General features: G+C 42.2%; 1 protein-coding gene across 1 annotated transcript; it reads left to right on the top strand.

Annotated features, from left to right (window-relative positions):
• The first annotated feature begins 30,727 nt into the window (after positions 1–30,727).
• VIPR1 (vasoactive intestinal peptide receptor 1) lies at positions 30,728–142,645 on the top strand. The gene is made up of 13 exons (XM_062567640.1): positions 30,728–30,848; positions 67,166–67,262; positions 86,737–86,844; positions 103,158–103,261; positions 107,016–107,116; positions 109,105–109,237; positions 124,520–124,673; positions 126,605–126,665; positions 129,815–129,884; positions 132,879–132,970; positions 137,725–137,854; positions 138,685–138,726; positions 140,402–142,645. Exons 1-13 carry the CDS (start codon positions 30,792–30,794, stop codon positions 140,591–140,593), a joined length of 1,341 nt encoding a protein of 446 aa, XP_062423624.1. The 5' UTR covers positions 30,728–30,791; the 3' UTR covers positions 140,594–142,645.
• The last annotated feature ends 1,534 nt before the right edge of the window (positions 142,646–144,179 follow it).

Raw genomic sequence — 144,179 nt, 5'->3', positions numbered from 1 at the left:
ATGTGGTTTTAGAACAGCCCTAATATTTTCTATTATTCTTCTGCCATATGGAAACAGACTGTAGAAATGGACTCAAACCAGTCTGGGCCTCGATTGTTTGGGGATGCCTGGCTTTTTCTATGAAAAGAAAAAAAAAATATCAGATGCAATCTCAGTCTCACAAGCAGGAGAACCATGTAAATCCACTTTTTTTTTCTACTTTTTTGCTATTTATTCCTGTAATTCCAAAAATCTTTCAAAACACACTAAGGAGATTTTAGTGGAATTGAAAGTGACTGTCACCTCACTACATTCACTGTCTACTTCAATCTTGTAATAGGAGAGGTGCTACACATTTCCAATAGTAGACCATCATATTTTATCAGAAAGAACTATTTATCAAATCTGGAAGCAGTCTGGAGACAAGGGACTCTGGCTGCACCAGGTCTTTGCCACACACTTCATGTGAACATATTTCCAGGGGACTTAAGAGGCATCTAGAGAAGGTCAGCATTGGAGGGGCAAAGAGGGGTATCTAGGTTAAAGTTTTGAGCATGTTATAAGAACCAACACATCTCTGATGACATGGCCCAACATATCTTCCCTATATAGCACTGGAAGGTTGCAGTGAAATGACGAACTGCAGGCAGGACTCCTATACCTCTTTCTGCTCCTAAATCTTTCTATTTGTCAATTCCATTGTGTCTCTCCGAAGGGCGGATAACAAGGTTAATTTTCCAATTAGGCTGAAGCCTCTTTAGAGAAGAAGATTTCGGGGTGAGATTCGGCTTACAGAAGGCCGTTTACATTTGGTGTGTAGCTGTACAGGTCTACTCCTCAATTAAGTGTTTAGAACACCCATTTCAGCCGATGGTGGTCAGAGGAGCCTAAAGAGCACTGCAGCTTGTCAGATTTACCTGTCTGTTTTAGGGTGAGCTGAATAGCTCTCTCAGGTCCCTTGACTGGCACTTCCTTGCTTAAACAGAGAAGTCTGGACTTTGCAGCTATCTAAGACAACCACACAAGACCAACAGATGTGAGAAGGGCTGACAAAAGACCAAAACCCTTCTGAAACGGTAGCTGGACCTAGGTGGGACACCATAGAGCATCTCCAACAGTGTTAGACACCTAAGCCTGGGCAAATAAAATGTACTCTAGCTCTGCCTTGACTGGGAGAGGGGAAAGGTCTTAGTGTATGTAGACAACTATATACCAACATAACAATTTGGTATTTGTGCCTTCTTCTTCATACTGTCTCTCCCCTCCCTGCCAAGGTCCCTACCCTACTAGTTCAGCATCCTAATCTATGTGAAGCCGTGATCTACCGCTAGTCATGCTGGCTGACATATCTGGAAATGAAGCAGGAATCACTTGTGTTGGAATCAAATTTAAATCCCTTTAATAATGTATCTATTCCTGTTTTCCACAGATAGGAAGCAAGAGAGGAGGAAATATAAAACACTCAGCCATGAACAACATCAAAGTAACAAAATTAATCATCACAACAAGAATGCGATTAATCCATCTTCTTACTTCAGCTAATACATCTTACAACTTCAGCTGCAGTGGGTAATGTTTCTGACTTCCCTAAAATATTACCATTTTTTTCTCCTCTCTCCTCTGAAGCTGGCAGATAGGTAAAACTGCTCAACAGTCATCTTATCTATCCTATCTCTCAGTTCTCATTTATTCTATCACTGACTCAAAACAACAGGCAATAATGCTGGAGGAATAAAGAGGAATTATGAATATGACATTAACATCTTCATGCTAAGCCTGTTAGATTAAATGATGGATTTCGGAAGAACTACATTGTAATCTCAAATTTGGCAGCATTGCTGTGAAAGGGGAAGGATATTTCTAACATGTTCAATATTGAATGAAACTAATCTTGACATCATTAAAATGTATGTTTTACTCCTTCTTCACCTGCCCTACATTCTGGGCTTTTGCATTCTTAATCCCGCAGTATGTCCATTCTGCTCTTCTAGTCCTGATTCCCAAACGAGACTGAATTCACTTGAATCCTGAACCTCAGTAGCTCTTTTAGTCTACTCTCAGGTGCTTAACAGCTCTGCCAATGCCCATCCACTGTTAACTAAGTTTTTTTTCCTCTCCTGGGTATGTGCTGAACAATTTGTCAACATTACCATTTGATAGGATTAATTAATGAGGGAACCGTAATCACCACTTGTGGGCTGGATTCAAAGCCCACTGCAAAGTGGCATTCCTTTCACTTACCATGCATTGGGCTCAGGGTCATATTCCTTATGCAATACCGAATGATTTGAAGCCTTTCCTCTCTGTGTAAAGCCCCAATGCCTGCCAGATCACTTAGCTATCCATTTGTTTGATAAAAATAAATAGAACTATAATGAAAAGCACTGAGGCCAGACCCAGGGATGGCAGTAATCAGTATTCCACCAATGACTGCTGTGATGATTTAAGGATATTAAGTGACCATCAGTGCAGCAGAGCATTAAATCAGTGTCACACAGAAGAAAAAAAAAAAACTTACCTTTGCAGCATTAATACTGAATAGGTCTATATAGCACTCTGTGTGTGATGTTCATTTTGGTATTGCATTCTCAATTCTCTTTCACAATAGGATTGTTTTTTCCCAGCGTGGAGTCATTCAGTAGCCTGCATATTGAACAAAGCCACCATTCACATTCCAGTGCCTTGCCAACAAGCCCGTGATTTGTGTTTGGTTTGGTGTTCATTGCTGGGATTTGTTTATGTGATCTACTGATACAAACAACTCTGATTGCGTGGACAGAAATGTAACAATTCCATTGCACAAGTCTGAGAGTTGTGTGTATTTTTAGCATATGCCGGAGGGTTTTTGGTTTGGTTTTGCAATTAGGATATAAGTGTTTAGTTTAGGAAATGTAAAACAATGATTTTCCAGAATTTGGGATTAAGCTTGGGACTCCTGGCTTTAGAAACTGAGCATTTATTGCTGGAATTCATAGTTCCACCCCTTCTGTCTGTGCTACTATGCCAAATGCTTTTGTAGAGGTATCAAAACTAACCAGAAACCAGCTGAGTCTTTACCCACCCCAGGAGCTGAGTAAATACTCTGGCAACAAGCCCCTATGGAGTGCCTGTTCCCTGCAACACCACCACTGTCGATATTTCTCCGTGTCTGTCCCCACTGAGATCATCCCTCATGCTGAATCACAGGCTGCCCTAGACAACTTAGCTATTTGCCAGGGAAAGAGAGTTTGCATGTAACATCTGTGACGCAAATCACCTACAGGAGGAAAGAAGGAGAATTTTGCCTTTACCCTTTTTCATTAATCAGTGCAAGTTTTAAAATCCCTGTAAACTGGAGATATTTTCCTTGTCATCATGTTCTTCCCGTGTATAAAGGATGAACAAAGTATATTAAAAAAAATCAAAAGATAACTTAAAGGATTTATCACAATATACCTACTTTTTAATGAGAACATATTTTGAAACTGTGATGTTCCTCAATCAACTGTGTATTCCACAAAATAAGAGCAACTGCTATTGATGCTACTGAATAACAGTTATATTTTTAAGATAGATGGGTGAGATATATGATTTTTTATACTAAAAGTCTGCTTATTTTGCTACTGGTAAAAATGATATTTTTTTCTCTCAGAACATACAACATTCTTCCTCCACTCTCATCATACACAATATTTTGTTCTGTCCTGTGGAGTGACAAATGTAGAGAAGGAGTCGTAAGGAAGAAACAATTTCACGTGGCTGCAATATTTAACCATTGCAGCAACCTTGGTCTCCTTCTCTCTTGAACAAGCAACCTTCAGTTCCAAATAAACATTATCATCCACTCTATAACTTACCATGTGCACCCCACATAACCACCCCTACCTGATCACAAACACTCGGAGTGCTGCACATATCATGACTTAAAAGTCCTTAGAGAGACTCTGTTCCGTGTCTGCACAGCATGGGTCCCTGGATAAGTTTGGGGGCTTCTGGGACTTACAGTCATGTTAGCAACAGTAGCATTAATCATGGTCTGAGGTTGCGAAGATGCCTTCAAGCTTCCACACTATCCACATGGTGCCCATGGAAGTGAAGGTGAGCTCTAACCTGGAAAGTGAAGTGCTGTTGCTCCATAGCTCTGTCACAAATGAAGGATCGTTTTGCTTCTCAGCCTTACACAAAACCAGTTAAAAAGGTATAATGGAAGTGGCAGTGACTGAGTCCCGAGTCCTCAGCAAGAAGGGTCAGATTACAATTTTCAAGATGGAAAGGTCATTCTTATGTGATGGAAGGCTCTGCTATCGCTGTTATCGCTCAAGAATGAGGTCTTAGGACAGTAATACTTTTATGAAAATGTCACTTCAGCAGCAAGTAGCAGTCAAAAAAAACAAATGAAATGTTAGGAGTCATGAGGAAAGACTGAAATAAAAAAAAAGAAATAAAGAAAAAGCATTGCACTACCCATTATTATTCATTATTATCCATTAATATGTATTATTGCATTATCCAAAGCATTATCCACCACTGACATGAGGTCTAATGTGCAATGAGATTATTACATTTCTCTCATTCTATCTTGAAAACTCTATGCTGTTCTGGTCCTCCAGGCAGAAGGGATATAGTAACTCTTGAAAAGCTACAGGGAAGATATCACTAAAGTGAGGAATTGCAACTGGACGAGGAGCAGTTGAATAGGCTGGTGGTTAGCTTGGCAATGGGATGACTGAAGTGGGGCATAATGGACATTTATTAAATCATGAGCAATGTGAGCAGTAAGAGAAGATGAAAAGGTACCAAATGTTCTCTGCCTCTTCTAGCCCAATAACTGCCTGACATCAAACAAAACTAGCAAGTGGTAAATTCCAAAGAAGTGAAAGAGAAGGGATGTTAAACCGTGAAATTTCTTGAAGTATGTTTCATCTAAAAGTTACAAGAGTTCAAGAAGCAGTTGGAGATACCCAGAAAAGGAAAACCTATGAAAGCTGGTACACACAAACACACCACATCATCTCAGAAGGTCACCAGGTCTCCAGATCACATCCAAATCTCAGACTGTGGGAGATTGAGAGCGTACCAGGGAAACTTGCCCTAATCTTACATTCTTCCCTGGACAACTGCTTTGGACGTACTAGAGATAGGATGCTGAGAGAGATGGCTTGAGGGGCTATCCCAGAAAGGACATTATTCTTTTCTTTCCTTTTTTTCTTTCTTTCTTTTTTTTTTTTTTTACCTTCTCAGTATGCCTATTGGTAATAATTATTACTATGCAGAGCAGGATGGATGTAGAAAGTGGCAGACAGGAGCGTGTTTCATAGGTTTAATGTATAGGATCGAAGTGAGGGAAAGAGCTCATCAGCATTTCTTGAATGAGGTTGTGCTATCTGCCTGCGTGTCGCCTGTGAGAAGGCCACCTAAGAACTATGCCATTCCACATGAATAATGACAGGGGGAAAAATAACACTCCAAAACTCCCAGAGGTGGTTTGCAATTATACACTTCCTCTAATCAGAAACTGAAATAAAACAGAAATAAGTCAGAAGCTTCGTATTCACAGGAAGCAAAGACTAACACCCTGTGAACTGCAAAGGTCTTTCAGTAATGGTTACATTACCAACAGAAAAAAAAGTATTATTTTTACTGACTGAAAGATATCCGTCTTTCAAGCCTCAGCCGTATCTATTATGGTCTCTAAGAAGTTTCACAGCGGCAGGGTGAGCTAACGGTGCAGCGCAGAGCTGGAAGGCAGCAGGGTCCTGCCTTCTCCCTTCAGCTACTGAGCTTTTTCCTGTCAGTCTGCGTGTTGGTGCAATCTCTGTTGACTGCAGTTCTGTGAAAAACTGACTTTTCAGTTCATTGCAGTACCAAAAAGAAAAAATAAAGATGGAAAAAAAAAATGTTTGGGGTCAGTCTCAAAGACTTTAATTTCCTAATGAATGAAAAAGGGGAAAAAAACTGTTCTGTGCCAAACAAACAATTCCATTTAATACCAAATGAAGTATTTGTCCTTTTTTAAAATCTTTTATGAGGAATACTTTTTTTAATAATATCATCTTCAAAATTAGAAATGAAACAGTTATTTCAAAAAAAAACTATCTGGACATTTTATTTTAAAAAAGTTTTTTGGTAAACTGGACATGAACTCAGTGTTTTAATTGATATAAATTTTTAATTTTTTGGTGAAAAGGGGTTTATACAAAAAGAAAATTTTCAGCTCCATTGCAATAAAAGTAGAGCCAGGATTGCCTCCCATAATTAGCTGGTAGTGCACTTAACACAATATAGTGTGCTTGCTACCAATGTTAATTCCAGAATAATAATAACCAAAAATTTTAGTGAATATTTGAATCTCATTGAAACCTTCTATTTCAGTCCAGATAATTCACAGAACTGAGATGCTAAATGAGATCCTAATTTAACAGCTGCTGAGACAAAAATAAATTAAACATATCCATCTTTCCACATTTTTATGCTTGTCCCAGCAGCTGTTGCCAGACTCAGAAGTACAGAAAATTTAAGAAAGGTGAAGATGGGTTGGAATGAGCGTTAACTGAGTATTTTGAATTCCTTCATAGGTTGGTAAGGCTTTTGAAACAGTGAGGCCAAAGGAAGCTAGCTTGAAGAGACTGAGATTTCACAACTTGCTTTCCAAGACCAGTTATTTATATCAGATTTGAGCCCAATCCAGAAACCTAGATCCCACACTCCAGACTTTAAAGAGCAGAGAAAAACATTCAGTGCTTTAACGTCACTGGGCTGATCTTTACATAGAAGATAACCATTAACTAAGGTTCTCTATTTACCAGGTTCTCTGCCCTCATAACACTGAGGCATTTTCCCCCTGTCCTCAACTTGTATGTTTATATGTTCCCCCCAGTCCCTGTATGTTTTGGAATTACAAACTGTATCGAACGACAGTAATTTGACGGAAAAGGCAGCTGCACAATAACAAAGCTTTCATGCAGCTTACACCCTATTTTTATCTCTACTGTTTGCCAGGGCTGATGTCCTCCTCAAATTTCTTTGCAACAAACGTAGACCTATGCTGTGCATGATAATCCAAAAACTACTCTCATAAACAAGGAGCGTACGTGTGTTGCATGCTAACAACCATAGTTACTCTTGCTGGACTAAATGTACCACATTTGGTGTGAACTGGAAAAATTACGTATCTTCATCCATGGTATTGACATGGCCTTTCAGCGTTTCCATAGCTGCTTAGTAGATGATTTCTTTAACCCAGTCGGTTTCAGAAGACAATTAAAGAAGTCTCTCTGCTTCTAAATTTGATTCCATGCTTCTACCGGACAGCTTTAAGATCTCACTGTTATATTCAGTGAGTATTAGACAAAATCATGCCTAAGCTGCCTTATGTCTAAAGTCAGTGCTTTTCAGCATATGAAAGCCAAAGGTATCAACATTTTTTATAGCATTAAGGGGCATTCAAACCACATGGCTGCAGCTCTCAGAATGGGAGCAGACTGAAAAACTTCTTGTTTCCTGTATTCAGCATCCTGCAGCTTTCCCAGGAAAATTAAGTGGGATTCTTCTGACTCTCTGTAAAGGAAGAATCTCATTACATAGGGCAAGAATTTTAAAGGTACTTCAATACCTAATTTCAAGGGGAATTAAGTTTTTGACAGCTTTTTAGAAATATTAGCCTAGAGAGACATCTTCAGATTGTATGAATCAACATAGTTGACTTCTAAAAGATCTCCATTAATCTCAAAGTAGATCTACTCTGAAGATACAGAAGGAGCTTCTTGGCTGGGATGCATCTGACCTAAGGTTATATATCCACAGTAGAGACATTTCCTGCAGGATTTATCCTCATTTCCTTTATAGTAAAGGGAGAAAAAAAAGGCATTTCAGGCTAATGTCCATCTGCTCAAATGTAGACAGCTATTTTAGAAAGAAGCAAATCATGCACTAATTCCATAAACCCTACTGACTGGACCTGTCGTCTCCAGAAAGGCGCTGAGGTTAATTAGCTCATGTGCAGTGTCAGCTGAATGTCATGCTTGGTGGCCTAAATAGGCACTATCGCGAATATATTTCTCAGATAAACTCATCCTTTGACCATTCAACTCTTCCTGAATCCTATCTGCTCATCTAGATGCAGGGCTAATTTCAGATTCTTTTCTTTCTTTTTCCTGCAACTAGAGCAATAGTTGTCTCGTGTCAGCCAAAATCTCTAACTCTGCAGCTCCCAAGCTTGTCCTGCCTCGTCTCTCCCCACTGGTCACTGTTTTACTTCTCTTTGCACTTCCAGGCTGACCACTCTACTTGGGCCTCTGGATATAGCAAAATGAAATATATGCTATTTTGAATAGGGGTTAAGATAATGCTGCCTATCTGCTAAATATCCTTCACTGAGCCCTGCGGTTCCTGCTCCAGGGTAATCCTCTTTATGACCAGCTCACTTACTTATTAAAGCTCACTCTTATCATGTCCCTTCAATTACACTGACGAGTATTATTTTTCTTTTTTTTTTTTAATATTCTGCTCAGCTAAGGGAGACGTTAATAATAAGTAAGCTAATAAAAATAGCTAATAGCTATTAGTTAATAAATGAGCTAATAAAAAGTATGTGTTCTTTGCCACAGCTGATTGGGTGTCCTCGCTGTCTTTTTTGCTGTATCTATTTCTCCAAGTTGTTATTAAATGGGTTGCTTTCCCATCCAACAAATAGAAAATATGAATTTCTTCTGCCCATGGTGGCTTCATCTGCCCTGTGGACTTCTCTTCTGGAGTCATTTGTCTGTGAAAACAACATTCACTGTCATGCATTCTTTTCCTCCTTCATCCCAGAGGAGAGCTGGCGCAGGCTTCAAACAGCATCTCTAACTGCCTTTTGCAACAAACCAGCCCTCACCACTGATGTTACTGTGTGTCTGTGAAGCATCTCACTGAGGTCATCATTATCATTAGCTCCTACCTTGTGCTGTCCCCTGGAGAGCACAGAGCGCTTTGCAAAAGTGAGAAGAGTATTAGCACTGCTCTGTAGGTGGGAAAATCTGAGCTGCCAGTTCAGCCAAGCTCTAGCATGAGATTCAAGGAGTTACCAGCCAGGTTGCCTCCTCTGTCACTCTGCTGGAGATTATTGTCACAGCATATCTGGGGGAAAAGAGCATATGAGCACTCCAAAATCACATCCGGCAAAGTTTAGCGGCCGACTTAGCGCCCCTCCAATGCCAGTTTATGTTGTCCTGCTGAACCTTGTGTCTCAGCATCTCAGGCATGTGTACACACTCCGTTCTGCTGCATGGTCAACAGCTGCAGCCAACATGCTTTCCCTTTTCACGGCATGCTGGAAGGTCACATGGACCAACTAGGCTCCATGCTGAGTTGACTATCCATCATACACAGGACCTTGCTTGTAAAAACACCACTGCTCTGTCTGCCTTCCAAGACATGCAGTGTGGTGGACACTGCTGAAGACTTCACAGGTGACTCAAACAGATACAACCCTTTTTTTTCCTTTCTTTTATTGTGGCCATAACTCATTGGTGGTCCAGTGAAAATTGTTTAGACTACACCTCTCATTTACTTCTTATCTGACATTGACATCAACAGAAATCATTTATGCCATGCCAGATAAAGTGTGGCACTACTAGCGTGTGATTCATTTGGCATATTTCAGTTTAATTGAACCACAGCCTAAAGGGACCCTAGGGAAATCCAGTCAGACATTGGTGTCTGGAGCTACGTGAAATGAATCTCATCTTTAGGGTTGCTGTTTCCACATCTCTTGCCCAAGCCTTGCCTTCTCTGTGCTGCATTATTGTTTTGCCAACTCTTTATTTTCTCTAAAAAATGCACAGTTATATCTGGAGGATATGCTCGTTGTTGCCCAGTATGAAGAGGAGTCAGGTCCCAAATACACGTGCTGGTTTGGAGGCATCAGCTTCTAGTGGCTTTTTTCTCAATACCTCTTTTAATCACCTTTGAGCTTTCTCCCAAGAACAAGGAAAACCTCAGTCCTGGGGGCAGTACAGTTAAAGCAAAGCAGAGGAGATCATAGGTGGGTCACACTGCACAGAACAGGGAAAGGTCAGAGTTTCATCGTCGAGAGAATAGCTGTGGACACAGAAACTGTTGACTGGCTTCTTAGAACCACTGTCCGGAAAAGAGCTGACAGAGGTGTTTAAATAAAGAGTCTACCCATTCTCTCCATAAACCATATAGAAATTTTCTTTGGTTAAATTCCGTCCAAAGATCCTCACTGGAACTGTTGACACAGAGTACCAATTCAAAGCATCCAAACTGATAAATTTAATTTACCCTTTTGTCACTTTGCAGTGCTGGAAGAGATCTAAGATAGACAACATCAGAAAGGATTACTCATGTATCCAGAAGCAAATTCATTGCTTGAAAAGGAATAAAAAAATCTCTTCGTGATTGCCTTTTAGAAAATTCCTAGGAGGTTATTCATGGAGTCTTAAGAGACCAGAATTCTATTACAAATAAGCAGAGTATATATATATATATGTATATGTATATATATGCACACACACACACTTGCATATGCATATACATATGTGTATAAATGATTTAGAGTATATAAGAAATGACCTCAAGATGCACTGTTAAAGAAAGGGACTGAAAGAGTCCTGTATCTTTCAATCCCTTCCTCTGTATTTGATCCATCAGTACTTCTGCTTTAGAACTTCACTACAATCAATGAATTTACCTGTGTCAAACCAGCATCCCAGAATGATGAAGCAAACACCGAATTCCCAGAGTTAAACATCAGTGCTGTGAATTGATTTTAAACATTCTTTGTTTCTTCTCTTGGCACACGACAGGTGAATCCATGAATGTGAACAAGACGCTTACAAGGATGTAGAACATCGTTTTGAAAACACATCGAGTCCACAGGCAGCAATGGTCACTATTAATGAATCCTCACGTTTGCATTGTATTTACTTTAGCTTAATGAATCAATGGTGCATGCTGTGACAGCTGGAGGATTGCTGCCTGCATCCAAGCTGAACCTAAAATGTCAAATCAAGCACTCCGGATGCAGAAGGTGCATCAATACAGAAAAGTACAAAGCTCTGATCAGGCACAGGGCTATCAAAGTGGTCAGAGGCCTGGATCATATGCCTCATGCAGAGAGGCTGAGGGCCTGAGAGAGATGACCTCAGGCAAAAAGGAGGTGGGTTAAGGTCAGATTTATGGATTTTCACTAAGAGAGTAGTGCAGCACTGGAGTAAGTTACCCTCAGAGGCTGGGCAGTCTCCATACTTGGAGGTTTTCAGGACTCAGCCAGATAAGCCACAGCTGAACTCTAGTGCTGGTGATACTCCTGCCTCAGGCATGACACTGGGCTAGACGAACCAAAAAAAAAAAAAAAAAAAAAAAAAAAAAGGCCCTCCAGCTGACATCAATATTTCTATGATTCCGTGGTATGCATAAAGTAAGAATAAAGCAGAGATAAGGGAGGGGTCACTGAACTGTAAATAAGAAAAAATAAATAAAGCTATTTGGATCAAACCAAATTGCAATTTTGGGGTAAGCTGATAAAAAGAAATAAAAAGGAAAAAAAATTATAAACTTAAATTGGTATGTGAATCAGGCCAGCCTGAAATAAATTATGAATGTGAAGATTATTTCCCTATATCTTATTTTACTTTATGTTAATGCAGATCACCTCTGAAAGAGACCAGTTCAGAACAATACAAAACAAAAAAAATATTGATTTCGGTTCCAGGTTACTGTTTTAATACCTTTCAGCACAAGTCCATGTTTTTCCTGGAAGTTACTCAATTCAGCCATTCAGCTGACAAATACTTTGATCCACCAAAACACGTATTCATTAATGCAAGTATCATTCATCCAAAATAAACAATCAGAAAAAAATGTTTAGCTATAGTCAGGAATATATCAACATGAGAGTTCATTGAAGTAGAAACCTTGGAGTTCTCAAGCTCAAATTGATATTAAATCTCATTCAATATCCAGAAAGACTGGACCCAGTGATTAGGGCTAGAAACCTGAATTCAATAATGCGTTGTCTGCACTACTGACAAAATACATAAAGAGAAAAATACTTTGTCTTAAGCAAATCCTTCAGGGCTCTAATCAGACCACATACTGCAGGTGCTCAACACCCTCGTTACAAATCCCATGCTCTTGTTCCGGAGAGCGAAACAGATGACTCAAAGTTTAGGGTTGCTTTTTCCGTTTGCTTATACAGTTAATGAAAGGAGTTTGATTTGATATCTGAATTAGTCTATATTTACAAGAAGTGTGAATGTGTTCCTTATCTTTTCCATGATTTTCCCTGTCCGTGTATGTATTTCCTACTCCAAAGAGGCGTCATGAAGAAACATTCATTCAAACTATGATATTCTCAGGTAATATGACAGGGAAGAATATCAAAGTTTCACAGATATGTTTGTCTCCAACAAAGACTAATATTATATATTTCAGAAGAAGCTGCCTATAAAGCTACGTACCCTACTAGCTTTTTATTGATTTGTACCCTCTCATTCTATTATTAGTTTGTACTTTAAAGTGTGAGTTATTTCTGTTTAATGCTGCAGTAGATATTCCTTGTTATGCATTGACTTTCAGTGGAACATGGTCATCTATAAATGCCACCTACTACTGTATGTTCTCCTTTTTAATCTTGCATTTGGCTTTAAAATTATCTTGTGGCAACTATTTCAGGTCAATTACGCTCTCTCTAAGTAAACAAGTTTCCTTTTACTAACTTTAAAATAGTCACCATTCAGCTTTATCAAAGTCTCCTTGTTTTAGTATCAGGGGAAATTAGTATGCCTGACTTTTCTCAACTCCTCTGTGTAATTTGTATTCTTCTATCACATCCCTTCACATTCATCTCCACTTTCCTTGCCTTTCCTCTGTCCCTTCTGGAAATCTTTCCATGTTACCAATCATTTTTATCACCAACCTGTAAAGATATCTCACTGTCTACTAACTCTTTGGGGAGATAAGGTGGCCAGAAGCAGAGAATGGGGATGGATTCATCATACAAGAAGGCATATATCTCCATTTCAGGCAGTTACATGAGGTTCCCTTTATAATCAGTGTCAATCCAATCAATGCTATCACTGGACATCAGTGCATGGTTTATAGATATCTCAAAAGATATACAGTTATGAAAGAATTCAAAGAAAGAATGATGTAAGTGAAACTAGTGGTTGAAGCAGTGATATACTGGTAAACAAAACTGTGTAAACTATGCTATTGGTATTCCTGGCCAGGCCCAGGTAAGATGTGGGTAAATGGCATTTTTCTGTTTCTGCACTCAGTCATGGAAGGTGTAGTCACCCAGAATCATTTCAGAAATAAGGCAGAAGTTTTCTAATAATAAATCCAGTAAAATAAGAAGGAGTGGATAAGCAGTGGATTCTTCATCTCTTGGTGTTTTTAGGCACTTTTCTAGGAAGTTCACCTTCCTAGAGGCTATGCTTCAGCCAAAGGCTATTTAGTGAACTCAGTATATGAAGCCCACTGTCACAGCAATCTTTACCTCCCACACTCAACATGTAGCTTAGCCTAGAAAGAATCTCCCTGTACAGGGAATAGTCCTTTTCCATTGACTATATAGGGAGCAGAGTGAAACCAGCTCAGTTTAGAGCTGATAGTCTCCACCTCCACTATTTAAATAAATAGTTGAGATGAATCCTATCCCCTGTACTATACAAGAGACCACAGCAGATGAGGTAATGATCTCATTTGTCCTTAAAATACATGGAAAGTACTGAAATACTAGCTGATTCAGTGGGCTACTTTCCCATACAGCTAAACAATATAAACAATTCCTACAAGACAGAACTGAGGTCAAGATTTTGAAAAGCATATGCAGAGGTAAATACTATGGTTTAAAGCTACTAGAGAGTTTTGGGGGAAGGATTTACATTGTCTGCTTCAGAAATAAAACAATTGAGAAATAGGATTAGGAAGAAACTTTCCACATGTCTGAATTATTCCAGAGCCAGCTGGTTCATGAGTCCTTCTCCCTACAATCAAAACAGACCTGCTGCCTTTTTTTGCTTTAATTACACAGTTCACTTTTTTAAATTTCCTGTCCTGGAGCCACTTATTTTGTCCCAGGATCTCATGGGTTTGCAGTGCCGTAAAGCTGCTCTGCTCCCTCTGTAGGAACCCATGCATCAGGCACTGATGTTGGCAGATCAGCCAACTGCCTCTGGACTTGGAGGTCCCAACACAAGGAAGGGGCCATGGTGGTTTGCTACAATGCAGAGAAGGTACCGTTAGAAAGCTCGTTCTTCAACAGCAGCCCACGGTTATGGATTTTCTCTCACTGTGTGACCTGAGTCCATGCCCATCGCATGATGCTACTCAGAAGTGCGCATCTCTTACATGAACAGCTGACTTTCTCCATGCTATTGCCCAGCAATATCGGGTTTTCAAAAACCTGAAAGACCAGCCGTATGCTTGTTGCTATCAAAGACAGACTACATGACCAGATAGACCATGATTTGGTCCAGTATAGTGACATCTAATCATCTCATTCACCCCTTACTTGGATAGCTAAAACTGAAATAGACCCTTCTGCACAAGGCAAAATTCTATATTGATTTTCTATTTTATTTTAAAGACCAACATCAAAAGAGAATATTCAATATAAGGACTACTAAATGAGCCTGAAAAATGAATCCAGGGACGCAGTCTTACATTTCTTCTCCCAAATGAGCATGTAATTAAACATTCATTTTTGCATGTGAGTAATTTCAGTGAATTTAAAGCCTTTGGGCTATATTCTGAAGAGGAAGATTGATTTTATAGGATTTTGCTGAAAAACTGGCTGTATTCTTGGAACTGATTCCATTTCTGTATCACATCTGAGGGCAATTCATCCCTCTTATGGTTCAAATTACTTTACTGGAGATTGATGTGAATTAAATTTGACTGGTGGTACCTCATAAATTTCTAGATACCGATATGATAAATTGTTCTACATAGTTACAGAACCTGTTGCTTCGTGTGTGTCTACAGCTAAAGATATTGCAGGACACCAGGCTACTATCAGAGAGCATTGCTACCTCTATACTATTAGAATGTGGACTTTGCAAAATGATCTCCTGTACTCATGACTGTAAGATAGCTATTTTAAGTGCTTTGCAATGGCAAGAAACCTCAAAGCTGATCCAAATAGTAAACGAGCCAGTTGTGGTATAAGAAGCAAAATAATCACATTGTTGTGATGATATACCCAAGTTAATTAGCCATAAGTTAATCAATGAATTAATTATCAGGAACATCACGCTTCCCTCATGTTTTTATTTTGCCGTGAAGACCTGATTGAAAATCTGCTTTCCACCTCTCTGAAGAGTAGTTTTGGAGAGCGGGCACAACACTGTACTGCCTAGAAGAGGTTCCTGGGCGGTTCTCTTGCCAAAGGAGAGCACACCATAGCCTATCTGGATCAAAATGACACCATCCTCCAGGAACTCCTCCAGGTTCAGTCCATGGTGGAGAAGTGCATCCACCTCTGGGGACCGAATCTGTATTCCTCAATCTGGGAACTTTTGAAGGTTGAGCTCTGCTTTGGATTCATTTCTCACCATGTTGGTGTGAGTTTTCGCTGGTACCTCTATTGTAATTTATCTTTGTGTCTGTTGATCTAGCTTATCACTGTGGCATACTAGCAAATAATTGCCTGAGGATATAAATAGTGTGCCGATTAGATTCAGCATTTGAGTGTTGGGTATATCTCCATGACAGCTTAGCTACACCTTGGTCTCCAGATAGTTACTTTCCTTAAATCACATTCCATGCAAATACAAAGGACTCATGATCTAAACACAACCCAGTCCTGTGGGAATGCCTGGCCGGCACAGGAGGTTGGAGTCCTGGCACTCCCTATCATGCCATAGGAAAGAAACCCACAGCCAGGAGTCAGGAAACACTGGGCAGACACACCTCGCAGCCGCGTCGAGTGGAAGGCAGGGGAAGACTTAAAAGGCTTTGGAAATGAACGGACTAGACAGGGTAACACTGATCTATCTGCAGACTTTAAGACAATTTATGTATCTGCAGACTTTAAGACAATTTATGATGTTTAACTATGTACCAAAGTCAAAGAATTATGCTTGTGAAAGTAAGTTAGGCTGAAAGCACTGCCACCAGCGGAAGATGGTAGAACTATGGTAGAACTATAAAGACAACTGCCAAATTAGCCTTCTCTGAAAATATTTACATGGGCAATTATTTCAAGCAACAGCCACTATTGCTATAGCTGAAAGAAATTGAGAAGTATGGATATCTCATCAGCTTCTTGCATTTCATCCTTTCACAGCACATTAGATTTCTCTATTTCAATACAGATCACTATCTTTCTTCCTTGTGTACATCTTTTACAAGCTGCTAGGGAAATGATTCTATGATTCTAAAGACAAGTTTTGTTTTGTTTTGTTTTACAGGTTATAAAGCCACAATAGTTTACAGGAGCGCTCTATAGAGCGCTCTATAGGGGGGGCATAAAACTTGAAATAACTTTTAATTTATTTGTTAAGTTGTCTGGATCTCAAGCATGACCATTTTCTGAAGGAAACCACAGCTAATTGGTTCCCTGCTTCCAAACTCAAAGCAGAAATAGGTCCCAGAATACAATTTCAGCTCAGACCATTATTGTTTGTATTACCATTGCACTTATAGGTTTTATGCATTAAATAGTCATTAGCAACAAATATCATCCATCACAAATGAGCCTAAAATCTAAATAAACTGAATAGCTAAAAAAAGAAGAAGACTCAGCTTGCCAAAATAGCTGAAAAAAAGAGAGCTGTACTGGACCTGAATCTTGGGTCTCAATTTACAAGCAATACTCTATCTCAGAATTAAGTCCCAGACAGCCTGGTGTCTGAAAACATTTCAGCACCAAGATTTCCATTCAGACCACCGTTTTTGTGCCTGAAATGACCTGCTACATAGCCAAAAATGGAGCACAAGGCAGGTCTTGAGAAGATACTGCTAGCTGCGACCAAGCACTCCTAGAAGAGAGCATTATTGCCCAGGGAACAGGTCTAAGCTACTGTCAAGATGGTCAAGAGCGGATCCCACAGGTGCTTTCTATTAAAGTAGTCACAACATTAGACAACGAAAACATGACTCCCAGAGAAATCCATGTCACCCAGGCTTTAGACATCTATAGTAAATACTTTTACATCTGAACTAGTCACTCCAGAGCTGCATTATAGTCCAGGCAGAGATAAGTGTTTTTACAGTAGTTCATCTAACCAGTTTCAGATGTTCACACTGGAATGAGTTGCATCATGTCCTGGACTCCAGGGGTTAAGCCCTCGATGATCATATGAAGCCTGGGGAGACTCAACAGGACACATTCACACCAGGTCAAAGGACTAGGGCTGGGCCTAGCTACCTGAAAGCTAAGGAAGAACAGGCTGGCAGAATGACCCACCTGCCCTGAGGAACATCTAGCACAGGTTTCCAACCAGCCTCTAGGCAGGATGCTCTTGGGGTACACTGAGATGAGAAGGCCCTAAAGGGTGCCCTTAAGTTCTTGGTGCCAAACTGCCATACAACCAAACAGGGTTGCTGTGCCCTGTGGTGGTGCTGGTGGTAGCAAGGCACGCCTAACTGTTTCTGCTGAGACAAAATCACCCTTAGAGACACATGAAGACCTGTCATACCATGCTCCATAGCTCAAGTCCTACAGCACCCTCTTGGAAGAGCAACGTTTCTCCCAACATAGTACCTACATCTTGCCTGGACTTATCTGTAGGTCAAGAAGAGCATAGATGTGTTGTAGATGCTGTATCATTTCCGTCACATTCATGTGGCTATGACGAGGTATCTCAGATGACATCAGCTGCCAATGCTTAGGCAAACAGCTTCCACCTAGAAAGTCTAACGAAGAGGCCATATAAAGGATTGATGCTGCTTTTATATGTACAAAGGACACAGTGGCTCCAGTAAAGCCAGATTATCTAAGGATGCAAACCATGGTGCCCTATGATAACCCTTCACTGTTTACAGTCTGTCCCCGCACAAGGCGTGTGCTTGTTTGCATGGCTATGACTAAAAAATCTCATGCAAATACTGACTTTTATTACAGGACCCTTTTGCTAAACAGTCTACTGAGGAATAGCCTGGAGGGCAGAAGGGAGGTTGTCAGAGGAGGTATAAATGTCATTACTTCTCCTTGAGGTGAAACAGATTTCACACTGCATTCACTAAAGGGTTAAAAACCAAGCACTGCCTTAGCAGAGCACATGTTGCAGCCTGGGTATGCAGGGTGCCTGCTCCATGCCCCACTGCTGTTTAGCTCAAGGGGAAGGTGAAGCAGCAGTGGGAAGACAGACTATAGTCACTATTGATATCTAACTCTTTATAAAAAAAAAGTTTGACTCTTTTTCTGGGCCTTACTGGCTGCTCTGAAGTAGAATCCAATTTACATGACATGGGACACGTCTGACCTGGCTCAGGAAATCACTGAAGGGTATGCAGGATAAGTTTCTTGGTGGCAAACAATTCAAACAGATGTTTAACTTTAAGCACTTACAGTAACCACATCAGCTTTAATGGTATTTGAGCACGCAACTGAAGCTGATCACAGGTCTGAGCTCATTACCCGGTTTCTTAAAATGAAGCCTTAGCTGACTACAATCCACAACTAAGATATTCCGTGTTAGCTTTACATTATTTAAAATAATGTTTTTTGTCACTTTTAAGCAAATTAGAAGACTGGCTTTCACTTTGGAGTTGCTTATGGATTTACATTATATAGTCATCCTTCATATACAGAGTAGCAGAATATCTTGACTTGGCGTGAGCATGGATAAATAGATAAAGATCTTCAGCTCTGCAAAATCTGTTTGCATATCTGATGATCTGCTCTGTGGTCCTCCACCCATTTTGCTGAAAAAACTTTGACAGAGAGTGTGGCAACTTGATGCAGTAAGTTTCCAGAGCTGGGTGCATCATCAATCAGATATGCCTGGAACACACACATAAACAAACGAAAATTGGTAAGCTGCAGTTAAACACGATGGTGATGACTCACTGCAGAGTGAGTACAACCCACTCACCTCCCCAAACAGCATGAGATATGGCACAGCTGCCTTTGAATTTACCCTCAGAGAACTAGTGGCATTAAAGAGGGAAAAGATATTGTAAGTCATCTAGCCCAGCTGCTCTTGTCAATGGGATGTTTTATGTGCAAAGCACATGGATCACCTCCAGTTTCTCCTGGGAATCTTGTTTGATACTAATGCCTCAAGGTAGCAGGATCTTGGTGGAGTCAGTAAAGATACCTATTTTAAAAGTCTTCTCATTTATCTTATCTATAATCAAGAACTTCTGTGCCTGAGAATAAAATTTCCCATAAGCGTATCTGCGAAACGGCATACAGCCCCATTTGTAGGATATCCCCAGTCCAGTAGGAAACTCCCATCCTCCACAAAGTTGCATAGTACTAGTGGATTGCTCTTTGCTACTCCTAGCCCAAGTACTTACTTGCTGACCAAAATGTATCTGCATGCAACACAAAAATAAAAACCAGCTCTGCTCTGAAGTGTTTAAAGTCGAAGAGATGGACACAGAAGAAGACAACACACTGTAAAAACACAGAAGATGCAGTGTAAATAGAGGAATAAGAGTGTGTAGGGAGCAAGATGATGCTTTAAAAGCTAAGAGACAGATTTTTAGTTGAAATTAATAAATAAGACCTCACAGAACAATAATGAACCTGCTTGAATCTATGCCAAGGAAGACTTAGCCCTCTTATGTGTGGGGAGTCGGTCCCAGGCATGGCAATGCGCCATCTCAGACCCATGAGCTTGCTGTGAAATCCCTGTCAGAGTCAGCAGGTAATGCAGGAAACATCAGCACAGAGCCAACACGGTGTGAAAGTTCGATACGTTCAACAGCAGTGTTGTCACTCAAAAGCACCGGGGTGTTTCGCTTCCCTTGACATACGTTATGTCATCTTCTCTGATAGCGTTTAGCTCGCTACGGGAAGCATGTCTTTATATCCTGGTATTTTCTCAATGGCTACAATACCATTCAGTTTTAAACTCTTTTCCTAAAAAGGCCAATGTTAAACCTCCTGGAGATGGCTGCAATCAATTCACAGGCATCAAATTAACATCGTACACTTTAACTCCTTTGCTGTCGTTTATCTTTCGTTTTTGATACAGAAAATAAGAACAGGGCCTCCCTGGAGAACTGATTGGTTCTAGAATATAATTATGTCAGTGGCATTTATGCTAACCAAAAATGGCAGGAACAGTGGAAAATCCTTTGTTGTGAATCCAGTTAAACCTAATACGATTTAGTCTGTAAATACCCTTGGATTAGAAGAGTGTTTCCCTGTCTTCCACAGTCAGTCTGGCAGGTTTTGAGCACAAAACCAGTTTTCACTTATAAAGAAGGAAAGAGTTGTCTGACAAAACAAACTGGATTGGAAAATGCCATGCATATCAGACTAATTCTTCCCAGACAGCATTCATTCAAGAGAATGAACTGTCATTTCTTATCCCAGAAACTGGGCTTTATTTTTGTGCATTAAAGGGACTTAGAAGACAACACTTTGCTTCATTGATAACTGTATTTTTTTTTTCAGCAAATAGTAAGGATGCCTAATTTGCTTGCACAAATACAACCTGGAGGCAGCAGATGTACTTAGGAAACACATCTGAGGGATTCAATCAAGTAGCATAAGTCTTAACTCTGATATTCAGCAGCTGAAGAAAGAGATCTAGGCTGCAGCAGACAGTAAGTATTTCTTTACCATCAGATTCATGATGAAAGGGGAAGGAAGAAGAGCTCCCTGCCATAGTGTCTGGTTGGGCTCTTCCTCTCCAAGAAAGGATAACAGTGAAGGACAAGTAGAGCCATTCTCATTTCTTTGCTGCAAAAAGGATTGGGAACAGCAAGTTTGAATCAGAAACAAGGTATATCCCAATTAAACAAACACAAAAAAAAATCAGTAGTCTGGCAGAAGGTATTCACAGTCTGTCAAAAAAGCCTCTGGGGCTCCAGATTATTCTTCACTGGTGTGAAGGTGTTGGCATTGGTTGGTTTGGGGTGCAAGATAGTGAACTCACGGGAGTCTCCTCCAAGCACACAGACATCTGCAGAGTTCACACAAGCCAGTCAAAGAGTTTCTAGTTTTATTGGAAAGATTGAATTTCTGAGGTGTGCGATATACAGCAAGTTTCAGACTCAGGTGGTTTCCTCGCGGGCTGTGAAAATGCTCTCTTCTTTGCAGGGGGCTGTATTCCCTCTCCTTCTCTTGCTTGCTGTGCACGAGGCCCAAGCTTCGGTTGCATGCTCTGGTCTCTGCACAGTGTATGCCACAGATGCCTTTGGACAGCCTAGCAATGCCGAGGAAAAAGCCCAACTGGCTGAGAAGCTATTGCATAGCTGACTAGTGACCTAAGTCTACCAGTTTTGTGCAGGCAACAAGCTTGAAGACAGGTGAAAAGACCAAGGCTATTCTCTGTTGAGACTAAAGAGCTCGCCCATCGCATGCAAAAACGGGAGGGTGGGGTTAAGGTAGGCTAGACTTGCTGCTGATTTTGAAAAAGAATTGGAAAATTTTAAAAATTGCAAAAGCTCTTGTGGCAGATAAATCCCAAGGAGTCTCTTGGTTCATGTTTAACTCTGGAGGTCAGCTGGACCTGTCCTCCCATTAGAGCTAAATTTAGAAAAAGGAGAAAGGTAATTCAGCCCAATCGACCTACTGAAATGGGATGATACTCCGCTGTCTGGCCACAAATGCTCTGCTGGGCATTGTGAGCCAAAGGAGGGGCTCTCATTTTCCGCTTACATCCTTGAGTCTTGCTGTCCCATGATTCAGAGTCCACAGCTCCCTTGGGCTCTGTCAGACCTCTCAGGATCCCTGAACCAGCTGCCCATGTGAGCAGTCTGAGTAGACTTCATCAACAGGACAAAGTCAATGGACATCGCTGACATTTGAAATGATACCCTTTCCCATTTTAAACCTGATTGAGATGAATGTAGCAGTTCAGACTTCTCAGAACCATGGTTTCAGGCTCCCTACAAACTCAGGCATGCTCGGTCTCTGAGATTTTGTCCACAAAATCTCCGGTAGAGAGGTACCACTGGTAGAGTTAGAGGCAAAGGAAACCTGGGATCTTGGAAAACCATTATCAGATTACGCGGAAGAGCTGCTGCTGCTATCTCCTGTTCTCTGTGTATTGCACTTCCCCAGTCTACAAGACTTAAACATTTATTTACAACATAAAACAATATTTATTACAGGAATTAGTTCTAATGGAGAAATTTATGTTTTCAGCTGAGGATGTCTTAAATACAGCTCATGATATGAGTCACAGTGGTTCTCATCATCCATGCAGAAACTGTTTGGAGCTCAGTCTGTGGATATCAGCAACAAACTTTCTCTGCACAGAGCAGCCCTCTGATGCATTTGACCAGGTTATATAAAATGTTCCACTTCCTGTCTGCTTCACAAAAACATCCACTGTGCCACATCCTCTGTTGGTAAGCCAGAGCCTTTATCTCAATCTGTAGAGCATCTTCTTTGTGAGAGAAAAATGTTTCCTCTTGGTGACCATGATCTGGGAGGAAACCTGCTTCCCCCGCACACAGTTTGTCTTAAGAAACGTGGTCTTTGTACTGCTAGGTGTTCTGCATATCAATTCCTGTGCATATAGCACTACTCTTAATGCTTCTTTGTCCTCCTTTACATTGCAAGACTCTAAGGAGAATGTCTGTGGGGAGAGGCAGCTACTCTGTCTCCACTGTGTCTTTAGCAGATTATATACCCTGGAGAAGCTGCATCATGTTCACAAGACAAATAATGTTTTAATAACGAATAGTTTTCTGCACACCTTGGTTTGTTCTATTTTCAGCAGACTACCATTCCAAATGCAGAGAAAGTTGTTGTTTGCTTCTTTGTTTGTCTGTTTGTATGAGAAGATTTTCTTTGTTTTTCCTGAGCCCTGAAGAGTTCGTCTTTTTCTGCTCAAACACAAAAAAAATATTTTTTGAATTATTTTTAAGAAAATTCTTTTATCAGAATACCCCATGAGTGAATGGTCCCCTGTGGAAGTGTAATAGTAATTGCCAAGCTTATTTTCCTGCTCCCAGTGGTACTGATTGTGTGAAAATAAATATTGAGCCCTATGAAGCAATTAATCCTCAACTCTTCTAGGAGTTTAGTAGGTAATTATTACTATCTTTAGCCTACAGAGTGAGGAATGGGGCAACAGGAGATGGGTAATTTGCCCTTGCTCCAGAGACTGAAGACAAGATCATTGTCTGCTTGTATCAAACAGATCCTTTTAATTAAAATGTCCCACCGCTGCTCATGATCTTCAGACATTTCACAGTCTGCTATGTTGTATCCACCTCAGCTGCTTTCACTGCTCTGTGTGAGCATGTCATTGAGTTGGTGGAGATTTCTAGAACATCTCCACTGCTTAACCGCCCATGACTAAGCCAGCCCTAGGATGGGAAGCTGTAGGCTGTAGATCTGAGCTTTTCACCCTGCTGGAGAGTGGCCAAATCACTTCTCTACTGTTCCTAGGGTCGTACTGGTATTGGTGCACTATGCTGCACCACAGCTAACCATGCAGCTGGGTCTGCCAGATGGCTGCTTCAGAAGCCTTTGTGCTCCACTGAAAAGCAGAGGCATAGCCAGGGGATTAACAGGGACCTTCACGAGCTACTCCCCTGGCTTTACGAGCAACAGAAGTCACTGAACATCTTGGGCAGGATTCAGCTTCAGATCCAGGCACCTAAATTTCAGGGTCATCCTGTAGGTGTCTGAAGTCCAATAGAAGCCAGTGGAGAGTCAGTCAATGCAGTCAGTGGAGCCTAAAGATAAATTCAGCTCAACCTGTGCAAACATTTGGTTTGCTGAATCTCCCTTGAGCCTTCATTGACTTGAGACACCATTAAATCTCTTGATAAACCCCTACACATAAACCCAAGAAGATGAAGCTCATCAGGTCTTTCTTCACAAGAGGGGTTCCAATCTTCCTTTGCTCTCATGGCTCTTCTCTGATTTACAGTGCTGTGGCAGTGCTCCTGGATAAACATCCTCACCGCTGAGGAGAGCATCTTGGCTCCAAGGGCAGCAGTCTTCACAGGTGAAGGTTCTCTGAGGACCTCTGCGAATGACATATATGTCTGAAGCAAAATATTGATCCTTGAGGAGAAGTCAAAGCAGATGTCAAGTGGAGGAAAGATACTTTATAGACTTGGTATTTAGAGTTAGGATCAGCATTAAGGTAGGAGAGTGCAGAGTGTATATTGTCTGAAAAACAGCTTTTGCTGATGGTCAAACTCAGGTTCGGTAAAGATCTTGTTTGCTGAATTTGTGAAGATGGTACAATGAATAAAGTTCTCTTTCTTAATCAAAGCTTGCCATTTTTCTCCATGTTACTTTCCTTAATGATCTAATTTACTGAAATCCTAAGGGTTATCTCTTTTACCACCATTTTTCCGCTCACGGAAAAATGTAAATAAATCACAGCGATATACTGAAGACCTCAATAAACGTTTATACAACAGACTGGATGGCCAAGTTGCACATATGCCTGTGCACACAGTGCTTCTAACTAAAGTATGGTTAGCACCACTCAAAGCTCATAACTTTTTAAAAGACCCTGTTTCTACATTCTCCAAGCAGAGAAAATCTGAGAATGGTCCAGGACAGTGTTCTAATCCATGACCTATCCCATTGACAGTACTACCTCACTGAGTTTGTAATTGCCTGAATCTAGTTTCTGAATCTCGCCTTTACCTGATGGCATAAGCCTGGTAGAGCAAAACTTTTTATTCAGTGTTAGTACAGTATACTGTGAACCTGATGCACAATTGGATGCTGCAGGCACTAATATGAAGTTAATAATAATTAATCATTAACAGTCACTTTGTGCAATATTGCTTGAGCAAAAGGTAAGTATGATCTATATGCCAAGGACTATAAATAAAACAAAATAGTATAAACCAAAGAAATCTAATGCATATGATAAGACTTTGATTTGCATCAGCTGAAAATCTGACCCTTCCTGTTATTTTTGGCTTGTACAATTGCTTATGTGGAACCACATAAATCAAACATAGCTTTCTGTGTTCAATTTCATCACTATATCACTGAAACAACTGGTTGATGTTTCAACTGTTTTAACTTCCTTGATTTTGATAGTTAAATGTAAACTATAAAAGGAGCTCACAATATATTTTTTATGGATTGTTCATAAAGCTGACAATCTTATACAAAAACGTTAGGCAGCTCACTCCAGTTTTAGCACCTTGTTTATTTTCTTTACATTTGAAAGCTTTTTCAGCATAACATAAACACTCCCTGTACTTACAAGAAACATTTTTTACTGAAGTGGCATGGACCTGATACTTAACTCTTTTTGCTGGTTTTGGCTATACAGTAATTGGAATTGCGAATGGTGAGGATAGAGACAATGGTGAGGACGGAGGCAATTCAGGCTCAGTTAGATGTTGGAAGCATTAGTTGTGTTGAATGATGCCACATCAACTGTTCAAAACAGCAAAGTTTTATGGGTGTAGTTTAATGGGTTTTATGGGTATAGACTAGCTGAAGCTGGTGAAATGTAGGTGTTCACAGGTAGACATCAACCGTCATGCTTGTCACATGAAAGCGCTTTAGAGTAAGCAGAGGTAGAGTCAGTGTAGTCAATAGGGCACAAGTCATTTCATTCTGAAGTGAGTATACAAAACAGATTAGAGAAAACATGCCTTTGAAGTGCTCCAATGGAGATATTTTGACTTGAAACATCCATAGTTAAATAAACTGAATTCATCAGCTAAGCTTAAAAGGAATTGATAAAACTCATACTCATGTACCTGTCAGGTCATTACTTTTCACTGATGCCCTGTCTTGCACCCACCTTTCTCGAAAGACATCCAATTAAGAGATGGATTACTCTAAACTCCCATATGGAGTTTGCTACAACTGTCAATTGCTTTCATTATTCTTTTGTTAATAGCTTTCATTATTTTTTTGAGGGGATGGAAGTTCTCTTCCTTCATTTGAATTTTCCTGCTTTCAGCAAACAGACATTGACTCAGGCTTTTACTTTTTTTTTCTCTCTCTCTCTCTACTAAAGGGTTATTTAGTACCCAATAGCTGCTCCCTCAAGGTGCTGAAATTTAAATAAGTCACCACATTTAAATATATCGCCACCAAACTTTGTTAATTAGAGAGTGAAGTAGTTCCATTTCTTGATTGCTAGTGTTGCTCTCTGGACTAGCATTTGCTCCAATGTGAGAAAGATGTTAAGATCTCACTTTGCAATTTGAGACTTGGAAAGGAACTTTGACTAAGTGTCCCAACAGGTTCTCAGAAAGATGTCCTACTGGATCTGGTCATTCCTGTGTACCTGTGGACTACTTGTAGTTCTTGGCAGAAATGGGTGCACAGATCCATAGAACTTCATTTTAAAGATAGACTGCTAAATTCATATATTCATTATGACATTGAAATAAGAGACTGCACCAGATAAGTATTTGGAGTAAATTGGTAGAGCTCTCCACATAGCAGAGTGATGCGGGTTAAGCCAGCCCAAGATCTGGTACAAAGCATTAATGCTAAATCAGAGGAGACCTACAAAAAGAAATTCATGAGGAGAGCTGCAGTACGGAACTACTTTAGATCCATGAAGCCTGAAATCCTTCCTGGTGATGGATAACTCCAGAGACTTAAATGAGCAATTGTTTATGCCACACTTCACAAATAATGAAGTCTTGTAGATGGATATAACTGTTTTATTTGCAAAACATCAGAGTAAATGTTTTCTTGTCTCTAATCCCAATGCAAATAATACATGGAAATATATTTCACAGCTAGTTTGTGGAATGTGATTCTATTACTTATTCGAATAAACTCGCAAAGTGGAAAGCAGAATAGATGCACTGTATTGGGTTTGCAGAGAGAGCTAAACGGAGAATGCAACCCCGGGGGCGCAGAACAGCAAATCCAGCCTTCAGAGAACTGCTACATGAGTCAGCTCCCGAGCAGCGTCCTTTCAGAAGAACTGTTAACAGTCTTCGTTTTGCTGATTGCTGGGAGCAGAGAGGAAGAACCCCAATTGCTTTTATTTACCCAAGGCCTCTACTATTAATCTTTGACAAAGATGGGCTGCTAGACAGTAGCTCTAGCTTAGTATCTCATTTCTTGTTCCCAGGCAATATCCAGAGCTATAAGGTATCTTATGATCGATGCCTGAGCTGAGATGTTGACTACATTTGAGCATCCCACTTTGTCCTAGACCTGTGTTAAGGAAGAAAGAGGGTTAAATAACAGAAACAAGGTGAGGCAGTCACTAAGCTAAGCCAGTGGCCACTGAGATAACTGTGCTGCTATTGATTTGGACAGGAATTAGATCAAGACTTTCTCAAATTGTTCGTGGCCGAGATGTGAAAAATGCCTTCTAGTCTGCTACATCAATCTACTTGCTAAGAGCCCATTAAACATCACACAGCTACTACCCTCCCAATCTTGCATTATAGTTTTGAAGCCTCATAAAACCTTTCGCGGAAATATATCAGACGGAAACACAGAGGGGCAAGTACCAGCCTCCTGGCAGAGCAATAAACTCGAAGCTGAACTTCAGCATGGCTTAATGGAAGGTGAAGCAAATGAGCAAAATCTCTCAAAACGTATCCGATCTGGCACACACAGAGAGGGGCTCAGAACCATCCCTTGGGGAAAAGACATCGGAATTATGATAGATAATCAGAGTTGGATAAATAGATAATATAATGATATAATAGATAAGCAGAAAATCAGCTCAATACTTTGAAATGCTCCCATTCCCACCCCACACAAGGAAAGGAATAAAGATTTTATTGGTGACTATCACTGCAAAAACCACAGTGCACCAACATTTTGAACTGTTTCAGCTCCCTTCCCAGGTTCCGGACAGATACATTGGGATGAAGACAGGCACAGAGGAGGGCAAAAAGGATGCATAGGCTCCAGGCCAAATAGTATGTGGCTTTTCAGCCTGCAGAAGAGGCCACTGATATAAAATCTGAAGCCCCGGGGGGAGGGAGATGTGTTCCCTGTTCCACCCAGCGTAAAATCTGGAGGGAGGGTATGAGATGATCAGAAAGCAGATTCAGATCAAACACCCTGCAATGTGCAGTTAACTCAATGTGTATGGAAGTATTGGACTAGGTGGACCCCCATCCGGTCCTGTCCGTTGGGCAAAATGTACCACTCGAAGTGCTTGAGATTTTTCTCTGCTTGCCCAGAGAAGTTGTGGAATCTCCTTCTCTGGAGATATTCGAGGCCCGCCTGGATGCAACCCTGTCTAACATGCTCTGAGTGACTCTGCTTGAGCAGGGAGGTTGGACTAGATGATCTCCAGAGGTCCCTTCCAACCTCACCCATTCTGCGATTCTCTGATTTTCCTGCAAAATCACTGCCGCGAGACACACATCACGCAGATTTACTCTCAGCAAAGCATCCAAAGAGCAACATCTGCCAAGACCTTTCTATCTACCCCACAGGGAATTATGTCTTTAACAGGCTACTTGAAAGAATTCAGGCCACATGAATAAATGAAATGAGCAAACATAAAGTGGCTGTTATTAGCTGTGAGATGCAGTGACCAGCTATATGGCCATTCCCTTGTCATTTTGTGATGTCAACTGAGTTTTATATAGCTATGTTTCATGTTCACATCATTGTACAAGTAATTGATATAATTAATATCTTCTCTCTCTCTCTCTTTTTTTTTTTTTTTAACTCGCAATTATAAGCCTCCATGAAGCCTACTATGAAAATAAGAGATGAGACTGGAAATTTACATGTCAAATGCAAAAAAAAAAAAAAAAAAAAAAAAAAGTCAACAAAATCCTTTGGATATGTTTTAAGAGATTATGGCTATGAGCAAGGGACTGTAAGTGCTTGACTATAGGCTTGAGGTCTTTAACCTATTAAACCCTTTCCCTAAAAACAGCAGATTTTATGGTATTGTCAATAAGTTTAAATATCTGGAATTAGGGAACTGTCTCTAGGGCTCCCTGTGTATGGGGAAAGCATGATTTCTTCTTTTCACCTTTCTGCTTGTAGGACCACACTCTGTCCATTTGTTTCAGCTTGAAAATCTAGCAAGATCAGGGAGAAAGGAGAAACACAGAGGATATTATTTTCTCATTGTTACTGTTATTTAGGGGACTTTTTTGTTTTTCGTGCTAAAGCAAGTTTATACCTGTGGTTTCTTTCAAGGCAAACAGAACATTTTCCTTGATATGAAATGAAACATTCCACACTGTGCTGGAAACAGGAGGGATTTTTACATTTGCATAAAATGTGCAGGTACATTTGGCCTTGAGCTGTTCTTCTGAAAATGAAAATCCAAAAATGTTGTATCACTGGCACAGACCTTGGTGCTTTTTTTTCCTTTTCTTTCTCATGCCTTTTTCAAGCTGGGATTTGTCAGCTTTGGTGGCCCACCTAAACCAAATGGTTGTTTCAGAGAAAGCCAAATTCCCCAACTGTCCAGCCAACCATTCTGGTCCTTTTCCAGCCTCACTCAACCTTGTCTGGAGCATCTCCTGTGGCCTCGCTGAGTCAAACACCAGGCAGCAGCCACCTCGCTCTGCCCCAGCACCTTCCCTGGGGTCTCCTGCACCCTGCAGGGAGCCCCAAAGTGGGGACTGCTTTTGCCCACTGGGCTACGGCTCTGCAAGCTTCTCGCTCTGGAGCTGGAGAAATCACATAGTGACTGCACTGCTTGGTGGGTGAAAAGTGAAAAAATCAAGCTTTGCTGTCTCAGTTTCCCTCCATGTTGTTGCAATGAGTTGGAAAGAGAGGGGAAAAAAGGAAAAATAAAAAGAAGGTTAAAAAGAGACAGAGAAACAGAGGAACAATAAAAAGGGGGGGAGGAAAGAATGGGAAAGGAGAAAATGGAAGAAGAAAAAAAGGAAATAGAAAAAGAAAAGGAGGAAGTGGAAAACAGAAAAAGAGGAAAGTGGAAAAAGAAAAGAGAGAAAGAGGAAGAAGAAAAAATAAAAATTGAAAAATAAAAGGGGGGAGTGGAAAAATAGGAACGTGGAAGAAGAAAAAGGAAAGTGGAAGAAGAAAAAGAGGAAAGGGGGAAAGGAGGAAAGGAGGAAAGAAAAAAGATAGAAAGGGTGAAAGAGGGGAAGGAAGTGAAACGAAGGAGATAGGGAGGAAAAAGTGAGGGAAAAAAAAGAAGAGGGAAAGGGGGGAAAAAAGAAAGGGGGGAAAGAGGGAAGAGGGAAAAAAAGAATAGGGAGAGGGGGAAAGAAAGAAGGGGAAAAGAGAGGGAATAAAAGAACGGCAAAATGGCCAAAGAACAAAGAAAGAAAGGAAAAAAAAAACGGGAAAGGGGGAAAATGAATGACAAAGGGGGAAAGGAAAGGGAGGAAGGAGAGGATGAAGGGGGGAAGGATAAAATGAAGGCGGGAGGGGAAAAGGAATAGAGAAAAGGAGGGGAAGAAAGAAAAGAGGGAAACGGGTATAGAGGGGAAAAGAGAGGTGGGGGGAAGAGGAGGGGAGGGAGGAAGATAAGCGGGAAGGGAGGGGGGAGAGGAGGCGGGCGGGGCAGGGCAGCGCCGCACCTGGGGCGGGCGGGGGCGGTGCCGGCCCGGCCCGGCCCGGCCCGGCCCGGCTCGGCTCGGCGGAGCGTGGCGCGGCGCAGCAGCCGCGGAGCGGAGCGGAGCGGCCGCGGGCAGCGGCGCCGCCTCCTCCTCCCGCCCTCGATGCGCGCAGCCGGGGCGCAGCGGCGCGGCCGCCCCGGAGCAGCAGCAGCGGCAGCAGCAGCGGCGGCAGCAGCAGCAGCAGCAGCAGCGGCAGCAGCGGCAGCAGAATGGAGCCCGCGGTCCTGCGCGTCCTGGTGCCGCTGCTCGGCTGCCTCCTCTCCGCGGTGAGTGCCTCCTCCGCGGGCGCGGCGCTTTGCTTTCGCCTGGTGCCTTCCCCTCCGCGCTGCCCTGGGCCGAGGCAGTTCGCCGCGGGCAAACTTTCGGCAACTTTGGAAGTGCGATCGGTGCGGGACAGGTGTATCTTTGATTTTTTTTTTTCCTCCTTTTTGTTTCCTTCGACTGATCTAGAAAATAGCAGTCTTTTTTTCCCCCCTCCCGATGTGTACTTCCTCTTCAAGAGTGAGGCGATCTTTTGAACTAGCAGCATTCACTTTGGGTTTGCTAGCGTTTTATTTCAGGGCTGCTCCCCACCTCTCTTTCCATTATTTTTGAGGATGGCTTTCCATTTGCTTTGCTTTCTGTTTAGGAGCGCGATGGTTTCATAAAAACCTTCCCCCCCCCCCCCCCCCCCGCCCGGGAATGGGAATAACGGGATGAAATTTCCCAGAGGAAGCGCGGTGGTGCCAGGGCAGGGGACTCCCGGGTGGAGGCGTGCTCTCAATTTGAAGAATAGTTTCCCCAAAGAAGTTCTGCAAAGTGCTGCTCTCGGACACTTAAACCTCACATGGCCGCAGCGTCCGAGGAAAGCGCAAAAGCTGGGACCGAAGGATGTGTTTTTGGAGCCCCTTCTGCTCGCGATCCCTGTGCTCGCAGGTTCCCGCTTGGGGGTAGTGCCGTTTCCTCCCCCCCTCTCCTGGCGATGTGTCTACGAGCGCGTACACGCACACATACACATGCACGTGTGCAAAAGCTAATTCTCTGTGCAAACAGTGCAGGCGTGGAGTTGGCTGCCGAACTCTTTGCTGAAGCTCCGCTCTTGTGGCTCATCTCCTCGTAGCATGTGATTTCCAGCTTAGACAGCTCGTTTTAACTAGCCGGATAGGGGATAGGGAGTGGATGTGGCTGACTTTCACTCTTCTAATCCTGTGCCAGCATTTGTTTTCTTCTTTTACAAGGTGAGATTGGCTCACCAGCATCCTGTTGGGCTGGGTGAGGTTGCCCGCAGAAACTAGGTTGTGCCATCGGGGCTCGGCTGCGAGTCGCTTCTGTTTGCTCGGCTCAGCCAGGGGCAGGGGATGGCTCGGAAAGCTGCTTTGATCTCCAGCGGGCAGAGGAAAGCCAACCAAACCGAGCCTCCGAGTGTAAAAAAGTAATGCAGATTTTGCACTGCATCACTCCTGTCTCTTTCCTCCTCTCCCCTTATGAAATGAGACAAATGTAGCTCTTTTGATTTTTGTGATTTTCAGTATAACCCATCCAATCATCTGCATCGTCCAAGACTTTGAGGAAGAACAGGCTGGGAAAATGGGTTAAAGAATCCAAAAATGACCAGGCGTTTAGTTCCTGCAATTCTACAAACTGCTTCTAGGGAGGATGCAAAATAGCTCAAGTCAAGGAAATGAGGAAAAGGGGATAGGGCTCTCATCAGCTTGCTGGAACTGCTCCAGAACCTTCTTCCACAGAAACCCGTGGCAAAAGTCCCATATCCTTAAATATTATTGGCAGGACAAGGTCCTTTGGAGCCAGCTCCTGCAGCGAGTTAGTCATCAAGTCTGCCAAAGTTTAACACGCGAGTGTTTGCAGGATCGAGCCCCTGTGATGCAAGGTGTCAGTGCGCTTGGGTTGGTGTCCTGTCTCTAAGCATGAACTCCTGAAGCTCTGGGATAACGGCAAGCCATAGACTAGGTGCAGTCCATAGGTCTCCTTTCAACCCTGACCTCCCCTATGCTATTTTGTCCCTCCACGCTGTATCTCACTTTCTTCCTTTGCTTTAGTGGAGCCGCCAGTTGCTTTTGCATTATACTAATGTCACTGGGACCTGGTTCATGCCAGTGGGTTAGAAGGACTTGCACGATAAGCATCTGTGTTGATCTGCAAGGTGACTAATACCAAAGTATGTAAAGTTTCCGTAATAGTGCTGAAATGCTGGAGAGAATCCTGTTGTTTTGTTTCTCGGTTTGAGCCTCGGAATCAGTATTCACTTTTAAAGCAAAAGTAACCCTGAAAGTGTAGCAGCCTGGCTCTGGAATCTAAGATTACCCAGTGACATTTTTCTTATGATTTATTGTGATAATTTTTATTTGTATGTCCTTGGGAAGGCCTTGAACAGCAATTATTGGCTGATGCTGAAGTTTGGTGCTATAAAAGTGTTGCAGCCAGGTGTTTTCTAATTGCTGTTATGAACTTTCACCCCTGTGCCTCATGATCCACAGACGTGGGAGAAGGAAATCGAGCAAATCTTATTTGCTGTAATTCATCAGGCCACATCCATCAAGCCTCCCACATTGGTCAATTTTTAAAATTTTGGAGAAAGGGTGGTTTGTCTTGTTTTGGTGTAAATTGAGGATCATCCCTACTAGGTTCTGATGAGTTATCTTTTTCAGTCATGTAACTAAAATAAGAATCTGGGCGAGGAAGCTACAAACAACAGCTTTTTTTTTTTTTTTTTTTTTTTTTTCCCCAGCATGTGTCCAGTAAATGAGATGTGGGTAATTGAGAGCAACTGGTGGATTCCACAGACTGAAAGCACATTGAATTAGCCACATCTGTCCGGCTGGTGTAATTTGTGCTTTTCTTCAGAGTTTTATTCTGCTCCAGCTATGGAGTATAAGCATGAGGGAAAGGAATGAACCACCAAGTTCTGGTCCTTTAGCAGCCCAAGGGTAAAATGCTAGAATGAGGATCCCTTTAAAATAATTTGTTAAACTTAGGCTCATGGGGCCACCCCTTCAGCTATATCTGCTGTTTTTTCCTCCTGCCATAGGCTGAGAATCTGAGAGTTAAAATAAATATATTGAAACAAAAATAATCAGCGTTTTTAGAGGAAGATGCATGGTGCACACTGGAGTCCTCTAGTGTCATTTTTGCACCCAGTCTGAAGTTCCTTCGGTGGTGACAATACACATTGAAAAAGGCGTCATCACAAAACCTCACTATATTACTAGGTGTTGTGTTTTATTAATATTTATGCATGTACAATGTATGACTGATCTTTCTAAAAGACGTTTAAGAGAACCAATTCCCCAGCTCCATTTAACCATAACTGGGTAACTCTGGAAGTCTCCTTGTCTCTATAACTTTGGAAGAAGTTTTTCACTAGTACAGATGCTTTAGAAGCTCTTACTTAGGGTGTAGCAAGGCAAAAGAACACATAGGCAGAAACATGGCGTCTGAGAAAAATCCTTTGTGGAATATTTAAGGCTACATGCACCTCTAGCCCAGCAGCATGTCAGCCGGATATTCGTACCATCGCTCTGACACCCTACCTGGCTTGTTTGCTTTCCCCCCCCTTTTATTTATATATATATAGTGGCTTAAAAATACTATGGTTCAAGCCCCTTCTGGTTGTAGTATCAACAGCAGGGTAGCAACCAGACAGCTACTCTGAATAAAAATGCAGTCACAGTAGGATGCGCCTTGTTTTGTGCTATGTCTGGCCAGTGCTGGCTCATGAAACTCCTGTTACATTTTGTTCTCATTTTCATCAGTTCATAGTGATGTGACTTCACTAGCTGGAGCCTTGTTATTTGATTCTTCACTCAGGAGTATCCAAGAAGGTTTCGCATGTGCTGGTAGATGCAAAGCAGCCTGATACTCTCCTGGTTCTGCAAACTGGGAATGGCAGCATGAGTAAGTGTTGGTACCAGTGGAGATCTGTGTTTTGGTTCTCCCAAGCCTTCTGCATCATCTGCTCAACTGTGAGGTTATCTTGGGAATGAGAAGACAATGAGACCTCAAAGAAAGAGGCTTAGGAAGGGGCTGTGATGATAAGCTGTGCAAGTCTTTCTCTGTGATTTGTTGTGATTACCTGGAAGCCCTTTTGTGTCTTCTGATGTCTGCAGGCAACGTGTGTGAAAGTGTCCCTCAGCCCATGTCTCAACTAGGTCCTTGACCTGCCTCTTTCTGTGTCACTGAGTGGGGTGTACTGTATCATGTCTCTTTAGGGGTTAGTTTGTGCGATTTTTCAGGAAAAAGCAGTAGCTTATTCCATTTACTAAATGGTCTCTAGTCAAAACTACTGAAAAGATTGACATCTCATGGGCATCAGTCTTCTGACTGCCGCATCATATGCCAACTTGCACAGTCAGGTGGGGCTGGGAGCTTACATGGTATCTGCAGTTTGTGGACATGCATCCTTGTAGATGGAAAGAGAGGCTGGGGGACAGGGTGAAAAACATCTCCCCATCCAGCAGTAAGTGTCCCATTCTTTGGCCTTCTGAGAAAGGGCACTAGACATAGTGAATGAGACCCAAGACAAGAATACTTTTTACTTCTGATCTGAAGAGGGAGATTAGTCACACTCTGAATGGAATCAATGGCTCAAATTCAGGAAAGGAGCCAAACTAACCAGGCAAATTAAAAATAAATGCTCAAGTTTTGATAAGAGCAGGACTTAGCTTGGTTCTATGAACAGAATGGGTCACATTCTGCTTTCAAGCAAGCATAGTAGTGTAATTTCACTGCTGCGAATGCAGTCGCTCTTGCATTGCGCCGGCTCAGGGGAAACGGGTCACTAAGTGTTCTGCTTGGGAGAGGATATGTGATTAAACATAGCCCTGTTCTCTGGTCTCATCAACTTGCTCTGTTCCATATTATGGAGACAGATTCCTGCAAAGGAAAGTCATTTGTAAGAACACCTCTCCCTCCCCACCCCCCCCCCCCCCCCCAAAAAAAAAAAAAAAAAAAAAGTATTGGGGAGGTTAGCAAAAAGAAAGAAATGCAGCTGGGGAAAACCCTCAGCCTAGGGATGGAAGCAGAGATCAACAGGGTTGTGGGTGCATGAAGCCTTCAGAGCAGCAGAAAGGCTGGAGCTGAGGTCCAGCCCGTGGGATAGAGTAGAGCTATGCCAGCATGTGGACAGACGAGTGAGGAGCTCCCATTCCCTACAGGAGACTTGCTGAGTCTGCCTGCAGCCCACGGAGGTCTGTCCTCCTGCCCCACATGGTCTAGCAGGGTTTCCCTCAATGAGTGCTGAGCACTTGCTGTTTCACTGTTCCCTCTCTCCAGAGCTCCAGACTCCCAGGTGTTTTTTCAGGAGTCACAAGCTCTCATAGCTTCGTTTGGGTGGGAACCAAGCCAAGCGAGGAGGTGCCTGTGCCTTGGAAAATGAGATCCCAGAGGACTGCAGTGGAAGCAAGACCAGACCCTGTGTTTTTGAGGTACGAAAGGGGCAGGGAAGCAGTGCCGGCTATCAGGTTGGCCTCCATCCAGAGCTAAGACAGCTAAGGCTGTGGCCGGGAGGTCCTGTGCCGAGGTCAGGAGGCTGCTCACCAGCTGAGCGATCCTCTGGTCACCCTTCCCTTTTGTAGCAACCTGCTGGCTTGCTTGGCGGTGTGCCTGAACCGCCAGAAATCCCTCTGGGATGATTCATCTCTCCGGGCACAAGCTTCACCTTTCACGTTACAAGACCAGCGATGCAGGGAGAATTCATTCATTAACATGCAGAAAGTGCCTTGGGGACAGTTCGAGATGCAGATGGTATCCCTGAGGCCTCTAGTTGCTGGTTATTCCCTATGTCGTTCTACAGCCCTTCAGTCTGCTTGACAGGGTAATACAGAGCCGCAGCAGCACCAAGTTTTTTTTTAGCAAACCTAAAGGCTTCTGCAGATGTAAGTGGAAGTGTGAAGTTTCCTGCTGATAAGGATGCTATTAATAAAGCGCGAGGGTTTTCTCCTCCTGAAACTTCAGCCTCCCTAAAAGCATCTGCTGGCTATTAGCTTTGTTACAAATCACTTTTAAACTGCTTAGCCTCGTACAAAAACCCTAATGCAGGAAGAGAGAGAATCAGAAGAGCAATTATGTTTAATAAGTGCCAATCCATGCAAATAAAAATGGCCTGTCCGAGCATGGCTTGAACTGCTGGAAGCGAGCCGGCAGGGCTGCGAAGGGGAAGCAGGTGAGCAGCAGGGCTGCAGTTAAAACCCTTCCCTCTGGTTGGTTTTTGCAGGGGCTTTGGGGATGTTTTGTGCGCAAGGTTGTGTGTCGTGGGTTGCTTACGGTGAGAAAACGCACGTTAGTGCTGCTTTAGTGGCATTTCGTTCTGCCAGGTTTTATCTACGGCCGTAACTTTTATTTTTGCATATCGATAAATAGTATTTCTGGGATGTAAGGACCTCTTTTAGCTTCTGAGATGGATGTGAATTTTGGAGACCGTAATTTACTTTTTATTATCTAAAATCATATACCCAGCCAACTGAAACAGTGCGTGAAAACAGCCTTAAACTCTGTCATAAATCACATTGGGTAGATTTCTTACCCCCAGGGCGGTCTTGGGCCGTCTGTTTAACCATTCCCACTGCAGGCAGGTGAAGATTTACTTCCCTTGTTTGCACTGAAATTCAAGAGGTCAAACAGGATCAGGATTATTTATTAAGCTGGAACCGAATCAGGATTATTCTCTAATATGTTTCACTGGTGGGTTAGAGGACAGACTCCGTGGTACCAGCTGCTGGAAGACTGTCTGGGAAACTCTTCTGGACGTCATGACTTGGCTTCGATGCTTTGTGTTTGGTTGAGGGCCGGAGGAGACAGTCAGCTGAGCCGCTGTCCTGTGATGCCTTTCTTGCTTTCACTGCAGGCTCACGGATGTTCCCACTCCTGCCAGTCAGATGTAAAACCCACTGCAGTATCAGTGTCACATATTTTTTAATCGTCATCCCTATGAAATCCTATCTGATCAAGAGGAAAGGCAGGGGGGAAATCTACTTAAATATAATTACTGTCTGGAGGGGGAAATAGCAATAATTTGTGTCCCCTTTGTAAAGCTGAAATCTGTAGGGTGCCTTTTTAAAAGGTGTTTTTTGGGGGCTCCATCCTTGATTCTGGATTTAACAGATGTTTCAATTAATACTTAATGATTGTAATTTCACAACGAACAACTGAGCCGCCAGTGTCTCCAGGGCTCTGATAAATGTCATTGTCCATCCCAGCTAAGCAGCCTGTGAACTTCCTTGCAGATGACCTTTGGGTGGGACTCCGCATGCAGATGAAGACACTTATGTTTTGGTGGGAATACATAGGTGTCTATGTGCGTCAAAGACCCTGTTGTGCTGGAGAATATTTTGTGGGTCAGTTTGGTTGCCTGCTGTCACGTGTATCCTGCCATCGGAGAGGTGTCCCATGTCTCCTTTCTGTGAAGATGCTGAGTTACCTTCCTACCCCATGTGGATGCCATGAACCCACAACACAGAGCCATCTCAAATGGCACCGCGTGGCTATATTTAAGCACCTTTTAGAGCCCTTTTTGACTAGAGTGGCATTCCAGTCTCCTAGGCGCTGTGTTGGCACCTGTATTTGGAGGTCTCAGGCTGCAAGCTGAACCCCACCATGAGGTTCCCAATGTGTTGTAAAAGAATGAAAGCAGAAGAGCGCTGCTCATGCTGATCTTGTTTCTCACAGCCTGCTTTATTCAATACTCAAAAACATCTTTTTTTTCCCCTCTTCTGTCCTATTTTGTGAAAGTTGCCAGACTGCTGCAGTTCAAACTTTAAGGAACTATCTCTCTGCAAGGCAAAAAGAGGAAACAAATGCAATATATTGAATGCACCTTCTTCTCTCCAAAAAATCCTTAAGAGCTCTGTGCACTTAGAGCAAAGGGCAAAGCTGGTTCAACACTGACTCTCAGCACTTTTACGCATTCAGCTTGCAAACGCAGCCAGAATCCAAAGCCTGCTGGAGATTATGCTTCTTCCACTGTTATTCTGCTGTAGCCAAATTTAGCTCGTAATTCAGGTGAAGGCAGTGGTTTTTTTTTTTTTTCCCCCAACCTTTTTCCTCTTATGGGCCCTTAGCTATTTATCGAGGAGGTGCAAACCCCTTTTAGAAAGTTCACCTCCTTTGTGGCCATGTGGACCATATGTCCTTGTGGACCATATGTCCTCGCTGGCTTAAGTCACCTTGCACAGCCCCCAGGAGTGCAGCACACGGATTAGAGCCCGCTGCCCTGGCAGATGTGCCCTCTCGCAGAAGGGGGAGTGAATGAGCTTCTCCCAAGAATCGTTATGTCATTTACACACTCCTCTGTTATGTCTGTGTCCGTCCCTTTGCTTACCTCTTAGTTTCGCCCCGGTTCTTAATGATAATTATTCTCCCCCCGCCTTCACAATAGAAGCAGGTTTCCCTTCTGCTTGGAATAATCAAGGATGGGAAAACGCTGTTGCCGAGATGGTTCCCAGCTTCACAGGGCACTGGAAGGAAGCCAAAAACATTATGTGAAGAATTACTGACTTGCTCCAGCGTGGGCCGCCGGGCTGCTTGCATTTTTGGGGGTGTGACATTAAACACGGCTGCAGAGCTGTGTGAGCCTTTGCTGCGCTGCGCACTTTAATTCCATTGCTGCAGTGATTTCTTTCAAGGAGATTTTTTTTCCTTGTTTTTCTTTACTTACTGTCACTGGTTGTACAGTTTCCTCTTTCTTTTTTTTTTTTTTTTTCTTTTTCCTCCAGACAGCAGTACCTGAGATGACCTGCTTCTAGAGCTTGCACAGTTTTCCACGTGCGAAGCTTTCTCCAGCTTTGCACTTTGTGGCTGGGGCACGGGCGCTGCATTCGGGTGCGGGAATTCGTGCCGTCTCATCCCCTTCGTGCCACCGCACCGCTTTGGGCAAAATTAACCTTTGTGCCTCCTTGGCCAGCCCTCTCCTCCCTCCCCCTGGGAAGTCATACACGTTTCAGCAAACAGCATGTCGACGGCTTATCTGCGGGCTGTTTGCGTACAATACAGATGAGGCAAAGTTTGTCAAGAGAAACAACAGCTTATATTGGAACAGCTGAAACAGAGTATAAAGAAAATCAGATACGCTTTCAGACGTGGAGACACTTCCTGAGGTCCGAAGGAGAAACAAGGCTAAGTAGCAGTTGCTCTGGGTTTAGCCTGAAGGTGTTCATTGGGGAGTCAATTTGAGAAAATAGTATGCTGCCTGGAACAATTTTTACCTTTATTTTACTTTTTTTTTCACAAAACCATTGCTGACAGCAACAGTCTTTCAGTCCTACCATATTGAAGACCCATGAAATATCTCCAGAAGCCAAGGCCACAAATCACTGTTCATAGTTCTTCTGGGTATTAAAACCCTCGGACTCAGCGGAGCCATTGCTTTTATGACCCGCTGCAGTGTTCTCCACATCTTGCCACCTGCTAGCTCGTGCTGTCACATAGGTGATAATTCTTACCTGCCCCTGCAGCCCCACAAGGGCTGGCGGTCTTACCAGCTCCTCCTTGGCTAAGAGATTCATCTCCTCTAGGGGTGTTGATGACCCTTTTCTCTTTAATTAGCTATTCTGACTACAGTCAGGACAGTTATTTCAAACTTATATGTAGCCTGAAGTTTCCTGATTCCGTTTAAAAGACAAGGTTCAAAAGGGTTTCCCCCCGCCCCCCCATATTCTTTTGGAAGGCTGCTACCAGAGCCAAATTTACTAGTTAAACAGTTTAGGGCAAGCCCCCGTCCCTCCCCCCCCCTTTTTTTTTCTGTAGATGGAAAGGAAATTAGTGGTTGGAGCTCATTACTTTGGGTTTACCTGACCTGAACCTCAGAATTGTCTTAAGAGAACAATAAACATCTGGAAAAATCATCTTTAAACCTAGCTATAAAGCTGAACCTTTGCTGAGTTTTTTTTCTATGTATTATTGTTACAAGGAGAGAAAACAAAACCAAGATTTGCTGAAGCAGTGCCAGAAAATCTGAACTCACTTGTGGAAGAGCAGTTGAGTAGACAGCTGATGGACTCATTTTGTAAAGCCAAGATGCCTTTTGTGCTCAACGGCAATATATTAACTCTTTGCAACAACAGATGTGGAAGGGAAAATAACCCAAGTGGTTGTGGCAAACCGAGAGGTTGGAGGCTGGCTGGGGGAAGTGGTCAGGGAGATGGTGGAAGTTACCTGGGGACAGAGTGGGGACCTGGGGGGAGGGATGAGGAGGGTTATCATGTGGTTGGGAAGGGCAGCTGCAAGCACTAGGTGAGAGAAATAAGGAGGCAGTGGCGATGACTTCTAGCTGCAAATGATCTAAGAGTCTTCAGGTGGCTCAGCTGTGGAATGGTCCCTGGCCTGGCTTTGGAGCAGGTGGTAAGTCTCCTAGACTTTGTGCGTGCCATGTTTTCTTGGGGTCCTGGACACAGGAGAGCATCAATATCCCCAGCAAAATGTGGGGTTGCTTTGCCATGGCCAAAGCTACTCAAACCTTCACAAATGCTGCTCCCTAAATGCTTTTGGCCTGCTTTCTGGTCTAGGGCTAGCCTGAAAATCTGTGTGCCAGCACACTGTATGCTGGAGATGAATCGTTTGTGCAAGTTGGTCACAGGACCTGCTGGTCCCACTCGGATTGCTCTTGTCCAGAAACATCTTAGAGCTATAGCATTGCTAGGGACAGCAGATGCTGGCAACTCAGAGAGACCTGGGTGCACAGTCATCTCTCCTGCACTGCCTTTTTCCGGTCCAATTTTTCTCTGCATATTGCCCTAACAAATTTTTCTCCTAGACTTTCCTCTTGAAGGTCTGACAGAATTTGTTACTACACAATTAATAATATTTAAATAGCAACTGTATTTTTGATGTAGACTTGTTTTCTTCCCCACTGTGGGACTACTGAAGAGTCATTCCTGTCTTTCTAGAAGGGATATTAAAATATCTGGCAGGTTGGTACCCCTTTGCTATGTAATTATTTCTTCCCTGCCAATTTATCACTAAAGTTCCTGATCTGTCAGCTCTGGAAACAAATATTAAATATGTATTGCAGCCCTGGGAGGAGAGCCCAACCTGCCAGGGTACAGCACAACTAAAAATAAATGCTTGTTTCCCTTGCAAAGTAGCCTGGGGAGAGAGAGGGGCAAGGAATAATGTCTACTGGAGTAACTATGAGTAGAAGGAGACGGAGCAATAATTTCAGCTGCACTTAGGGAGAAGAAGTCACAGTTCAGACATAGGATGAGGCTGAGAAGCTCGTAATTCAGTCCTAGCCTTTGTAAATGGACTTTCTGCTAAGGGTGGTCTTGCAGCTGATGACCAGGGTCAATCACTTTCCAGGTTGCAAACTTGTAAAAGTGATGTCAGATGTGCTCCAAAGCTGGGGGTTTGAGTGGGCCAGTGCATCCACACTGAGCTCTCTCAAGCTGTTCACACTGTAATGCCAGTACTCCTGCTCAAGGAAATAAACTTTGTGATCAAACCCACCTTTAGCTAGGAGCAAATGAGTACAGACCTACCACTGGAAAGAGCAGAAGTGTTGCAGAGGGATGAGTTCACCTTGGGGCATTAGCAGTCCTCAGAATCCTATGAGAGCGGGAATGGGAAGATGGATGGACTTGGGCACACTGGGAGATGGACTTGAAGTATTTTCAGTTTTGAGATTGATGAGAGTAGGAGGTGGAGAGAGGTGGTCTCTGGAAACTGCCAGTTTGTCTGGAGTTGGGCAGGATCTCTTTAGGGTTTCACATAGTCCCCCCAACTTTCAGCTTGCAGAGTTGAAAAGGTTGCACTAATGGTGCCTATCTTGGCAAACTTTTGCTTGGTCTCTTTTTTTGATGGTGCGTGTTTGTGTGTGTGCTTACAGGCTTGTTACAGGACATGTTGTTGCAGGAAGGTTGACACAAACTGAAGGGCTTTGCTCTGCATGTGACAAGGGTCACTGTTCTCTGCCACTGTTGTCCCTTGCTTTGAGAAATTCATCCACTGTGGATGCTAGCCTTCCTGTGCCAATGTTGTCATTCAGTGTTCATTCAACATTCAATGTTGTCATGGTTTGGGGGTGAGGAGGAAGTGATTTGTACAGGAACAGAGATCAAGAAAGGTTTTCATCAGAGTACTGACCCTGGCTATGTGCTCAATGTTCCTCTAGTGAATTGGATTAACAGTCCCAACACAGTGTCTCACAGACCAGATGAGCTGTTTCTTTTAAGTCTTATGGGGTTTTATCTGGGGAGATGGGGACACAATCTTTTTATTTCTTCCATACCAGCAATAGGGAGCCTTTCTCAGGTCTTTCACGTCATCCTAAAATAGCAGCTATGAGCTTAGAAAAAGTTCTAGAGAAGTATGTGGTCAACCTTCTCCAATGCTGCTTGTACAAGGACACGGGCTGCCTGCAGTGTGGGTGGGCAGGCACAGCCCTCGGTGAGGGGGAGAAAAGTTTAAAGTTGATATCGTACACCAATTATGAGCCCTATAATGGGGAAACACTTTTACTTCTGCACAGTTCATCCGCTTAGTGGCTGCAGCTGACCTCTGGGTGTAGGGCATGTTGTTAATGTGAAATGAGATTTAATGAATCTTGAGACCAAGATAAACAGGAAGACTTGACTGATCACTGCACACTAGACCTTACTGACCATTTACTTTCTAGATGTCTTTAATAAAAGTTATCCTTTTACTTAAGGGAGGTATTGGGGAAGGTGGTTTTTTGCTTGCAAAGTTGCAGTGGGGTGGGGGGTAATTTATCCTCAGGGGGCGGTGGTGGTGATGAATTTCTTAATTGATTGGAGAGGAGCTAAAAATGAAATATTATTTTCCTTTTTTTTTCTTCCCATCAAGAAATTTTAAAACTTCACAAGTGCTGCATTATTTTCCTGGACAGAGGGAATTCTTTGTTGTTGTTTTTTTTCTTATTTAATTCTTTTTCAGGCCAGAAAATGGAGAGAATGTGCTGAAGTCTCATCTTTAAATTATGTCACAACCATTTCTAGGAGAGAGGGAAATATCACTTTCTTAATTTCCGGGTTGGAAGACTGACACATACAGAGAAGGGATGATGACCTGTACTTAAGATCATAAACTGGATGCCATTAGAGGAGCATTTTCAGTTTTGAAGGCCATTCAGTCAAAACTACTACTTAGAAGCATATCCAGTCTTAGTGTGGAGACCTCTAACTTACTTCAACAGCAGCAGATTCAATTGTGGAAGAAAATTTCCAAGCTTGGAAATACGATATTAGACTAGACCTAGATTTTTAAAGATGTTAAGCAGCTAACAGAAAGCCCTGACTAAGGAGATCTGGATTTTGATGTTTCCTATTGATTGTTAGAGCTTACCCCCAAATTATGGTTTCCCTGCTAAAGGATGGCACTTAAATGTTGTGGCTAAAACTGGAACCTCTGATGGTTATGAGGGAGACATTTGGAGGTCAATATGTCTGCCCGCAGGTTGGTTTGGGAGATGGTTATTTCAGTCTCTGGAATCCAGCACCTTGTGGTTGCAATGCTCTTACTAGAACAACAAATAAAATGAAGTAGTATCTGACCTTTCTGTTAGTCAGAAAAATGCTTCTGAGTTCCTCTGACAACCCTATTCTGATAAAAAGTCTCATAGAATTGTTATAGACAGCATTGGTTCAAGACCCAAATTTTAACATCTGCCTCAACATTCCTGTCCATAGCAGGGACTGGCACTGAAAACAGAAGGATAAAATGCATGCATGCAGAAGGACAAAATGCATGGAGACCTTCAGTCACATATTCATTCAGCCCTAGGAATTTAACAAATACTTGTGCTGGGGAAAACCCTTCCCCGAAGTTACCATCCTCAGGCAGAGGAAATCAGCTTAGCTTCACTGATGTTAACATTGTTGTGCTGTACCATCTGAGGATCTGACTGTGAATTTAATGCTCGCAGAAATTGTTATGGGAGCAGCCCTAGAAGACTGAAACCCCATGCCCAAAGCTAGCACAAGCAACAGCAGTGTTTCCTGTGGCACGGAGGCTGGGACCTGTGATGCACAGTTCTTTGGGGAACATCTCAGGATGGGTAGGTAGTGTAGCCCATGTGATCCACCCTTGCCCAGGTCATGCCCTGTGAGCTCCACCTTTGTTGGCACCATCAGGAGAGTCCTTGAGCAAGTTTGCTTAACTCTGGCAACAAGTCAGAGTAACAACATCTGTGAAAAAATGAGGTCCTTAACCATTGGGTTGGGATGCTGTAGCGTATTTGCTAAAAGTGGATCGGTGAACGGTTTCAGCCTTTGGCCTGAGTATCCATATGAGACAGTGGGAAACCTTTCAGTGGTCTATAAAGATAAAGAAGAGCACAGCCAGGGAGTTGAAATTAAATGTGTAGATATTATGTGCTTCCACTGGGAAATTTTTAGGAGTCAGCAAATGAAAGCAAGAATGAACTCCACCGGATTTGACCAGAGTGAGGGAACTGGCTTTAAGTAGATCTTTTTTTATAGGCCATAGAGATCCTACATGAGTTTTTGTGATTGTACATGGGGTGAGAAGAGCTCCTGTGGGGTGACCTCCAAAGGATTACAGCACAGTTTAACAAGAGAGGCTTTGCTGCACAGCCTCGCTGGAGCAGGAGGAACACATTGCAAGAGGTTTGAATGTTTCATTTGTAATCAGTTAAGTGTTGTCACTCAGATAAGCAAAGTATGATTTTAATTAAGAAGGCATTCCAGCTACATTTAATTTTTATGTCAAATTACTGTGGATTAAAAGAAGAAGAAGAAGAAGAAGAAAAAAGGTCTTCTGATTCCAAAGAGCTTTAATCCACTCTGGACCCCAGGTCATGATCATTTTCCTACTCTTTGTGGGAAGTGTTAAGGTTCTTTTCCCTTCTCACACATCTTAGCAGAAAGACCAATAAGAAACCCCGGCTTTGACTCCATATATTTTCTGCAGAGTGCAAGGTTCCTCTTGGTTGTATATAAGAGCACTCTGAAGATCTATGAGTTGGGTGAAGAAGTCTATGTTAAATGCAAATGTATACAGGCAGGATTTGCAGCAAGTTTCAGTCGCAGTGGCACTGGGTAGTGAAGGTGCTACTTACCTATTGTTCCAGTCTCTGGAAGGAGTGATCTTGTTGTGGATGCAAAGGAAGAAAAAGAGAGAATCCAGCTTATTCTATAATCTTTGGGGTTCTATGGGAGTCTCAGGAAAGGAAAAAAGAGACAATCTCTCCTCTTGAGTTTTTGGGTAGAGAAGCAGGAAATAGTTGAGGTGACTTGTTAGGAATCTGGAACATGAATCAAAATTTCTTTCCAGACTTGAGCTGAAAACTTTTTCTGATCAACCTTGCAATATATTGCAAATAAATAGTATTTGACTGTTCATTTTGAGGAGTCGTTAAGGACTGACACCAGCCACTGTATTCTGGTGAAATGATACAGAAACTGGCATGTGTTAATTATGCTGTCCCAGAGGGCTCCTGCACTTGAGGAACCATCATTGACCTTCATCTACTTTAAACAATGGATTTTCAGAGAAGAACTGTATGTTTTGAGGTAGTACAGGTACTCTGATTCTTAGGAAAGCACTTAACTAACTTTTAAAATCTTTTTCTTATGTTGCATTTAATTTTGTAGAGTAAAGGCTGTGCCTGGTACTAGACTGAGGGACATTTAGTGGTGTTTGGTAGAAAGTGGCTGTCCACCTAGGAGCAAATAACGAAGCTATTCTGTTTGCTCACATTGCTTAGTCTTGTCTGGCTAGGATATTAGGCCATGACATGAGGTGATACTATCACCTAACTCTAGTAACAGCTATCTGATGGCAGCTTTTATCACTGAGGGTATGAAGGATATCCTTCCCCAAAGCCAGCATATCTTCACATCTTTCAAGGGAAAAAGAGAGGCTGGACCAGAAGTGCATCAAGGTGATCGTCAGAAACATCATCCAGAACTTCCCAGGGTCTATATCTTTTTTTATTATTATTTATTTCATTTATTCACCCACAAAGGTATTTTCAGTTCAGTAATAGTTGTTTCCCCTTCATTAAAAGGAAGACATTACAATTATAGTCTGGAGCTGTAAATACACAGTAGGCTGGCCTCGGAGGGACAGCACAGAGCTGGCTGATCGGGCTCCTGATTTCCATCCCGTGCAACATGAGGCAGGATCCTTGGGTTTCATTTTCCTAAAGCACTTTGCAAGCCTCAGCTTTGAATGTTTAGCTGGGCAGACCTACCGGGAGCACGTAACAGTGGATGGCTCCTCGCCCAGCTTGGGAAGGTCGCGGAGGAGGAGAGCTCTCTCCTTGCCCATAGTTTTGCGAGTGTGTGAAGCCCAGCAGTTATAAGTGACAATAAGTGTGACTGTGTGTAGTGGGCTTTCTATTAATATATGCACTATATGGTAATAAGGTGCTACCGTTTGATTGTAGGTGCTGTTGCTCGTTCCCTGCTTTCCTCACCCTGTCCCAGTGCTGTGCCTTCTGTGCAAATCTCCTGATCATAAGCCTGATTATTTCAGAATCAAAAGAAATTTTTTTCCTTATTTCCACACTTAGAGAAGCCGCTTCTTCTACAAACACTGATAGCTTACTAAGCCTTTAAGAGATGCACAAGGCACAGCCATATCTCAGTGCCTGTTTCACCGTGATTTAAAAGCAATCCGACTTTGTGCTATGACATAACACCATAAATTCTCATCTACAAATAGTAATCCTTGGTAATGTGTGCAGGACCGGGAATGGGACGTGCTTGACAGGAAGCAATCCCTTCACGCAGGAACTCCAGCTGAAGGAAGTTAGCAGCAGGAAGCAGAGGATGGTGAACACAACTTGTCACTGTGGTGGCCAGGTGAAGACTAAGTGTCTCTAAACACTGAACAGAATATCCTCCTAAATGGTCGGCTGGGGAGCTGGGAAAAGCTCCTTGAGGCACCCTGTCCTTCTCAAACATGATGGCTGTTGCCTCTGCTATCTTGTTTGGCAACGTTTCCCTAGATGGAGCAACCTCTGCCGTGGTAGTATGATCTTGTGCCGCTGAGATGCGTTTTGGCTCTGACCACCCATAGTTGAGCCTGGGGGAAAAGGTTACATTCTTCACTGAAAATATAAAGCAATTGGATTGTGAAATCCCTGCGCTGCAGATGTGTTCTGGAACCGTGTTCCCAGCTTAGCGCCCAGATTAAGCTGACAAACAGTGTACGAAGCAACCTTCTTTTACACGGAGGGGCACCCCAGACAGAAAGTGGGTTGAAACGAGGGTTGAAATGCTGTCCCAGAGCACATCTGCAGTTCCAGGGATTGCACGGTACATTTGTTCTCGTTAGGTGAAGTGCATCCAAGCAGTTCATAATCGGCAGATGCAGCCAAGTTCACTGTGTCCCAGGCTGAATACTCCAAGCCTGGGCTGTAGGTCCTGCGAACCCAGAACTGGCAATGTGAATGCCTCTGCTTTGAAGACCAGGAGATGCCAAAGAAAGTGAAGAATGGTGTCACTTCTTTTGGGGAACAGCAGAACAGCTCCTTCCTCCAGGCTCCCTTCTTCCCTGAGCAGGAATAGAGGAAAAGGTTGTACCAGATGCAAAGGTGGCCAACATCCCTTAGCCTGTAGTAAGAACAAGATGCAGACCTTTCTTTCATCCTGTAAAAATGTCCAAGGTGGTATTCAGCTTGTAGGTTGAGACACCTAGTCATTTAATTATGGTCACTGAAGTTTCAGAGCTTGATTTGACTGCCCACACATAGAGTCTTCCACTGTTGGAGCTACCCATGGGCTCCCAGCTGCCCCGGCGGAAGGGCATGGGTCTCCCATACCAGCCAGCCTACGTGCTGTTCCAGCTGTACTGCAGTGTTTCAAATGGCACTGGACACCAAACTTTAGGCAAATTAATTTTGCTGTGGGTGTGTTTTTGTATGTGCATGAGTGTTTGTGTGTGTGCAAAGACACAGCATCACCAGTATGCATGGGTGAAATACCAATAGCTGCTAGTCACTTTTGACAACCACAGGAATTAAGGAAGCAAAAACAACAGAAATCATGAATCAGTTCCGAAAAAGTAACAAGAATTGAATTTCTCGTAACTGTCTCTTAGATTACAAACTTTTGGAGTCTTTCTTTTCTTTGCAAATGAGACAAGGATAAATGCCTGCAAGTGCTGCAAGACTCCTGATGAAATCTGTAGGTAGGTAGCACTCAGTGGCTCCAGTGGCATCAGTAAGACCTTGCTGTGCCTCTTCTTGCTTTGTGACCTGGATATATAAAGTTTGAAAGCTCTGCTGTGTTTTTGAGCTCATACTATCTGATACACCTGACTTTTTTTTTTTTTTTAACAAACAGTCATTAATAAAATGTGGAGTTTACAAGAATTTCTGTGCATCATTTCTTCTCTTGAAGAGCAGAAAATTATTGAGGCAGAAAACTCCCTTATTTGCTTGTGTTGCTTCCGAATATATAGCAGCAAAAGCGAGTGGGGTTGCACAATTGTACACCAGCAGCTATTTGAGAAAATCTAATTGTAATGTAGCATCTCAGTGCCTAGGCCAACATCTGATATCAGATATACAGGAAATATGTGCAATTTTAGTTATGTTAAGATTCAAGTAATCCCTGATAGGAATGGTAGCTTATTTTATTTGGCTAGTATATTGAAAGCAACTAATTTTCACCAAGTTATTTCCAGTAATTTGAATTCCACAACCTGCCTCTGATAAAAGCATAGCTAACACTTTCCTGACCCATCAGCCTGTCTTCTGTTGGGGAACTGAAAAGGACAATTTGGCACATCCATTGACTCGGTGCCCCAGTGGACTATCACGCTAGCTATTAAGCTGGATGACTTGAAGAGTCATGAATTTGCATAGGTTTCTACTCCTCTGCATCTCACTGTGCCTTTCTGTGCAAGACTGAATTGCCTTATCGTAGAGTATCTCTGGAGATATTCAGGGCATCCAGGTGCTGCTCCTAAAGAGCACAGGGCTCCTGTAAGTCTCGGGTCCTATCTGCCTGTCCCATGCAGATAGCATGGATACTAGGACTGTCTCAACTGATATAACTGTATTCAGGCAACTGAATTGAGCCCCTAAATTTAGGGAAGATGAAGTGGGCCCTTACAAATTATAATTGGGTCTTGTTTTCCCATAATCCTCCTATTGCTAAAACCAAGCTGATGGCACTTGAGTCAATCACTCTGAGACATTTTGTCTGACCATCTTACAATTGCCTTTGTGGCCTGATATTGGTGTTATGGCACAGGTCTTTGCAGTGCCCTACAGAAAAGGAGAATTACCTTCCTATTCTTCGTTACTATTCAGTTCATACCACAAAGAATTGTGTTAGCCTTTGTTTCAACAGCACATACTGGGTTTTCATTATTTACCTTTTTCTAATCCTTAAATCATCCTCTGTGTTACTGCTTTCCAGAATTCGAGCCGCCTTGCTGGAGATTTGTGCTGAACTCCTTCTTTCTAGAGTGCGAATTTTACATTTGGCTGCATTCAAATAGACTTTCTCACCCAGATATTGTAAGTGCTCTTAGGTGCAAGTTATCCAGGCCTGCTCTTCTAAATGTTTATCCCTCATAGATATTGTTTAACATCCACCTTTGTTACTAATGGACTGGAAAAAGCTTCTTCATCATCATCAGATACAAGCACATTGCCTTGCTGCTTTCCAAATACAGATCAAAACTGCACTTGCCTCTATTGGACTGTAGCATCTGCAGGATTTTGTTTGTTGCAATGTCTTTGTAAAAAATGAAAATAATAACTTATTAATCTTTTATTGCTTCTAGCTGCAGCTCTTTCCCGATGTCTTGAAATTCCCATTTCATCTTTCTAAGCCTCGTTACACTGTAGTTTTTCATCTTTCTTTTTCTTCTATTTAATAAATATTGTTGGGTTTGGGGATTCTTTTTTTTTTCTTTTTTTTCTTTTTTTTTTTTTCTTCCTTCAATTGCCTCTTTTAGTTCATTGTTGAACCTAGGTTAGGTTTTACTCAATCATTTTGATTGGGAAATTATGGTTGGCTTGGCTTGTTGCCTTTTGGCCACCTTATCAGCCCTCCCAGAAGAACTTTGACCTGTCCCACAGCACCATCTCCAAATAGGACAGCTGGGGCACATGATGAAGGAGGAACCCTGTGATTAGGGCAGGTGCCAAGCCATAAGGGGAAAAGGTTTGTCTAGCAGCTAGGAGTCACAGGTCACAAGAAGGTTGAAGGCAGGTTTTCTTACAGAACTGTAAGTTGAGGGATGATGGGGAGAGTTTAATAGGATTTCTAAGTTGGAGAAGCTCGGAGAGATTCTCAGGTAAATCGCTTGCTTGCCTTCTTCATGGGACATATGGAGAATTTGCTTGGACTATCAAGACAATGTCTGATACAACAACATGCTGGAGTTGTCCTCTGGTAAATATAGATCAGCATTGGAGTGGGAAAAAATAAAAGCATCCTAATTACATGTTCCTGAAAGTGTAGGCATAGGTCTCTGGGAAAGAAGTGAAGGATGAACAGAGAAGGAGCACATAAATGCAGTCATCCACTTCTCAGAACTGTTCACTCAAAACTCAACCTTTGATAAATACTGTCATCTGTGCAATGAAATGTGCCACAGTTCAGATACCTCCTGAGAGAGTGAAATCGCTTATTCATTTCAATGGGAAATAGTTTTACCATTGTTGCGAACAATTTAAGTGCAATTTCACTAATAATTTTATTTTCAGTATAACTAATAATACCAGAGAAGAAAAAGCAAGCATGCCTTGTATTACGATGGTCTACACAAAACTCTGTGGATGCATCGGTCTTTAACAGTGACAGTGATGAAACAGGATTTGTTTTAATTCCCTGATGGTGGGAGAAACTCAGTTTTCAATATATAGAATACATACAAATGAGAAACTTATGATGTGTCTTTGCGTCTAGAAATACGTCTGTGTTTAGAGAATAGGAATGCTCCTCTTCATTTGTCTTGGGGGCGAGCTTAAAAATTTGGCTGGGTTTTGTGAGTTAATGTTTTCAGAGAGTTCTTGGAATATGTTTGCTGTGTGTACGTGTTTGAATTGTTACTGTGGTAAATGCTTTCTGCTAGAAATCTGTGACCTCCAGGAGTTTGTAATGGGGTCAAGCAACCTCTGTCTGAGATGAAACTTTGGAGGGAAAGGGACTGGATTTTTTATTTTATTTAATATATTAAGCTTTAATTGCTTTAAGATGACTTGGGTTTGGAGACTGTTTTCCCCTAAGTAAAACTTTATGAAGTTTCCAAGAAAAGAGAACTTTATGAAAACTAGGAACTTTGATGGCAGCATGGGCTGTCTGAGAGGGCTATCTCAGCTCTTTCAAATCTGCCTGCACTGACTCATCTCTATAAGCATCCAGAACTTCTAGAGGCCATGAGGTTTATTCTCCTTCATCCTTGGCTGGATTCACTGTCATTAAAGGGAGAGAAAGTAAGTTTAGATGGCTTAGAAGGTGACATTTTGTTTTCAGTTGCATCTTGAACTAGTATCCAAACAAAATCCTAGTGTAGGCTGGGAGTTGCCGGAGTGCCTTGCACTGGTTGCCATAGAGGTACAAGACAAGACAGCACTGCTGTGTCAAGCTGTCGCGGGTTTAAAAGTGAAAGCATGTCGTGGATCAGAAATGATCCAGAAAGGCTGAAGCAGCTGGCTGTATTTCAGGAGGGATACGCACTAAAGGCCAGTGAGGAGTTACAACCATCTCAGATGGAGTCAGACACTTAGTGTAGTTACTAACAAAAGCAGTCGGGCAAGGAGCGAGCGTTGCAGCTGTGGAAGTGTCACCCTACGCTAGTGATTACTCGGTGAATGTGTGTGTTTGAGTAAGGCACTAAGTTCGTCTGAACTCTAGGAAGAGAGACCTCACGCAGCTTCACAGGCAGCTCCCCGAAGACCTGCACCACTCGCATCGATGCTGAGGAGTGTTAGATCTCAGAGATGGGTCAGGCTGGAAAACAGCATTTTCGAGAGCAACTGCATTCAGTTCTGCTCACCCCAAAGGGTACTGAGATTTAGAGGCTGAGGTGGCAGTGATTAAGGGGTGATGGAGAGACCAGTAGTCTGGTTGGTCCTGCTCAGCTATGCAGTAGCCTGGAAAAGAGAGAAGGCCACAGTGAGCTGGATGAGAGATGCCTCCTCCATAGAATCATTTTGGTTGCCTCTGTTCCCCCTATGCTAATTTAAGCTTCCTGAAATGTAAATAAGGACTGAAGTGCCTGTATAATAACAAAAAAAAAAATCTGAAGTATGTTATGAGACTGTTCGGGGAGCTCTCGGGTTCACATGTGCACATGCAACTTGCTGTGCTTGTATACAAGCACAACTGGCAAGCAGCTGAAGTGAGGAAAAGCTAGTTTTCTACGTGGAAAGCATTGTTTATTAACTACTGTTACCTTTGCTGGACAAATCTGTATTTTTACTTTTCCATTCCAAAGTGCATGTGTACATCAAAGAGACATGGGAACATGTGGTGGCAATTAGAGAGTTGGGAGGTGCAAAGGAGGGGCTTGTATTCTCACAGCTTTTCTGCTGCTCTTTGAGGAGAAACTATTGCTTTAGTTTATTTTTCTTGTTCAGCAGTAAGTGGCTTTGTGCAGTGTAAAGTTCATTGAATTGTGACTTTCGCCTGCTAAACTGATGTTACCAGAATTTGTTGAAAGACAATTTTGTTATTAAGACTTTGATAAGGGATTGGAAAGAGTTATGTTCTACTCCTGGTTCTGCTAAAAAGTCTTGTGCTCCTCAACTTCCTCAGCTTGTCTTCTCCACCTGTAAAATCAGAACTCTCTGTCTTTTTTGCCTGTTTTAGTCTATTTTCAATGTAAATGCTCCAGAGCAGAGACTGCACACGTAGTAAACCCCTCTTATGTTTGCCTGGTCATTATGCTAGGCTCTCAATAACATAAATAATAACCATCTGGAATCAAACTTTTGTTATGGTTAAAGAAACACAGTCAAGTCGTCACTGGTAGAGTCATAACTGGAGAAATGTGTCCATTTTGGGGTAAAAACTGACCGTGAACCAAGCTGGAGAAACTCCAGGCAAGAAGAATGATAAAAGATCTAGAAAACACTGTGGGAGGAGGAAAAAAAAAGAAAAAAAAGAGTGGAAGAGGTGGGAATGTTTGTTGTAGAAAACAAAACACTGAGGAGAAAATGGCAACTTGTCTTCAAGTATGTGAAAAGTCTGCTGTAAGTAAGAAAGGAGGAGAAAAAAAATGAGAAAAAAATCTCTTCTCCATAACCAGTCTGGATAGAACTAGAAATTCTGAGCCTAAATTGCAGACATGGAGATTTAGTATCTCATGTACTAGAAAACATCTTTCTAATGGTCAGTTTAGAGAAGCATAGGAATGGATGAGCTGGGGACACCATGGGGTGCCCATGAGTGGGGGCACTTGAGAAGCGATGCAGCCAAAGCCTGTCAGAAACAGCTGGGACTTTTTCTTCTCACATATCAGAAAATAGATCATCCTTTAAGGATCCTCCTAATCTTCCCGCTCACTCCCCAGTCCGTGAACTTGGAAAAATAGATAGCTGAAAGAAGAATCCCAAGAATTGCGTATGCTCCTTTTTCTCTCAGCTAATTCAAAATGATTTTATAATGCAATTTCCAGTTAAGCCCCACAAATCGTTAGTCCTTCTGTGTTCTTCTAGGAAGCAGGGACTTGACTTTCTTAGAAATCCTACTTTTGAGGCAGGGAAGATGACTATCCTGCCAGCTGAAGGGAAGCATACTTGAGAAAAATCTGCATGTGTGTTTGTAAGTAGCAAGTATAGACAGAGGTTTCCTACATTCTCTGTATCTTTCATTTAAACTTGGGCATGGACGTAACTTGAAATTAATATTTGAGTTAAGATATAAAAGCTAAAAGCAAAGAAATAATAGACAAAAGGACATCTAGGAAGGGCAAGGTTGGTCTGCAATACTTACCCGTAAACTAGCTCGAACGCCCTGCTCTTATCGTTCCCTGCAGCCCTGTTATCGAGACTTTAGGGAATGCCGTCCCTCCAGTGAGGGTCCCTCAGCTCTGTCACACGGACATGATTTATTCTTCCTGATTTCAGGGCTGGAGGGACTGCTGTAAAATCTAGTTTGACTATCTACATAACGCTGACCATTAACTTCTGGTTTGGGACTGCAGTACAAACCCCCGTGATTCAGTGCGACAGTCTTGAAAGACTCTTTGGATAGGTTAAACCACTCAGTCTTAAACCATTCACAAGTGGTACTTTATTTTTACTTTTATTTTTAACTCTCATTAGAGAGTTCAGCCACAGGAATTTGTTAATCTTTTTTTTTTTTTTTTTTTTTTTTTTTGCACATTAAATAGTTATCCTCAATAGGAAATCTTATGGTTTAGATACTTGCTGTCTGTGATTGATTTTTTTTTTTTTTTTTCTGGATAACTTCAGCTGGGTTGTCTTTCCTTTTCCACTGTAGGATGGGTTTTCCAGACCTTGAATCAGTCTCATAATGCCATTCTCAGTATTTGCTGAGGTTTTCAATTAGCCACAGTATGTACTGTGCCAGCTGTCTGGAAACTGGTGGTGAAATTTTGGCTGTTTTCAAGTTAATGACAATTTTGACTGCTGTTTAAGTCTAATGACCTACGCACCCTGCAGAAAGGCTGCCAAGGTTGGTCAAAACAGTAAGAGATAACTCATAACTATATTACTTTGCTATTTTGTTGGACAGATTTCTACAAGCTTTAAAGTGGAGAGAGTCAGTTAGTCAGGCTGGGATCATGTTATTAGCTGGAAGCATACTACTAATGTTACTAATAAAGGATTGAGCTTCTTCTGGGGATTAGGATCTGGCATTCAACTTGCCAGAGCATCTGTATCTCAAACTTCCAATGAAAAGGAAAGCACTGCTCTATACCATCGGGGTAGTATTAGTAGATTCCTAGGCTGCATTAGTAAAATGACAGCTATTGATGTTGGTTTTATGCAGAACAGAGTTTCTTTATGCATCCACAGAAGAGTTGAGGTTCAGTTTGAAGTCACACTACTTCATAAGGTCATTTTACAACTGAAATCTCAGTTAAATCAAAGGGACACCTTAGAATCTGCTCTTCTGTTAGCCCAACCAGTGTTCAGTATCTGAAAGTCACATATGACTAGGGAGGAATAAGCATTAGGCTTTTACAGGTAGGACTGATTTCTTAAGAGCAATTTTCCTTTTCCCCCTCTTTTGTTCTTCTAGAGATGAATGGTCTTACAGCCTCTGGAAGAGTAGATGGTTCCTGTGTTCCTTACTGATATTCCTCTTGCTCAGCATGCTACTATTTCTTTCTCAGTATATTCAATTTAAATACTTGAAGAAGCTGTTGGGTGTCTGCAAGATTGTTTTTTGCCTTGGTTTCCTACTTTCTCCCCCCCCCCCCCCCCCCCGCCCCAAAACAAAGTTGGTTTCAGTAGCTTGTTTTCTTTTTTTTTCTTTTTTTTTTTTCTTCTCTCCCCCCCCCCCCCCCCCCGAGCTTTGCAGCATTAATGGAGCTAATCTGCAGGGCTGCACCTTCTGAGACACCAGTCTGGTATCATTGCAGTCTCCTGATTTGATGTGACCGAGCATTCAGCACCAAAGGATGCTGGAGGAGAGCCAGGAGAGATGAGGTTCTGAATGAGGAGTTGCAGGGTGGACAGGTGGTGCTAAGGCATGGAGGAGGGATGAAAATCCAGGCTTATCAGCTTCATGGCTGTGAAGGACTGATTAATCCTCTGCCTTTCACCATGAGTATCTTGAGTCTCTTTTTCCACACTCTCTTCACTTATGATTTACATCAGTATGTTCATACTCAACCTCATTTTTAAAGCGTGCTTCTACAGTTCAGTTTATAGTATTCATTCTTTGGGGGAAAGTTTGCAGCTTGACTGAGCATTCACCAGAGGCACCATCATCACCCTCCAAATTATTCCTCTCTGTCCCTTTTTAAGGGACCTTGCTTCCATTTCCAGTTGTAAGCAAATCTGCATTGGTCATTTGCAGGCATGGGTGCACACACATGACAAATTTCTGCTCTTTGGAGCAATAAAAGAGCATTTCTCTCTATGGAGATGTTCAGAAAATGCCACAAGAGGTCTGTTGGAGATGGAGACCATGTGGAGAAGAGAGTCTTCCAAGGGCTCCTTGCATCCTGTGCTGGAGACACATGTGGAGCTGAGAACTTGCCATGGTCCTGTAGATCCATGGTGTCTTCTGAATGGGCAGTTGCCTGGAGCTATAGATGACCACAGCAGTCCAAATCCTCATATGTGTTGGAGCCTTGACTCTCCTGTGCTGTTTAGATAAAATTAGGAAGTTAAAGGAACAGTCAGCAGTAAGAACAAAATCTAGCATAGTCTGTAATGTTTTAGTCAGCCTTGCTGTGTGTGAGCCAGAGAAAGTTGGGGATCTCTGTTTTCTAATGTTTCAGCTGCAGTTGCTGCTTAGGTGGTGGAAAAACTTATTTAGGCTGATTCAATGGACACGGATGGTAGCATATCTATTCTCTTTAGCTGGGGGCATATGGCCTCTTCTACTGAGTGAGAAAGAAAACTCAGCTGCTCTAGAAAGAGATGAGAGAGCTAAAACACCAGCATTTCTGTATTAGTGACACCCCCAAGTTGCCAAAATGTGACTTTCCAAGAGCTGAATACCTCTTGACTTAGGATATTCCCATCTGCCCCTTTTCTTCTTTGTGGACAGCACGATTTCATCTATAATGTTGGATCCAAGTGCTGTGGCTGCAGATCCCCGTTTCCATATAGCAAAGCCTCATCTTCCCCATCTTGTCTAGGTGAGCAGGAGAAGACCTATCAAGTTCTTTCTGGTCTAGAACTGACAGATCTGTACAGCTTGGCGATGTCATCCTCTTAGCATGCATCTTCCACCTGCTTTGTACTTCTTTCATTTGTAGCTGGATCTGTTCTCTCTGTGGCCAGTATCAGTGTGGGCAATGAGTCTTTTCTCACCAGTATTGGAAGGAGTGAATGAGGGAGGCAAAGAATACCAAAAGGAAAGTGTTGGATTGTTGATATAGAGCTGTGATGACACAAGAAGGCTTGTGTCCTCCTGCTTGGGCTGAGTGCTGTGCTCATATTTGAATACTCACTAATGCCTCATTCTGAATAGTGCTGTTGAGCTTCAGAGCAGCTTTTGTGTTTGAAACTCTTGCCACTGGAGGTAACAGAGGCTTGGAAAACCTTCTAGCTTTGCAGCCTAATCTCTTCCAAGTGCTGCACAATATGAACCCACCTTTACCTTGATGACCTTACTGAGACCTCAGAAGGAGCTTTTTTATTTTTTTTTTCTTCACCTGGGATTGGTTTATAGTTTAATCACCAAAATAAACAGTTTTGTTTAATTTGAAAATGTTTTGAGTTGAATTCTCAGGTTTTTCTCTGTAATTTGAGGATAATTGGAGGTATAGTGAGCAAAGAACCTAAGAACATCTTAGTGTTTTTCTTCTCCACTTTGCAGCTCAGAAGTATCGTGACTGAATGAACTGTGACTGATTGAACTACCAGGCTTTCTGCTCCATCATTTCCAGCTGAGAGAGTTCTCTGTTCTCATGGACCTTTTTGTTAATAGCCCCCTAAATCCTTTCCTCTTCCTTTTTAGCATTGCATTTCATTCCCTACCTAATAAAGCCAGCCATCAAGATCGTCATTCTTCTAAATCAAAGCTATCTCTATCTGTCCATCATGCACATCTTTGGTAAGGATCTCTTCAATTCCTTCCCGAATGATTTTCCCCATTCTTGTGAATCTTTGTTCTTCACTGCAGCAATGCTCCCTGTGGTTGTCCTAACCTAGCACTCCCTCACATGTGTTAAGAAGTGACCTACTGTTTTACTTACTTCTAATCCCCAGCCAGTGAAGGGAGAAATGGCCTGATTTATTAAAGATGATAGCTCTAGTGGCTCTGAGTCACTGGAGTACTCTCGAATTCCTCATTATCAGGAGCAATCCTTTGTTTTGAAATGCAGCTTCAATATGGAGGTCATCTTAGTAGGCTGTTCTCTTTGGAAGACACAGTTTTATTCATCCGGCCATCCATGAAGGATCTTTTTATAGAGAGCTCTGATGCCTTATAAAGGATGCCATATAAATCCATAAGTAATATCTTCCCCCATAGCCTTGCTGATTTTGGGTTGATTTAAAAGGGAGAAGATTTATTTCTTCCCAAACACTGAATGCCCTATAAGCAAATGCCATCTTTTGCCAGCAGCTTTGTAGTTTGGGGGGCTCTCCTCTCCTGGAGCACAAACAACACCTCTTAGGTGCACTTTTTCAAGATGGAAAATGGCATGTGAAGAGTAAGATCCCCTGGCATTGGTCTTAATGTTGGTTTAATAAAAAATGTTGAAGGTATTTATAGCCAGGAAGATTAAAACCTTATCATCAAGTGTATTATAAAAAGGTGCCATGGTGACTGCTGGAAGGAGGGCCTATATCATGGGAGGGATTACTATGTGCAGTGCCTTGTTTCCTGTGCATTCTACACTTCTTGTTTCTTTATATCCTCCTGGCTGCTCCTGGGGAAGTGATACTGAGCTTAACAGACCCGTGCTGTGACCCGGTCTTCTCTCTCTCTTATGAGTGCTGGGTCACAGGATTGGACGCTACATCTTCTGAAATCACTGACTATTCAGTGAGCTCAGGAAAATTACAGTCTTTCAGTGCTCCAAATATTGAATGTCTCTTGTTTTGACTGTTCAGCTGGAGATGTTAAGGCCTCAAGTACCTATTCTGCATAGGAAGAGCCATACTTGGGACACTGGCTGCCAGACTACTCTAACATTGCCACCCTGCTTTACTCACCGTCCTTCCCAGGATGTGTGAAGAAAAGTGTGCATGGGAAGTCTACTCTCTCCAAACAGCCCTAGATCTCCAGCTGCAGTTGCTGTTTAGTGCAGCTCTGAGAGTTTCCAGTGTGAATGGTGAGCAAGTCTGGTGGCAGTCACTCCTGCCTACGCTGTTCTCATAGTGTAGAGACATTGGATTTCTACTCCTGCTCAGAGCTTTCAACTCTCCTAAAAGTTAAAAGGAACTGCCTATGTTACCAGCCAAAACCATGGTTCCTCAAACCACACAACCACAGTAATTCTGAGAACTAGAGAAATCTAGATTTCTTTATCCTGTAGCTTCCTGATTATAAATAACATCCAATAGCGTGCCTGCTTCATGAGAGGCTTGTGGGGTCCTATTTGTCAAACACTTTGTGTCATGGTAACTCCCAGACAGTAGGAGAGATCTAGAGCCTGACTGAGAACATGCACCTGTGGTTTCTTCCCTTGAACTTCTCCACTGTAATTTTTATCGGTCTCTTATTTTGTCACAGCCTCTAGACTGAACTGTACTCTGATGTGGCGGTGAGCTCACCAGGGTATTACTCAGACCACTAGCCTCTGTTGCTCTGGATCTGGGAACCTCTTGTGCTCTCCTCCCCAGCCAAAGCCTTACAACTTGTTGGGGCTGAGATCAATCCAACCCTTCTTTTGCATTACAGTAGGTGGTCTGGGTGAGTGATTACATCGGAGTTGGATTTGGGAGGAAAATGAGAGTCACATGCCACAGCTGGAGTGAAGTGAAGCACCGGGAGATGCAATGAGGAGCAGGCAGGACTAAGTCAGGTCATTGACCAGCACAAGAAGCAGAGCTGGATGGAGGATGGATGGAGGCTTTGTCGGGAATTAGGGTGTGGACCAGGACAAAGGAGACAGAAGTGAACACAAGCAACCAACAGGTTTTCCTCAGGCATCCACTCAGTGCTTTCTAGTCCATTCAAAGGCAGCAATTTCATGAGGGATGACTTGTTCTGTGCACAACAGTTGAGAGATGACTAATCAGGAGATGACCCATCAGTTCAGGACAGGATTAACAGGTACATCACCTTCTCATGAAACCAAGTACCTTTTTGGGGAACAGTAACATTTCAGAGTAAATGTATCCTGAAACAGCAAATCATGTAGTCGTACTGGAGTAGTTAACAGTCTTTCACCCAAGTTCTCAATATGGATCCTGCCAGGTACCATCTTGCATTTCTTCTTGGAGTATGCTAGGAAAGGAGGGGACTGTCGAGAGCATAATTGTTCAGTTTAGAGTTGAGCCCCGATCTGTGGGGTTTATCTCATTTAACTTTAGATACTGACTGGATGTCTATCCACCCCTCTGCCAGTTGCTTAAGGCTCTCTTTATGAAATGGTATAAGGTAAATTTCATTTAACTTATTTTAGACAGTTCCTAGACAGTTTAGACAGTTAATATAAAGTGAATCATAGCCTAAAAGTACCTATTTCTCTCCACAGACTAAGAAAAAGGATCAACATGAACTACTCAGATGTAGATGTCCATATTATAGACATGTACATTTGGCTCAATGGCTCCCCAGCTGAGTCCTGGGAGCTGAGGAGTTCTGAATGTGAATTGCATTTGTCTTCCTGCTGCTTCTGTAATGGGCTGAACAGAACCTTTGGAGCTGAATTTCCTCCAGAAGGTTTGATCAGCTGAGTAATCAAGGCACCAGACATTCCTTAAGTAAAAGAGCAGAATTTTACCTAACCATGCTCTGCTCCTTAGACTCAAAGATTAAAGCAAATTAAAAGCAATTAATGACTGGTATTTCAGGACAACCTATGAGCTACTTTGCTGCCTTCTAATTTCTACAAAAGTTTGGTAAAGGAGTCCACTTCGGTCCTTTCTTTGCTGTCCCTATATAACATTGGGCATATAACTTCTTGCTTTTTTCCACAACCATAACAGAGATACCGTGACATTTTGCTCCTCTGTGCCCTGAACTGTGGATCAAAACAGTACTGATCTCAGCATTATGGCTTTTCTGTATTTCTGCAATAGCCTGAACTGAAATCCTTCATCTGAGCTTCCTCGAAATGAAATTCATACTTACCTAATCAAGATGATATTTTGAGGAGCTAAGTGTGCTTACCCAGCCATCAGGACTCCCTCCTACTCAGTAGTAGGAATTTAGTGAAGAGCTGCCTCTCTTTTAATATAACGTGTGTCACTACTCCAGTGCCTCCGTATTGCTTCCTGCTTAAGACCCTAGTTCAGCACTGCTTTCCAAGAGGGGGAAATACAAGCTTGTCACCAAGGAGTTAAGCAACACAGCTGCTCAGCTTCCCTTTTCTTCTGGGTCTCCAAGCCCTTTGCAAAACACTCTGCACGTGTTTCCTTCATCTTCCAACCCTTGTACAGAAAGGGGACAATCAGCCTAAGTGAAGTCTCCATGTCTCCAAGCTGATGGATTGATTTGGGCAAGCTGCCTTTGTTTGACAGGGCCTGCTTAGATGAGCAGGAAGAACATCTGCTTTCCTTGTCAAATGATAGATCTGTTATTGGCATGATTGTATTTGGCAGAAGCATAAAATGGAGTGGTTTGAACAGCAAACTGAGAGTTAGGATTCTTGGGTATTTGCCTGGACCTCTTTTATTTGGAAAAATCTCCTAGGGATATACACTGCTACCCTCACTCTGAGTACCTTACTGATGAACTATTTGCACTGCAGTGTACTTAAAACATGATGAAAAAGAATTGTTTTTTTCAGTTTATTGTGAAACTAAAGTTTCTTTGCTGACCTTACGAAGGCCACACAGGGTGTTAGATGTGTTTTGAACTTGGCCTTATCTATCAGTTTATGTCTGTATTACTGATGTCTAACACTTGCTTCTCCATGCTGTCATGACATATTTGTAAAGTGTGTTTGGATCCTTAGGTAAAGGTCCGTTAGTAGAATAAACAATTATAATTCTCCATAAATGATTAATGTCTTTTTTTTTTCTTGTCAAAGCCACAAAAACCTTGCAGTGTTTGGCTTGGACAGTCTTATTTTTACCTATGGGTAACATAACTTCTGAAAATAAAAGTCCTTTGCTGGTATCCTCCACTGATCCACTCTCTTTGCTCGTTCTTGCTTTGAACCATAGTGCTTTTTGGCTCATTCAGAGGAGTTTTATGAATAAAACTCCATTTCACTGAGTATGTTCAAAAGGAAGAAAATAAAAAGAAACTGAAAATCTAATTTTAAGACCTAGATGAAGCTGTAGAAGGAATCATGAACCAAGACTGTTGCCTAAGGGGTTCCTTCAGTCCCTTGATCATATAAATAATGAGCACAAATGAAAGACTGGACTGAAGCTCTTCTTCTGACATAGCCAGAGTAGCTTCTTTGGGTTATGCTGCTGAGTTTTGGTTCTTATCCAGAATCTATTGATGTAATTTTGATGGGTTTTCAGCTGCCCTGACATCTTCTGAAATAGCATTGAATTAGTCTGAGACTAAGGGGAAGAAAGAACTGTCAGAACTAAGACCTACCTAATAAAATGTTTTATTTCCTTTGCTGTCCACATGGAAAGGTGTTGAGAGACTTCATCTCCACCTACAGTGGTTACTATGAAGCTGTGTTACAGAAATTGTAGGAAGGGAATGGATGCTCTTGTTTTATACTGTTACTGCCCTCCTGTAGCTTCCAGGATGGTATCTTTATTCGGACAACTGGCAGAAATATACCCAAGTGTCATCGCCATGTAGGCTCTGGGAGCTGAACAGAAATGGGTACGGGTTGTACCTTCACCTTCTGTAAGCTTTTCTATTCTGCTCTTTTCTTGTTTGACTCCAAATCCAGTTATCATCGTGGTAACTCTTGTAACCATGGCCAAGCCTCTCTGCTGGGGTCCCCATGTGGTGAGCTCCAGGTGAGCCCAGGAACACTCTAGGATTGAGGGGCAGAGAGGTGCTGAAGCCCATGTTCCTACTGATGGGCCTGTATTTTTGTGTGCCTATGGCTGTGGCATCACTGTAGATCACATCTGCCTTTGAAGAGCTGCCATTATGAACAAAGGAGTTGGCCCTGGTCTTGCTAAAGACAGACAACATAGATGAGACCTGAATATTTCTGTGGCTCTTTCAGACTATGGCAATCCTTTGAATCATAGTTAATTAAAAAATGTGCATAATGGCTTTATTTGCAATAGCAGACTATGCAGTAATCCTCTAACAATTGTTGAGATCCTCTGGGAAGGGAAACTCTCATTAACAAAGACTTTGGGAATAATTCCACGTGAGAGTTACGGCAGAATTCAGAGAAATCATGTCCAGAAAAATATTCCCTTCGTCTTTGTGCTCAAGACCTAAGAGGGCCTGCAGGAAAAACGGCCCCTGACAAATTCTGCACAATTCTTACATGATACCTCATGCATTCCAGAAGAGCTTAGAGAGGGAGATTTTACTGAGTTTCAGCTAGCTGCACGTCCTGGATATACCCAGGAAACTGGATTACTGTTTACCAGCAGATGTTAATGTGAGCTAACCAAAGCTGGTCACGCTTTCCCTGTATCTATGCTTTTTGGGAGGGAAGCATGAATAGGTGTAGTCTTCAGCCACATGCCTGTATGCTCATCTACCCACTGCTGTGAAGGATGCCAAAGCCCCAAATCACTTACCACGGTGTAGTGGGGGGGAAACAAACAAACAAAAAACTGGGGAATAAGTAAAGTGAGCTTTTAGCAAGCTATCCAGAAAGTCTGCTGCAGCCTTTTCTGGAAGGAATATAGCAAGGAAGGAGTGTTACTGAGCCTCTGCTCCCAGGGAAAACACATCTTGGCATGCAAAATTCCCAGCTCTACTGGAGTCTGTTCAGGCATGATCCTGAACATGAGCCTGGAGTCTCTTCGGATATTTGTCAGTAGGGAGATGAATTAAGGCAACCGAATGTGTTGCCCTGTCACCATCCCACCAGCTGGACTGTTGACCTTCCAGCAAAAAAGAAACACTCTCCTAATCATAGTCAAAACTGTAGTTTTCCTGCTGACTTTTCTGGCCTGCAGCAACAACGGCTGCAATATACAGGTTGTCACGGTTATCACTGGGAGTAAAGCAGGTTGCTGTGTTTGTACGGGTTATTCATGTACTTATTTAGGGAATGTGGAAAATGAGGCATAAATTAGAAGGCCTCAGATGTGAGCCTGTCTGTTGACCTTGATTCAGTTAAAGATCTTTAGGCATTAAATGCACATCACTAACTTTCTGCAGCTAAACAGTCTTTTATTTAGTCTGAACTGGTCCAACCACAGCCAGCAAAGGGGGTGAACACCTTCAGGGCTGATGCTGTTGAGTAGAAGGGAGATGAGAATAAGTTCAGACTAAACACTTAGCTCTTCTCCAGCTAAAACGAGGTGAGATACATCCCCACTATAAACACAGGTATCTAGCACTGTTTTAGAGAGCTTAGCATAGGTGAGGCAGCTGGATGGGACTTGCAGATGCAGCATAGGATCCATGTGGGACCAGGTGCTTCTGGAGCGAGGGCTGTGCTCTTGGCCAGGAGGAATACCCTAGGAAACCTCAGTTGAGACTAGATGCCTCTATTCAGGAGACTAAATCCCACCTCGGTATCCAACTCTTCTTGAAAACGCTGGGGACTGGGCACCTAAATACTTCTTCAGTCTTTAGAGCTATCCACCTTGATTAAGATCCCACAGCAAGTTAGCACCAGCACTACAAAAGCCAAGTTGTCTGTGTCTTGAGGTTTTAGCTATTGGGACACTGTTTTTCCACCACTGTTTGCCTAACACAGATGCTTTTCCTCTGGGACTGGATTGAGAAAGGCAATATTTTTTAAATTACAACTGTGCAAATTTACCTGACTCTGTCAAGAGCCGACTTTTCAGAATGCTAACGATGCTTTTTGAAAGGTGATAAAACATTTGCTCAGGAGTAAATATTAAGCTGTAGAAGTAAATATGCAATCAGCTAATCTAGGTTTGGATTTTTAGTGAAGGGGGGACACAGCTGTGAAGTACTTTTTAATGGGCTCAGGAGAAAAATTTGCTACGTAAAAAATTGTAAAAATGTGTTGTGAAAGTACACAGTGCTTTGCGAACTTTGATCAAAGTTACAGCTGTATGAATTAATTTATAAAGTGAAAACCCAAGCTATTTATAGATGTGAGATGAATTTGGCAATAGTTTAAGTCCAGAGAATTTTAACTTTCCTTGGGAAAAGTCAGAATGCTTTGAAAACAGAACATTTCAATCTTTCTTTCTAAACAAGTGTTCTGGAAACCCCTCACTTCTTTTTTTAAGATAAAAAGGAAAGAAGCATTAGGAATTAAAATTAATCTATAGTATTTTGATGAGTCAGAATAATTTTTTTTAGATCTCTTTCACTTTGGAAAAAGGAAACTTTTGAGTGTCACGACACCTCTAAGTTATTCATCTCCTTATGGGCTAGCAAAGCACATTTTCTTTTTGTTTACACACTACTAATGAAGGCAGTTTCCCAACATAAGGAAATTATAATATAAGCAAGGCATGTGGTAGAAGAGAGAAGAGACTAAGCTGGGTTAGTAGGAGAGAGTGGGAATAAAAGTTGCTGAATTATTTTATAATTTTAATTTAAAGAGCAATTTGTATTAAACAATTGCTCCTTCTTCTGGACCTTCTGTCTTAAAAACTTGGCTGGCAAATATATAGGTAGAAAAATAACTCAATGAAATGTGTGAAAAGGTCTTTTTTATTCCTTTCCTGTGCTTACTTCAAATAAAAATAGGTGTTTTTTTCCCAAACTCAGAAATAGCGATCACTGAATCAGTGAGATTGAACATGAAAAGCTGTTCCTGTGCGCCTCATATCTGTCCCAGAAGCTCACTCAACTCATGTTTTTCCTACACTGCGGTCAACAGTGACTGCATAACCTCAAACTGGGACTGCTACTCTCTTCACATCATTTCTCTTTCGTTCTCTCTTTGCTGCTGAGTTTCTAAACAAGTTGCTCTGGCTGAATGCAAACTCTTTGAAAGATGAGGTGTTTCTTGTTTGAGCCCATACGGTGCCTTGCAGAATGCTACCTGGATTCCCACTTGCTATTGCCATCGCAGGGAAATCAGATATTCCCTCCGAATTGAAAGCATGTTGATAACATTCACAGAATTGTATTATATAGCCCCTTGTGTAGCTCCTGGCTCCTTTTTCAGAGTGCAGATTGTTACAATCCACATTTAGTGATTGAAGTAGTTCATAAAGTATGTGATGTAAGGAGTCCCCGATTAATTACCTGGGCATTTATAGGCACTATTAGATTACAAACATAATATAATTACATCTTACTGAGAAGAAACTGCTTGGGGGAAAAGTTTTGTCATTGGGAATTTTCTGCTTTTTAGCTCCCTGATCTCTTAATCTGCATCTGAGATTTCATTTTTAGCCATTGATTTGGCTTTTGTTTTGTATTGAGTTAGCATGAGCCAGAAGGCAGACTGCATGAGCATGGAGGGAATAAACTGAGTAAGCAGAGATCCCACTGCTCTTGGCATGAATTTTAAAGCTGCCATATTTCTGCCCTAGATAGCTGCTGGTGTTAGGTCAGTCAAGCAGGACTCCCAGAGAATAACAAAGCAGGACTGCTCCTAGTTGTCAGAAAAAAAGGCAGTTTTTTTTGAGGAAGGTAGGGAGGGAAATGCTGCTTTTTCCCAGCTGTCGCTGGGCTGTACTCCCTTCCCTCAAGCGAACGTAAAATCAGGCTGGAAGCATGCAAAATTAATGCTGGTTGCAGCAACCCGGGAGAGCTCAACTGTTTGTGAATCTCCTGAAATGCATCCTTGAAATGAATTGACCTCACTCTCTTCTTCTCTACTCTTTCTGTAGGCATCCAGCACACGTCCGGAGTGCAGCATCATGCAGGAGATTGAAGAAGAGCGCGACCAGTGCTTGGCAGAACTGCCCGGGGATAACCAAACTTCAGGTATGGGGCAGCTCTTTTTACTCCCTGGTCTGTGAGCAAGCATCACCCAGCCTCACATCTACCTTGACTGTGCCATTTCTCACTCCTTCTGCTGCAGGACAAGGGCAGCAGATGCTGTGGCTGGATTCACTCCAGCCAGTGTGGAGCTCTTGCATTATGAGGAGTCCGTGGAGAGAAATAGGCACTTCCAAAGTGTAATTCAATCAAAAGTTTGAGTAGCTTCCTGGAAATCACCCACCATCTCCTGGCTGGGAAAGCCTAGCTTAGGTGTATCAGTGTGTTCAAGCCAAGAGAGAGATGTCTCTTAAATGGAAGTGTCTTTAACGAACTCTTCCCTGGGCTCTGAAAGACTGAAATTCCTATGGGCCCTGGTTTGTTTCAGGGGAAATTATGGCAACCAACTCCTTCTGTTGAACTGCTTTCCTGTCCCCATGCCAAGGTTGCTTCTGTCCTGGGGACGGATCAGAGGCAAGAAGGATGTGTTCCAAGGCTGTAAGATATCTGCGAGGTTGTGTCAGGCGGCTGCAAAGCCCCTCGTTGTTCCTGTGACATGGAGCACACACTACATGAGGCAGTTCTCTTGGAAGGCTTTCCAGGACCCTAATCCGCTCCTTTCTTCAGTGATCAGAAGAGGAGGGTCAGGAGCACGTGGTCAGTGGAGCCACCATGGGTGTTTAACCTCTCCTCCTCCAGGTGCCCCTCTGAAGTTACAGGTCCTGGTTTTGTGAGTAAAAAGGGTGTAGGACCAATGATAGACCATAAAACTCTGAAAACAAGGGATCGTATTGCCAGAGAAAGGGATGGGAAGATGCATATCCTGCATGAAATTTGCATCTCACCTCCTGAAAGAGTGAAAGAATATGTCTTCTTATCCTCTTTCACTCACTGTTGGTTTTGATTAGGCTAGACAGAAGGCTTGCTCCACATGCTCCGTGTTAATGGTAGAATAACATTTTTGTGCCAAGCTTATTCCTGGAGGAACTTTACTGAATGCAGGGATGGCTTTTGGCTGCTGTTTTTTTCTGCTAAGTTATGGCTTCCTTTGATTTGGAAAATATTACAAATATCCTTTTAAAGTTAAATAGAGCAGTTTGAAGACATGTTCTCTTAGAATCTAGTAAAGAAGGGAAGAGTCAGAGTAGTTAAAAAAAAACATCCATTTGAAAGCCAACTAGATATTTTATTTAATTTTAGGGACATTTAAAGTAATTCAATTAAATACAGTTATGTTCAAAATGGAAGAATAAATACTTAGTGTTAAATATTTTTCCTACTTTTTCAAAATGTTTTTCCTCATTTCACGATTGGAAAATCTCAGCAGCTTAGGTCCTAAATTCACTCAGGGATACTCAAAAACATTTTTTTTCTCTAATGAATAAATGGTTGAAAATATTTTGCCTGGTTCTAATGTAAAAAACATAGTCATATTTCAAGCTCTTGATATCCAAGCAGTAGCAAGTATCTAAAAATCTTTTGGAGATGATTTTCGTATTGGAATGTTGAAATATTGCATTGAAATGATTCTGTATTTCTACAACTCGGTATCCACAGTCATTACTCTAGACTGATTCTGAAGTCATGGTGGTTAGTGCTTTGAAATATTTTTAGTCATCTGAACAGTATCTGTTACTCCTGAATCAGTGTAAGATGTCATTTGTGTATGCACATCCTGGGTCAAAATAGTCAGTGATGACATCAGTGTGGAACGAGTGTGTGTGCATGTGTGGACATGTTTTTCCACAGCACGTGTCCAACCAAATCTTACAGTACCAAGTGTGCAGAAGGCAGCTGGCATCTGTTTGCCACCATGCATCAGCAGGCATTTAAGAGTTAGACATCTGAATCTGAGATAGGCACTCACAACCTCCTTTACAGTCAACAGAAACAGGCGTCTTTAAAGAGCAATTAATCTCAATTTTCTAATGAGTGACTGTGATGCATCCAGTGAATCACCTTCTGAAGATGCCTGTTTTGAAAGTCACGTGGACAGCTAACTTTTAAGTGGCCAAATAGCACATTTCCCCCTTGGAGTGTCCATGGCCCACCTATGTGAGCACAAGTCGGAAGAGAAGCTGTTTTTCTTTAGTGAGGTTCCCCAGCTTGATGAATGTAACTGAGCATAGTCACCTAATAGAACTTTAGGTGCAGGGTTTTCGGTGGCGGGAGATCTTGCAGCTCCCAAGTTATGAGAGCAATTACCATTTAGTCTAAGGAATATTACTGGAAAGAGAAAAATCCTAGCATAAAACTTCCTTGCTAAATCTTCCAGGAAAAGCATAACTTTAACACAGTTCAGTCCCACGGGGAAGGAGAATGGAAAGCAATTGAGATTCCCTGTCATCCACAATGTAATGCCTTGATTTATGATCAGGTATGTGTATTGCCTTCTGTACATACAACATCCTGTTAGCAAAAAGAAAATCACTTGGGGTTTAACCAACAATTTGTTATCCTTTCTAATTAAATGAGTTGAATTAAGGAAGCATACAATTTCAGTACAGTCTGGAAATAAAGCTGTATTTAGAAGCCATTTTCAATTGTATTGATCAGAGGGGATTAATCACAGATGTAATCTGATGTGTCAAATAGATGAGTCATTTATTAACCACATCTGATGGTAGCAGCGAGATTGATCACTGACTCAGGATAAGCACTATAAACAATATCCACTTATAAATAATAATGTCTGTCTTAACACTACTTTGTCTTTGTAAAATCATTCATTATAGTGGGTGTATTTGCATGGAAAGCGTTAAATCCGTGCTTTCTTTTCAAACTAAATCATTGCATTTTCAGAGTTGATAGTAGGTTCCAATTGCTGTTGCTATTATGAGGATTCCTTGATCACAGATACTACTTATTGACAAGACTAGAGCCTCTCTGTTCTCCATAAGGAGTGTGATTTAGTGTCTGTGGAGTTGCCCATGTCTAAGGAGACTCTAGCAGGTATAGAGGAGAGATGCAGGGACCACAAACAGAATGGGGTGACCATGTCTGATGAGAAGAGGTTAACCTATGGAAGATGTCACGAGGTAGAAAAACAACAGGGAAGACTAGTTTTAGGCAACAAGCCAGGATAAGCTGGCTATGAATTTGAAGTCTGGACTTCAGAGGAAGTTTCTGACCATCAGAGGATATTGAACAGCTTTGATGGAGGAGATCTGGGGCAAGGAATTTTATTGATTTCATGACAGAGCTTGCTCAGTTTGTGAAAGGGTCTGTAAGATGTGGATGCATGTTGCACGTAAGATTGGATTTCATGTGATAATTGTGACTGAATATAGAAGTGGTTTGAGACTCTGATAGATTGAGACCTGTTTGTTGCGAACAGCAACAGCTTGAATCACAGAATGGTTGAGGTTGGAAGGGACCTCTGGAGATCTAGTCCAACCCCCCTGTTCAAGAAGGGTCACCTAGAGCACGATGCACAGGATCGTGTCCAGACAGGTTTTGAATATCTCCAGAGAAGAAGACTCTACAACCAATCTGGGCAACCTGTGCCAGTGCTCTGTCACCCTTACGGTAAAATTCTTCCTTTTATTCAGGTGGAACTTCCTATGTTTCAGTTTGTGCCCATTGCCTCTTGTCCTATTGCTTGGCACCACTCTAGAGAGTCTGGCCCCATCCTCTTGACACCCTCCATTAAGGTATTTGTAGACATTGAGCTCGGATCACAGCAGCATGGGCTATCCCAATAAGTAAGTATCCAATATCCTCAGTGATCTCCAACTTGGCCCAACTGGGCAGGATACGAAAGTCCACAGCTCCTGCTCTTTGGAGAGGAGTTATTGTGTTGCTAAAAGACAGTTGTGACATTGCCTGTACCTTTTCCGTAAGGTGATAATAGACGTCTCTTTGCTGGTTTTGGTTTACTGGGAAGTAAGTTTCGGTCATACTTCCCCTTATCACACAGCCAAGGAGAAAGTGCTGCTGGGTTCCATCAAACACAGCTGTACTCCAGTACTGGACTAGTGAAATCTGTAGTTTTGTCATGTGTGAGGTGTCTGGCTTTTCTTTCTGAATAGGCTCACTCAAGGCAGGCATAGCTGGGATACAGTAGATAAGATGCAGCTAATGACCCAGGTCATTCGTGGTTGTAATGACATGATGTAAAAAGGAATCATGCACTCTGACTGCCTTAATTTTCCATCCTAAACATGTTTTAATCCCACTCCATGTTAGTCTAGTGGTTGTTTTCCCTGAAAACTTTAGCCCACTTGGTATCCATAGACTATTGCAACTATCTCCAGAGGTCCCTTCCAACCTTACTGATTCCATGATCCTATAGAGTGCTATTGCTGAAATTAAGTTGGCTCCTGAGACCCTTGGCATTAGTTTTCCTCCTTTAAAATAGAATTAGTAATATCTGCTACTTAACAGGGGTAAGGTAAGGACAAACAGATTGAAAGCTGCCTGGCTTTTTTGTGATCTGGAGTTATAAAAGCACCTTGTGCAGACAGAATAAGGGAAAATGCAGTCCTTTGGCAGCACTGACAATTTCGGTTCTCAGGAAGCTACTCTGCACCTGGAGGGAAATAACATCCTCAAAGAGAAGATTTAGGGCATCCAAGTTAGATTACCTCTTCTCTTTCCCCACCTTTCTTCTCCAAAATAAATCTGCATATAGTATTTTACATCAGTCTCTAATGGCTGCGGGTGCAGTTTCTGTTGGTGATACGGCTGCAAGTCTTCTTTTCCCAATGAGCTGCTTAGGGAGTTCCTCAGGGAAGCTCAAGTTATATCTAATACATTAAAAAAAATGCCCTAGTTCTCAGTGCCAAGCAATGCAGTACATTAATGGGCATGAAGAAGTAGGAGCTCCAGTTCTGAAAGTCCTCCAGCATCTATCATAGCAGACATTTAGCACACCCTCATCCCCGTGACCCTGCAGCGCTGCTTTTTGCAAGGTCAGTGTATTTTATGCAGCTGGTAATATGTCAGCTGTGTGGCTTCAGCTCTGTAGTTCAGAAGATTCCCAGTTCATCCCAAAGCTTCATCAGCCAAAGCCTGCAGGAGTCTTCCTTTGCTTCCTGAAGCCTCCCTTGAGAGCTGAGTTTGGTCCCAGGAGAAGACACAAATTCTACTCTTGCTTGTCCCAGGGCAACTTTAACTAAGTTAGGCCTGAGATGTGAATCCCTTCACAGAGAGCTCTCTGTCTCTTCCCCACCAGCCGAGCACAATGAGATGCTTTTGGGAATCTCCCTACAGAAAAGAGTTTCCATGCTGCCCAGCACCTACTGTTGGAGGAGGCTTCACCCTGCCCAGTAGCCTCCTGAGATATCTTCTTGCTTTTCTCTTTGCTCTCTGGCTGTACTGGGAGAAATGCATGTGTGACTGCTTCTCTGATGGCATCTCCTGCATTACAATCTAAAATAAGTAAATATAGTAAAGCAATTCCATAGCCTGGCGTTCCTCAGTCCTCTGGTTACTTGAAAATGCTTACCTGCAGGTTTCAAAAGTCAAAAATGTGAACGCAGCTACACTGAAAACCAGGCTTTCACTCCTGATACATTTTTATTTGGGACATCTGTGTGCAATACACTGCTTAGCTGATAATGCAGTTAGCAACAGTAGGGAAACTCTCCTGCAGATTCGGAGATGATAGCTGAGGGGAGTTCTGCTTTCCAGACCTGCAGACGGTGGCAAATCTCTCCCCGTACGGAGTGTTACTGAGAGCCGAAAGGCATGCTGCGAGGCGAATTTCGCCACCTTAACTGCAGCACTTCTTGCTGACTTGCACTTACTTTCATTAAATAACAATCCCAGAGCACAAACTGAGGGATTTTGTTTTGTTTTTTGGGGAAGAAGGCTTCCACTCTCCAGGGCTGCAGCTTACAAACAGCTCAGTTTAATTTGAAGTACCCAATCAACATAAAAAGAAAAAAGTAAACCTCTCTGTTGTTTTTTTTTAACAGTGAGACAGCCAAAGCAGTCAAGTCTAGGTCAACTGGCTGTGCTCATTGTCTGTTTATCTCGTTATTGCTAATCAATTCCCTCCACAATCAGATATTCTTTCGGAAGTGTGAGGGTCATTTAAGGATGGCATTGAACAAGGTACTGTATGATGCATGTTTGGATGGGGTGAACTGCTCTGCAGGTCGTGCTGTTGTGCAGGAAAACATGATGCCCTAAGGTAAACGGGCTTCCTGGAGAGTTGTGGGGATGTCTGACAGCATTCTGGTGCGGGAATACTGACCAGAACTTGGTGATTACTGTAGTGTCATGGAGGTTTGGGTGTAAAACATTGAAAATATTCAAGAAGACAGAGAAAACCATTAAAGGGCAGAAGATTCCTGACAACAGAGCCTAATGATCTAAGTGGATGGGATACAGTTTTCTTCATTAACATTGTTCCTTGGCTTGGAATCACAGAATGGTTGAGGTTAGCAGGGACCTCTGGAGATGATCTAGTCCAACCTCCCTGCTCAAAGCTGGGTCAGACTAGGTTGCCCAGGACTATATCTATTCAGATTTTGAATATCTCCAAGGGTGGAGACTCCACAACCTCTCTAGATAACTGTTCCAGTTTTTTAACCACCCTCACATGAAGAAGTATTTTCTTATGTTCAGATAGAATTTCTTGTGTTTCATTTTGTGCCCATTGCCTCTCATCCTGTCACTGGACACTGCTGAGAACAGTCTGCCTCCATCTGCTCTACAGCCTTCCATCAGATATTTATATACACTGATATTATCCCTCCAGAGCTTTGTCTTATCCGTACTCAACAGTCAGCTCTCTCAGCCTCTCCTCATATGAGAGGTGCTCCAGTCCCTTAATCACCTTAGTGGCCCTTTGCTGGACTTGCTCTGGAAGGTCCATGCTTTTCTTGTCCTGGGGAGCTGAGCACTGGACACAGCGCTCCAGATGTGGTTTGCAGCAGTGCAGAGTACAGGGGAAAGATCACTTCCCACCACCTGCTGGCAACACAGCCCAGGATACCATTGGCCTTTGTCACAGGGGTGCATTGCTGGCTCATGGTCAGTTTGTTGTCCACCAGGACCCCCAGGTCCTTCTCTGCAAAGCTGCTCTCTAGATGATTGTTTCCGAGCCTGTACTTGCGCAAGGGGTCATTCTTCCCCAGGTGAAGGACTTTGCACTTACCTCTATGGAACTTCCTTCACTTTATGTTTTTTCACGATTTTTTTTTCCCAAAAGGGAAAACCTGCTTTATTTGGATCCTGAATTCTTGCAGAAGTTAAGTAGAAGTGAAGTGAGTCTGGAGCTTCACAGCTGGAGGCTGTCAGCATCTCACAGGGTCAGATTGCCATTTTATATATCTGCACCCTTCAGTTCAGTAATGTGGGAATAGATTAGGTGATTTTATAAGTTCCATTGTAGGAATCACTAGTAGCCATCAAGGAGCTGCTATAGTTGAGCTGCTTCTACTACTAATTGGTTTAATGATAGCTTAGGTACTTCAGCACTACACTTACAGTTGCTGTTTAGATCTGTCTGTCTTGCGAGCAGGATTTGAAACCCAATCAGATAGTCAGAAAAGTGGAAAATATGAAATATGAAAGAAAATAATGCCAGTTCACATGTGAGTAACTCAGACACACTTCACACTTGTTGTGGGCAACTGAGCTGAGTCCTACAAGCTCATCATCATCATTGTTGCATGCAAACAAATTCAAGTAGGGAACAGCCCATAGTGTTCATCCTCCATAAACTTCCTCCATAGTTCCCGAGACCTACAGTGGGCACTGGCTTGACATACCAAATTTAAAACTTGAGTTTCTTTGTCTGTCTCCTTTCAAAAAGTCAAGGCATGTTTGATGGGAGAAGAAGCAGTGAACATATGGAAATTAAAAGTCAGACTGGAAAAACGTTAATGAAGTTTAAATGAGGAGTCTGTTTATTCATCACCATCTGTTTATAGTGCAGTAAGAGAAAAAATAATTAATAGTTCCTTGCTTGTAAAAGTTCATGTGAATTCTTACCTTCCTAGTTGCAGAAGGCCTCCCAGGGTGTATGAGGTGTAGCTCTGGATTCGTATGATGGCCCTATGATCAACAGCACTCCAGGTCCTCTCTCACTGGACCAAGCACTACATGGCTGACTACAGCACAAGGGCTTCACTTGTGAGCTCCAAGTAGAACATACAGAAGGAGGGGGGATGGACCACCCAAGGCTGGGTAGGTGTTGCTTTTCCTGGCGACATCAGGGCCATCAAGTGGTGGTACAACCCTGAGACCTCCCAAGTGCTCACATGAGCACTCTGTGCTTTCACAGAGATCTGGGTGGGGTTTTGATATCAAAACCCTGCTGTTTTAAACTCGATGAAATATTGGAGGGGGCATTCAAATGAGGCACTGCACTGGCAGATTTGAAGACTGGTAGCTTCCAGGAGGGATTAAATATCTTGGCAGACATCCGGGGGAGCATCAGATGGCACCTGTGCAGCCAGAAGGCAGTGCCTATCCGCAGCCTGAGAAGGCCTGCAGAGGAATGTTGCCTACAGGCAGGCTCTGTCCCACTGGTTCCAAGCAGTCAAATATGCAGTCAGGAAAAAACAGACTCTTGAACAGAGGATGATCCTGACTTATTAGCAACACATCAAAAATGTTAACCTAGTCAACTGCCATGGACATACATGATGTGTCTCTGAGAGCAGAGGGCGAGGAGACTCTAGAGCGATTTATGAGCAGAAAGGGATGGCTTCAGCCTATGGATTAAGTCATCTAAATTCAGCTGTCTGTGCAAGGTAGATGTCCAAACTCCCAGTGTAAGAGGGTTTGATTCAGCTGTGCAAACACAGCTGTGCAGTGCCATTTGAGATGCTCTTAGATAGCCAGTGTCCATTTGTCGTTTCAGAAGTGTCTCACAAGTCCTGTAGCATATTCACCAGCCCCTGTGTAAAAATGCTTCAGATATCTTAGGGTATCACAAATGGCATAAATGTCTGTTTCTAAGTACCTAGACCAAGCCCTCAGAAGCCCCTTGTTGCAGTCCAGTCCTACCCTATCATCTGCAGTCCAGACATCTATGATATCCAGCAGGACTCCTGTTACAGAGGTGAAATTCAAATGAGGATCTACACAACACGTTATCACTCTGCCTTGTACAGTTAAGGGCTGATTTTTGCCTTGATATCACAAGATAAGGCATTACAACATCTGTTTTCTACCTTAATACAAGGCAGTGGTGGAGGCTTTGCCTTTTGTTTTGCCTGTTGCTGAAATGTCCTGGCTGCAACCTTTCTAACAAACAGCAGAGTTTATTTGACTTAAGAACAGCTGTCTTGTAGCTTTGGGGATTAACAGCCATTTAATGGACATAAATCTTGTACTGAAAAAAAAAAAGGCATTTTACTTTGGAGAATATCTAACATTTGAAAATGCCTTCAAGCTTTTTAGTTAATTATTTTTTTAGCATGGGATAATATATAAATGCACAGCGTCAGTTATGCAAAGGTTATAAAAATAAGCAGGAGAAAATGCCATTGCTCCAGAGCAAAGGAAAACAAAGCATTTTCAAAGCTTTAGATAATTTCTCAGAAGAGATCTGTTTATGCAGAGCTTTGAGTTTGTTTCTGACAGTAATTTGTATTTGTCCCCCTCCTGTCCCATCAGATTTCTCCATAAGAAATCTTTTTCCTGAACTTTTCTTCTCTTGCTGACTGTATCTGGGAATTTTCATGATAATATCCACCCTTGTACATTGGAAAATGATGCATATGCCATAAATTATGTTGAGCTCCCATCACAATATATAGTTGTGATCCAAAACTTGCTGAAGCCAGTGGTGACTTCTTTCACTGATTTTACTGTGCACTGGACTTTCTGTAACCTAGGTGCATTTATTTCTTGATATCTGGGGCTTTTAACATAGGAAAATGAAATTGTGGAGAACTGTGGAAGTTGAGGTCAGAGGTACTGCGCTTTACATCCACCAGGTCTATACTGGCCTTCTCCTAGAGAAAACTTGTAAATTGTAGGTGCCTCCCAGATTAAGCTTTTCTTTTTTTTTCCTTTCCTTCTAACCATTAAATGTCCCTTCATTTAAAATCAAACCCCAGATGAAAATACCTTCGTGTTCCTCTTGCCCCTACCTACAGAGCCAAGATATAGGTCTTCCACATAACCTTTCCTTCCTCTGCAACTGCCCCTCAATTTTTCTGGGTACTATTCCAACATATTTATTATGAGTGCCAGACTGTAAAGGTTTCACATGGATGAAGCCCTCTCCAGCTATGGGAAAGGACAGCAGAATCATGGCCAACGTCAACTGTATCAACTGGAGTAGTTGGGACAGGCAACTGGTAGTTTGTTGCAGAAACTTCCTTTTTACCCTTCCCTTTTCTGGTCGGTGTATCATATCTGAGCCTAATATTTGCCTTGAAGAAAAGCAACAATGCAGAGATCACAGCATTGGTGGAAAAATCTCTTCCCTTGCCAAAGCAAGTCCTTTGGTCTTGAAGGTACAGGGTTAGCCTGTGGAATAACAACAAGGTAGGGCACTTAAGAATAAATACTTCTCTTTAATTGTTTTAGGAAAGAGCTTTCCCCAGCTGGTTGCAGACTGATACAACTTCAGCATGTTGCCAAGGGGAGACTGTCACTCTCCTACTTGCCTTCAAGGAACAGGTCTAGCTGAGTCGGACAGTAAGGTGTGCCTCACACATTTAGAGAAGTCAAGAAATTCACATTGGTTGGGCTAAATGGTGGAAAGCTGAGGAAAAGTCTCCTGATTTTCACAGCATTTGGGTCACCAGTGAGAGCTGCTGCACTCATGTCCTATCCTTCCTTTGTTAGGAAACCCCACAAAATCATTAACACACTTCTCCTCCTAGCATCTCTGTGTCTGTCTGGTAGGGGAGGTAGAGAAGCACAGAGGAGCTGCAGCCTTAGTCCCATTTTAGACCCTGCACCATGAACAGTGACCATAGTCACTGTTGCCTCCCCTGGAGTCAGAGAAACATTTCTTGAGAATGAGCTTAATCATCTTCACTGTGCCCTTGGGGGTACCAACCTGGGAAAAGCCACACAAGGAGGTTAGGTACCTAAATTTGAAAAAGCTAAAGATGGTTCTCCGTAACTTCTACAAGAGCAGGAGGATTTCAACGAGGAGTGAGAAAGCCCTAGAATAACCTTTTCGGCATGCTACAAGTCAAGGCGCTACAGAGCTGTCTGTTGACTGAATGCTGGTGAGGAGATAAGTTATGTTTTGAGCAACTCTGTTTATAAATCTTCATCTTAAATCTTGTCATCTTTTGTTTCAGTTTAGACATTCTGGAATTAGGCAGAAGTGCTCAGCTCACAGTTTTCGTTTGTGAAAAGAATGATCTGGAGGGATAAAAGAAGTCAAGTCTTTCTTTCATTTGTTGGTTAAAGAAAGGCCGAAAGATTAGAAACTCTTCTTTTTTTCATATTTCATACTAGACTTTGATGATGGAAAAGCTTGTAGGATTTTTCTGCTTAAAAAATAATCCTCCAGAAATATTCTCTGGTGATTTCTTTCATGCTGTTTAGAATGACTCAGTCTGGGGGCTTGGAGTGAGATTTCCTTCATGTGTCTTTGACTTAAATTTCTGCAACATTTAAGAAGAAAGACATCTCAACATTTCCTGTTAAGTGCCCGGACAGCTTCTACTAGAAGTCACTGCAGAAGTGCAAACCATTTGTTACAGTGAATAATGGTAATTTTAATATTTTGCAGCTTGTAAAATCAATGTCTGATTGATACTGAGGCAAAGTCCAAGATAAATTCTTTCCTCAGTCTGGGAATCCTTTTTGCTTGCTGTAATTACCCAGGTCCATTTTCTACTGAATTTGGACTGTAGATTCTTCACTGGGGGAAGAATTAAGGAGCATCTATGTGCCACGGAGTGCGAATCAGTGGTAGGAAGGAAATGCTACAGTTCAAGGGTTTCGCATCCCTAGCAGGACTGTGGTTTTCCTCTAGCAAAGTGGTTTCTCAGTCACATCCTGCCCTCGCCTATAGTGCTGAAGCGATGGCAGGCAGCATGACAAGCAAAAAGCATCTGAAGCAAATGCAACGCTGTGCAGCGTTGCAAGGGAACATGTTTGCTTCAGAACAGACTCTCGCAGCTGATAAAAATAAAAACACGGTGATGCCCCGGGATGCATGGTGGGGGAGGTTATGGGGATGGAGGAAGGAGTCCCAGCAGTGAATACAGAAGGGAAAGGTTTGAATTTTAGTGGCAGAATTACTATACTGAAATCTTGATGCACAGCTAGCCCTGGTCAAAACTAATCTGTCAAGTCAAAATAAGGTAAAACCCATTCCGCAAATCCAGGGCAGGGAAGGATGGGATAGAAGGAGAAATAGAAAAGGTACAAAGGAGAAATGGTAGGGAATAGCTTCTCTACAAGAAGCAATTAAATAAGTTGGACACCTCAGCTTGAAAAATTGATGCTTGAGGAGGGATATAAAAGAGGATTTTATGGTTTTTCTCCCCAGGGAAAGGGTGACTGTGAATAAGTTATAAATATTTCTTTATGCATAAAGGAACCAGGCAATTCCTAATGAAACCAGCACTGAACAGGTTTAAACCGAATTTAGAAAAGCATGTGCTTCTTTAGTCAGCAGATAGTTAAACTGTGCAACTCCCTGGCCCAGGAGGTTATGCATTTTTAAAGTTTCCATGGATTCAAAAGCAAAAATTAATTGCATTTATTTTTTTTAATTACAGAAGAAGAATCTATTTTTTTATTATTATTATTACATACAATTTTTAATATGTAAATAGAAAGCTATCCTTGACTGAGGAAATTGCAGCCTCTGCTTGTTGATTAGGCTGGCAGTCTGTGCCAGGGCAGTATTTCTGTGCACTTAAGCCCATTTATATACTTCCCTAAATCCCCAGCTCAGTATGGGCTTTTCTGGAGAAAGGAACAGTAACAAGGGCAAGTGCAGAGTCCTGCACCTTGGGAAAAATAACCCTAGACACCAGTACGAGCTGGGGGCTGACCTGCTGGAGAGCAGCTCTGCAGAGAAGGACCTAGGAGTGCTGGTGGATGACAGGTTGACCATGAGCCGGCAATGTGCCCTTGTGGCCAGGAAGGCCAATGGTCTCCTGGGGTGCATTAGGAAGAGTGTTGCCAGCAGGTCAAGGGAGGTGATCCTGCCCCTCTACTCAGCCCTGGGGAGGCCTCATCTCGAGTCCTGTGTCCAGTTCTGGGCTCCCCAGCACAAGAGAGACCTGGAGCTACTGGAGAGAGTCCAGCATAGGGCTACGAAGATGATCAGAGGGCTGGAGCACCTGCCCTATGAGGAATGACTGCGAGAGCTGGGCCTCTTCAGCCTGGGGAAGAGGAGACTGAGGGGGGATCTTATCAATGTGGAGAAGTACTTGAAGGGAGGGTGTCAAGGGGACGGGGACAAACTCTTTCCAGTTGTCCCATGTGACAGGACAAGAGGCAATGGGCAGAAATTGAAGCACAGGAAGTTCTGCCTGACCGTGAGGGAGAATTTCTCCCCTCTGAGAGTGACGGAGCACTGGCACAGGTTGCCCAGAGAGGTTGTGGAGTCTCCTTCTCTGGAGATCTTCAAGGCTCGCCTGGATGCAACCCTGTCTACCATGCTCTAGGTGACCCTGCTGAGGAGGGAGGTTGGACTAGATGATCTTCAGAGGTCCCTTCCAACCTTACTGATTCTATGATTCTATGATCTGTGCAGCTGTCTTGGTCTGTGTTTGAGGCAAGTCTACCAGGCAGTGGAGGCCACTCAGAGCTATGCTTTAAGGGAGCAAACTTGACCTTCTAGTTAGCTAGCGAAAGGCTATTTCTGATCTTCAATATGGCTTGCTGGTTCCAGTGAAATGGAGATGCTAACATGCAGGGTATGTTCCTTCAGCTGAGAAGTGGTGGTGAGCTTAATCTCTGGCCAGGCTCTCCCTCTTTCTCTATTGCCCTGCGTGCGAAGGTGCAGATGGCGTTGGCACAGCAAACCGTGCCAGCCCTGAGAGCCCTCGCTGCTGGCCTGGCTCAGCTGGCGTGATATGGACCAGAGGGCTTAACTCAGCTTGGCTGTAGTGGATGAGCAAGGAAAACAAAAGAAGGAAGGAAAGGAAGTTAAATTGAGAGGTCATAAATAGAATCACTTTGATTTTTATATAAAAAAAAAGAAGGATAGAGGAAAGGTCAGAGGAAATGGAAGTGTGTTTTGCCTTCAGATTTTGCCCTGCTTAGTAATACCCCAAGGCTCAGGATGGGTTTTCCTACTCTCTGGTGTGACTGATTTCAACTTGTCTCTCTGTGACTGATACTCAGCAAAGTCGCAGAGCCTTTCTTTTTCAGTCTGTTTTCTTCAGTCAGGTAAAAACTGAGTGCTAGACTGGGTCAAAGAGTATCACGTGCAATGATAATCACTTGTAACGAAAGCAAACTGGCCAAAGCAGGGAAGGACATCCAGCATCTAGCTGTAACTTCTGCGCAAGCTGTCAATGAGGGAATAAATGTCACCTAATAGCGATTTACAGCCCTAACTCCAGAGAGGTTGGAAACTGCCTGCTGATATCGAACCGGGACAAAAATGAGCTTCCACTGGAAGCACACCAGGTTGTTGCCTGGGAAGGTACTAGTGATGGTTCAGCTTGGCTTAATGAAGCTGTACTTTGCCTTGCTGTTGTCAACCTGTGGCTAGTGAGAGGTGTACTGAGATCCTGAAATACCCCAGGCATCTAATGAGCATCTTTGCATCTAAACATGGACTGAAAGAGCAAGATTCTTCTGAGCAAATGTCTTCCAAAAGAGATCTGGAGTGACTCCCACTCCTTAGGGAGAATTTGGTGCAAATGAGAAATGTACCAAAAGCATTTCTTTTTTTCTGAACTGGGAGTTCACCTGGATTAAGGCCTTGCGTCAGCACCAGCCTACTGCCATTAATTTCTTTCCTCAGCCAAACCCAGTCACATCTCAGAGCCATGCCAGAGCTCTGTAGATTCATATTTATTCATGAAGGGAAGTTGTTCTCTGCTGCTTCCCAGATAAGCCTTGACCGTGTATTTGCTGTGCCTGTAGATATAACTGAAAGAAATGTTCTTTGCACTCTTAATCTACCAGTTCTACAAACCACCGTATAGCTGTGCCTCATACAGATTGGCCTGTTTTCCATTTATTAACCTTTTGAAGGGAGAGAAAGTGAGAGCCTGAGCTTTTATTCACATTTGGCAGTAATGGCAGAAAAAGGCTACCACTTCCTCAGGGGGTTATTTAAGCCGCTACAGCTGAGTCTGGTAGGGACAGCGTCAGCACCTTCAGACGCTGTGGACATTGGCCAGTGAGCCGTGGCAGTTGGGGATAGGCGTGTCCCATTACCCTAGGGTGGCAACTGCTGGCAAACGAGTAGGGAGAAGAGCTATGGGGGAAAGCCTTCATCCATGCCATGATGTGAGCCTCTCAGAGGAGAGCTCTCCAAAGCCTGACCACCTGCAGCTGAGCAGCCCAGGCACCTGCCTTGCAAAGAGGGAGGTTGATGGTTGAAGGTGAAGATCTGGGTCTGGCATGCAGCCAACAGCCTCCAACCCCTTCACTGATGGTTCTCCTAGAGCAAGACTTGGGGAGACCTCTTCAAGAGGGAGAGCAGTGGCTTCTGTTAATTACACTGATTGCATGGTTTACAGCAAGAGTATGAGTGGTTTGATTTGCTTATCTGAGGGAAGTCTAAAAGGCAGCTTTGTCAAAAAAGGACTTCTTCCTGTGATCTCCAGAAGAAAATATTTGGCTCCAGAAAGCATTTCACAATCTACCAGACAAGAGCATGACAAAGCAGAGTATCTGGAAGTCACAGTAAAAACAACTGAAAAGAAAAACAGTCTTTATACATACATATATACACATATATAATGGCATGAGTTTAAAGAGTGTACCTGATTACCCAGGGTGTGCTAAGTGCTCCCATCTTTGAAAAAGTCAGTGCTTTTACCCACGGGTCCCCCGGACTCACTTGATCTTTTGCAAGGCAAAGACAGCCCTTGCTGGAACAGCAGTGTGTATTCTTTGCTTTTTGGTAAAAAGCAAAGGAGCAGAGCCAGTCTTTTGGTTGAAATGACATTAGAAAGTTTGCCATACAATTTTCTAGGGTTTTGGAAATGCAAGGTAAATCCATGACTCATTCCCACCTGCTGCCTTGGATAAGGATTTGCATCCTTCCCGCAGGCATTCAGCGCAAGGGCTTTTTGAAGAAGCCCTTAATAATCACTAAATATAATTTGGTCAGGCAAAACAAACTCATTTTTGGATCCGTGGAGGCCAAGTGATGTCATTGGGAAGACAGGGATTCCCCTTCCACGAGGCGCATGACAGCTCTTTCTCAGATAGTTTCTTTCAGATATTGGTCTGTTGTAGTGACATGACTCCGTACTGCCTGCTGTGGTCCCCTGATCCCAGCAATTTGTCTGGAAAAAGTCTATCAATATGCTGGATAGACTTTTTTTGTCTTCTTTTTGGAGAAAGAAGACAATTTTCTGGAAGGCCATTTGGTAAAGGCTGTCTGTGTCACAGTTCGGAACGACAGGCACAAACTTATGTCTGACATCGCATAGGCTGACTGCAGTGTGAGCAGCAGGCATTGGACTACAGATTCAAAGCATCCTACAGGTGCTCGATCTTCATATTGTCTAATTCATTTCAAAGGAGAGTGCTTTTTTTTCTGCCTTGCATTTCAAACAAGAAACTTGCATTTCATAGAAGTTATTATAATGTAAGCATTAGATATTAAGCTTTGTTCGGATTTAGAGCTAGTATGAGTTAATTGTATCTCGCTTAATTTCAGAAGCCTCAAAAGTAAATATCTAAACATAAGTTGGTCATGGCAGGCCACCTTCTAGTCATTGGAAAGAGGATACTTCCAGAGAATGACTCATTTGCTCTACTTTTAATAACCATCCTAGGGTGATGTGACAGGCCAGCCAGAGCTCCTGTTCCCATTGACTTCTCCAGGTTTACTGACACATCTAACTTGTAGATGCATAAATTTAGGTGTATGAATCCCACCCATAAAGCTTGAGTCCTCCCTGACAGCTACACAAGTAATGTCAGCAAATGTGAGGGGCCAGCAAGGAAGAATGGTATCAGAAGAGCTGATATGCAGACACGAGAGGTCTTTGCAGACGCAATAATTTTTAAAGATCCATTCTGTGTATCTTGCAAATCCAGTGTCATGTCTTCACCTTATTTAAATCAAAGAGTTAACAACACTGAGCAAGACTGAGCTTTTAACTTGCATCAGCAGTGGTGGTGAAAAATACTTTCGTAGAAAAAAGTAGAGATCACAAATATTCTCAAAAGTGCATAATTCAGAATATTAACAAGCCATCTTATACTGTCCTCTTGTATTTCATTTTGTCCTGGGGTAATGGGGGCTTTATAATTATCAAGGCTGATGGAGGTAAAGATTGTAGAATTTGAAAGACCTTGTCACAAAATCATCTTTTTTCCATGGGCAGAATATCTTATGTCATAATACTCTTGGAGCTGCTGGCTGTTTGGTGGCAGATAAATATGACTCTGTGGGAACTGAGCTTTGTAGCTGACATTAGAAATCTGCAAATTGAATTTTAATGAATGATACAGTAGAGCTTTCTCCAAGAAGATATTGTCAACTATTCCTTTTTCAGGCTCCAATAAACCCACCTCCGGACTTTATTTGAAAAGTTCTATTTACTCATGAAAGAGTGAAGGAAAAATTGTGCCATAACTGAAAGAGACCTGAGGTTTCTTTTTCAGCTTCAAAGCCTTCTTGCGTGCTCACTTCATTGATCTGAGACAGCAAGCTGCCTCCATCTGAAACAACTTGTGATGACGCCAGGCTTTTTCTTAGCATAAGGGGTAAAAGATGATTTAAAAGAGGTACTAAAAGCAGGATACTGTTACCAAAGAAATGCAGCTTAACAGTGGTTTTCATAGTTCCCTTTGCTCACAAGTGAAACGTATTATCTCAAAGCTTTCTTCTTCATTTTATGGTTTCCCTTGTGAGGCTGTTGACCTTAACAACAACATTTTAGTCACAGCTGGAGAAGTGTTGCAAGGTAATGGGGCATGACAACTGCAGAGCAGAGGTGCTATGAAGAAGTGACTCTTAGGGAGGTCTGATGACAACCCATCTATCTAATCCAGGCAAAAACTGAAGCGTACATCTGATGGAAATTCCAAGAGGGAAAAAAATGATTTCAAATTTGTAGTAAAAATCCTAAAATCTGAAGCATGCTGAGGCAAAAACAAGCCTGAAGTGCTTAAATTCAGATTGACCAACTCCTTTTGGCTTCAGTGCTAACATTACGATATTCAACCGTGTGACTTGTATGTTAAATCATTAATGCCTTATGTGGAACTGGAAATGAAATGAGAAAATCAGAACACCATATTACTCAATGAACCAAAATCAGAACATCTGCAGAAAGAATATGTCTGGCCTTTTTTCTCACAGGAAATTTTTATTCAAGTCAAAGGATTGTTTGGAAACGTTTGATTTTAATGAAATCTTACAGTTTCAGTCCAAAGTTTGCTCCATGGGTTACTGCTTCTTTCTTAGCTTGGGTAGGGCTTTATACCACAACCTCGTGCCACCATGCCACCATAGTATGCTCCCTTCCATAGAGAGCAACTCGTGGGGACAGCACTGTCCCTCTTCAGCCTCCTTTTCCCTTTTTAAAGAAAGAAAGAAAAAAAAAAAAAAAAAAAAAAAAAAAAACTTGGGGAGATTTGTATCAGGATTTGGCTTCTGATCCCTTGAATATTTTCTGTGTCCTCTTCCTGCTGAGCACATTGCCTGTGCAGCCACTAATTTCACGGGGAAGCAATGCTAGGGACAAGTTTGGGGAAAGCAGAGGAGCGGGGGCATGCCTTGCATATCTCTGCATTTTCAGATCAGGTGTTTTAATGCAACATGGAGAGGTAAGGGCAGGGAAGAGAGACATTTAATTAAGGATTTCTGCTTTTTTTCTTCTAAGAAAGGCACTGTTCATTATTAAGCTTGACTTGTCTGGTGCTGCACAGATTTGCTATTCTCTGTGTGTGAATTCCTCAAAACTACAGAAACCTCCAGTGCTGAATTTCAGGGAGTGGGGTTGTTGAAAGCTACATGGTTAAAGAAAATATTCCTGTGTTCTCCAGGCCCTATGCTCTTTCTGGCTTGTTTGCCTTATTTGGGGCAAAAAACATAAGTTACTAAAGCCCTATTTGATTTGAGAAGATTTTTAAAAATATCTTCCATTTCACGCATTTAGGAATTGCTGGTAAATTAATGAAAAAGAATATAACCCTTCATTCGGCAGATGACCATGATTCACACCCCACCAGCTCCACCAAAGTAGTTGAGCTCCATATTCCTCTGTCTTCCTGTCAAGGACATGTCTTTCCTTCCAACAAGGGCCTGTGGTCTCAGTGGTAGGTTCCACCTGTCTTTGTACCACTGATCTGCTGTGCAACAGTTTCTCTGCTCTGGTTTCATATACTGTGTACCCAGCAGTCAGTCATGCTTGTCCTACCATCAGCTTTTCTCTTTTTCCAGGTTGCAGAAGGCAATGGGACAACATTACATGCTGGCCCAAAGCAGAGGTGGGAGAAGTTGTGGTGAGGCCATGTCCAAAGTATCTCAGATTCCTCACCAATTTCCTCGGTAAGTGAAAACAGACAATTCATCTCATTTAAAGGGCTTTATGGCTTCACTGCTTGTAGTGCGTTGCATCATATCATAGCAAAAACTTCTTGGTACAGATGGAAGCAGAACAGGCTCAGAGGGACTCAGGATTTGCACAAAGGTCTCCAAGCCATAGATGAATACCCAAGCCATTAGAGCATCCTCCCTGTCCTTCTTACAGCACAACATACAGCTTGAGATCATAGAGATGCAAACATGACTACTGATGAAATCCAACCATATTGGTGGCATGCTACAAAAATTTAATAAATGTATGTAATAGTATGTTTGTTGTAGAAGATGGAGAGTCTAGCACTGTATTAATTAAATCTCTAACATAAAATAAACAAGGTGAGACCAAATGTAATAAAATATTTTTCTGTTGAGACATATTTGGTCACTAGCCAAGAAATTAACCTAACAAATAACAGGCAAGGAAGGCTGGTGGAGAAAGCGCGTTAATGCACTGGTCGGCACATTCTCGTAAGCTTTAATTTAAAACTTGGGTCTCGAGGGCAAACAGCAACAAGACTCTTTGTCTCCTGCTAGTTTACAGTCATTATTTAGTATTTTTATTATAGTAGCCCTGCAGGCCTCCACAGAGAAAGAGGCTCTTTTGCTCTGGAGGTTATGCATCAGGCTAATAAGTGTCCACTTTTACAGACTTGTACTCCAAACACACAAGACAGATTATGAGGGTGAGTAAGGATACAATATTGTCCCTGTTTAACAGACCAAGAACTGTCTAATGAGCACACACTGATTAGATAAATTGCCCAAGGCCACACATAAAGTCTTAGTAGAGCCAAAAAGGAAAACCAAAAATCTCTGAAGTCCCATCCTAACGCTGTAATCGCCTTGTTTCCAAAACTCCCCACTATTTCATCACTGCTGAACCAGAATCCAGGAAAAGCAGGCAGCAGTTGTTGTAACATCCCAGCTGACACAAGAAGACCACTGAGCTCTGCTCCAGCCACGTGGAGGAATCGCTTTCAGTTGATGCTCTGTGTCCTCCTATTTCCTGAGCCCAATATTCACTCACTGCCTGTAAGGGACCCCTCAGAGTCACTTAAACAGGTAGAAAAAAACTACCTCAGAAATACCAATAAAGTTTCGAACTAAGAAAATTTTCCAGTATTTCTTCCCACTAGGGCAGAGCAATGATGAACATATATGATATATATATGTGTACATGTGTGTATACACACACACACACATATATATATACACACACACACATATATACATATACATATATACATATACATATATATACACACACATATATATACATACATACATATATATATATATATCAGTGGAGCTGTGTTAAACTTAAGCCAGTGAGAGCAGGATGCCTTTAACCAGGCACTAGAATAGGCTTATAAGACTCAATACAGTTGCCCACTCAAGGGCATCTGTTGCCCTCTGAGATGCCTTAGGACATCTCAGCTGGCCTCTAGGTTTCCCTGCAGAAGGGTGTAGATCTCCCATAGCTCATGTGTCACTGGAGATCCTAAAAACCTAAAGGCATCTCAGAAGACCTGTGTTTAGGTAAATAGATGATTCCTATTCTGAGAGAAGTCTAGACTCCATTAAGAGCAGTCAGGGCACCACTTAGGGCATGTACCTCAAAGTACAAGGCCAGGAAACAGCCGCAATACAAGCCAGCCCATGTCTCTTCTCTGCATATCCATATTCTAGCTTGGCTACTGGCATTTGTGCAGTTCTGTGAGCAGTGAGCTCAGTAAATGTCACGTGGCCTTGCAGCTGGCAATGTCAGCAGCCTTCTAGGGGAGGTTCACACGTGAACCCCCTTATCACTTGGGAAGAGTTTCATCTGGTTAAGTGTAGTCATTTGGACTGGCATCCAGGGTTTCCAGCCACTGGAAAGCTGGTCCATTCGGTCAATGATGGCTAGAATATGATTCATCCCATCTTACAGTAACTATTTAAAGAATTTTGAATAGCACCTTGAAAAGGTCTGTTTCGCCCCACTGAGTGTGAGGAAACAGAGTGATAGAGGATTCAGCACTCTTAATTTCCACTGTTTCTAATGCAGTTGTACGTGTACAGGTTAGGTTTCTAGGTTCCCAGTAAAGTCAACAGTAATCTAGTCAGTGCAGCCAAGGGATGGCTGTATTTAGGGACCTGAACAGCTCTGTTGAAATAATTTGCTATATTGATCAGTTGTCTGTTGAGCATAGTGGAAGCACTAAGCTCACGGGTGGGCATCTTACACTGTAGATGCTGAGAGCTTAATACAGTTTTCTATACATAACATATAGAGCTATTAGAGATACCCTGGGACATCTAAGAAATCCGTGAGGAAGTCTCAATTGGCACTAAACACCTATATTTGAGAAATTGAATGCCTCCCTAGAATGGCATTAATATCAGCTAATTTTAGAGTTTACTGTATGGAAATCTACCTCTGAGATTGTTTTACTGTCAATATGGAGAAGTAGACCCTTTAGAGGTGCAGTTCAGCTGACTTCTCGCTCAGGATGAGCTGAATAGCATCTTAAAACCACCTATTTTTCTCCATCAACAACGGAATGATTGTGGAGTGGCTGTGGCAGATGTAGATGTCTTACAACATGGATGAATCTCACCTTTGCAGAACATATGTGTTAGCATCTCCTTCTGTAAACAAAATGATGCCATTTCCTAGGCAAAAACACCATTTTTGATTTTCTCTGAGCTGTGCACTTTGTATGATTATTTACAAATGTGAAAATGAAGCCATGGTCATGTGTAAAGTGAAGGTAATGTTGCCCCTTGTTTTACAAGATTCCTTACATAATTAGTATTGTGAAAATTTCTGAAGCATTTCATTTGCAGAGATGAGTATCAGTGAGTAGTCCTTAAGGAAATTAATCATCTAGCAAATGTATGTTTATGTCCTACTCTTTGGTCTCTTTGCCAGAACATAAAAGTTTATACCAAAGCTGTGGGCAAGAGGAAATCTTATTTATAGCAAGAGAAATGAGAAATACTGGGAAACAAATAGTTATTGTGATTTACCTGCCTAATGGAGAATATGTTCTTCAAATGACTAATATTCTATATCATGGTAAATAATGAATAAAATATATCTTGGCATTTAGAAATCTTAAAATGCCTAGCATAGTCCTGATGTCATTTGACATTAAATTTTTATGCCATTCACAAATCCAGAAGATTTTCATTATTTCCTGACATTCGTCAGTACCATGCGGAGATGGATGGAAATAATTTTGGTACTTTGCTTTATTAAAGTACATTACTTGCAATCTCTGTACCAGAGTGTTCCAGCTTTCTTTTAATACATAGTGAAGATGACATTTGTAATAGGGATTTCTTTCCTACAGTTTCTCCAAAAACAAATTGTCCACACTGCAAGAGTTAAATAGTATAAATTAGCTCTGACATTTTTTAAGCTTCAACTATGATATGAATTGCTTAAGGGGTTGGGGGAGTGAGAATAACGAAGCTCGCTGAACTATTCGATCCCACTCAAAGAGGGGGATTGCTTTCTGGGTTTCAGGATTATCAAACTCCACGTTGAACCTGCTCACCTCATAGTCAAACCCCAGCACAATTTGCTGCTCCTGTGTGGCTGTGTGGTTTTCTCCGGCGCTTTAAATTCACTTGTGTTCTCCTTTCTCCTTCCTCGTGCATATGTTTTACTTCTGTTTCCTCCTTTAGTGTATTTCCTCTCTCAAGCCATCTAGAACAGACCTGTCCAACTTCTGCATTTCTGCAGACCAGTGGTGCCTGTTTGCAGAGTCGCACTGGCATGGCAGCTGCAGTGTGTGGAAAATGATGGGAAGTGACTTGCCTGATCCTACAAAGATTTCAAAAAATGTTGTAATTGCCTTCTAGGCACTGTCTTTTAGTTACATGTACATGTCATTTCCCTGTTACATGTAACTGATGAAGATGAACTAAAGTTGGAAAAGATGGATAGTCTGATAAATATAAAGTCTGTCATGCTAGAAAAGATGAGAAGAACGTGGCTCAGCAGCACTTGCTTAGTTTAGTAAGAGAAAGGGTGAGTTTCCATTTCAAGAGTGGAATTTCAAGGAGTGAAAATAGCATTTCAAGCCAAAATCCAACACTGGAACAAAAACAGATGGCTGTAAACTGCTATAAATGCCGTCAGACTAGAAATTGGAAGAAGGTTCAATGAGGATTTGTGCAAGAATTAAAGACAGAGTTTGGAGATGGTATTTGTCAAGCTTTTAAAGTGATCAGAAGATGTTAAGGATCCAGGACTGCTTCTGTATGTTCTTCTGATGGACCCACTGCATTTCACATTCACTGAGCCAGACAGAGAGGGAAAGAGACCTGGCTGTGTACCTCAGCGACTGCCAGCAGAATGAGAGACTCAAATCTGCGGCTGAATATTAAGTTATGATTTATGTATTATGTAGGAAAACAAGCCAGGACTTGAGTGTTGGTCTCAGGTGAATCTTGAGTTCCTATCTCAGGTAAAATCATGTCCCTTCCTCTGACTCTCATTGCTAAGAACACTCTCCATATGGCTTAGGACGTTTTTCAGCTCCAAGCTGCTTCTCTTGGTCCTTTTTCACAGCCACAAATCCTACCTGCTGAAAAGCAAATTCTCCAGGTTGTATCTGACTTTAGATCTCCATGGAAGCAATGCTTTTCCTGGCTTGCTGGAGACTTAGAATGAGCATAAAGCTATCCGTGCTTATCACTGACAGCTTTTATATGCACTTACAGTTTGTTAGACTGATTTCCATGGCTCATTCAAAAGGTTTTGTGCAGTTCTCCAAGCAAGAATTAGAGTGCGATGAGAGTAATGTAACCAGACTCCTGTGGCTGTCTAACACCAGCTGTACAAACTGGCAGTTCTGCTGTATGTCACCTGTAAGGTACATATTTGTGCATGGCAGCAGTAAGTGTTTAGATTTGCAACCTTTTCTCTTAAATACAAATCTCAAAATGACAAGGCTTTTTAGCAATATTGATTAATGAAACAAGCATACTTCTATTTTTCTACATGGAGACAAGGATTAAAAATGCCTAGGGTACATGAGAAAGATGATTCAATCTGGTCAAGTGATTTAAAGATATTTGAATTTAAACAAGAGCAAATATTAATAAAGATGCTTTTCAGCCCTACTCCTTTCTGTCTACATGGTGCAGGTAATTAGGAGAAGCATCATCTCACCTAATGTTAGCCATGTAAGTTCTCTCTTCTCATCAACAGCAGGAGAGGCATATCCCATCTAGCCTAGAGGTCATAGAATGGTAAGGTTGGAAGGACCTCTGGAGGTCATCTAGTCCAACCCTCAGCATAGCCCATATGGGGATTGAACCCATGACCTTGGAATTAGCACCACCATGCTCTAACCAACTAAGCTAAACCTGCTGAGGTGTTTCCTCTGTGTTTTCAATCAGCCCTGAAGATGTCTTTCTTTCTCCATGCTAATGGAGGGAAGTCCACCTGGGATTTTAGCTACAGGTGGACCAAATCTGCTCGTTTGCAAACACATGGATAAAATTTTCAGATACATCTAAATTACTTGTGCTTTTACCATTACTGCAAGTTAAGGAAATTTTTTGTAAATATTGTCTTATGCCTAAAGAACAAGTTCTTTGGGTTTACAATCTTTTAAATGTAGAGGAATCCAAGTTATCCTTATACCATCATCAGCATTCAAAATCTGACCCGTCTTTAAACAAGCATTTTCTGAATAAGCAGAGCCCCCAAATTTACCTGCGAAACTGTGGATGTTATTATGGATGTGTTAAATCCATATTGTCCATTATGAAGATTAAATGTTCATTTTATTTTTGATTTTTCCATGCTTTCTATTTTTATAAATTTCCAAGCTCATACTCTTCTGGGTAGACAACTTTTTGGTTTGAATTTAAAAGGTATCTTTCTCTCTGTGCTGTATTTCAACTCAACAAATATAAGTGAAGAGCTTTTTGTTATCATTTGTCATTCTGTTTCTTAATAGTGTGCTCAGAGTTATTCTGTCCTTTGATCCTGGTTACATCCCAGCTATTTCAAGGGCTTACACACACAAGACATGGTCCTGGCCTCTGGCTGATGGCCTTTTCACAAGTTTAGTATGGTAGACGGCAGAGGCTTAATTCTGTCATCTCATTCTTTTTTATGACTCATCTGTGGGGAGTTTTGGAAATGACATCCTCTCTCCGTACCTTGCCTTTGAAACATGTTGATTAATCTTTTCTGTCTTCATTAGAACAGAGGCAGATGAGTCAAATCCACTGGAGGTATGTCATTTACTGGTAACACCCAGTTCCTAACAGTTCAGGATGAAGCAGGACTCAGCTATCACCACTCCACAGCCCTTCCAGTTCTGGCACACACATATAAATGCACAGAGCAAAGGGAAGAGATCACCATGAAATAACATGAGAATGAGCTCCTGCGGGTATTTGAGCAAATGATTAAGCAGGCTGCCGCAAGCAGCTCCTTGATGTCACCTGTAAGCTGCTGCACTGATCTCAGAGCAAAAGCTTTGATAGCATGATCCCTGAATTCATTATAAATCTACATCCTGCCCACCAGCTGGCCCATTTGGGCGTGTGGGGTCCTCACATGCTCTGCGAGGAGTTCTCCAAACACTCCTGAATCCCTGCTGGCTTAGGGTGACTCCTGAGGCAGAGTATGGCCTCATCTTGTGATAGAAAAAGGAAATTCATAAAAGGGACATGGATATGGTCATTATTCTGCTGCCTTTTTCTTTAGTTAGCCAGATATACAAGAAAGAGTCTTTCCACTTCTCTGTAGGCACCTAATAGTTAAGCATCCAATCTAAATACCTTGTCTAATCCCTCCCTCTAGCTAGTGGAGGAAGGGCAGCATTTCCAGAGCATTAGTCACCCCATGACATGTCTTAGGATAGGGTAACATGCCCTGTGAAGGTATAGTGTGGACTACACAGGGAACCTAAGTGTCTACTTCAGATTAGAATCCCTACGTTTCCATGGGAAAAGTTAGGTGGAATGAACTCCTGCATTTTGTTCATGCAAAGATCTGTAACAAGTAGATGAAACAAACAAAAATGCAGAATGACATTCATATCCCCCCAAATTACTCTAATTTGCTTGAAAAAAAGTCTTAATTTCTCTTTCTTGGGCTAGTATTCTTTTCCTTGATTTCTTTTCTTTTTTCTTTGTTGTTCTTTAAACTGGAAAGAAAACTGAACAAAATAAAGGGAGGGAGTAGGAGAAGGTCCAATGAGCAAAGACATTACCACTTTCACTGAGAACCCCAGAATGGATCAGACTCACTGCTTATTTACTATAATTCTGTTTAAAACGAAACAAGCAGTCAGGTATATCTGTTATGCAGTTTGTTCACTGTGAGCCCTTGACCTGCTCTGGTGTAAAGTAGGCTCAGTCCAAATCATAAGGCAAGTATCACAAAGGCAGATTTGCCAGGAAAGTTTCTCATTTACATAGAATTATGCCAATTGTTTGCACCATTGATATCAAAGAAAGGGTAGAGGTGGACCAAAGCTTCTGCTTACTGTGACCATCAGGGCAGGCTCCAGCCCTGTCTGAGATCCATTTTGCTCATTTGTCATGGACAACAGAAGGCAGAAATCAGGGCCAAATTACTCCATTTCCATAGATGAATGTTGATTTTATGTCTGCTTTTAAGAGTACATCGCTCGTGTTAGCCAGCTCCAGCCATGTGGGAACACAGGTGGAAAACCTGTTGTCAGTCGATGGTTGTGGAGTTGTTACATCTCCACTTATCAAGAGCTGTGTGTTTTATTCTTGTAAATATTCCTTAGAATACCGTTATTGCAGTGTTTAAAGGTTTAATGAGAAATTCGTCCTAAAGCTTGACAGCTGTATTTTTATTGTGAGAAAAAAACAGTTTATAAATTCCTAATTAAGAAGAATGTATAATGTTATGAAAGAAGGAATTATCTGTCCTATTTATTAAGAATCAAGATCTTCACACTTAACAATGTGATGTGCAGGAAGGAGAGGGGAAGACAAGGGAAAATGGAAGGTTTCAGGAAATCAAGGATGCAGTAAGCTTCAGGGCAGTGAAGATGTGGCAGTAATAACTGAAGACAGAAATGGTGTGAAAAGGAACAAATAAAGAAACTGAAGTCTGTCATGGAACATACTGACACCATGTCATATTTTGATGGTTTGTTCAATATACCATCTTGGCAGTAAGTGTACTGAAAAAAATGATTTTATGACACCATGACTGAGGGAGATAAAGCAAGTTCTGAAAATACCTTTGTTATGACTTACCATACAAGTTTCTCCCAGATCTAACCATGTCTACATCCAGTTAAGCATAAATTGTAACTCTGTCTGGAAGTCTCAAGTGTTTTCCAGTAATAACAGAGTTGAGAAAACTGGAGATGTTCCAGTGGACTCAGGAGAATCTCAAGAAAAGTAAATGGTAAGAACTGCTGTTGCTTTAATAGCTTCTGGTTGAAGAAAATCAATTTCAGGCCATAGAATATGATCATAGAGAAGCAGGAGAGATTGCTACTTGAAGCAGACCTTCTCCTCTCTTTTAGAAGCTATTACTGGAAAGGGCAAAAGAAGCAAGAGGGAAATTAAGGAGAACATCCCTTAGCCATGACTGACCTTAAATCTCTTGGTATGAATTCAGACTCCCATTAAAAGCCAGTAAGAAGTCTTTTCCCAGTAAGTTCAAAGAGCTAAGACCCCAGCTATGACAAACTTTCAGACATATTTCTGAGTCTGATGTGGGTATTTGCAACAGCTGAGAGACAAAAATAAACTGAGAAAAAACCTTTTGAGAGCTGGACATATACAACAAATTGCTTCAAAAAATTACCTCTCCAAGTTTATTCTATTCATCTGCACAATATTTAACTCTTACTGAGATCAAACGTCTTTTATAATGAGAATTTTCCATGTTTATCTCACTTCCACTAACTCCTTACTTCCATTATGCCTTGAATAAATCATTTAGTTCCTCTATTAGGCCCTTTACTGGTTGGTATAAACTAATCTGCAAAGTCATTTCAGTTCATCTGTCTTCCACATCACTCCCAAATAAGTTTACACATCAAGAAATTGTATTATAAGTTTTGTAGTTTTGTGTTCCTGTTCCAAAAACTCTATTTCAGTTAATAAATTATATGTGCAGTGTTTTCCTGTAGAAGATTTTTTTCCTCAGTTTAGTGTTTTCTTTTTCTATCGGAAAAGGCAGGTTAAACAGGTGCCCCTTGCACTTGGAGAATAAGGTTGTAAAGATGTAATAGTCCTTCCTTTGTGAGGAAAATCATTCCACCTTGATCAACTGATCCTGGGAAAAGTGTCTTTTCATTTTCCCTGAGGAACAGCAATCAAGAAAAGTATTCAGTGCAGAGCTTGAGTTAAGACCTATTATATAGGGCTATGAGGATCTTGAAGACAGAGGAAGAAGCCTTGGAGTTGAGCCTGTGTTTGTGCAGAAAATGAAGGGAGTGAAGGAGAGGTGAGAAGACCTCATGGAAAGTGCAGCTGATCAAATTCATTGAGTAATAGTGGAGGGATTCAGGTCTAGTGGGACAGATGGTGAATAGGGCCACCATCGTGGTAACAATTCAACAGGAGAAATGAGAAGAAGCACTGTATGAAATTGTCCACCAGCAGGTCTAAAACAAGCAAAGGGAGATACAGTTTTATACAGCATATAACGAAATGGAAGGGCTGATGGATTTGGAATGTGTTAGTGAAAGCCAAAAGTATAAATAGATATCAGAATTATCAAAAAGATGTAAGATAAATTCAGAGGATAAGAATAAGATAAATTCAGTGGGTAGGTGTATGAAACACTAGCCCATATGCAACCTCCATTTGAGGGAACTAGGAGGGTACAGCTTCTCAAGGTGGACAGGCTTACTGTTTTCTACATTTTTTTTTCCAAAGCATCTACTACTGGCAATGTGGGAATCGCCAGGGCAATCCACAGCTCTGAGCCCACCCTGAAAGACTGGAAGCCTGCTAAGGAATAGGGAGATCACAGAATAAAGGTACCAGCTCAGTGTGGAGAGGGAGAATGCGTGGACTTGTGTCGTGCACCACTGCAGCCAGGCTTATCTTTTTGCAGGGAACGTAGCAGTGCAGAGGGACTTGCCTGTGCATCTGCAGTCAAGTCAATTTGTGCGTAATCAGTCAGCCAGCTTAGAGGGGGGGGGGAAGAGTGTGCAGCAAACAGCTTCTATCAGCACCGTGTTAGTAAATTATTAGAGTATGCGCCGGTGTAGGCACACTGGACACAACTTTGCGCCAACATTCAGCTCTGCTCAGACTTACCCAGAAGGTGACAGGTTCGTGCACTGTCCCATGGCAGAGCAGATATGTGAGGAAGGTGAATTTGAGAAGGATAAACCTCAGGTAGGTCTGCATCCACTAGGGTGTGTTTGTAGCAGGGAAGATTTGTGTGTGTTACTCTGTAGAAGTAGGGCAATGTGTAGAAGTGTGGCAAGAAGTGCTGCTTGGAGACCCTGTATGTCACAGAGAAACAAGTGAAGAAAGGAGGATTTGCATTTGTTAAAAGTATTATGTCAAATCAGAGGTTTACGCTGACCAAAAGGACCCATTATTTTTTTTTAACAAACTCTTTCGGATAGTTTAAAGCTGAGACTCGTGTCTCTCCTGATTTCTACTATTGGATGCTGTATTTGAATGGATCCCCTTTATTGAGGCTTCATTGCAATGTAATGATTTGAACACATAAAGGATGAACTTAAAACATAGGAACTGGATGATGAGGAGAAGCAGAAAAGGTTTGCTGGTCTGAGTAAGTGCAAGTTCATGCAAGTGCAAAGATTGTCTCCTGCAATAGATCTTCTAGACTAGAAAGGTAACACATTATTTCCAACAGCCACATTTTCCTTGATTTGGTAACCTCTGTGGCAGTGAATTCACCGGACATTGTCTTTCATACTTGACTTGGTTGGTAGTTTTCCTGTGCTACCATACTTTACTCCAGTTTAACCTGTCAGTGCTTTTAATGAGCTGAAGGAGCACTTCCAGGGAAAAGAGGGCAGAAGAAAGTCCAAAACCCACACCTTCTCTCAATGAGCAGAATATTCCCAGTCTCTATGTGAAACTTGCTGAGTACAGTGAGGAAATCCTTCACTCACCTTCCAGTAAGGAAACTGTAGCTGATTAATTATTTTGAAGCCATCTCAGGTCCAAAAAGACATTCAGCGCAGGCAAAACCATCACATAATGTCTTATGAAGTGATTTACTGGAAGCTTAGTTGACACAGCTTCTGTCTGCTTTTCTTCTTTACCATGTCACGGCACAGATAGTCCCAGACTTTGGGCTGAGGGCCAGCCTGTTGGTGACTGTCAGAGGTAGAGAGGTTACGGTGCTATTTATAGATATAACTAAAAGAGATAATGGGATGTGGGAAGGAAGAGGGGAGAAGAATGGTTTTTCTCCACAGAAGAAACTGAATTAAAAAAAATACTGTAATTTGAACATAAAATTGGAGTAAAAGCAGGAATACTTGGACATTCCCTTCTTGAGTCTTGAGGAGGGTTGAGTCTTTCTTATTTGATTAGACTTTTTATACTAAAAAGAAACACTTCTTTTTAAACCTAAAATTGTGTCAGAACGTGTTGGCAGAAAGCTTTGGGCCAGTCCAGCTCAATTTTGTGGAGAAGAGTTTCCTTTCCTCTGCCTTTGCTACCCAGAGCAGCCAGTTTCTGAATCATGCTGGAAGCGAGGACATGCCACTTAGGAGGAGAAGTGCGAGTTGTGTGCTGGATTTTGTACAGTCACACAAGCTAATCAGGAGGAAAGACTAGAACATTCAGCTAATTGCTTACAACCATCAATTCCATTTTCATAATAAGCATGCTATCAAATCGTGTAGATTAGCAAATTAGCTAAGGCTTTGTGAACTCTAAAGAAGCATTTGTTTAAAACATGAGCAGCTGCTGGGCCAGATGGCAAAGTCCTGCCCCGTAGCAGGCGCGTTACCAGAAAGATGGAGAAGTGCATGGAGGAAGTGCAGTCTCTCCTCATGCCGTGTCTATACGACCATTAATCACACCGGCACACTGGAAGCAGAGCTTCAAGGAACACGGGCATGAGTAAGCACTGTATGTAAAACCCAGCAGTTCATGTTGACTTAGATGGCCCATCACCACCGCTGATTAACGTTGCAATCAGTGAGCGTTGAGTATGCTGCAGACTGGCTGGCCTTGGCCATGGCAGAGCTCTGCTCAGAGACCCTGCCAGCTCACTGTCCGTGCTGGGGCTGCTCCCAGAGCTGCTAACACTTCCGCACTGACATCAAGACATCTGCAAAGAGGCAAGTCTTGTATTGGTGGCTGCGCCAAGGAACGCACTGGTTTGATTAAACACAGCCTGTCATACTATGCTTGAGCCTTAAAACTTCCCACAAACTGGTTATTCAGGCCTGCTGCTTCACCCCTTGCATTTCAATAGTGTTTTGTTCTGTGAGTGTCATAAACACTGATATAAAAGAGCCAAAGGTCTAGCCTTGTATTTACACTAGATACTCCCTTCTGTGAACAGAACAGACCTTCTGCAGCTTTTACGTCATCAACTTAGTTTTGGAAAGTTGGCTACTTAGTTTTCCATCCTGGTTCTCCAGTGGCAGTTACGGTCTCTTTAGCTTGTATGTGGATTACCTTTACACAATATATATGCCAGTTATAGAGAACAAACTTTTTTAAAAAAGATTTCTGCGCTGCTATTTTGCTTCCTTTGTTAGTGCATCCCCTCAAACCTGGGAGAAAGCCAATATGAAAAAGTCATCACCTTGTTCCCTTTAAAACCTTACCTTTAAACTCCTTTGTCCTGACATCAACTAAGAGAAAAGTCCACGGTGAAGGAGCTGGCATGCTGAGAGCCCTCTGACTTCTTGCTGGTCTGCTTTGCTGAGGACTCATGCACCATCAAGTTTAAAGTGATTTAGCTTCAATTTGATGGGAAATGGGAAAGTTGCAGAAACCTTGAGACCTTCCACAAGCTGGAGATGCTATTTCCCCAGTGTAGAAATACTGTAAAGCTCTCCCTTGTCTGATACAGCCACTTAGGTTTTGCAGCCTCAAAATACTTCGTTAGTGTAGGCTTCTGGGGAGAACTCATATTACACAGACAGGGTTAATGCGACAGACACAACATGGAAAACTTCCAGTTTTAGGTTCATCTTCAGAATGGAAAGGAATCAACCTAATGTCAAACAGTAATTAGAAATGTTGTCTGTCCTATCATCCATCACTAGAGCCAATATTAAAGTGTAGTAAAAAATCCCTATCTTCTAATTGTCCTTTTTGCACACACACCCCCCCAGCATCTAGTGCAGAACATGAGAGTTACTATAAGGAAGATTGTTGTTTCAGACCATGTGTTTGAATTTGTGAATCAAAAAGTGACCTGAGCAGCAAAAAGTGGTAGAAAAACTTCTGGGGGAAGTGAGATTCCATATAATTAGGAGGATTTTTTTTAAACCTCATGCATTTCTAGTAAGACCTGGGCAATTGCACTGTGCTGGATTCCAGGGTTTGAGAGGCCTACTGAAAATGCGTTTGTTTGGCTTTATTTTTTAAAAAAATCATTTTGTTCTTTTCACTTATCAGCAGAGAATCAACCATTCGTGCTTCCAGATCTGGAGCAAAATAATAAAAATAAACTTTGCTTTATGAGTTCCTCTCAGAGAGCTGCTTTTTATTCAGCTTCCCCTGAAGTGGAAGCAATGTATCGTGGCCTCCTGAGTACCTGATCTCAGCAGAGGACTGATGGAAGATTACTTCTGTGTGGGAGCACACAGCACTAGTCGCTGCCAACAGGAGAAAAACACACTGGATAGGTTTGCCAGATTTGCTATTTTTCTTCTGTGTTTTAGTTTGTTCACTTATTTAGTATAACATTTGGGCTGGAGACCAAGTCTCGTCCCAGTGATGCTGTGTCATTTTCCTTCCCTCTACCATACTAAAATTAAGACAACTTTGGAAAGTACTCTGAGAACCTTGAAAAGAATTACAAAAGAAGCAAACAGTAGTGGGGAAATGTGTTTAAAAAAGAAGAAATATGAGTATATGAGGAAATGAATGAAGCTGAAACAAGCACCTGTTTGTTCACTCAGGATAAGAAGGAAGGAATGAAGGAACCACCATGAAAACTAAAGGCATCCTCAAACAAAGAGGAGGAGTCTTCATCAGGAAATAGGAGGCAGAAAAATTTGGATGGTGGGATCTATTGTGAAGAGGAGAAGCGATAGAAATTACATAACTCTTCAAAAAAAAACAGTGATAATATCCTTGATTTATTTGCACAGATAGGATCTTTTATGATCTTGATATGAACCCTGGGAAAAAAAGAAGTGCAAATAATCACCATATAGGAAAAGCCTGAGGAATAACAACCCACTAAACTGTGCTCAAGTAAACTACTTTTGGGGCAGCTGTTAAAATGGACTAATGCACTAGAGCTTTCATGAAATTTAGATCTATTGCAAGGAAGAATTACAGGGAGAAGTTTAGTGTCAAAGTCCACCCGTGACAAGAATTCAAGAAAGATCATTAGGTAGATGGCTGCTGATTTCAGTGCAAGATACATCAGGTCTATAGTTACCAAGATGTCCAGATGACTGAATAGTCAGAAATTCCTGGAGGTGATGCTTGAGCATTTTCATGACTCATAACTGCATAATTGTTTTGCTCCTATTTGCAGAAGTTTTATTACTCCTGTGTGCAAAGAATCTCATTGTTAGAAATGTTTGCAAAGCTTTTGAGTTTCACTGATGCAATTCTTCCTGTAGGAAATCAGAAGCAATTTTTAACTATTTACTATTTTTTCATTATGATTTATTGTACTAACTGCCCGGTCAGGGGTGGCAAGCAGTTTTATGTGATAAGTGATGCTAAAGGAATGCTGACCTGTTGGTGTGTGAAGTGTGCAAATTAACAACACGACGATGTGATTTGCATGCAATAAGCAAGGTAGGGATCAATGGTTAGAGTGGATGCTAGAGTATTTGCAACGTACTGTCTGATGTATTGCTGCTGTGTTGTTTCAATCTGACAAATATCTTTCTTGGCTTTTTATATTATGAACCTTTTAGCGTAAGGTCTATCCTGGTCAGTTTGTTGGCCTCTTGCCTACTTTTATTTGATTAATGTCTACGTAGCCCCTGGCTATGCAGGACCCCTCATAATAACTAATAACCCTGTGGAGTCACCCTGAATTTCCAATTACTGTAGAAAGGAGCGAGAAGACTAGATTTGGCATCCTGTGCTCCTGACAATAATGTCTTTAGCTCTGTTCAGAGAAAGCTTGATTTCACAGAGGAGTGAGCACTTACCAGGAACAAATGAAGGTGCTGCCACTAAAGTCTTTCTAAGGACACTTTGCACTTGTTAGGCCTATTTTGAGCAACAGATAAGTTCTAATAGTCACCCAGTCCAGTTTGAACAGGAAGCAGAAATATCTTATGAAGTGAGTACAGCTTTGCTTGATACACACTGGATAGCCTCCTTACAATCCCAGATGGACCAAGAAGTACGAAGAGAGTATCAAAGAGGCATGGGAACTTCACAGTTTTGTCTTTTTTGGCTGAAGGACAGAGATGTACTTACATTAATTAAGCAGCTCCTCCCAGTCTGTTAGAGGCCATAAGCACCCAACTCATTTACAGGCCCAAGAATTCTCCTTCCAATGAGTATACATGTTAAAATGTGCAGTACAGATTGACACTCTCTGGTTTTTCTCCCTTCATTGCCAGATTTGATGTATTTGGTTCTCAATAAAGAGTGCAATAGATTTGTCTGGAGTCACATTTGAGTAAAATTCAGGCTTGTCTTGTGGACAAGGCATGGATTTTGAGGACTGCATTCATTTTCCTGCTCTCCCACTTTACTTATATAACACAGAATAAGCACTTTATCCATGTAGCTTCTCACAAGCAAAATGAAAGAAGTAAATATCTCACCACTCTGTTTAGATCATAAATTCTCCAGGAATAGAGATAATCTCAAATAATAGTTCCTTCTGGTGCCTACAGTTATGGGTCCCCACTGTGTTACCACTAGAAGAGTTGTTCTGTGGGTACCCACATATTAAACAGTTACTAATTTCTGAGGACTGAACTTTATTACTCAACCGGTCCCTCCCATTTATATTTTCTGTGTGACGAACACTTCATAATAATGGAAGAGTACAAAACTTTTATTCTAGGTGTTGAGAGGTGTGATCAGCCATCAAATCTACTGTAGGCAGCCATTTGTTTAATAGCAAGCCTTACATGTCTTTTTTAATCCTTCTTTTCTAGGGAATGTGACCAGGAATTGTACAAGCCAAGGCTGGACAGATGTGTACCCTGCACCATATGCCCTAGCTTGTGGATATGATTCCAACAGCACTCCAGAGGAAGAGGTGGGTAAACCTAGATGGATAGACTACAAGATTTACCAGGGATAGACGATAGAATCGCATGATGTTCCCCTGCCTGTTTTTTCCATTCCCATTGTTTTTCTTCAAGAAGGAAGGATCCTCTTGAGGACCCCTTGAAGCAGAGCTCGAGTGTCCTTCTGGTCAAAGAGCTGACCCTCGCTTTGATTTCCAAGGTAGTGGCAGCAGCTCAGCACCAGAAAAGATCAGAGCGGTGTCACTGTGATGCCCATGTGCCACTTCATGTGCTTGATTTTACATTTACATTACATTTACATTTGAAATGTTAGTGCAAACTGTCCCTTGAAATATTTATATATTTTGTAAGGAAATACACAAGCTCCCAAGGATATTGCCTGTGTGTAAATTAGTAATTAGTGACCCGTGTGCAATTAACTTTAAAATATTGTAGCATACTGGCATTTACACAGAAAGAAGATTGTTACTGGGTAGCTGCATGCTGAGACATGAAAGGTTAAATCTAAAGAGGATAACAAAAGTGTTTTTTAAAAGCGATATTCATCTCACCTAACTAAAAGTTCAGTATCTAAGCTAGTTACCTACAGCTGTGCCATAGTCAATGAGAAAAGGCTTGTTAGAATGGCATTGGATTTCACCACAACTCTATATTTGTTTTAAATCCATGCCTTTTTTTGCCATCATATGTCAATGTTGGTGAATGTTGGACATAGGAATCTTAGTAACGAGCAAATACATGCGGTGAAGGATCTTTGTGTATAACCACACATTACAAAGGCACTCAAACAGTTAATGGAAAATCTGAACTGAACTTAGCCAGCGTTGATAGTGAAGGAATACAAAAAATACCAAAGGGAAAGTTACACAAAGACTTTCGGGGATCTGCTGATGGCAGAACTTTCACCTGCTTTGGGGGTCAGCTGCCACTTCACATCTTCAAGTGTCCCATTTCTGTGACCAAAACGTATGGCGCCGTGTCCGCCTTGTGTAGGCCAGTGTTAGCGATCTGCACCGCGAAGACCCTCCACCAAGAGCTCGAGTTTACGTTCCAGCTGCGAAGGGATTTGGGAATTCCTGTGACATGCCTTGGCGACCCAAAGGACTGCAGTGTTGCCAGAATGCCTCGTTACCAAGAGAACACGTATTGTGTTCTTTTAATTCTCTCTTAATTATTTTCTTTTTATTTCTGTAGCTTTGTCATGCTGTTTAAGTCTACTTTGTGTGAAAGGTGGCTGAGGAGAGTGAACATGCAGTACTAGCTTGTGAAGAATAGAGGGGTTTTTTTGGGTTTTTTGTTTGTCTTGGCTTTCAGTTTGGGGAAGAACAAACAAGGAGAACAAAAAAAAAAAAAAAAAAAAGAGCAGCAGGCAGTATGAGGCATGAGGTCCAGAATAGACTGATAACCATCCATGCCTAAAATGCACTTTTAACATCTACTGGTCTCAAGTCAGAAACAACAAAAGTATAAAAACTAGGTAAGGCATATGTGTAAGATTTTATTCCTAAATTCTAGCTGTCCTTGGAAAGCAGATGGTGTCGGCACTGACATAGTGTTCCTATGAATCTTGCCATGATAATGATTCCTTGTCCAACCTGACTTTGAAGAACCGTATGTAAAGAAACTGGGGGTTGTTTTGCTACCCCATTTTCAGAAGGGATGCACCGCTTCCCCACTGTGTGTCTTTGATTAGAACTGGGCCACCCTTGATGCCCCCGTAGGCTCCATCTTCCATCTAGAGGCAATGAAGAGAAATAGGCATCTTCACAGGTCACTTCGTCCCACATTTCTCCCCAAAGAAAATTAATTCTAGAAGGAGCCTGGATAAGTTTAGCCTTAGAGACCTAAAGTAGATGGGATGAACTCTAAGCATGTTTGGATACAGGGCTGCACAGGATCTATTATCAGCATTTCTGCTGCCTCATGCTCATTACAAATGTAAGTGGTTCACAGTCTCACCTCAGTTACACAGGAAAAACATAGAGGCTGCTCAACAGAATTTAAGTTGATTCTGAATTGCCCTTAGTATAGCACCTGCCTTAACTAGCTATTCTTACAACATGCCTGAGAAAGTAAGCGGAGGTTTTTAGAATTCAGAAGGAGAATGATAAAGTTGTTCAATTTTGTGCAGTAATCAACAGCACATCTAGGTTTAGAGCTAGAGCATGCGTTTCCTGTACATCTCCAAATCCCTCTCTTTCTTCTAATATGAATATTTTAGTAATCTGTGCATTAAAGGTGAAATTCCAATTCTATTTGTGATCTTGGGTAAAATTCTGTACTTTGATATCTGTAAAACAGGAGGTGATCATCCTCAGCAAGTACAAATGAAGAGTGAGAATTGATTATATGCTGTTTCTGGAGCAGAGATAACTCCACATTCCCACATGAAAGTGAATGCAGAACTATCTCTCTATACACAAGAAGGATCAGTTATCATAAAATAGAAGGGCAGGGAATTGCTTACTGAATAATTCTAAGATCCTTCTGGGCATAACTTGCTTTGTGAATAAGAAGTAAGAGGCCCATACCTGTATTCTCACTTGCCAGTTTCCATCAGCCAGCCCACTGCTGATATCTCCAATGCTGTATTTTTATTTCCTTCCCTCCATTATACCTTCTTCTCTGCTCTCCCAAATATGTGTAGGATGACCTCTTCCTCCAACTCAGTCTCCCAACACAAGCTCTCTCCTGCCTGGCCAGAGCTCTCCTTGCCCATGAAGCAATATAGACATGACCACTGTAACCTCTGTGCTGTCTGAAATTCCCATCTTATTTTAATGTGCCTCCAAGCTGCCTTGTGCAAATACTAGAGAATTACCTCTCACCTCTGCCTCACTGGTTCTGTAAAGTTCCTACTACTCAACATGACCTACGAAAATAGCGTATAAAAGTGTCAGTCCTCACTATAGTCAAAGAGTGATTTCCCAGACAGGGTTGGGTTTAGATTTTTAATCAATACTGCGTTTTCTAGGATTTTTTGGCATGCATGTTTTTTTTTAATGGGAAATGATGGCAAGGGCTAGATTTTAAGATTTTCAACAATTGGAGTTGTCTTCTTATGAAAATATGGATTCTTCATCAACAAAACAAATGCCCAAGAGCCAACCAATCTTCTTATTTTAGGCTGATAATCAAAATATATGAATTTAGATTGTTGCTGCAGAGCCTTATGAGAGCTGGTGTTCCGATTCCTTATTTCAGCATTTTCTTTAGACCAGGTCTCCATGTCAGATTAAAGTCCCATGATGCTGCATGCTCAGAGACTCTCTCTATGTGCTGTCTTCCATGTCTAAGAGAGAAGCCATGAACTAATTTCCAAATTAACACATATTTCTGAGTGAATATATGTGTGCTTTAGTGAGAACATTTTAAGACAGCTTCTTTTTCCTTGCCAAAACAAAATCTATGTCTTCCACAAAAGCGAAAGCAATTTTCACATCAGTTCTGTCCTTAACCTTCATTAATAAAATGAGTTCATCATAGTCAGTGCTGACATGCCAATGCACTGCTTAACTGAATATTAGTCACTCTTGTTTCACAAGATTATAATCATGTAACTGTCTATGTGACTGTCAAATAAGACTCTTTTCTCTAGAAACCTTTCCCCTGGGAAATTGTGACCTGGTTGTGGTGTGATCCAACCTCTACTGCAACCAGACATTTGTCACTAAAAAAATCAATAAAAACTCACTGATGGTGTGTAGGAAAGCGTGTTGGTAGCTCTTTGAAAGTCCTGTTTTTCTTCTTTTTTCACGTTAGCAAACAACATTCTATGGCACAGTCAAGACTGGCTACACCATTGGATATACCTTATCGCTCATTGCTCTCACAGCTGCTATGATTATTTTATGTCTCTTCAGGTAAGACCATGAGAAAAAAAGACAAAGGTAAGGGGATGTCTCGGAGGAAATTGTGACTGTTCAAGCACAGATAAATAACTGTTTTAGTTATAGGCCATGAGTGTCATACATGGAAGTCAGAAGATTTCTGTCATGTCTAAGGTGGACAGGAGATGAAAGTTCTTCTGTCTTTTGATGTCACTGTTTTCTGATACGGGAATTGCAGCCTTTGCATGAGAGGTACAAACCCAATCTAGTTATTTACAGCAGGAATTATCTCACTAAATGCATAGTCTTATGTGGTAGATCTCTATATCTGAGCTAGTCATCACGTGTTCTATTTATGGTCCACAGAGATCTAGTTAGTATGGTTTATGTGGATTCTAAGGATAATACATTTCAACTAAAGCAGGTATTTAAAATGTGACAGATGAATTACACCCCAGAACTACCTCCAAAAGTGCGCTCAGAAGTGTCTCCTACTAGCCCACGTAGATCTAGGGCAAGACATAGGCAGCTAGTGCCATTTAAGACATGCTAGGTTCACTGTGACGTATGCACAGGGTTCACAGATACGAAGCAGGACCTTCAGGAGGCACAAGGCTTCATGGATTGGCAGGGAGATATTCTACAGTACATCAAATGACACCAGATATCTAGGTTCTGGCAGCTGAATTCGTTCTCGATTTCTATTACTTACAGTAGACTCAAGGCGTCTGAATTTGGGTGTCTCCAGTGAAGAAGCCTATGTATGGGATAGTCTTCTATTACAATGGTGTTTAAATATAGAGCGAACAGCATCAATGAGATGGAAGAATCTGATAGGTCTTCCATCTCCTTATGCTACTGTCTAGTGGTTTACTTTAAGTATCTTTCTTACTGTATCATTGCAAATTTATTACAGTCCAGTCCAGAAATCATTCCCCCACAAAAATGTAGGAAGCAATATATTCTAGAGTAACTCTTGAATTTACACCAAAACTTCATGACCCTTCACAGTCCTTGAGCAGAGGCAGCCACTTTCTTTGCACCTCCCAGTGTACACACTCTCTCCACTCCTCTCATAAGCAAAGGAGTGAATCAGACACATGATCAAATTATCTCATCTCCAGCAAGGTACAAGGTGCCAGCTAAACTGGTGAAGCTGTCTGGGTTCACCCTCTTCATCTGTGGCAAACTGTGTGAATTGACTGGGCTTCACCTGCAAGAACAGAGGACTCAGCTCAGTCACATTATCTTGCCATCATCAGAGATCAAGAGCACAAACTCTGCCACTCATAGTGACTCATTAAGAGGTGGCAATTTGATCACGTTGCTGAGTGAGGTCTGTTCTGGTTCTGATGACTGTACAAAAAGTACCCATTTCCACAGTATTAGGCCTTTTGCTTTTAGCTGATATAAAGTCCCACTTTGAAAAGCAGTCTTACTTGATCAAAATAGATCTTCAGAATACATTAGCAGGTAAGGGGAAGAATAAGCCTATCACTGTTAATATAATCAATACCTAGTCCTTTTAAAATAAAAATACAGTTCGTATTGCTCCAGAAAACATGTGGGATGTGTTAACTTTGGCAAAGGTTGCTAAGAATTTATTTCTCTTCCTCTAGAAATATTCCACTTCTAAAAGAATTATTACAGTACCAACATCCTATAAAAAAAACAGACCTTTATTGGGAGCAAAGTCTGTTTGGTCAAAAGCATCCCTTTTTCAATGCATCCAACCCTGTTGGAACTGTTTCCTATCATTCTGTATTTTGACCTTCTTTCTGACAATCTGAAAGATAGCAACACCGCTGCGTAGCACACAGAATGCCACATCTTTTGTGGCTTTAAAAAGGCTTAAGTGGGTCTTCAGTGAGTCACATCAGTATATAGTCAGTCTCAAAGTTTCAGATGATGTTTAATTGAAAGTCTGTATCTTGGCAGAAGAAACATGTAAATAGATAAATAATGCTTTTGAATAGCCTTGCTATTCAGAAATGTTTTTTTCTTCTCTTGCTTCTCAACAGAAAACTACACTGTACTCGAAATTATATTCACATGCACCTCTTCATGTCCTTCATAATGAGAGCCATCGCAGTCTTCATAAAAGATGTCATCCTTTTTGAGAGTGGAGAATCTGAACACTGCTTTGTGAGCTCAGTAAGTAGCCATTCACGTTGAAGCTTCCACCTTGTCCTGTTTGCCTCTCTCAACTGATGCACCAAAATGACCTTGTAAATGCTTGTGAGTCAGCATTTGGGGAAGATTTCAGTTTTCAGTCATTTGAGAAGAAACAAAAACCTAATTCCTACCGTTTAGTTTGGATGGAAAGGGCATAAAATAAATAATAATGCTCAAAAGTTTGTAGGTATATCTCCTCCTTTGTGAGATGTCCCATTAGCCTCAGTAAGTTTAATAAGGCTCTCCACTGATTGCATTAACCAGATCTCCCCAGGAACTTAGACAGCTATCTCACATGTAGAAGTCTATATATAAAGAGCAAAACTTAAATTTTCATCTGAATCTGAATCCTATGATAACCATATGTAACAGATTTTTCCACTGGGCTGATAGAGGAGGGTAAAAGGGAGCTCGGATATTTCTCACTTTACAAAAAAACCTCACATTCAGTGTAATCAATTGAAGCAAACATGAAGGCAGGAGAAGAGCTGTTGATCTAAAGGCTGTATTGACAGAAGAAGACACTAGTCTAAAATAAATTTAGGCAGGCAATTAAAATCACAGAAACAGTGAGATGTGACCAGAATTCAAAAAAAAAAATCCATGATGAATTCATAACATTAGAAGAGTTACTTACTCGTAAAAGCAAGACAGGGACACAGCAGGGGACTGAGCACAGCAGTGAAGCACAGTAGAGAAGCCAAGAACCCAGTGATCCATGGAGCCTGTACTAACCTCTCACCCCGGTGCGAGTTTCTACCAGGTCGTGGCTGAGGCATGATAGCAGAAGACAGTGTGAAAAGTGTTTGCCGCCACTGTCCATGCTGAAACACTCCTGTGTATAAATGCAGGACTTTTTGTCTTGAAGAACACCGCAGTTCCTGGAAGCCAGTGTGCTTTCAGCCAGGCCCATGGCTTCCACTATTGTGTGTGTTTCTCCCCAGTAGAGGATTTTTGCTGTCAATGCCAGCTCAGGGTGAATGGCTGGATGGTACATAAGGGTTATAAAAATACATGGAACAGATCTGTCTCTGCTGTATTAGGTTGGAGCTTACCCATTGCAAAATCTGCATCCATCTTGACCAAACATTTTGGAGAACTTACTAGGTCATAGGCAAAAAATACCTACCTGAAATGCAATCAAAATGCCTCTCATAATAATTATCTGCTTGCAGAAACACATATAGAAACCTTTGTATTTAGGCTGGGTTTAGTTGGGCTAGGTTGGCTTAAGTTAAGTTAAATGATTGGATTGTTTGTGTTTTGGATTCGCAGGATAAAGTTTTAACTTGGAAGAACTAGGTACTATTTTCTGAAGGTTGCTTGTATGCATTGAAAATAGCAAGAATGAATATGGCCTTGATCTCCTTCAGTCTGAGGACAGATTTGAACAAACGATTCCATTTACTGAATGCTCTCACCACTGTGCTATGTTAGAATAGGGGTGAACCAAGGAAATGATGATATTTTAATAGAAAACAAAATATTTCACTTAGTTCTTTTGAGAAAAAAGGGATAAAGGCACCCTCCTTCTAGTATAAAATCAGGGCTGCAAAATCCAAATGAGTGGAGGCCTCTCTCAGCATTCCTGATGAAGAGACCTAATTCCTGTGTTTAGCATTACATTTGGCAGTAAGAAGACCTAATATAATGTTTTGTACACCAACCGCGTAAAAAAAAAGTTTAACCTGTCCACAAACGTATGTGTCAATACTCCAGTCAAGTAAAAATTCCACTTCACGTAGGTGCATATGTAATTGAAAAAGACAAACTTGTCTGTAGTCTTTCCTACAGCACCATTTTTTGCTTCATTTTATGTAACGCAAGAAACTGGTTGCAATGTTAACTCCACAGCAAGACTTTTCATTCTTAAATTCAAATAATTTAGGATTACCATTGAGCTATTTGGCATGAAGGCCCTGGAAATTCAGCTTGTTGGGCATTTCCATGGGTCAGAGTGCCTGAGCATTTGTAGTGTTCAAATATCAGTGCAATAAGCATTTCAGGGAATTGAGGCCAATGCAGCACATATGTGATGAGTAGCACTGAGCCATCATATATCACATATATTCAGCGATGGATGGTGTTTAAGTAATGGTTTGTAGTCACTGTTGCCTCCTTAAATTTCTTGGTCCTTCTTCCTTGGTAAATCTATGTCTAGGAGGACAGAAAAGTTATTCTGGTTTGATGAAAAATTTAGCCTGCCTTTCATGTGGCAGAGACCCTGAGTTGGCAAGCAAGGCTAGTTTTCATAACTAAATGCAGCAAGCTTAAATGACCATTGGTTGCAGGGGCTATGCAAAGTGGCACAGGCCCTTTGTCCGGTGTTAAGGAAACTCAGCACTAAAGCGACAAAAGCTTTACAAATATCTCGAGCCGCTTGCCCTTTCCCGGCTGCCCAGATCAATTAAGCTTGTCCTTAAGCACAATGGTGATCCCATGGCACATGCAGCAGCACCTGGACTGACCTTCAGAGGAGGCTGGCCCTCCAAAAACCCGTTGTGTGGGGGGGAGGGGTTCAATGCAAAAATGAATTCAAGCTTCAGAAGACCATAAGGAGCAAGAATTTCTGGCCTATTGGTTAGAGATTTCATCTGAGAGGGAGGGGCAGAGGTCCTGCTACATGGATTTTTCCAGCAGTTTCTCAGTACTCTTTAACTTTCATATAAAATAGGGAAACAGTCCTACCAAGAAGTTCCTAGCACAGACTATTGGAAAGTTTTATAAGGCAACAGGAAGGCCATGTTTCAGAAAGGAACTGAATATTAATACCTTGGACCACAGGAAAAGCCATTGGCCTGTTGATGTTGTATAGAGATGAGGGCACCAACACAGCCTCGGGCTCATCCAACAGCACTTTAAAGGAGAGAAGGGCCCCCTGCTCCACCCTCTGAAATAAAAGCGTGCTACCTGAGGCATCTGAGAAAGACAGAGAGTAGGAAATGTAAAACTAACCCCTTTACTCAAGATATGTCCTGTGGGAAAAACATCTGCTTCCACTTACAGAGAAGGGGGCAACCTCTTGAATGTGTAAATGTGTAAATATATCAACTGACACTTTTTCAGCAGCTCAGTATGATGCTGCAGAGGTGTACCCCATCCACTGAGTTCCTCAGGACCAGTCAGGCGCAAAGGAGTTGCCTGAGGTAAGGAAGGGCATTGCAGTCTGTCCTTCCTCAGAAATGAGGTCCTGCATGCTCTTGTGTGATCAGCTGAAGGAGACCCTCACCATTCCCATCAAATAGATGGCAGCTGCGTTTGGTTTTCATGCCAGTGAGCAGCACGAGCAAAGGAAAAATCACAGCTCACGTACAGCAGACACTTCTCACTGTGCTGCTCTTCTCCGACCTGAACTACCTCACCCTGTCCACAGAATCCTGTAAAACCCAGCCAAACGGTTGCTGTTGGCTTAGGGACACAGGCATTGCGATGGACTGGCTTCGGTTCCTCTTTCTGGGCTTTTTAACAGCATTTGGTCTCTTCCTATGATTCTGCAAAGAATCTCTGTGATAGTAGCACAACTGTAACAGACCCACCTCTTCATGGTGCAATGGTCTGGATCTTTACCGTCAGGTTAGACTAAGAGATTTCCATCTGCTGAGCAGCTACTGAAGAATATTATTCCCGTATCCGCTGATTTTCTGCTCACTGCTAAAATCTAATTTTTACAGCAAGAGAAATGTCAGATGGAAAAAATAACTAGAGAAAGGCCCTATAAATAATACAAGAAAGTACAAAACAAGAGAAAGAGAACTGAGAGACATAATGGAGATGTATGTTTGCCAGTTCTCTTTCAAATCTCACACTAGGGCTTTAAGGTTCACTTCACCAAAGGTATTGAGACACTTCCAGAAAGTACCAGAAAATAGGAAAGAGAGTGGAGGGAGGAGAAGAAAAGAAAGAAAGAAGCTATAACTAGATTCTTTAATTAAGAGAGGCCCTAATGATCCAAACATTACCTAACAGTAAAAACAAAAGAGAGGGGGGGGGGGATAATGTTGCATGTATTCATATCAGTTTAGTGCCAGCATTAATTTGAAGATATACCGGCAAGTTTAGTGAATGAAGGATGTGTGAAGCAGTGGGAAGCTATAAATAAGAGGTTTGGGCTGTTTACTGTCCAAGACCAGTGGCAGCCAGGAGCATGGGCTGTAGGGTAACCATCCAACCCGTCTTATTCACATCTTTGTTTAGGTTTTGAAATTGTCCAACCAGAGATCAGACTCTTTGAAAAAGGACCAGTAGGTGCAAGCTGATAGTCCATCCACGAAGGTAGTATCTCATCACCTTTTCTGCAGCCAAAGAGATGCAGCTTGTACAAGCCCACACTCTGGTATTTATGAAGAAGGCATAAGATGTCTCTTACATCCCCTAGAGAAAGGATTTTCACACAAGTAATTACTATAGAGCAGCTGACAAAGAGTAACTTCTTTCTTTGTTGGTGAAACAGCTGCTTATGGCTATCATCCTTGCAGCCTTGGTTGCTGCACCATACCCAGCATAGGTTCTCAACCACAGTCAGAGTTGGCACTAGAAAGTAAAAAGGGTTGTGAAGAAAGATTATGGTGCTGGGAGGTGTTCTGCAAAACAGGTTATGGGAGAAGAAGGGAGCATGGGCTTGAGGTCTGAGTTTGGGAAGGGAATGTGCAGTGATGGAGAGTGAAGGAAATCATGAGTATCAGAGAAGCTAAAGCTGTCACACTGTCATTTTGAGATAGGGAGGTGATAAATGCCAGTGGGGCATGAAGCTGGGGTCCTGGTATGTGGAGCTGGAGGCATGCCAGGCTGGGAAGCTGGGGAAGGTCTGTGCCATAGGATTCGGGTTCTGCTCTGGAGAGATGGAGTTTGCAGTAGAAGCAGCGGAAAGGTCTTCATTTCAGCTGTAAGTTAGCCAATCTGAGCATGCCTAAAAGTGGAAAATAAACAGTATTTCACTGCCTAGTTCCACCAGAGAATGGATGGGCAGCGTCAGAGGGGGAACCAGTGGGAGCTCTTGCTGGCTTCCTTCCCTGTCAGTTGGTCACAGGAGCTGATAGTCAGTCCCAGAGGATAGTGCTCCACAGGGAAGGGATGAAATGATCCATTCCTTCAAGGAGCAACTATTACATTCAGAGTTATGTCCCATCTGCTTATTAGACTACTCATAACATCCTGCGCTTGAGATCAGTTAGACCAACTAGTCCATTCACTTTCAGGAGAACATCTGCCTGGTCAAGTTCTAACATGGTCTCACATGGTTAAGCTTAGATGAGTTAGCCCTTTGCCATCTCCTTTGCTCATAGGAATGGCCCAGGAGTGAAGGCAGAAGTTAAGATGGAACATTAGACTGTAAGACCTTTGGAGCAGGCACTTGCTTTGAATAAATAACCCTATCACGCCTGACATAGCAGTGCCCTAGTCACAGGCTGACGCTTTTAAAGCAATGCCGTATTGCCAATAATGAGATCAGATGTGACAAGTGCGGTGATGTGTGTCATTAAGGCCCTGATCACCTTCTCCTTGTGGCTGCTGACTTCCAATTGGCTTCTCTTATTACTGAGGTTGCATTCAGAAGCCCCATTATGATTCTCCCACTGATGAGCACAAAATAGGGAGAGGTACCCAATTTATCAAGATAATTCTATTTTTATGACTCAGCTCTGAGTCATCTGACTCAGAGGCTAGACCAGCTAGAGCTAATCACCATCTTAGAAATACTCACAAGACCCTAAATAAAATCAAACTAGTATTCCTAATAGACAAAAATGGAAAGGCCCAGGCCCTCAAAGGCTGTTAGTTATGTAACTCCTATTAAAGTCAGTGGAAACGAAATGCTTAAATAGCCTTGAGGATTAAAGTCACAGGGCTTAAACTTGCTTCTTACGTGAGGTAAAGCAGACATAAGAGCTTCCTATTGAATTCAACAGATGATAGTGTTATCTTTGAGGAAGCCTGTGTGGGAAGGCATAAAGTGCAGAGATGTGGACCACATTTTTTGTTTGCGTAAAATTGCTATAGCTCCATTTATTTTAATAGAGTGCAGCAGTTTTCTGTCAGCTGAGGATCTGACCCTGGCAGGTTTTCCTGTGTTGGAAGCTCATAAAATAGAGGTTGTCTTGTGTAACTTCCATATTAGCAGTGATTAAGTTTTAAAAGTCTTGCTATTTCCAGCTGGCTTTCAGCTGTCATAAAAGAGGTGAAAGTATGAAGAATGTCCAAGCTTATCTCGTGGGTCATTGGGGTCCAAACGGGTTAAGTTGATGATAGAGAGACAATGTTTTGTTCAGGTTCGTTACTGGCCCAGTTCTGGTGCAAGTAGAGGTGGTGGCAGGGGAAGAAAAACATGAAAATTGAGCCCAGTAGCTTCTTCCTGATATCTCCATCCTCGCATGTCCGGATGGGAGCGGGAAAGACTAAGCTCACTTGTACAGTGTATGCGTGCATGCATATGGCTGTACTATGCCTATGTACATTTGTCTAGAAATCGTATTTCTTCTTTATGAAAACGATAACAGCTCTACAAGCTCAGTCAATAAATTCAGGTTGTAATGGCTTAATAAATTGCTCTGTGACAGCTGATATGGGATAAGTATTCCAGTATGTGCTCTTAGGCAATGAAGGGTGCATGAAAATGTACTGCATCAAGACCTGGAGGAAAGAGGGTTAAGATAAATGGAATTAATTTGGTATTGCCAAGGCTTAAGAGCATTCTTGCATAATGTTTCTAGGGCTCCCTTGATGCACAGCAGCATGTTAACAGGAAAATGTGTGCTTCAAACCTTGTACCTCTGCGCCTGAGATAGATGGTGGCCATGAGCTTTTTCTGAATTCTGTCATGTTAGTCCATCTGCTGTACATTTTATAGGGTGGACCTACAGCTGAAGCTCCTAAGGGCAGCAGGAGTGAGGGACCGTCATTAAGATTTAAGACTGCTAATCTCATGAAGATCTTTAAAGGTGTTTTATCTTTTCTTTGTTTTAATTACTGGTAAATGAGAATTTACGTTAGCCAAGGTGCTCACAAACTGAAGGTCAGGTGCCTTGATCAGAAACCACTTCACTTCAGTCAAGATGGCATTTTAAGAATTTCTTTAGTGGGTGAATAACCAAAAATAGCGTTAGGTTCTCAGCACCCAACACTTCTGCACATCTCCCAGGAAAACTTACTGAGCTGCCCACTTGTGTGGCAATTTAACATTTAAAATAAATTATCGTACTCCACAATAGGGAAGGCAGGAAGGAGCCAAAGGCACCCAAGTGATTTAGGAAGTTAAGTCCCATTTGAATGGACCTTGGATCTCTTGTCTGGTAAAACATAAACCTTAGGGGTCTTTTTTTTTTTCTTGTTAACCTGTTTGAATCAAGGCTAAAACTGCAATTAAAAAGCAGGGAGAAATAAAGTGATGAATTTTTGCCAGTCAGTCGTGTTTGTTTGTGTTTGTAATTTGTTTTTCTGATGTTATACAAAAGGCTGAATGTGCCAAGGGTAAGTTAACACTTTTTATTTTCCTTTCATTTTTTATGGCTTGGTAAATTGGCTTGACCTAAGGGCTCATTTTCTGAGGAACAGAATCACCCCGTAAGAAGCTGCTTTATTTCTGTCAATAATTCCCATTGACGTCATGCAGAATTTCTGCAAATTAGTCCTCCAGAGCAAAGCCCTCTGGAGGTCAGCAGGGGCTTTGCCGTTGGCCTCTGTGGGGTCAAGCCGTCATCCCATGTAGCCAGATTGTCTGTGGAAGACTCGACACAGTAGCAAAAGGCTGAGATAACAAATCTCCGGAAAGTCTCATTTTTGGTTCACTGTGTCAGCTTCTGGAAATGCCTTCTGTGCTGTAGGTTCTGCTGCAGAAGCTTTGATGTGGCATGTTTTTCCATTCCTCTGGCAAAGCCATCTAAGTAGTGAAAAGACAGTATGTAATAGCCACTAGCTTTAAGCATGAAATGAGACAAGATACAGGAGATCGAGATATGCAAAAGCGTATTTTTGCCACCTCCTCAGGAAAGGTCCAAGCCAGAATCAGCAATCACTACTGAAAATCCACCTCTCATCTCTCTCTGAAGATGATTTGTAGAAGAAGATTGCTGTAGCCTCTAGTTGGGACAAAAAATACCCAGTGAAAAAAGGAAGACAAGTTCTCTTTCTGTTTCCAGTAAAGAAGAACATATTCCTAGGGTAAACTGCATAGAAGATTGTCCGCACCCTCCCTTTCTTAACAGAGGCAGGAATACTTCTGCCAGTACAGGATAGCCACCTCTCCCATCAGCCTTTTGGCCTCTCAGAAAGAAAACAACTTCATAAATAAAAGTAAAATTAAAAGCAGAGAGAAGTGACCCATGAAAAATAAAAATATAAGTTTGTAAATTATGTCTTTTCTGATATCTCTGTGCAACATGCATGGAAATAAGTGGACCATGCATAACTGTGGACAGTGCTGTACTGTATGTAGATTATATAATGATTTCCAAATTGTTAATTGAGTGAACTGCAGTGTCAAGATAGTGAGATGGGGGATTAATGATATCTTGAAATCTTACAAGCAGAGCAATTATTTTGTTACTATCTCCTCACTACAGATTATACAATAGCTTGTCTGAGATGGCCACCTCAACATAAAAAAAAAAATTATCCCAAATTGGATGGGATTCAGTCCTGCTTTAGGATGTCAAGATTGTGCAAACACAAGATTAACTCTTGAATTTAGTTACCTGCCTGATTTATGATATGACGGTGTGAAGTGGCAGCATAGGCCAGTCTGTACCTGAAAACCCTAACTTTAGCATCTCCATTGCAGAAGGTGCTTGCTCTGCATGCCTCGGCAACAGGATCATGAGTGAGATAATAAAAAGCTTTTAAATAATGTCTAGGAAGGCTCTTTGACCAGGATGGGGAGAAGAGCAGCTGTTGCTATAGGCAAAATCACCATGAGTCGCACAGCAACCAGCCTTTTGGATAGGTCATGTCTTCTGGACAGTATAAAAGCAAAGCGCTGGATAAAGCTATCAGTGAGAAAATGAGGTTTCATCTGTTTTCTGTTGAAGAGGCCTGAAGAAATCTCTGTTAGTCACTTGTTCCTGCTTCAGCGGTGGTAGGTCACATAAAAGGACCTGAGTTCCTTAAAGAAGGTTTGGAGGCCTGAAGGTTTCTTGACTGATTGAAGCTAACGTGAGCCCACATTTTCACTGAGGGCACCAGAGACAAGGCTGAAGGCACTGTCCAGACTTCATGAATAATGCCAGGAGCTGCAGCATAGCCCAGGATTAGAGGCGGTGGCTCCCAGAGCAGTTTTCCCATGCTCGGGGCAATCAGACTCAGGCAGACCCTTTATGTCGCAGTGTATCTCCAAGCCCCTTTATATTTCCTTGATCAAAATCCTTCGGCCTTCCTCAAAACCGAGGCGTTCTCAGGCCAGGTCTTGTCCAAACTTGTATAAGATGCTTATACTGAGCTAGATAAATTCAGTGGCTGGTCAAGACTGCCAATCCTCAGCAGTTATTAACGGGCAGGGATACCTCCATCAGAGTCATTATCGCTGAGGGGTATGAGATGTGTATTTAATACAGCAGCAGATTCAGCTCTGAATTAATCACTGCCTCCAGCATCACAGCCGCATTTTCCTTTCTGGATCAGTTGGTCAGTGCACCAGTTTTATGAGAAAAACATTTTTCTTGGGGCTAACATTATTTGAAAATGTAAAAGGCTAATAGCCACAGCACAGAAGCCTCATAGCTTTTGGCCATTGCTCAGTCTTGCTTTTCCCATCGTAATGCCCCTGCTCCTTGCTTCCATCTCAGAAACTCTAGTTCTATCTTGAATGCGCTTTTCCTATGGTCTGACAAAGTGGACTGTGGTTTTGCTCAGTGCACATAGCCCACGAATACCACAGGTAGCTCTTTTGTCCTTCCCTGTCATTACAATAAGCTCTGGATTTGGCCCACTGTTGCCACCCAAAAATTCTGGCCCAGCAACCCCACTACTGGCATAGGTCTTCACATCGCACCAGGTGTCTACCCAGCTCTCCTCTCTCCTTTTTGAAAGGCTAGCCTATATTCCTAAGTATCAGCAGCACATTAAATATTTGCCATAAAACAATTGCAAAAAGCCCTCTTCTCTTTCAAAGCAAATGCAGTCTCTTTGCCTTCTCTAGTCCCTTGTTAGCCTTTAGGCCCTTGCACTTGTCAGTGCCTAAATCAGTATGTGCTCGGGGCAGCTTTGTCTCAGAGGGCAATAAATGCCACTCACGTGGTGCAATCTTGCTTTGGAAGTCACAGGCCTGATTCCTATGGGGAAGGGAGACATTCACACCCATGCAGAGGGAGTGCAAAATGCTCCATGACCAGCAAGACAAGTACTTTGCACTCATTTTGCACATGTGTAAGTATCCATCTAAAGTGCAAAATAATTGAAATCAAGTTCAAGGTTGCCTCTACATTTGTGAGAAACAGCCTTCCTCATGTACTTTAGGACATTACTTTAGTACAGTGTGATAAGTTTGATTTTTCCCAGTCTTGCTAGCTCAGCACCTTTAAGGATTCTGCATAAAGGGCAAGCTTCTCCCATCTAACATGGGCGTCTCATACCCATTAAGATGCCTGTGGCTATGCCAAAGATGGGCACAGCACTGATGGAAATGATACAGGACCTATAGGAAACCCCCATCCTCCTAGACCAACGGCTGGAGGACGGACAGAATACCTGACAGTGCCTAAAACAACACTGGAAGCCTACGTTTAAACTGCTTAATCTTGTCAGGTGGTTGCTTTAGATTGTCCTCAGTTAAGCAGTCATCAGTTAATTAGACTAAATGTAAATGCTTACAACGTAGATGGCTGGCCACACCAAGTCTATGGAGAGTTGGTCCATATAGTGGGCTTCAGGCATGATTCATCTCATCCTCAAATAAACTTCTAGAATAAGTGATGTGAAATTCTGTTATTGAGTATGATGAATTAAAGAGAAGCACAAAAGTGCTTGTTTGGGTAAAAGAGGCTCTCATTCCTCATCGGTTGGAGGCAGAACCAGTGTCTCAGCAGTTGATGACAGACTGCACATGTTGAAGGGAAGGGTCTTGAGGGGAAAAGCAAATAGCCTGTGTCTAATGCAGGGGAGGGAACTAAGAGGGGGAGCAGAGAAGGGCCACTTGGCTAGATGTGACAGCATCGCAGCTGAGGAAAACCACCTCTCTGCTGTATCTTGCGTGGACGCAAGCAGTGTAAGCTGCTTGTAGAAAGGCAGCAAAACAGGTTCTTGTATATGAAATAGTGAAAGGGGAGAGAACAGAAAAAGTGGTGTTGTAATGCTGTTTCTCCTGCTGAAAATAGCTTTTCTAAACATAGCCTATATTAGTCTTTCAACACTGACATGTTGTGGGGTCTGCTCTTTATGAGAAAACGCCTTCTAGTGAGCTGTTATAGCTCATCTCTACCTAGTGCCTGTCATCTAAACAGTAAAGCATCTTACATAAACAGGGATTTTTTTCACCATCATTATAACAGCAATTCTGAGGCTGCATTAGATAGATCAGGAAGGTAGAAACCCTATTACCAGGTGCTGCACATTATAAAGAAGAGGAAGTCTCAATAGCCAGGCAAGACTGTTTTCCAAATGTGTCCCTGAGTTGCCTATCAAAGGGGATTCAAGGAGAGAACAACAGTGCAGTCAACAGCAAAACTGCTTCTCTCTTTGAAAAATCTAGCCTAGTTTAAACTTAGGTAATGGTATATCAGGCAGCAAGAGTGTACCATGAGTTACTTTGTAAGATAGGGGCCATCTCATGAGTTGCAGGACATCTGCAGTAGCATGTCTTCAGCTAGGCTGGGCTCCCCAGGCTCTCTGCAATGTTGGTGGGGAAAGGGTACTTTTACAATACATCTGCTCTCCTTTCGGTGTCTCCGTGTGGATGAGATAGATCACACTGTGGACTCTGTTGACTATACTGATTGTATCTCCACTGACTAGAAAGGAGGTCATGGGTGCTAGCTTAGGAGAAGATGATGACTTCATAGGTATCAAGATTTAGAGTCCCACCTACAGGCACTAGCCTGTACCACTCTAGCCTGTGCTAATACAGCTTCATTGTAGGAACTCACTTGAGTTTGGTCTCAGATAGTGCATCCAAATCTGTTCCAAAGCAGCAGAAACATTCCTGTGTCGCAGGAGATCCCAGGCTGCAATCCATTATTGCCACGTCCTCAAACCAATACATAAAAATATCTTTTCTGCAGGCAGAGCAAAAAGTGGCTAGGGTGGCAGCAACTGCTAAAATAGTCAGGTATCTCCCAGCACAGAGCTGTTCTGCTCTTGCTACCACCCACTTCAGGTGGTCTTTCTACCACCACTTTAGAGAAGGAGCTGCAGAAACCAGCTGTTGTCTGTGTGTGTGATTCATCTCTGGGCAGTTACAAGCCACAACTATATTAGAGAAGGAGTTAGGGTTAGGGTGTACCAAAAATATAATAGTTGCCACTGCTTGTGGAAAAAGTGGTGATATGTTTGGTCATCCAGATTTGGGATTTCTGCTGCCACAGAATTATGTTTAACACAGCTTCCTCTCTGTGACACTAGTAGCTCTACAAATACAGTTTGGAAATGCCTACCTGATAGCCTCTTTTATGTGAAACTCACATGCACTTTTTGTCAGCAGCCTTTCCTTGTCCCTGACGTATTCCAGCTCCTCATGATGTGCTCCAGCTTCATACTTCTGCTGTCATTTCAACACAACCATCCAGGAAAGATTCCCCAAATTCAATCCTCCTGAAAAGTAAATCCACTTTTGGGGAGGGTGTGATTGAGATGCATCAAGGTTGGTCCCTTAAATCTACCACTTCATCTGGGAGCTGCTGAATTAGGGCCATACTCTGCTGGGCACACTCACACCAGTAAATCCCCACTGGGTGCAGACACACAAAGCGGGCAAGCAGACTTTGGGTGAATGAGATGTGCCAGTGTCACACCACCCATACGCACATAATAGCGGAGAGGAGCAAAGAACATGGGGAAGCCATAGGGACAAGGTTGCCACATTGGGGGCCCCTGTCAGCTCAGCTCTGTGTCACCTTCCCTCCCACGTAGTTAACTGTCTGCTCTGCCTCCACCTTCCCCCATCCCACCCTGCAGCAAGTTTCTGTTTGTGCCATCTGGCTCGCAGGAGGGAGCTGATGTGCATATAAATTGATTAGCAGGAGCACATGAGGATCGCCAGTGTGACATACTGGTGGGTGCTAGGGGAGGGTTGAATTAATTTTGAGTGATCGGTGGGGACAAGTCTCTCTCTCAAACATGTGGCACTGCGAAAACACTTTCTGTGCTTCTTTTTTAATCAGTGTGTTACATAGCAACTGTTTCCAGCAAGAGGGGAGAGCAGGGAGAAATGTGAGCTTGTCAGGGGTGCAAATCGATAGTGCTCTAAACTCAGTGTAATGCACGTGCACAGACCAAGGAAGCAACCCAGTATGCAGGGAGCTGGTTAAGGAGCACCACAAGTCAGACTGATGCCCTTGCCCCAGCCCTTGCTCTTGACCCAAGGAGACTCACTGAAGTCAATGAGGCTGTTGCCAACTCATCATCTCACAGATGCTTAGGCAGCAGCAATGCAACCAATGTCTTCCAGAGAAACATTTTCTGGAGGAACAGAAGCTATTGCTAGAGGAAGCAGGCCTTGCACACACAAGGCTCCCGTGTGTACAGGTCCAGCTGTGGCTGCATTTGGGTATATCAGATGCTAGTGCAATGGCCAGCACTAGTGTATCTCTTTGGGCAGCTGATTTCCACCTTAGAGTTACTTGGCTCCTGAAAGTCAGAGGTAAATTTCCCATCCATTACTTTTTTTCTTTTCTAAGCTGACCGTTCCCATTAACTGCAAAATGTCCCATTTCTGTGCTGCAGTGAAATCTTCACACAGCAGGTTATTGTGTTTAATTATTCATTCTCTGAGGAAAAATAATCCTCCTTCCCCTTTCAAATCTGTTCCCTTCTAAGACGATCAAATCTCTCCATACTCATTAGTGTTCACTCTGCTTTTCCTCTTTACCTTTTCTTTATTTTTTTAAAAAATACGATATTAGCCTTTTTTTAACCATGCCTCCAGAATTCTTGGCCTTCTTCAAACCCCTGTCTCCAAACCCCTTTAGTTTTTACCATATCTACTGGGCCATAAGGTGATCAGAACTGACCTTGTTTTCAAGAGCTACTTCATACAGGTCTTTGGAATTGTTTTTTTTTATCCCCTGGGAAGTCTGTCTGTTTAAGTCAGAGCCTTCATTGCTTCAGGTTCAGAGGTCTTGGCAATACTAGCAGGCAGTGCCATTGGGAATCAAAGGGGCTTGGAAATGTGTCTCTGGACCAGTGCAACGAGGGAAGTCTTCCCTTTATCAGCCTACCTCAGGGCACATTGTACACGTTGAATTTGTGCATAGAACAATTTGTGTAGGGACTCAATTTGTGCACATTTTCTTTTTCCCCTCTGGAGGCTGGTATCTATAAGGAATCTGAAGGTACTCATGTATCAGAAAGTGCATTGTGGTCCCCTAGAAGGGAAGGGATGCCCAGGTTGCTCAGGGTGTCGTTCATCATGATGCTGACTTCAGTGGTAAAACCAGCTTAAGAAATCCCCACTTACTCTCCATTGCTTGTTTTCTCCTCTCTGGTGCCTACCACCTCCATTGTGCTGAACCAAGGGCTCGTGGGCTGCACGTAAACTAGCTCACTGAATGGATGTCAGCTTAAAGTAGCAACTTTTTGGATGGTTCTTCTGAACCAGTGCAGTAGTTTATTTCAAATCTCGGCCCCATGCACCATTGCAGTGGCACAGCAGAGAGGCTGGTATCTGCACATCACAGCAGGGCCTCCTAGCATCAGCTTTGCCACTGAGGCAGCTTCCCATAGATGTACATCCCAAATCCACAGCAAGCAGCACCATGCTGATGGGGATCATAGTTCAGCATATCAGCCTGTCACCACTCAGCAGGATTTCCATGCCTGAATGTGTCACTAGGCTACCTAAACGGCATCCTGACCGGAGCTGACTCACTCAAGCAGGCACGCTGTGCTTGCCATGCAGGAGTTAGCACACGTCGAGCAAGCCAGATGCTCCTTGCGCCCGGCAAGCTAGAGAAGCCTTTTGGCTTTCTATGGGAGGAGGTCATTCCGTACAAAATACAGATCCTTCAAAAAACAATCCCAAAGTTACATGGAGTTGTCTCCTCCATCGGTGTTTTACTGTGATTGACGTGTTTACGATGGAAATGCTCTGTAATTCACTGCTGTTAATTTCTTCTCTTGCAGATTGGCTGCAAAGCTATGATGGTTTTCTTTCAGTACTGCGTTATGGCCAACTTCTTCTGGCTGCTTGTGGAAGGCTTGTATCTTCACACCCTGTTGGTCATCTCCTTCTTTTCAGAGAGAAAATACTTTTGGTGGTACATCTTGATTGGCTGGGGTACGCATCTTCTCAAACCTGAATGCCAGGAGGTGATCCTGACAGGCATTTTTAACAGCAGTTTAAGGTGGTGAGAATGGGGATTTTTGGACAATCACTAGGAGACTCTGTCCAGGCTGTAAACTGTCTGACTCCGAGCCACACTCAGCTGCTAGGTTAGGGCCTTCAAAACCACACTCATATTCTTCCACCTAGCTGGACAGGTGTCCCGAACTCAGTGTCATGCATGGGCCTTAAATTTAAGGGTGGATCCCAGAGCAAAGCTGGACTCCTCGATTAAGCCCTTCCAAAAGACACTGTAATCCCTCACTCTCTCCCCGCATTCAATCTAGTTGTCCACGGAGATCCCATTGCCTCTGTGCTGATGTTGATAACCTTCTGCTTACTGCATTCGTGATTTCTCCATCTTTAATGTGAATCCACTCTCGCACACAAACAACATAAAATAAGACAAAATGAAACTGCACAAAGCTGCCCACAGCTGAAATGCTAATTTATGCAAATTAATCCTACCAGACTAGCTTTTCTTCTTTCTCCCAAGAGAAATCTCTTTTCCCCTTTAAGCTTTTTAGCTTAAGGTTTATATATAAACAAGCAAAATGGCTCTCTGTTCCACATTCTTGATAGTTGAAACCAGGAAATAATTAGAGCGGGAAATAATCTTGAGAAGTTAAAAAAGCATTTGTGTCATGCACGGGGGTATGCCTGGACTCAGGATTTGATCAACTAGCCATAGAGTAACTTCCATCAAAAGTGACAGAAGTTACGCTTGGGTTCACACTGCTGAACAGGGATCGTTCTCTGTGCTATAATCATGTGAAGAGGTGAAGTTAGCAGGCTTAGTTTCAGATGCATTTAATCAGGTCAGATCTTTAAATCCACCTTGCTCCTTGCTCACAGGTACTCTTTCTCTCAGGAAAAGTAGAGCTGGAAGATTTTAAAGAAATATTTGCAGAGCTACTGATTTTAAATCAAAGGAAATCTCTTGCACTTATAAGTATATGGACAACTCTTACAAATACTATAGACCTCTTTAGAAATTCTGAGGTTGTTTGGATGAGGAAGAACAATTTAAGTAAAGGACTGGTGCTTGAAGGAACTTTCGGCATTTAATTCATCCATCATTTGCAAGAGCTTCAGTGATGAATCTGAAATGAATCATGCAAGAACTGATGTTTTGCACACCCTCATTGCAGTTCTTACTGTTGCATTACCTTTGCACTCAGAAATCACAACAGATAACATGAAATACTGTGAGTAACACAGAGCAAAGAGAATTTTCCTTCCTGGAGCATTTCCTATCTAAACGTAATCAAAAACAACAGACAGAGCTAGAAAAAAAAGGATAGTACAAGTACATAACATGACTGCCCTAGTCAGGCAGTAGATCATGGAGAGAGGGGCAGAAATAGATTCATCTGACCAAGTACAGATACCTAGTCGCTCCAGGCTCCCATTATAGTTAGTGGAGATACAGTCAATACAATCAAAGTGGTCCAAGAAGTATTTCTTGTCCTAAAACAAACATCTAAATTAGTTCAGAATTGTGTCTTAGAAGTACATACATCTCTCCACTGATACTACAGAGAGCTTGCAGTGACTGGCTTAGATGCAGATGTTGCATACTGTAGATGTCTCAAGTGAGATGGGATGACACCTATTCCTTGTGTCTCATCATCATCAGGTTTTTGTAGGCATTGCAGCAGAAGGATAAATCAGGTAGGGAACAGTTTACAGGAAACTCATCTTACATGGTCAGTGAGAGAGAAAGGCAACATGTTGATTGGCATGTGAGCACTGAAGACCTGATGTACACCATTAAGGGAAGCCACCATCTCAGTCATTCTGGAGAGATGGTGGTGATGGGGAAGAGCAGCCTTGAAAACATGGATAATGATTTGTGAAAGTAACACCACGTCTTCTCTTGCCAGGTGCCCCTTCTGTGTTCATCACCGCATGGACTGTTGTCAGGATTTACTATTTCGATGTTGGGTAAGCCTATGGACTCCATTCTCATTCCTTTATAACTGATGCATCTTCGGGGAAGGCCAAGAAAAGCCCTGCAGGTTGAGAAACCCTGTCATCTGCTGCAGCTTCCTTCCTAACCTAACCCCAAGGATGGTCAGAGTACAGTCAAAGCATTCCCCCACCTCCAAGGCCCAGGAAACGCTCCCAGGCATCCCTGAAGACATGTTCTTTATCTGAACTTAGGCGAGTCGCTTAACGTCTTTGTTTCCCAGTCTGGTTGTCAGGATATTTGCAGGGGATTAGTGAACAGACCCTGGCTAAAATCACGAGTGGGCTGTGGGATGTTAGCAAAGATATTGTTTGGATTATGGAATATTAGGAGGATATGTCAAATATATTAACCAAAATTAACCTACAATGTTGTTACTGGAGTTACCTTGTGGATTTATTTAGTTAGATGAGTTTCACCAAAATGATTTCACACTCCTGGAAGAACACTTTAGAAGTTGAAAATGTGGGGTTTGGTTCTAAATATCAATGTTTTTCTTAGGTAACTCCTCTGATACTAAAGTGAATGGGGAATGAGGCATACATTTCCCAGAGCAGGAAGGATGCTGACAAGTCTTGCACTGATATATTCATTAGCACAATCAGCATATGCTCCAGTGCACCTGACAGGGGAATAGCCTCACGCTAGCAAAGCTCTTCTGCCCCCCATCCAGGTCATGTGTGGATGGGCCTTGGGAACTTCCTGCTGGACAGATTCCTACTGACCCTTCCCCTTTGCTGAGCAAGAGCAAGGCAACCATCAGAAACATGAGTGTCATTAGCACTACTGTCAGCTCAGTAGCACGGATTTCATTTCACACCACCCACTTGGGCTGACAGATGCCAATCCTGATACTACTGCAGTAACACATTTCATTTTCCCTTGCTGCCCTGTTAATATCTTCATTGCGATCTTATTTGGACAGGAGAATAGAAAACAGACCTCTCTGGGCAGGCTCATCGTTCTGGGAAAGTAAAATGAAGGCCACGTGCTACCATTAGGGTTGGTGGCATTTCCTACCAGTCCTTTGTTGCTGGATTTAGGGAGGTGCTTTGTGGCTTATAGTGTGCAATAAAACTGATGAGCTTTGGACCCTTCTCTAATTAAAGAGTTCTTATAAAGGTGTCTGCAACAGCAGAGAAATCACTGGATGTTGCATATGGTCCCACTTGGTCTTACAGTCCTACATAGCAAAGATACCAGCTGAGCAGCTGCCCCACGCTCTGAGCTGTGCTTTGCATCCTGCAGAAATGGCCCTGTGTAGGCTAGTGCAGTGGAAACTGAATAAACATCCAATAGCCCTCCCACAAAAAAAAAACACTAAAAAACTCCTTTTTCTTCTTCCTCAAATGTGTCTTTGGATCTGTTCTTCATCTTCTTTAACCTAACAGCTGCTTTTGATACTTTATGTAAGAAGCAGATAATTGCAGCTAACTAAATGGGGCAGATATTAGAAGAACCCAAGGATATATGCAAATAAATAGGAGCTGATCCTCCTATCCTCCCTTATGCTTTCACTCAAGCAGTCAGACTAGAGTAATTTGAAAGGCATTTATGGAAAAAAAAACCACTCTGGAGAATAACAGAATCAGGTGCTCATTATGTACTCACTGTGCATACCCTTCCTTCTTGCATTTACAGCATATGGTTCACTCCATTTTCTCCCTTGCATTCTCTCTCTCCAAATGTGTCCTGATTTGTCCTTATTTCAGGGAGAGAAGCAGCTCAGATTTCACATTGTGTTTTTTGGTGTATAGTCATGCTAACACATTTCCTGAGGGCTACTGACTTCTTTTATGGTTTCACTCTTTCTACATGAAGAAAGCCTTATTTACTCCATTAATAAATAGCCTCTGTAATGAGATAGACATCAGTATTTAACCACTCTGGCTACTCTGGTTTTAGTATATATTAGTATATATTCCCATTCAGCTCCAGCAAGTCATATTAAAACTAGCATTTTCCTGGGGCTTTAAAGCTCTACTTTTTTGTGCAAAGTAAATCAGGGTGTGAAATTACAGGATATGCTAATCCCTAATGTAGATTTTTTTTTCTTTTTTTGCATAATTAAACTGCCTACATAGAGAAATTACAGGAAATTAATCCAGATTAAATAAAAGCCTAATTATGTAGGATTAGTTAAACTGTAGTATACTCCTATTTAAACATTCTAGCTCCAAATTAAAGTGACCTTTATTCAGACTGCCTGAATTCATTTGGAAAATGAAGTACACTAGATATAATTAGGACCACTTGAATTCTAAATGAAAGGGTAGCATAGACCTGACTAAATATAAACATCTATATCTGAGCAATTCATTCTAGTCTCCATTTATAGCTAGTGGAGAGCTGGTCAGTGTAGCCTACGGAGTGTAATTCTTTTCATCCTAAAGTCAAAGCCTAAAATCGACTGTTATTTGCACTGTCAGAATTTAAAGTTAGATGAGGTGAATCCAGAGCAAACTGTCTGCAACAGGTTCCATTAATCTTATTTCAAACATGAATGCAGATCAATTTTCATGAATGTTCTCCTAAAAATGAGCTTTCAGTCACTTGATAGTTGTGAGGTCCATAGACGAATGTATTCCAAGTAATAGTCATCGTTTTCAGTTTATTCCTGTTCTGTCATTCACATGTTGGCTTTAAAACATGTTTCCAAATTACTTAGGTGAGTGCCGTGGTTTTCAGACTGTCACAAGCTGATCATTTCTCTCTGGGAGATGCATTCCTCATTTTTGAATAACCCGTAGTCCACTGTACGCTCTTCCTTCTAGTAGACCTCAGCATAGGGCAAAGTGAATCTCTGTCCTCCCACATATTCACACTGACATTAGCATTTCTGGCCAATGCTACTGCCCAAATTGCCAGTCTCATCCAAGGGTGAAGGAGGATGTAGGATTATAGCTGGGGTAAGTGCTGCCTACCAGTCCTCAAAGCAACAGCAAAGCAAGTCTTCAGCCCTTCGCAATTCATGCACACCAGGTATAGTCCTCTTTACATAACCTAGCAGATCTATCTTTTGCAATCAGGGAAAAACAAATTCTTAAGAAGATTATAGCTACTTGTTTGCTTTACTTGATATTTTAAGCTCTTTTTTTCTTTCTTTCTTTTTTTTTTTTTTTAGGTGCTGGGAAGAAATAATGGAATCTCCATTCTGGTGGATCATTAAAACACCTATTTTGGTGTCTATTTTGGTAAAGTATCAGTACATTCTTCTAGCTGAAAAGTCCTCTTTAATATTAAATGGTATGGGAGGTGGGGCTTGAGAATTATTCTGTAAAAGCCACCTGCAGACGCAGGAAAAGTCCATGGAAAAAGTGTTGACAGATAACATCCCATTGAATACTGAAGGTCTGTCTCAATTTGAGGAAGCTCATCCTCTGAATAAACATCTTTATCTTTAAGCACTGATTATGGAAAGAGTTTGATTTATTGAGCAACCAAAGTGGAACTCATTTCGTTTAACCCTGGACACCTCCATCTCAGCTAGTCACCCTGGTCACTCTGGTATGGTAGCCACAGGTGTGTTTAGCCAGTGGAGATCTAGGAATGTGATTATAGTTCCAGGAAAGGCACATCTTCTCTAATGAACCAATGGATGTCTAAATTAGATCAGATGAATTGTGCCGTGAATGTTTTTGTTTCTCTGAGCTGACTGTGTGGAGAGCCCAGGGTGACTTGTTCAGTTGTAGATGTCAACAGTGCAAAGGAATAGGGGCTGAATCCCACCTTGAATTTGTGCCTGGCTAAAAAAGGTTTAGATTAATTCCCCCAATGCTAGCATCCAACACACAGTTGGATTCCAACTGTGTGTTTTAGAAGTAAGTTCTTGAGAGACTTGGCTAATTGCAAGAGAAATAAACGGAAGTGTTTGGCTCACTTCCCCAGAGATGAACAGTTCTGACCATAGGAACCACGACACTTCTGAGGAACTCTAAATGCTTCCACCCATATTGAATATTACTCATTTCCTCTGTCAGGTGTTGAGGCCAAACCTGAAATCAGATGAATTTAAGTTAAATGTAGCTTTGAGTTTTCTCAAATCAAAGGAATCGTGTGGAAGGGAAGAAAAATGAAAACAACAAAAATAAAACCAAATATATCTCTTTGAAACCTTTCCTTAGAAAAACATTCTCCTTACTCCACATGCATTATGCCTTTTACAAGAAAAACTTTCCTGTAGCATTTCTCATATAAGCATCCCAAAAAGAAACATTTTGAATAATTACTTCTAACTTTATTCACATTACTGAAAATATGTAGATTACACATCTCAAAATGCATATATCATCATAGAGAGCTATAGGTAACATTTTCCTGAGATAATCTTTTGGTAAAGAAATACACCCTATTGTCCTAGGCTGTGTTTTCTTCTGTCCAATAAATCATTTCTAAACAAAATCTACCCAGCAATATTGGATTTTCCATCCGCAGATATTATATAAATCTGTCACAAAGGAAGGACATGATAACAGCTATCAGATGCGTAGCAGGTTTCTGCAAGGAGGAGCTCAACATTTATCTCCATGTCCCCTGAATAAAGCATAGACTTCAACTGAAGCAAGACACATAGAGCTTAAACATTAGAAAAATGTTTCCAACCTAAATGTATTTAAGCACAGTGAAGAGATCAAGAGCCTTTGATCCTATTCTAGGGTGAGAAATAAACGAGACAACTTCTCCAGTTGCTTGACAGGCATATCTTCTATCATGCCGTGCTAAAGCCTTAGTAAACCTGTAATCCCACTCCATCTGACTCACTGCTGCCCCCTTTCTTTACGTGCCGAATGCTTGCTCTTGACTGCTGTGAGCTGATAAGGTATTTAACACATAGCAGGAACCTGGGAAGCAGCTCAAAACTTACCTTCAAGTACTACAGCCTGGGTGCTGTCAATGCTCATTAAACCCACTGATCCAGATAATTCTGTTCTGAACTGATGAATTTTACTTGCCATCGAGTCAGTGCGTCAAGTGCTTTTTATAAGTAAATAAATATGAATAGAAACTAAAGTAAATGGCATGGGATGGATAAAATGCAATAATTACATTGTAGTCAAGAAATGCAATTAATTTACAGTCACTTGTAGCCTTTGAGCAAAGAATAAATGTCTAAATGAGAGATATGCCTCAGTCTAGTTCATTCACTTGTTGTTCAGATAAATGTAGGAGCTGCTAAAGGAAAGTTTACAATCTGTTTTTTTTTTTTTTAGGAAATAAATTAGCTAGTTAACACAATCCCTTCTAATCTTTAAATATCTAAAAATCAGAATCATTTGTGCATTCACTAACCATGAAAAGATTAAAAACAGAGGTCAAGTGTCAAACTAAATTAAATCCACAGAAGTCAATTATCACTTTTCTGCTGAATATCTTGCATGAATAACAGCCTGGTTCAGTGGATAGGCCTTTAAATGTGGACAAATTTGCATTCAACTCATGCGATCTACTATGTGCCATTGAGAAGTTCCCATCCCTATGTCCACACCTTTGCTACAAATGAAGTTTAACATTGCCTGTGTATTTTAGTAGAGCACTCTGAGGGCTTTCTTTCAGTGAAAAGCACCATCTAAAAGTTAGATATTAGCTAGATTCCTCTGGGCTAGCCTGGTTTAATCTGGTAGGAGAGAAGGTTTTCCACTCTGTCGTTATATCCTAAGGTCTGCAACTTGTCTCCAGAGGACGCATGCGTGGTAGCATCGAGTAGGGCCTGCTTGAGTAGATACTGCTTTGTGTTTTGGTTTGGTTTCTTTGGCTCACTGCCTCAGTCTTGACATGCTCAGCAGCAGGTCGCATGTCACCGTCTCCCGAGGGCTTTGACGTCCGCCGCTCCGCTCACTCCCAAGGCTCTTTTCCCACCCTGTCATCGGCGCACCCCCACGCAGCAGGACGTCGTGCATAGCTGTGCTCTATGGGTTTGACATCATCATACTTGGGATGTATGACACAAAGTCCCAAGCAGGCTGATGTCAGGCCCAAGCTGGCTGCCATCCTGGGTCGGTTTACTGTGTGCTCACAGAATGGGGGTTTCTGCTCATGGCTTTTTAACAACGGCTTGCTCCTTGGCAAAAAATATTGCAGTGAAAGGAAGCCCCTCCAACAACCAGCTCTTTTCACTCCAAAAAAATACTGTGGGAGAATAATTTGGGGTTTTTTCTCTCTCTCTGTCTCCTTTCTCCCCATCCCCACAGGTGAACTTCATTCTCTTCATTTGCATTATCCGTATCCTAGTCCAGAAGTTGCATTCCCCGGATGTTGGGCACAATGAAACCAGCCAGTATTTGTAAGTCCTAGACTTTTTCAACCATATTCTATGACTTCAGGAAGCCTGTTTGGTTGGGCTGTTAGTTGGACCAAGGAGAATTTCATCTGTCTATATCTGACAGATTAGAATTGTGTATTTTTTAATGATTAAAGACAATCGGAAATCAGGAAATGGGACATCTGCTGAAATGGCTGGGCATGTTTTATGTCAGTTTGAACAGACAGGGCAAGAAGGCTTTCTCCTGGGATTAGCAATGAAGAAGTGAGTGCAATAGTAAAGATCATGAAAAATAAAAGAGGCTTTTCAGTTGTTGATTCAATATTTATTGGATTCTGAAGCCAGAGGGACTCTGATGGGGAACAAAGAGCAGCCATCTATGGCAAATTTACCTTAATCCTAAAGAAGACCCCTGAACTAGATCAGATGAATCCTGAAGTGTTTGGAGGGAGCTGTAAAGTTAGGTGTCTTGAAGGATATGAACTCAGTTCACGCTTCTGCAAAATGGAAGAATTAATTTCAATGTGGTCCTTAAACACTGACCAACCACAACACTGGGTCTTTCTCTCTAGTGATGGTAAATTTGCTCCCGGACATGGCATTCTCAAGTTTATGATGGGAAGTTCCAGTATTTGACCCTAACTTCTCCCTGCAGCAGCAAAACCAATTACTCTTTTTCCATCATCACTAACAAGCTGAGGTTGTTGGTCCCTGTGCTTTCTACCACATCCCTTTATGCATTTGCAGTTGGGCATTGTATCTTCCTAGCCCAAGGACTGTGACAACTTTGGCCAGGTGTATAAATTAAATCAGCATATTGAAATATGTTCTCATACTAAGCAGAGCTGTCAAAAGACTATCAGTCTTGACAATTGGCTCAATGAACGCATCTCCCTTGAAATGCTGCTGGCATGCACAGGAGGGGCTATGCCCTGATTATCTGTGAGGTCGTGCTGAGCTTTGGGTTTAGGGCTGCTTCTGTTTACATTTTCCAGGGAAGTGGAAGCTGCCAGGAAATCTCTTTTTGCCTTGTAAACAAATCTAGCATGGCAAGGTGGTAACATGGTCTTCCCTGCTCTGGCTGCTAAGCAGGAGCCATTTCTGAAGCACAAGTGATCTTGACAACATCTTCAGTTTCTCACCATCCTCCTCCCTCTGGAAAAGCATCTCAGGTGGCACTAGGTGCCTATACTTAGGCAAATGAATATTCCTGTCCTCCCTGCTGTTTAACCTTGGAGTCAATATTCTTTCCATTTGCTTTAGAGTCTGAGGTGAAACATCCATTATCACTCACTACTTCTAATTCAAGTGCATTGTTAGACTTGATAGCTGAGATATCTGAGATGATTCCACTCTCAGATTGTAACACACAAATTTAAATGTTTAAACATGAGCTGAGTCTAAATTGCCTTATAGTCGTCCAGAGCTTGACTGAGGTGCCTGCACATAGGCATCCAAAGCCATATGAGATGCCTTGGGATGTTTGAGATAATTACCTTGACCTGGCATATAGGACACAGGGTCTATGGGAGCCTTGTAGCCTTATACAGTGGGAGTTGGCCATCAGCCAGGCTCCCCTAGGGCGTCTGAGAGGCTCCACTGGAGGCATTGACTGCCGTGGGACTCTAGACACCATACTCACCTGTACAATTAATGTTAAATGTCTCAATCTGAAGGCTGGGTCCCACCCAGGGGGGAGGAGTGTGGTCTTAAGTTTCTAATATTTCAACACCTCGCTTCAGAGACATTTGAAGTTGAGACCCTCCTAAAAATGCCATCAGGTATGCAATCTGCAATTTTAGGTATCAAATTCCTTTTACATATCATACTCTTAGTACCTGAAATGCTGCCGCTAGCTTCAGGGGTTTGGCCTGAAAGACCAAAGGGGTCTTACTAAAAAACTGTTGCTAATGATATGTGTGAATCCCTCCTGCCAAATCTGGGATAGATATATTTTAATTTAACAACATCAGGGATTTCTCACTTACTTTCCTTTTCTCTTCTATTTCTTTCTTCCTTACATTGTTTATTTTTAAAAAATAACATGTTGACATGTTGACAGTATTGTTCGATTCCAACCCATTTCAGCTTAGCTGCAGGCTGGAAATTCAGGTGTGCTGCTGACTCACTCATTAATGCTACAGACACTGTGCTGGGCTTTAATGTTTTGGAAATTGTGAAAGCCTGTCTCCCAAAACAGTTTTCTGGAAATGACAGAGACTCGCAAAAGAATGGGACAGCAATACTTCAGGCAAATAGAAGGAGAAAACACCTTGTTTTCTGTAATAGAAATCTTGAGCAAAATTCATCTCATTCTATTCTGTACATGTTCATAAATCAGTATTATCATCAGAGCTTTCTGGGCACCCTTCCTTTATGTGTTCAGGAGTACAGCTATCTTAAGGCTCATTCTTATCCACTCCCAAGGAGAGGAATAGGTTTAGTGCAGGCTAATAGAGGTGTATTTTCCCTAAATTACCTGTCACCATAAATCTGTCAGAGCGGGTAGATCTAAGAAGTGCACCTTGTGCTAGGAGTAGAAGCTAATGAGATTTTTGAGAACCCATGGCTTCCAACAGGCAGAATTAACCAGCTTTGGCCAATCTCCCAGACAGTTCTGCCACCTGCACAGTCAGTCTTTAGCCTGATGGAAGAAAGTACACCATGCTTGAGGAAGATAATTTTTGATAATATTCCTCATTCTGGGATTTCAGGAGGTCATGCCATAGGGACAGTGTCTTGAAGCCAACATGAGATATGAAACATAACTCAATATTCTGTGGAGCTCAGTTTCAGGAGCAAGAGACTAATTTGGTGTATTGTGCAAATTGGAGGATAAGGTTCGTAATGTTTGGCTTGCAGGCCCTGTTTATTGCTTCAGTTCAGACAGGAGAGAGGAGAGCTGTAAATGGGGCTTTGCCATTGTCTGCAGTGATAAAACAGAATTTTCTAATCACTCGGAGGTAGTAAATAGCATTGCTATGAATATGTTACATGAAAGTAGCATTCCATTGAATCCCTTCAGGTTGGCTTTTTCCTGAAAGATTGGAGAGAAAGGAGAGGAGAGGTCCTTGCAAAGCCACTGTTGGTGCTCACTGAATTGTGATCTGCTTAGAAAGTAATTTACTTTCTCATTTATCAGAAGCTGGGGGAAATCAGGGCTGGAGCTCTGAGATGTCTGGATCACACAGGCAAGAGCAGCTTCTGACAACGAGGAATGTGATACTCTGATTGATCACTCGTGACAGTGACAGTCCTTGTCCTCCTGGGGACAGGACATCCTCTGGCGGAGGAGGACATCCAGGAGGATTCAGGTTTTGGATGCACTCACTATGAGAGATGAACCTGCTAGTGAGAGATACAATGTGAAAGGCAAATTATTGGGAAGTTTCTCAGCTTCCTAAAGGCATTGGTTTTGCCTGAAATAGGTTGCAGCTAGCTGCTTTCCAGCCACACTGTCGTTCAGGTTTTCCTCAGGGAACCACAGCCTCTAACCAATGCCATAATGAGAGACTGTCTTTAGGCCAGGCCCGGGGAAAGCTTGAAAGGTCTGTTGAGAGATTCAGTGATGAACATCGTCTGCATAAAACTGGCACATTAGCCTTCTCAGCAGGCTTATACATATGGCAAATAAATGAAGATGGCCTGGGAGGACTGAGCCTGATGGGACTTTGGAGATAAAGGGTTGCAGATGGAAGAACAAGTACTTCTGATGTTCCAGCCTTAACTTCAATTCCTCTAGAAGCCTCTGGGAGAGGAAGACACATGAGGATGTGGGTGACCAAAGGAGCCAGAACCCCTTGAGACATCCTAAAGTCTTTTATTTCATTTTATTTTTGTCAGCTAGATTTTAATAATGATTAGATTTAATAAATTATAATCTCTTCCTAATTAGACCCCTGATTACCCTGCCTGGTGCCGTTAAGCACTAATATGGTTCATCCCCCTCCTTTGGAGACATTCATTGTGTGATAGCCTGTCATTATTCTGAGCTAAACATACCATTTCTCTCCCAGAAGCTGTAATTTTCAGACATCCCAAGCAAACAAAGACAGTGCTAGATGATGGTTTAGCTTGTAGAGATGAAAAAAGATCTCCAGTGGGAGGGGAAGAAAAGAGGAAGAGGGAAAGAAATACCTCCACTGAAGGTACTGGGAATAGAGTTTTTACATTTTATGTTGTCACTACATCTGAAATAACCAGCCATCTGCAGTCTCTGGGCCAAGGATAAATAATACAGGGCTGATCATTATGCCTCCGCTGAAGGCACATGTATTTTTTGAGAGATGTTAACAAAGAGGGAAATGAGTTTGGGGGAATTCTTCTAGCACAGTCCTTGGTTAGTGTTAACCGGTGTAAGTTGACTGTGTCCCGCTGAGAATCTGGCTCCATATTTCATCACACCACAGCCCAGACCTGCAGAGGGATCTCTGACAGCTTAGCCTATGAGGAGCTTTACCCCCAAGCATCCCCAAGCCCTCCTGGTATGGGCAGCCTCCTGTCACTGTCTCACATTAGGAAGCTATTGAAAGGCCAGATGTTCCCAGGAGCTCAGTGTAAGTGCTCACATCTCCTAAAGGGAAACAAAGGCACTTACCTTGCATGATGCAGGCTACACCATTCTGATCTATCTGAGCAGGTAATTGCCAAAGACATAGCAGAGCAAATGAAGGTTTCAGGGTTGCACAAAGCTGAGCTGCAGATTTTCTCATCAGCTTGGCGTTTAGCATCTCTTCCTTCCTTTCTTTTATGGCTTATGTTTTTCTTTCCAACAGGAGACTGGCCAAGTCCACCTTGCTGCTGATCCCGCTCTTTGGCATTCATTACATCATGTTTGCTTTCTTCCCTGACAATTTCAAAGCAGAAGTTAAGCTTGTCTTTGAACTCGTGGTTGGGTCATTCCAGGTAAGCCATCCTTTGCACCGCCAGATAGTCACCAGGTCTATTGGCACAGGAAAATGTAACAAAAATGACAAGACAAATAAGAAAACATGTAAGCTAGGGTTTTCCTAGACATGCCCAATAGTGCCCTTATACCTTTGGGGAAAAGGTTATTCATTACAAAGTGGCAGAGATGGGAGATTATTTTATATTTTGTCTCCTGCAGTTCCAGTGTGGAGAGTCTCTCTCCTCCTTTTAGGCAGCTAAAAAGAAGATATACCTCTATGAGCATCTGACATCATTCCTTTGAGAAATAAATGGACCTACTCAGAGCTGTTGTTTCAAGAACACCTCTCTGAATTGTCTTACACTCACTTCTTGCCCTTAGTGTTCACAACTGTAAGGTCTGGAGACAAGTTTTATTTCATTCTTTCAGTGAATGCTGAAAATGAGATGTCAGCATAGGTGAGATATGAAAGGAACAGTGTAAGCCCTATACTGCACCAAAGGTTATTCATGCCAACAGCATGCAGGAAAGTTAAATCTAATATTCCATCTAGTTGTGTTTCATGGCCCAGGCTGAATGACCAAGTACCTCCCTTACTTAGAGCTGAGCTGACTGTGGATGGCTTTAAACACCGATCTGGAGCAAGCTTTGAACTCACATCTGTGTAATATACCTTAGCTGATCTTCCCTTGCTCCTTTTATAGGCAAAATACAGTCATCGAGCTTCTCAGGGGCATCTCAGCAGGTCTGTGGCCACACGCCCTTTGCCCAAGGTTGCAGTCAGGCCTGGGTTGTGATATCAGGGGATGTAACCTGTGAGTTGCTAAGAGCCTGTTCTTTCCCCCAGGGATTTGTGGTGGCTGTCCTGTACTGTTTCCTCAATGGGGAGGTAAGATCAACGAGGCTGTTTGTTAGATTCATCTTTGCAACTAAGACAGAGTGAATGCTCATGGAGGGAGGATTGGGGAGTGTCCCGTTCCTGACATGACCGCAGGGGAAAAGCTTCCAAGTGAAATAACTCACTCCAGAAAATCAACTCAACTGTTTGCCTGACAGTTTCCAGCACATTTAATGAACATGGTAGAACTTGTTTGCACACTTTAGTATAAGTACTGTTGAGCCCTTCTATTAATGGGACAGAAAACATTGGCAGAATTCCTATAATCCTCATCAGAAGGGAGCACCTTCAGCAAGGAAGGATAAAACTCATCCTCTAAGCCCTACCCATCAGTGTCTGAGTGAATCCTCCACCTCATCCTTTTAAAACCTAACGAATTTTGCCTTTAACATTAAGGCCCAGAATCAAGCCCATTTCCAAGATGGAGGCTTGTTAGTGCAGTGATACATTTTTCTACTATGCCCAGCAGAAATTCGGTAGAGGTTCATTAAATCGATATCGCAAAGGCTACTGAGTAGGTGTCAGTGGCTCACAGCGTAGAGCCACTGTCAGCTGGGGCGTATTCAGCTCAATAAACAGCACGGACAAGAAAGGAGCAGCTGTGATCTGGGTTTTTGTTCCAGCTTCCTGGGAAGATGAAGAGTGTCCAGAATCACAATTTGCTCTCTTACAGCTCTGATGCTGCCTTCAGCCATGCTGAGGCCATGTGTACATCATGCAGTGAAATAGATGGTCTATAATATCTCACTTCCAGCGGAGACCTTTGTCAGTGGGTTTGCAGGGAGCAGGGGAGTACCATGCAAATTTATCCAAGGTCCAAAACCCAAGCAGGCTTTGACATGACTTGTTAGCCACAAACCAGTGCCACGTGAACTTACTTTCGGCTCACAGGCATTGGTCTTGCCTTTTCCACATTTCCAGTCCTGGAGTTAGCATCAGTGGAGTTGTACTCTTCCTGTGCTTGCTGAACCCAGAGACCCTCAAGCACAGCTGCTGTATGTAATTCATACTATTAATTAAAACTTTGCACTGGAAGCCTACATGAGGGGACAAGATCTTTGGCCAAGTATGTTCGAGGAGTTGAATCTGGACAGTGTAAACTAGATGATGTATGTGAACCCCCTGAGCAGGAACAAGGAGCCTCTATCAAAAAAAACACAGCTGTACCGATGGCTTTGCAAAGAACATGTAGTTAAATCATTTGTATTTAGATGCAAACAGGGCAGTGAAAAAAGCATAAAAGAGGTTGCATTGAAGTTCAGTAGTCTAGCACCTTCATTGTATCAGATAAGCAATTCACCATGCTTTTTTTTTCTGCAGAAGCTGATGCACTTCTGCTCTGATAATTTACTGACTGAAGTGTCACGTCTCTTCTTTGTGGCTAAAAGTTCTTTCCAGATTATGTCGATTTAGTGATCTTTGTGAAATAATTCCTTAAAATATAAGTTGAATCTCAGAGTCCCATTTAATACCTTTTTCCTGCTCCAGGAAAGCACTCTTGATTGCTGAGGGAATTGCATTCAGTCACCCTGATCACCTTAACAGCCAAAGCTAAGCAGCAGCTTGACCCCTTAGTAAGTGGGTCTCCCACTGCTGCTCATACAATCTAGTTAGAGCAACAGAAAATATTCCCCCCTGCTAACTTGCTTGTCTTTCCATGCCTTAGGTCCAAGCTGAGCTCAAGAGAAAGTGGCGGAGGTGGCATCTGGAACGGTTCCTGGGTTCAGATATGAAGTATCACCACCCTTCCTTGGGCAGCAATGGCACCAACTTCAGCACCCAGATCTCTATGCTGACCAAGTGCTCACCAAAGACACGCCGGTGCTCTAGCTTCCAGGCTGAATTCTCTCTGGTGTGATGGGGAGAGACTTTCTGAGCACCAAGCATCCGAGAGAGAAAGAGAGGGAGAGGGATCCCTGAGAATCAGTGATATGATGACAAATCCGTGTCAAATGAAGTGCTCCACATGAGCCAACAGAGGACACAAAAATGGAAAAGCCACTGGCATCCAGACCAAGATCAGACAAACCAAGAGGCAGAGAAATTTTCTTCTCCCTCTTTTCAGACCTCTCACTCTATGTTGATGACCTCAGGGGTTGATAACTATGAGTAAACGTCCTAGTCACTTGAGGAGAGCCTAGAAGGTCATGTTGTGTCATAAATAATGAAGTAAGGAGGGCAAAGGGAGCCTGAGTCCTTGACGGCTTTACCAGAACCAGCGTCTCCGAAACAGATAAATTGCACTTTTTTTCAAATGAGCCAGTAAAAGACAGAGGGAAGCAAGAAGTGGGGAAAAAAATGCCAAATGTATGAATATGTATCACAGAGATAGAGTCGGGGACAGCAGGGAGCAGGAACAGAAAAAACAAGCGGGAAGGGGGGGGACGAGCACATGGCCCCTGGCCCCTTTTTACATTTGCAAAGAAGAAGCTACAGCACCAGGAAGGTGGATCAGAGGATATCCCAACATTGAGATAGTCTTCTGCTAATCGCCTGCCGTCCATCCTATCCTCGTTAGCAAAAGCTTTCCAAGCGCCTTGGGTATTCCTCTTGAAAAGCAGCTTGCTGAGAAGCAACAGCGCGAGTGCCCTTCTCTGCACTATATTCATGACATTGAATTTTATTTGGTTGGTTTCGTTGAACAGGAAGCTCTCAATTTGCCTGTATAAAATCCAGGTACAGATGACCAAAAGCAGAGCACGGCTGTGTTTTTCATTTTGTTTAAATTCACCTATAGATCTTGGTGCATTACCTTACCCAGGATCATTAGGGATCAGGGGAAAACAATTGGTCTGTAATTTGTTTGCACTTGCTTAACACATACTGCCGGGAAAGGGAGATACAGAACCCTGTAATCCTTAATTGAATCAGACCCACCATAAGGAGCCACTCTCCAGATGAAAAAATTAGCTTCACAGCAGCAAGTAAAATTGCTTTCATCAAAACAAGGTTGGCTCAGCACGTAACTGGCACTCCAGGAGTCAGGAAGGAGTGAAGGAGCTATCAAATTGATTTCTGCTTCAGCTTTTTCAGGGAGTTTTCATCCTATGATGAAGGCACTGTTAGATCTTTAAAATGTGCATGTGCATCTTGCCTCTTTTCTAAAGGCTTATGAGTTTCCATATTGGGGCAATCCCTATTGGAAGCATGTACATAGATGTTGTTAAGACCAAGGGAATCTTTCTTTTTCTTTTCTTTTCTTGGCAGAGGGGAGAAGGAGTGAGGTAAGGCTGAATTCTGCTCACAAGAGCCAGGCTGGCAGCTGGGGAGATCAAAGTCACCTGCTTGCGGCACTGCATAGACTTAAAGACTCTGCCTTTGGCACAATCCCCGCAATCCCAAGCCCAGACAGAAGATAGAGAACACTAGGATGCTTGTGGTTTTTTTATACATATGTGTCCTGCCCAATTGGCTTGAGTGGGGCTACACCGTTTTTTCACCAAAGGGTGTGAAATCACTGCCCAGCCCAGGTATACGCTTAATAATAGGGCTGCTGCCATCCTACTATAACCTATATGAGCAGCGTCTGGATTGTCAAAGTAATGTGTGTGCATGGAAAGGAAGCTAGATTCCTCTTTCAGATTTTAGAGGTCTCAACTTGTCCACCAGGTACTTCCAGCACGAAGACAGTTTCTTTCAAAATGAAGGGCAACTTATTGAAGGGAAAGACCTTTAACTTGGTAGGTTTGGGGTTTATTCTTCATTTTCTTTCTGTTTGTTTGTTTTCAGCGTCTGTGTTTTTCTACCAACAAATCACACAAAGCCCAGGAAAGCTGCAAAAAACTGGGTATTAAGTTTCTTTCTCATTTCTGGGGGCTGTTGTACCAAGCCATATCCCACCCTGGAGTTACACTTGCTACTATTTGAGCTACACATTGCCAAAGTATTTTCTCCACGTGTATGGACTGAGGACAGCACTGAAGGCTGAAGTCAGAAAAGGGCATGAGATACTCTGACACAACTGCAGTGAAGGGTAGGTAGACATGCACTCATTAGTTTTTAATGAGCTAGCTCAGATCCTTTCACAGTATAGTCATGGCTTCTCAGATTGCAGCTGCAAAACCTAAGATAGGTAGACAGTCATGCAGGTAGTCATGCTGAGCTCCACGCTCCTGGAGTTATGTGACTGTCTGGTCCGCAGCCTGGCCAGGTGCAAGCGATCTGTGTTGTGGCTACATTACACTGAAACCATGTTATTAGCAGTTAGAATACAACACTGACATGCCATGAGATCTTCAAAATACCTTCTTAGTGCTTTCTAACCCTACTATCCAGAGAAACCATGAGAATGCTTAAAATTCCCCCATGTTGCTTTTACAGAAGCCCTTATGCTCTGATACTCCCTGGAACAAGGTCTGCATCTAAATCCCCGTCAGGTACTCAAAGGCAAGAACCTCTCTCTGTTTTCAGTGCTGGTGCTGCTCTGGTAGACACTTTCAGAACTAGATTAGGACTCACACAGAAGGTAATACAGAGATATACCCATCAGCCCCACTAGTTCTTCTCCCATGCATGGTTCAAAGCAGGGATTTGACCCAATTCTGCAGTTTCCCAAGTGAATGGCTAGCTTCTAGGAAGTCCAAAAGAAGTAAGGGAAAAGCTCAGCTTCCAAGCTGTTCCATCTACTATCACAAGCTTCCTTTTCTGGTTCAGAGTTTGGAAGTAATGTCAGTCTGGGAAAGGTCTGAGCCATCAGACTGCACGATCATTCACCTTCTTCATCTGTTGTGGTACCTATTTATTTGCAGCTAATGTGGTGTACTGCAGGAAAGCACTGCGAAATCCTGTTAAACCTTCACTGAGGCACCTGAGATGTGAACTCAAATCCTGGGTCCCAGACAAGCCAAGGAGAAATTTGAGCACAGAGCTGTTGATCATAAGTGAAAACCACCATTAGCCATCTCCTTTTGAAAGATGTGAGGGAAACCTTTCCCATCTATTTTAAGCAGCCTTACTGCAGGAGAAGGTTCATGCCTGTGAAATCCAAGTAGTATGAGCTACATTCCGCATTTTAACTCCGTGGTTCTTCAACATCCCTTTCACCTGCCTGGCCTTATAACTCCATTTGCAGGAAGAGCTGCTGGTTTGTATTTACAATTTCTCTTTGGTTTCAGCCTTGTGCTAACCTATGCCAGCATCAGACATATGCTAAAGGCAGCACAAATAGGCTTACCTTTAAGAGATGTGACAGGGAAAAATTAGATGGCTTATTTGCCCATGCCACAGGGCCTTCTGCAGCCCCTGATCTGCACCACAAGGCTGTTCTGCATGGGACCCTGAAGGTAGGATGTGACCTAAACTGAGGGTCACCATTCAAAACTGCTGACTACATTAACGTGCCAGGAATATGTCCTCAGGCATCCTACTTGCAATTACTTCATCATTGAACGGACATGCTGTGTTGCCATTATACTGTCAAGGGTGTTTCAGAGATGGAATGAATG

This window comes from Rhea pennata, chromosome 2 (genome assembly GCF_028389875.1).
Source record: "Rhea pennata isolate bPtePen1 chromosome 2, bPtePen1.pri, whole genome shotgun sequence".
NCBI classification, from domain to species: Eukaryota; Metazoa; Chordata; class Aves; order Rheiformes; family Rheidae; genus Rhea; species Rhea pennata.
This window is presented reverse-complemented; position numbering and strand designations above follow the sequence as displayed.

What these genes read in the sequence shown, in the direction of transcription:
- VIPR1 (XM_062567640.1), top strand. Translation starts at nt 30,792, where the DNA reads ATGGAGCCCGCGGTCCTGCGCGTCCTGGTGCCGCTGCTCGGCTGCCTC. An exon ending in CGGGGATAACCAAACTTCAG is followed by an intron (nt 67,263 to 86,736) that starts GTATGGGGCAGC and finishes CTCTTTTTCCAG; the next exon opens with GTTGCAGAAGGCAATGGGAC. An exon ending in ATTTACTATTTCGATGTTGG is followed by an intron (nt 126,666 to 129,814) that starts GTAAGCCTATGG and finishes TTTTTTTTTTAG; the next exon opens with GTGCTGGGAAGAAATAATGG.